This window comes from Phodopus roborovskii, unplaced genomic scaffold (assembly GCF_943737965.1).
Source record: "Phodopus roborovskii unplaced genomic scaffold, PHOROB, whole genome shotgun sequence".
Taxonomy (NCBI): Eukaryota; Metazoa; Chordata; class Mammalia; order Rodentia; family Cricetidae; genus Phodopus; species Phodopus roborovskii.
In genome coordinates, this window is record NW_026126683.1 from 858,573 (window position 1) to 1,002,751 (window position 144,179).

The window sequence follows — 144,179 nt, forward strand, 5'->3', positions numbered from 1 at the left end:
GGCTTCTTTTTCTTTAAATTTTTGTTATTTATTTTTGTTACATGTACACATGTATATAAATATATAGCTACAAACTGTTGATTCTATCCATTGATGTGCATGTATGTGTATTTCAGTGCTGACTATAATGCATTGAATAGATAATTAGGGAACTCATCACTCAGGACACTGGTCCTTTTTTCGTCTCCATTGACTGTAACTCAAAAAGGTTTTTTTTTTTCAGTTTTTGTTTTAAATTATATCTACAAATGTCATTTGAATATATATGTATACTTATATCCTTTTAAATATTTAACATATATTAATACATTATATATGTGTATACACACATACATACACACATATATATACATATATGTGTATACATATGTTTTTATATATGTAAGTACATGATAAGTGTGTGTTCATGATATGGAGTGTGCACATGATGGGTGATATTCTTCTGTATGTTGTGAATGTGTGTTTCTCTTATTGGTTGATGAATAAAGCTGTTTCAGCCAATGGACAGGAAGGATATTACATAAAGGTAGGGTGTCTTATTTAGTCTTTGTGCTTTTAGCCCTGGAGGGAAATGAGTAGTTAGGTCATTACAAGGTTCTGTAGGTGTGACTAATTTCTAGGTAGACACCCCAGGTCCAGGTAATCAGGAGACCCAATGTAAAGGACATTCCAAACAAAATGATATCCAAACCAATGCTTCACTGTAGCTTCTCTACATTGTAATAGCATAGACCATGAGAATTTCCTAGTGGCTTCTGGTCTCATTCAGAGAAATGGGCACAGTTCTTACCATGGCCTCCAGAAATCAGTCTGGCCTCCTGTCACCTCTGTGATTTCGTGTCTAATCTCCCTCTCATCCATCCCATTCTTAATTAGCCACCTTTGTGTGGGGCCCTCCCTTTAGGACATACCTCACACTGTACTTTGGATCTGTTGCTGACCTCATTCACACTCACAGCTCATCACCTCATCTTTATCAAGTCTTTGCTGAAATACTATCTTCTCAGCAGAGGACCTGAGTGAAAAATTGCCTATAGGAATAAATGAAGCATGTGACATGATGTTGCAATTGAGCAGGTGTCATAAGAACAGCACTAATTCCACAGACCTGCCCTTCTAATAGATGTCATCACACAGCCAACAATGTGTGGCATGTGTATCCTTTATATGTGAAACAGACAGGTATATTATTGGTGATTCCTAATGCAAAATGCAGAAATTATCTTTCAACTTTAGCAGGTGATCATGTACATCTTTAGTTACAAATTGCAAGAGTTGATCAGCTGAGCCACAGAGAAAGTTGTGTTCATTAACAAACAGGAAATCTATCAGATATCCTGGACTTCCGATCAGAATCAACAGGTAACCACTCAATCCAGGCAGTTAGAACACTTCCTTCTAGACTTAGATCTACACAGGGTGCTGGGTGACTGAGAAAATCACTCCTTTGCCCGTCCCCACTCTTTCGATGCCTTTTATTGCTATCAAGATTGTCTAACCTCACATTCTCAATTCCTGCTGTGATTAGAGGGCAATATAGACTTGATTTAAGTTGTCACAATTATATTTGAAATATAGACATCTCTAAATCACTGGTACTGGAAACATCTTTGGTGTCTGTAGATGTAAGGTTTTTAGTTTTGCCTTTTTCATATGTCTGTCCATTTAACACCTCTTTTATGATTATATTTATCTTAGTTTTTACCTGCTAATTTTTCCACTCCAAACGTTAATACAAAGAAGTGATCAGTCTGAGACACACTCCAGGAAGTTTTTGAGGGAGAAGAAGGAATTGGTTGCCAGAGCAGATGGGGGAGGAAAGACAGTAATACTCAATTTATAAGCACGGCTCAACTCAGTCTAACAAGTTTATTGGGCACAAAATGTCACACTAGTCATTTCAGTAAAGAAATAGAACTGACAAAGGTTTGGTTGTTTCCACAAGCCAGGAGCAGTCACAAATATGAAACAGCTTGTGCTAAAACTGCAGATAAAGTCAGAGAAGAAACCTAGTTGTTTTAAGGCCTTTAATGCTGGGAAGTGAGTGTAGATGGTGTTTGTTCCAAATTTATATCTGGAATGAATTCTAGCTCCTTCAGGAGCAAGGTTCCCAGGAGAAGCGCCCTGGGGAAGAGAGTCTCTGCTTAGCTTCAGGGAACAAAGAGCTGGGAGAAGCCTGGGGCAGCAGGAGTTGTTCTCCTTGTAGGAGAACCTGTGTGGGCAGGAACCACCTGGCACAAGGAGGAAGGACTTGGGGTGGGGAAGGAAGGAGTAGGGTGTCCTCAGGGTTCCCCCTCATCCTGGGCTGATAGACCATAGCCAGGGGGTCCCTCCATAGCCACCTCACTCCCCACTGCAGCGTGGCCTCCCCAGGCAGCCTCTGCTTTTGAGATTGGAAAGGCACTGTGGTGTGGTAGAAGATCAGACTCCAAGGAGGAGTAGGGGTCCACCTCCAGGCCCAGAGCCTCAGGCCGGGGCGAGACCAGGGCGAGCCTGGCGGGGGGAGCACCTGCCGAGTCAGGCTCGCAGCTGCGCGGACCGCTCGCCGTTGCCCGCTCCGCCCTCCCCGTGTGTTTACGTGGGACGAAGATGGCGGCGGTGATGGCGGGCCGGGTGCGGACAGCACGAGCTGTTGGTTAACGCCAAGCGTGTGCGGGGCGGCCTGGAAGCTTCGTCCGCTTGCGTTTAAACAGGTCTTTGGTCTCCACCCCGTCCCCGCCTGGCCTGCAGACGTGATGGAGGACGAGGAGAGGCGGAGGAAGCTGGAAGCCGGCAGGGAGAAGGTAGGAGCGGCGGCCTGGCCGCGTCGGGAGGCGGTGTCCGGGGGCGGGGGTGGGGGAGGCCGGGCCGCGGGGCTTGGGATGGGGCTGTGGCTGGGGAGAGCCGCCCCCTCTGGCTGCAGCAGGAGACCTGATTCCTGCACTGCAAGGCTCCTTTCTGCCTGGTGCCACACAAAACCCTCTCTTAGCCCACCATAAACTGCTATGGAATTGCTCTGCAGCCTCCGCCCTTTCACTTTCTAAAGGGAGTTTTGTGACTGGCTCGGTCTTTGAGCTTTCTGAGTGGGTGTTTAGTGGTTTCTTTATTCTGAAGGACACCCGTGTTCTGATCACCAGCCTGCTGCCTTTAGGTGTCATGCTGGCACTCTTGTATTTGTGTGATTGGCCTGTGACAGCTGGCTCCCCAGTGGCTTGAGTGTGCCACAAGTGCCAGCTGTGAACTTGGCTGTAGGGGCGTTTTTTAGAAGCTTCCTTTTTTTCTTCATTCTTCCCTTCTTCTTCTCTTGTATGTTTGTGTAGAAGGTCTTTGTCATGACATGCGACCTTTTGTAGTGTGTGGAATGGAAATTCTGAGCACAAAAGGTTCTTAAACAACACCTATAGAATTGGTATTAATGTATTTGTTATGTATTTGGTGAGTTGGATTTTCTATGGGCATGCGTGTATGGTAAGACAAGTAAACAATATAGAATTATATGTAGGTGTCCTTCAGTGGGTTTAATGAATATTTGGCACATGAATTGAATGTAATGATTCCTTTCTGATATTACTTATTTGATATTACCTTTTGCCCCCCTTGCTTCCTAAAGTGAAATTACCTTTAAGATATTACATTGTCTTTTTCAATACCTAATTGTTAGCAGTAATACATGGGGACAATTAAGTTATGTATTAAGCTCATTTTTCTATTGAACTGGCTGGCTTTGTGTCAACTTAACACAAGCCACAGTTATCTGAGGAGGGAGCCTCAATTGAGAAAGTGTCACCTTAAGTTCTGGTTGTAGGCAAGCCCATAGGGCATTTTCTTAGTAATTGATGAGGGAGAGTCCAGCCCATTGTGGGTGGTGCCACTCTGGGATGGTGGTCCTGGGTTGTTTAAGAAGGAAGGTTGAGCAAGCTATGTGCAGCACACCAATTAGCAGCACCAAGGCCCCTGTACCAGCTCCAACCTTCAGGTTCCTGCCCTGTTAGAGTTGTGCTGACTGACTTTGATGATGAACTGTGGTATGGGAACAGAAGCCACAGAAATCCTCTCCTAGTTGCTTTGGTCGAGGTGTTTCATCATAGCAATAGTCACTCAAACTGAGATACCTATGTTTCTTCTTCTCTCACATTAACAGAGGAAAGCAGGTCAGTAATGAATGAAGAGATTCGGTGGTGCATGCTCAGGATTAGTTTGTTACAGAATATGTGCAGGAGCTGTCTCTGTATTTCTAGAATATGATTAGCTGATTTTCCCATAAGTGCCCTCTATGTAAGGTCTAGATTTGAATTTGTCTGGGTAGCATTCTATATATAAATGGAGGAACAGGGGAATCAGCATCTTTAGAGGCCCAGCTTTGCCTACCATTGTGCAACCTGAGGAACTGAGCAAGATCTGTGCATGGAAGGAATTGAAGATGGAGTGTTTATCCCTTTCCCGACATGGAGCCTTTATTAGACAGTACTTTTCCTGTCCATCCTCCCCCCCCCCTTTTTTTTTTTTTAGCAATCTTATACCATTTCCAGGGAGGCCTCAATGAGCTCAATGTGTAAGCCAAGCTGGCTTCAGAAAAGGATGATTGTCCTGTACTGGATTTAAGTTTGTATAAATCATTTCATAGCATATACTATAATGTATACATGTCGAGCTATTTCTAAAATGATCATTTTTGTGTTCTATATAAATGAAAATTGTCAGTGGGATATTTTACCAATCAATTTACTAGGAAAGATTTAAGAATTGTGGCTCAAAACTAGGTTATCAAAGACAATAATTAAGCCCACTAAGCAAGTAAGAAATAACAGGAAAAGTAATTAGCAAGGAAAATATCTTGTGGAATGCAGTAAAATCTTGTCTACTCTCTTTTTGGTGCTAAGACATCTCTCCGGCCCTAAAATATTTGTGCTATGACCAGACCAAAAAATGTTCAAATACCATCTTTTAAAAATAATGAAACCTCATCAAATATAGTATGGTACAGTGTGTGCTATCTGACATGAGTATCACAGAATGTGGCAGTGTTAATATGTTTTCTACTTTAATATAATCCTGGACCTGTAATATTTTACTTCACTACAGCTTCACTATAGCTGACATTCCTCATTATTAGGCATTTGTGAATGAATGTTCTTTTTGCTTCCTTAGGCAAAGTGTCATGTAACCCAGGCTAGCCTTGAACTGCTCCTCCTTTCAATGGCTTCTGAATGCTGGGTCCTTAGCTCTGTGCCACCTAACCCAATGGATCTCCTTTTCACTTTTGTCTTTCTTATCCATTGTGCTTGCTGCCAATTCTCATTGCTTTGGATGTAATCATCTGACCTTGTTCCTTTCATTTTTCTTTTCTCCTCATTAGCTGTTTTAGATGTGCAGTATTAAACCTAGAATATAACTGAGATAATTAGACTAGTTCACAAAAACTCCAAAGAGAACAGAGCCCAGGTAATGAGGAGCCATATGAACAAGCTTGGTTTTGAAAACAGTGGGAACTGTTAAAAGATAGGTATGTTGCTACCAGAGTACTAATACATTGCTATGTAAAACATTAAAACCATGTAAAACATTAAAACCTTCATTTTTACACACACACACACACACACAGAGAGAGAGAGAGAGAGAGAGAGAGAGAGAGAGAGAGAGAGAGAGAGAGAGAGAGAGAGAGAGTCTCACTATGTATCCTTGGCTGGCCTCAAGCTCACTACATAGAACAAATTGGTCTCAAACTGAACAGAGATCTGCCTGCCTCTGCTTCATGAGTGCTATGAGTTCTGTGATCAATAGTGTGTACCACCACAGCCAGTCCAACTTTAAGAAATCATGCTCAAACCTTTATCTCATATTAATTTTCACAATTTGATAAAATATTAGTCTGGCTTAGACTAAAAAGTTCTCAATGTTAGGAACACATATTTTGACTCATGAGTTTTGTCAACCCTCTGTGATCACAGCTAAGTGAATCACAAAGTCTTTTTTAAAACATTATAGAAATTAGCACCCTTTTATGTCTCATAGGATGTTTTGAAAATTATTTTTTTGCTGGTACTGATCATATGTGACATCATAATTCTTGAGTTTAGGAAACATGATTGTTTAGTCATTTATTCTTTTTCTGGTTATGGTAAGACAATTGCTTGGGGATCTGAACCAGTTTTGAAAGACAAATGTATACGGACACAGTATCTTTCCAGTAAATCTTGTAACTATTTCTGTGACTACATCTGTTAACATTTTTATAATTGGCTTCTAAATGGCAAACACAGATGGCTGGTGTCTGACTTTCCAGCCTGTTGTAGAATAAATGTTTTCTCAGTGAATTAAAGTGTATGATTTTGGTGTCAGGTGGTTATTTAATTGACTAGCTTTTTACTTACATGTTTGTTAACTTAGGATTTTCAGGTTTAAAATAAAAATAGTCAAACTGGATATATGTGATTTTGATTTTCTTTCATTTTTAATTAAACAGAATTCTAAGATAGCATTTGTATATATTATTTTTCTGAGAATTTGAATTTTTAATTTTTTTAAAGGAAAAAAGTAGGAAGGGTAAATTTCATGTTTTTCATTAATTTAATGAGTAACTGGAATATTTTTATCCAATTCTGAGGCTATAGTACTTGAGTTGGTAGAGTTGGGCATGCTTTGTGTTACATAACCTAAGTTATCAAGAGGTTTAAGTTATTGCTTAGAGGTGTCTTCCCTAAGTGATGGTTTCCCTTTTATTCAGCATGCACTTACTGAGTACTGTTCTAGTTGTTAAGTATAAAAAATTGAACTCAAGTTCTTGCCCTGTGGAGCCTTCTGCTTAGTTACCTCTCTTCCCAAGATCTCAAATAACCAACTAAAACAATGTTTGCAATTTTATATCATTAGAACTGACTCATTCCAAATGCACTTGTAGAATCAATTATTGTACTTGTGTATGTCCATGTACATCATGTCCATTGGATTCAGAAATGTAGATGGTTGCTCTGCTTTTCAGCCAAACTTTCCATAATTTCCTGTTTTTGTTGTGCTTTTATCGATATAATTATATACCTGAATAAACACTAGGATACTTAAAAAAAACAGTTTCTGTAGGAAACTCTTAATCCTCAAGTCTTCTGCTGTTAATGAATTTTAATAAGAGCATGATAGTGTAAACAGCTTCTGGAGTATTCTTGTAAGAATACCATTCTCAATATTTTTTGGCATTGCATTCTCCATGAGAGAATGTTTCCTTATACGTGATGAGCCTGTACTTTTGATCCTATTTACAGATAATATTTTAACAGCAATCCAGTCAGTTTATTTTTAAAAATGAATCTTCTACAAAGTACTTTAAGTGTATTCCAGGGGCTTAATACTTTACAAAGAAGCAGCTGACTTTGCACCTGTCTTCAATCAGACAAGATATAGATGACTGCTGAATTGCTAAATAACTTGGCAAAACCCTGGTGTAATATATTTTTATATTGTATGGCACTAGTAACAGCTATATGTGATTGCCAAATTAATGTCGTTAAAATAGTGCATTCCTGTGTATATTTTTCTGCAGTTAGTAAACTTTAAAAATACTATGTTTTTTCATAGTGTTTGTCACCTCTTTTGATAGTAATATTAACATTATTAGTAATACTGTATTATCAAATTATATAAGTTACCTGCTATCTTTGTAATTAGTCCAATTAATAGTTACAGCAGTTCTAACATATATATATATATATATAATGTTATATGTGTAATATATATATATGTATATATATATATATGGTATATGTAGTTTTTTTTTTTGACGGTCCTAGTTCTTATGTTTGGTGTTATTAAAGAACTCATATTTAAAAAGTGGTGGTAGGTATTTGTTTCATATAAAATACATTTTATAAAAAAGGGACATTTAGTCTGGGGAGATGGCTCAGTATGGGAAGTGTTTGCTTGGGAAAGCAAAGTTCAGGTTCCCAACATCCATACAAGAAGCTAGGCCTGCTGGTGTGAGTCTACAATCTCATAGCAGGGAGCCATAGATGGAGACAGGAAGTTGCCTGGAATTTCTGGCCAGCCTACCTAGCCAACACTATGAGCTACTGCTTCAGTGGTGAGTGATACAGGACGGTGCCTGCAGTCAACCTCTGGTTTCCCCTGCACACACTCAGGCAAGCAAACCTGCACATACATGTACACAAACACACTACTCACCAGCATACTCAGAGAAATTAAATCTAGAGGAAAACACTTGTAGTTTCATTTCAGAAACACACAAAAGTTGTTATCCTTTTTTTCAAGATTTAATTATGGCTGTGAGTTTAGTGTTACTAAAATCCAAGCTAGATATAATTCTTGATGGTCGAAGCCTAAGGTGAAGCCTGCTGTGTCTCTATTAAGAAGAGGTGTGATGGTTTTATTTTCATAATAATTACACTGGGATAATACTTATAGCCTCTACTCTGTCATAAGTATTGTCATTAGTGGTTTGCATCAATATTAATAAGGGTTCACCATAGTTCACCCATCATTGAGATATATATGGGATAATTCTGACGAGATGGTGGTATTCTATGTGCCCTAGTCCAATGGTAGAAACATTGTATATTATTAAAGAAGCCTGTTACCTTTTACATTTTTCTTTCTGCCATGGCAGCTGAAAGTGTTTGCTGCTCTTTTATCCCTAAATGTTTTAATACTCATCCATTTCTCTTACAACTTTCATTGTTTAAGGGTTAGTGATAGCTGGGTCCTTGTTTTAGTTTTTGTTGGCTACATTTTAAAAAATCACAAGTGCAATAGGTGCCCAGGATTAAACATCTTTTAAAAATAAACTTAAATAAGAAAGGTACGTTGCTATGGATGGTAAGTAAATTGTATGAATAGGTGGCACTAGGCTATGGGACTTCTGATGGTGATATGCAAATGATTGAGGGCAAGAAAACATCAGTCTCTGAAATTTAGATTCCATTATTTCCTTTATAGATAAGTCTACAAAGCACAGTTAGATCTAAATCTTTTGGCACAAGCTAATTACCTTTAGTGTAAAGTTAAACTTCAGGAAACACGTGAAGGATGATGTACTTGACCTCCTTGTGTGTGTCATGCTTTGAGACATGTGAAAGACACAGATAACACTCTGAGCACCTGCCTCACTTTCCATCTTCTGATTCTGAGCTGATCTTCTTTCTTTCAGAGATTTTCATTTTTTATTCCTGATTCAGAAACATCCAGTTTCTTTGAAGTGCAATAGTAATTACTCTATTAAGGACAAGACAAGTGTCCTTTGTTTTATCATTCCTTCTTAGTGATAGTTTGAGTTTAATAAAATGACCCAGAGCTTTAATAATGATAATAAAAAAAATCTTAGATGATAATGCCGCTTTCTTTTTCCCCCCTATAGCTTGCTCAGTATCGACAAAGAAAAGCCCGACGTGATGGGCAGACTACTAAGAAGAAGACAAAAAAAATTTCAAGCTGTAAACAAGATGAACACAGCTCGAATATTAATGAACAAACCGATGAGATGTCCATGAATGGTTCTCAAGGTGTAGAATCAGCCGGGAATCCTGATTCTACCAAAATGAGAGCTCTTCCCAGTGGACAAATAGAGAAGCATAATCAGGTCCTAGTTGAAGTGAGTGCTTCCAGATTTTCAGCATAGTTCTGAGTGGAATGTCAGTGCAAGGAGAGTGGCCATCAGCATACTGTGCAGTTTAATGATGACTTTTGTCCCTTCTTGCAAATTTCAGCAGTATGATAGTAGGTAGACTAAAATATTTAATAACCTCTGAGGGAGCCTTGTGGGCTTCGTTCAATAGCTATTTATTGAGTGCTTAGAATGCAAAGATGAGGAAGGCAGATAGAAAGAAACTAGGCTACTACTATCAGACCCACGCCCGAAGAGTGCACCTGCTTCTCAAGAGTACAGGGGATGCCAAAGTCAGCCTTGGGTGTGTTACTTGTGTAGCTTCCGAAGGGTAAAATTGGAGGTATGAGTGGGAATCAGCTAGAGGTAGCAAAAAAAGCAAGGGAAGCAACCTCTTTGGAGAAAGAAAAGCATTTGCAAAGGTAAAAAGCAGTGTGCTGTATAATCTGGAAATAGGAGATTCAATTTTACATGGATTCCAAAGTGAAGGGATAGGGTGGTGCTAATTTTGAAGGTGTGGAAATTGTACTCAGGGCAACTCCCAAAGAAAGTGCACAATGAATCCTAATTTCCTAAACTCCTCCCTCTTGTTTAATGGTTCAACTTCCTGAAATGGTGGAGTTAGAATAGATTAAAATGGTTGGTAGGAGATTGGCTCACTAACCAAGACAAGAAATAAAGGGATGGGTTGCTCAGGAGAGTATTAGGAGGATGGACATTATTTTAATTTCGTGCTACAGCATATTTACATAGAAATTAGATTAGAATAGACTGGGATTGTACTAATTAGGGTTTCTATTGCTGTGACAAAATACCATGACCAAAAAAACCAAGGTGGGGAGGATAGGGCTCATTCAACTTATACTTCCACATTGCTGTTCATCACTAAAGGAGGTTAGGACATTAACTCAAAGAGGACAGGAACTGATGCAGAGGCCATGGAGGGGTGCTTCTTGCTGGTTTACCTCCCATGGCATGCTCAGCCTGTTTTCACATATTAGAAACTTCAGCACACGAGATACTGAAGTGGAATGCTGTAGTTTCATTTCTGTGGTTGTAATAAATACTCCAATAAAAGCAAAATAGGGGAAGAAAGAGTCTGTTTGACTTATGATTCCAGGTTTTAGTCCACCATTGCAGGTAAGTCAAGCTCAAGGTAGTTAATCCCATCACAATCCAGCAGGAATAAATGGTTAATACTTAGAATTCAGCTCCTTTCTCTACTCTTAAAAAGTCGAGGACCCAAGACCAGCGATTAGTGCTACATAGAGTGGGAGCCATCTATCTACATCAGGTAATACAAGAAAAATTACTCACAGGCAAGCCCACAGGCCACCCTCCTGTAGGTGAATCCTCATTGAGCCCCTCCCCAGGTGATTCTACATTTTATCTAGTTGACAGTTAAAGGTAAATGCCATCTGATAAGACTGGGGAGTTAGAGGCATGCCTGGGTTGTAGAGTGAGACTTTGTAGAGGGGGAAGAAGAAAGGGAAGAGGGAGACACACTGAAAATATAACTGTGTGTATTGTGGAACAAGCATTTGTGCTTTCCTTACATGCGTCAGCTGTATTCTGTAAAGTTAAAACAATGATGAATTAGTATAACACGGTACCATTTTCCCTAAGGAAATCAGGGCTAGATTGCTGTAAGTTACTGGTCCCATTTTGTTAAACAGTTGGTACAAGGCTGTCAAGGTTTAGTGGGTAAGGCAATTTCTGCACAAGCATGGTAGTCTGAGTTCAATTCCAAGAACCCATGGCAAGGGGAAAGAAAATTGAATCTCCAAAATTCTCAATTTAATCTCACATTTGACATGGTGTGAATGTCACCCCATATCATACACATACAAATTAATAAATTTAAATATATAACCAAACAGCAGTTGATACATAGTCTTTTTATGTGTATTTATGTTTCAAGACTCCTTATTTAGTATATATTGTCAAATCATTAGAATTGAAGTGTGATTAACATGTATGTATTGAGTAAGAGGACTTGACACATGTACACACACACACTAGAGACCATGCCTGAGCTAAACTTCACCAAGTCACCTGTCCTCTTAGGTCACATCACAGCCTTCTGTGATGTCAGCCTTCTGACAGCACTTTAAATTTATACTAGGGGTCATTTTTAAGCAGTGAAATTACCAATTAAGGAGTGGCAAAATGTGCCACTATGTACTCTGGAAGGACACTGAGTTTGCATTGTGAGAAAGAAGAAAGGAAATGTTGCCCTGTTCTATGTCATCTAGTATTATCTATTTTGGATCACTGTAAATTATCCCCATTCTGCTCATGTCCTCAAATGACTTAGTAGATGTCATGAATATTGACTTGGGGGCTACTAAATAAATTTTATTAAGGAGGTGAGTTAATGAAGGCAAGAGTCTGAATAACAACAATCAACTATATTCTAGATATGTAGTCTGTACGTATTATCTTTTTTTTTTTCCCTGATAGTATTCTTTGATGTACTAAATTTTTTTTTTTTTTTTTAACTTTTGAAAAAATATGGTGAGGGTCCAGTTAGGTGGTTCAGTGTTTAAAGTCACTTGCTGGCTGAACATAATGGCAGTCTTCTAGTCCCAGCACTAGAGAGGCAGAGGCAGGAAGGTCTCTGTGGGTTCCAGGATAACGTGGCCTATAAAGTAGGTTCCAGGACAGTCAGAGGCCGGAAAGACATGACTGATGTGACTTGAGTTTGCTAGCTCTTCCTTGTTCTGAGATTGCATCCCCTCAGTGATGTTTTACTCAGGGTTTTTGTTGCTGTTAAATTACTTTAGTATTATTTCCTTTGTTTATTTGACACATAGCATTTAATATAACCAATTTTAAGTTTGTGGCTGTTATATCCACAATCTGTGTGTCTTCAAGAGCCGTTTGTCTCTATTGGCCAATAATTTTCCTGTGAACAGGCCATACTCTTCCATTCCTTTGTGTGCTTTGCAATTTACTAAACATTTTTAATTCTATGTCAACTCTGGCATAGGATTTGGTTTCAAGATGGACATTTTTTTAACATTATAGTATATTGATATTTGGATTCTTTGCTGTACTTATTTTGAATGCAATAACTTTTGTTAATCCCTTTTCTTTTTCTTTCTTTCTTTCTTCTTTCTTTCTTTTTTTTTTTTTTTTTTTGAGACAAGAATCTCTCTACATAGTCCTAGACATTCTCACAGAGATCCACCTGCCTCTGCTCTGCCTCCCAAGTGCTGGGATTAAAGGGGATTAAAGGTTTATACCACCATGCCTGGCTAATCATTCTGTTTTTCTTTTTTGGGTGGAGTGATTTTTTTTTTTTTTTTTTTTTTTAGACAGGGTTTCTCTGTGTGTCCTTGGCTGTACTAGACCTCACTTTGTATTCCATGCTAGCCTTGAACTCACTGAGATCCACCTGCTTCTACCTCCCTAGTGTTGGAATTAAAGCCATGCATCACAACCCAGCTAGTAAGCATTATGTCATAAATCTTTAGATTTAGAAGAGAACATCATGGGCTGGGGACCGGAGTTCAGTTCCTAGAATTTCCATTAAAATGTTGAGAATGGTGGCTGATATTCATAATCCCATGGGTAGGGAGACAGAAGGATTCCTGGGGCTCAGTGGTCACCTAGTCTCACCTACTTAGTGAGATCAGGTCAGTGAGAGACCTTGTTTCAAGGTAGATCTGCAGCCAATGTGAGGATGATACCAAAAGTAGTTCTCTGGCCTTTATGTGTGTGCATATGTGCACCTAATGATGTACGCCTAATGAAATAACTAAATGAGTAAGCAGAGCCTCATGAGTTAGGAACTATAGATACAGGAGTTTAGACTCGAGACAAGTGTATTTCTAACCCTGCTTCTTGGGAAGGTCATTGCAGAACTTGATCTTGAATGTTAAATAATGTTTGTGTAGGAATATATGAGAATTACAGTGGTAGATTTGTAAACTCTCTGTTTCATGTTAGTGGTGTGTGTGTGTGTGTGTTGGTCAGTAAAAACAGAAATTAGAAAAATTAGGATTTGTTTCTTTATCCTATTTCCTACTTCAAACTTGAGAGGAGCTTTGAAAGCCACTGATCTCATGCCTAAAATCTGGGAGAAAGTAAAACTGTTTAACTTTTACATTATTATTTGATATGTGTGGATATTTGGGCTATAGGGATTTATGCTTGTTTCCCATGCACTCAGTGCCCATGGAAGACAAGAGGGCATGGGCTTCGTTGGAATTGGAGTTACAGGTGCTTGTGGGTGTTCATATGGATGCAGAACCCTTCCTTGGCAAGAGCAGCAAGTGCTCTTAACTGCTGAGCCTTTTCTGTAGCCTCCTTCAAATGTTTTCAATCGAGTGCCTTTTAAGCTGTAAAGCATTGTAATGAAAAATGGCGTCATTTCTTTTCAAGTAATTGCTTTTAGCATCAAGATCTGAGAATACTTTTGAAGAAATGACACTTTTGGTAGTCGCATTAAGTTTAGAGAAATCATACTTTGGTGTTTATGACTTACAAAGGGTAGGTACTGTATATAAGGACTTGTACTCTTGATATTTTTTTATATGGAGAAAAATTTACTGCTTAGACCAATTTCATAGGTGAAATTTTAAAGATTTGAATAATTTGTCCTAGGTTTTGGTAGTATATTACCTGCTTTTAGTAGTATTTTTTGTAGTTGCTTTCTTATGCTATGAACAGTAGTTGCTTTGTGGAAGTAAAATTTGGGGAAAAGGCGTAATTGTAAAATATTTTACTTTTCTTTTAGCCTGAAAGCTCATTTTCTGCGATAGCAAACCACTATAGTTCACTAGAGGTAAGATTAACATGTCATAATTTCAAATTGTATAGGTAAAAATAGCCATTTTATAACACTAAAAGTATTGATTGTTGTTGCTTTATTTCTTGTACATTTTACAGACTTCTGTTGTATTTCTATAAATACAACAAAATAGCAACAGCACAAATGATTTGCAAACCATAGATAAGTCCTACTGCTGCTATTTTTCACAATGCTAGCTGACACATTAACCATTTCATAGATTTATCTTCAAAAACAGAGATTCTGGTTAGTTTCTGGGAAAGGCTTTAATACTGGGTGTCTAGTTAGAAGACCATGGTGAACTGGTCTAATTTAGCACAGCAATTTCTGTTGATAATTTGTTTTGAGTAAAGCTTTTCACAAATGTGTGGATTTGCATTAACCATGGGGACTTTTTAGTTGTCTGTAAGGCTGTGGAGGTGACTTTAGGTGAGGAACTGTTAAGTGGAAGAGATCCTTTTATAACGTGCCCTCTTCATATGATGGTGATAGCTTTGTGTCATTTGTTTTAATTTTTTAATTATAATCACTATTACTTTGGTTCAGAGTTAGAGAACATGAAACCCTAAAATGTATCAGCAATTAGCTTATTTCATAAATTTAGGTGTGTTGTAGGTTTCATGTAGAAAAGAGAACTATTTATGCTTAAATTAACACAATTTTATATTAGTAATGTGGGTAGAACCTTTGGTATATAATAAATTTAATGTACATTGGAGCTAATTATATACTTATTAGTAGACTGACCAGGAAAATAAGCAACAATGGATAAATAAATGGATATCTGATTCACACTGTGTAAAATTTCCTCTGTGTTCAGTGTGGATTAAAACACAACCTCTAAAAACTATCATTCAAATGCCATAAAAGGATGGGAGAATATGAGACTTTTAAAGATGAGTACACATTAAAGCCATTTATTGTCAAGCAAACCTGCAGTGTAAAAGATACCTCTGACAAGAGTCACACACACAGGACAGGAGAGACAGCCTTAGTCACAAAAGCACGGGGAAGAGTAAGTAAGTAATCATAGAAAGTAGATGAACAGAGGAAAGATAGGTAAAAACCATTTTTGTCTTACTTTGCAAATCAACAAACACTTAACATGGAATTGTGGGGTAGGGGTGGGAGTGCAATAAACCAAACCAAACCAAGAACAGTTGAAACCAGAAAACAATCAGTAGAGTTATAGAAAACAGCAGTGTTGCCATTAATAACACTAATTTAAAATAGTGTCTACTTTCCAATTAAAAGACAAAATTGGCTGACTGAAAAAAATAAACAAGAGACAATCATTTGTTGTTTGTGAGAAATACATCTCACTGGCAATGACACACTATACTCAATGTGAATATATCAGAGTCCATATCTCAGGTAAGAGGAAGCTTAAAAAACAATACAGGAGTAGGTGTACTCATCTGATGAAGTGCACTTTATACCACAGTCAATCAGAAAGGATAAAGAAGGTTGTTGCATGTTAATAAAGTGGCATACTCCTTTCTAGTTCTTGCAGCCCTTTCAGTATGCCTGAGCCAGTGAGTGCTGCAATGCATGAGTTGGAGACCTCGAGTATTGCCCATTTTACATGTTTGATCGTTATTACTGTCTTATCCCAACTGGGAACTTTCCTTCACTCATTGAGCTCTAATGCTTCTGATGCCTTAGTCAGGGTTTTTATCAATCAGATCCTGGCAGGTTTTTCCAGTTTGAACTGTGGTAAAGTACTGACTCATTCCCTGCCTTCTGTCCTCTGAACTTGAAGGAGATGGGCATTGCTGTGACCAAGGTAAACATCCTAAAGAGTTTGGGAACCATTGTCAATTGTGGCTCTAAAGCATTTATGAAAGCTGTTTAGGTTGGTGCAAACATTTCTATGATTACACAATTGGGTTTCAGCTTTTCCCATGCTTTCTGGCAGCAGAGAAGTCAATTGTGAGCACAAAACACAATGATGAACAGTGTACTGAAGAGCCTTCCACTGGGCCTGTCAACTGTGGTAGCCTGTTGGCTGGGCTATCAAAGTGATCTTTCTTTTATCTTAGAGAATAGCAGACAGATATAGAGGGAAGCCAAAGAGGTAATGAAAAAGCCTTTTCAGGGGCTGAGGAGATGGTGTAGCTCTAAAGTGCTTGCTGTTCAAGCCTGAGGTCCTGGATTTGGTTCCTCATGTTAAATTCAGGTGTTTCTGTAATCACAGCACTGGGGAGGTCAAGACAGGAAGATCCCTGGGGCTTTGATTCAGCCAGTCTTGTTGAACAAGTGGGTTCTAGGTTCTAGCTTCAACTCTCTATCTCAAAATATTAAGATGGAGAGTGGTTGAGAACGATACCTGACATTGAACTCTGACCTCCTATACATACACTGAAAGGCATTGCAGTCCATAGTCTATCCAGTTACCCTTTATATGGAGAAGCAGCATGAGGGAAATTAGTGGTGATTGCAAGAGAAGAAGGTGCATTGTAAGCTCTCAGGTGTTTGAGGAATGATTAATATTTTCACTCATTATATGTCTTTTTGATGAGTAAAGTGCCACATAAGCATGAGCTTGGATCCCTAGCACCTACATACAAAGTATGAAAATGTGTGTGTGTGTATGTGTGTGTGTGTTTGTTTGTGTATGTGTGTGTGTGTGTGTGTGTTTGTTTGTGTATGTGTGTGTGTGTGTGTGTGTGTGTATGTGTGTATATGTGTAGTTCCTGCACTGGGGAGACAGTGAGTATAGCAGAATTCGTGGTTCCCATGCTCAGTGAAATACTGTTGTTAGGTAAATTATAAGCAGTTTAAGATCATAATAAATAAAGCAAGAAATTGTTTTTATACAGATAAATGGCTGCTGTTTTGTGACAAAATCAGTGAAACCTACACATTTATTAAAGATATATAATATTTAAACTACATATGATACTAATGTTTTATACTATGTAAAAATACCCAGCTTATTACAAAGCTTACCTGCATGTACTTCTATTTATTTTTTGATAATTAACAAAACCAGTTACCTCCTTTTGTAGTGAGAAATCCAATTTATGCTGTTACGGTATATATCTCATTACTAACAAAGCAGATTTGTGTACTAATGAACTTACAGGAGGTGGGAATGTTTTTAAATTAACTTTGCTGTGTAATTTGAAGTTTCATTCTTCTCGTGAGAAGTGTTGCTAGTACTTATATATCAAAAACTGTGGATCTGTTTAGGAAGAAGAATTTGGTCTTGATAATTCTTATTATGAACAAGGAGCTCAGTGCAGTCACACCTGTGTCGAGATGACGGAAAATGAATTGGCTGGAAAACAGCATGAGATTGAAGAACTAACTCAACAACTGGAAGGAATGAGGGCCACATGTGGGACTGAAGTCTTGCAGAGGGTACATTCACCTCCTGTGGCTTTGCTTTTTTACACATGTGAATGGTAGTGTGTGTGTGTGTGTGCTCTTTACACATGGGGCTTGCAATGGCAACCTCATTCATTTTATAATTGTTGTTCTTGTACATAGATAGTATCAACAATAACTGTTTAAAATAAGGGTTATAGAAACACAGCTACAGTATTCAGAGTTTCAAAATTTAGCTGTGCCTAGTAGCTAGAGTGAAATCACTCCTGTAATATAGATGTCTATTTTGTCGTCAGTCTGGGAGAAAATTGGTGAAAACCACAAAATAGTATGACTTAAATCCATTAAGAATGTCAGCATGTCCTTGTATGTCATTTTACTGATTACAGTGATATCTCATATGCAGGGAGGTCATGACGAAGTGGGACACTGATACAAATGACAGCACACTTCCATTCCATCCTCTTCAGAAACAAGCTGGGGTTAAATGTTGATGTTGCCTGGAGTCACATCTGTGTACTCCAGAGTGTAAAGACGATTCTTCTATAAGAACACACGGAAAAGACAACCTAAATATATTCTTGTCCTTCATAGAGATACATGATTTCAAAGTCAGTTTTGAAATAAAACTAATTTGGACAGGACAGTAGTTTTCATGGAAGATTACTTAACTATGCAAAACAAAACACCTCAGAAAACCCTAAAAGCTAATATTTACAATTTTCCATGGTTTCTCTTAGTTATATGAATTTGAAGCTGCCATTAAACAACGAGACAACATCATTACTCAGCTAATTGCTAATTTGCAGCAAGCAAGAAAAGAGAAGGATGAGGCAATGAAAGAATTTTTCCAGTTGACAGAACAAAGTCAGAAATTACAAATTCAATTCCAGCATGTAAGTATTATGAGTACAACAGAATTTATTGTTTTTTTTTTGTTTTGTTTTTTAAACAATGAATTATATACTTTTTCACATTCCAGGACAAATCAAAATTTACTGTGAAGCCATTTACTGCTTTTAGTGTTCTAATAAAAGAAATACTTTAGCGTGCTGCTAACATATGTAAATTTGTGTTGTTATAATAACCAATAATTGTTTGTTTGAGACAGAGTTTCTCTGTATAGCTTTCCAGCCTTTTCCAAAAATTCATTATGTATACTAGACTGTCCTCCTCACAGAGATCTGTTTGCCTCTGCCTTCCAAGTCCTGGGATTAAAGATTATGCTGCCACCACTGCACAACATAACCAAGAATTGTAATTCCTATCTTGTGAATGGTTTCCTGCTATCATTTATATTAAACTCCCTATTTCTATTTTGAAATTCTACAAAATCTTACCAAGGTGGACTGAATGGATTTTTGCAGACACCACTCTGTAGTTGCATTTTATCTTTGCAGTCCCGGCATGGTTTTAGTTAGTTTCTAGATGATAACTGGATCTACACTTTCATTTACTTTAAGTTTACCTTGGGATTCCTCCATGGCTAGTTAAGTTAGAGTTATCTGAAAGAAGGGACGCTCAATTGAGAAAATGCCTGCCTAAGATTGGCCTATGAGTCATTTTCTTAATTAGTGATTGGTGGGAGAGGGTAATACTATTATGAGTGGTGCCACCCTGGAGGGATCCTGTCTTCTCTTAGAAGGCAGGCTGAGCAAGCCCTGAGGAATAAGTCACCAAGTAGCAATCTTCCATGGCCTCTGTATCAGCTCCTGCTTGAAGGTTCCTGCCCTGTTTGAGTTCCTGGCTTGACTTCCCTTGAAGATGAACTATGACATGGAAACATAAGGCAAATAAACCCTTTCCTCCACAACTTGCTCTTGGTCATGGTGTTTTCTCATTCAGCAGTAGGAACCCTGGCTAACAAAGTATCTGATCTCATTGATCAGAGTTTGATAGCAAGTCTCAGAAATATCTCAAGCCAGAGAGTTCAGTGAAAATACTCAGGTGGTGTCCTACAGAATTTAGGGGTAGAAATACAATCAAGACTTTGATAGAGATTGGGAGTCTGAAAAGTCACCAGGATGCAACAGTATTTTCCGACTTCTCATGGGGTTGTGGATGGCCTCAGTCCTATTTCCCTCATGAGATCTGCTTTCTCTGAACTATCATTTGGAAAATAATTTATGGCTCACACAGTCCAGTCATAGCACCAGCAGATCCCAAACTGCTGAATAAAGAGAGGTCACAGAGAGCCAGTGTCTGCAGAACAAGCCTCTAGAATTCTATTCACAAACAGTCACTTCAGGGTTCAGTATGTTGAAGGTTCTTTTTCTGTTTTCAAGTTACAGGCCAGTGAGACATTGCGGAGCAGCACCCACAGTAGCTGTGCTGCGGAGCTGGTTCAAGTAAAGCAGCAAGTCCTCGCTCAGCAACAGCAGCTAGAAAAACAAAACCACCTGTTAAAACATTATCAGGAAAAGGAGGAGGAATTCAAAACTCAAATCACCTTTTTACAAGAGAAAATTCAAGTATATGAAATGGTAAGGATGTTAGCTAGCTTAGCTAGCTTGTCACAACTGTAATTTTCTTATTATGCATGTGAATTAGAAACTTTTATAATTAAGTCAAAGTCTTTGAACATGGAAAATAATTTATTTTAAAGCAGTTTAAAATCTCAACTAACTATATATCTCATACTAATATAGTTGTTGAGATAATACTGCTCAATATTGTATTCCTTAAATTGGTTTGTGTATGTTTGGTGAAGTCTCAATAAAACCTAAATTTATAACTCAAATATCTATCTTGTCCCATCTGAAGGATTCCCATCTATTTTAGCTATGATAGTGAAATTGTGGAAATATTTCTCTCACAAGGTAAAATTCTGTAGATTTATTACAAAATAAATGCAGTTGATTCTTTATGCAAATTATTCTATTCCTTGGAAACATATAGGGCTCTTTCAGGCAGGGGATGGCAATGTATCACATTGATTTTAATCTTAAATTCTAAGTCAACTCATCCTGAAAGGTTTGCTTTCACTGATTTTCTAATGAGAAATGAGAATTCAAAAGTAATTTGTTGCTGGCTGCTTTAGTCCCTTACCAGAAATGGAATTCAGATGGCTTGGAGCAGGGCAGAGCTCTTGTACCACACTGCCTTTTCATATGAAAAACTGCGTTATAATCCATATCAAATCAAAAGCACAATCTGATTCGAGTTGTAGACTCATAAAATTCATTTTAGGTATTTTGTGAGTCCCGAGCCAGAGCAGAGGTGAATCAGGTTTTCCAAGTTAAAAGGCAGTTTAACCTTCAAATATAAGATTATTAATTTGCAACTATTAACAATGCGGGAAGTGCATATTTCAGGTCCTTATGATTTTATTTTCTTTCCACGGACAAATGATCTTAAAAAGACAAATATTAGTTAGGATGTTCTTTAGTGATCAGATGGGAGGATGTTAGCAGTCAGATGTTGTGGCATTAGACTAGATGAACATATTGATGCATCTTATTGCAGTGCAGTTTATGCCTGTGGGCTGGAATTCTTTAGTCCTGTTTCCCGCAATTTTCAACATTTTTTTTTTCTTAAATTGAGTATTTATATTGTGTATGGTTGGATGATCCTGCTAACTCTTGAATGCTGTGATTATGTATATACATGCCTGGCTCAGGGTATGATTTTTCTAGAGGGATCATAATTGTCAAAGGCTGAATACACTTTTGTGTTTCTCCATGAACTGAACTTAGATGGGTACACTCAGCACTTCCCTTCAGACGGCTTCCTTCTGTCTGAGCTGTGACATTTTTTCTTTCGTTGTGTTATATACATTTGTTCAGAATTCCTTTGAATTCTTCTTGCCAAGGACCTTTATAATATAACTCACCTGCCTATGGCCAGTTCTGTAGTTTTTATTTCATGCTTAGTATTTGGGTCTGAAGCCTTTGCCCACAGTGAAAACTAAAGAACAGATCGAAGCCTCTGCCTAGGCCTCTGCTCTACCTGGTGTTTTGATGAGACTGTGATATGCCTGTGCTGGGTGTGTTTCTCTGGGGTGAGTTGTTACTTACTGTTGCCTAATTGATGTCAAATGGGAACTGCAGGAAAGTTTCTTTTTTGTTTTCGAGTTTCTGTTTGAGCTGAAATGTTAGTTCCAACCCCATATGCCATATATACTAAGTTGTAGATGTTCCTTAAGTTTCCAGCAGTGAGATGAAGACAGACCCAAGGAAATGTCTCTTAATATTGGATCACTAGAGTTCATGGGAGTAACCTGAACTTACACACTTTCAAATCTTTTTCTGGGAGTAGTCTGAGTGATTAATATTATAATTAGCTATCAAGAGATTACATATAATGGGATATTAATTAGTTAACTTTAAAAGATACAATGGGGCTAGCAAAGATTTGTGGGTTCTTTAATTATTACAATTATTTATTTGGAGAGTGAACTCAGATCATCAGAACCATCTCATCAGCATAAGTGTCTTTTCTTTCGTTTTATTTTTTCATTCTTTTTTTTGGCAGTGCTGGGAGTAGAACCCAGAATCTCATACATGCTAAGCAAATCAGGGTGGATATTTTAAATTTAAAAATGTGTTACATTTTTTAATATTTTAAAATTGTTCATACAGTGGTTTATTATTATATTCTTTCCTGTTCTCCCAGATTGTCCCCACTTACCTAAATTAAAAATTTTAAACATAGCAAATGTAATTAAGTATTTCTTCATAAGAAGTTTTAAGTTTCTGTAGAACTCTTGCTTTCTCCTAAATGTCTAGGTACACAAGTCTTATCATTCAGACAATTAAGGAATGGCCACAACAGCTACTTTTTATAGAATGATATACAGCTGTGACCTTTATCTGTTTTTTGTTAATAAACTTAAGTAGCAAAGTTTCCAGAAATTGTTAATACTTTCTTTTTTTTTCTCCTGAAGGAAGAAGATGAAAAATTAGAAAATGCTAATAAAATACAAGAAAAGCAGGCAATCATTGACGTGTTGCAGGAAAGAAAGGTTGAAGAAGAGAAGAGGAGAGATGCACTGCAGAGGCAGTTAGAAACTACTGAGAAATTAGTGGGAGACTTAAAAGAACAGCTTACAGAAAAGGACCAAGAGACCCAAAGCTTAAAACGGGAGCTAGCCATTTCTAAAGAAAAAGAAAAGCAATATTCTTCAGAAATTAAACAGTTCATGGGGACAGTTGAAGAACTCCAGAAGAGATGTTACAAAGATAACTCTTCAGACACTGAGATAGTGCTAAGAATGGAAAAAGAAGCACAGCGGAAATTAGATGTCCTCCAAGCTGAGCTAGATGAGATGTACGGCAAACAGATAGTGCACATGAAGCAAGAATTAATAAAGCAACACAAATCTCAGATAGAGGATCTTAAATCCCAGCATAGAGGAGAAATGGAGAATACTTTAAAGTCATATGCACAAACTACAGTCAGTACGTGCAATATGTGTAAAGAGCATAAAGAACAACTAGAGTTATTGCATGTAGCTATAAGTGAACAGAATATAAAACTGCAAGATACTCTTTCTGAAAAGGAGAACCTCAGCGAAGAGCTCTGTGTAGTTACAGGAGAAAAATGTGTGCTTCAGAGTCAGTTTACTGATCTTTTAGAAGAATTAAACTTTTTAAGAGACCAGATTCATAGAGCAAGGCAGACAATATCTGAACAAGAAAATAAGCTAAATGATGCTCGCAAATCCCTCAGCACAGTTGAAGACTTGAAAGCTGAGATTTCTGCAGCGTCTGAGTTCCGGAAGGAGCTGGAGTTTAAACATGAATCAGAAATTACAAACTACAAAATAAAACTTGAAATGCTAGAAAAAGAAAAGAACGAGGTACTAAACAGGATGGCGGAATCCCAAGAAGCAGAGCTGGAGCGATTGAGAACACAGCTCTTATTCAGTCATGAAGAAGAACTTTCCAAGTTAAAACAAGATCTAGAAGTTGAACATCGAGTAAATATTGAAAAACTTAAAGATAATTGGGCCATTCACCACAAGCATCAGATAGATGAGTTAGAAAATGAAATGAGCAAGAAGATGGAAAGGATACAGTGTGAAAACGACAACTTGATAAGTAAGCAAAATCAACTAACTTTAGAAATTTCTGAGCTAAGAGATTTACAGCAGTCAAGTATTTATTTGAAATCAGAACAAATGACTCTTCAGATTAATGAGCTTAAAAAAGAAATTGATATCCTCAGACTTGAAGAAAAGGAAAAGGGTACACTTGAACAGGAAATTCAGGAGTTACAACTTAAAACTGAAATACTAGAAAAACAACTGGAGCAAAAAGAGAAGGATTTTAAAGAAAAATGTGTAGAACTTGAAGTAGAGAATAGCATTCTTAAAGATGAGAAGAAAGTCCTTGAAGACCAGTTAAAATTGTACACTCCTAGTGACCAAAAAGAAAAATTAATATCCTTAGATTCTAATGCATTCCTGTCAAAAGACTGTAACTGCCAAAAAGAAATTGATACCCTTACAAAGGAAAAGGATGACCTGAAACAGCAATGCATTCACCTCAGTGAGGAGATTGAAAAGCAAAGGAATACATTTTCCTTTGCTGAAAAGAACTTTGAAGTTAATTATCAAGAGTTACAGGAGGAGTATGCTTGCCTTCTCAGGGCAAGAGATGATTTAGAAGACATTCAAACTAAGCAGGCTTTGGAGTATGAAAATAAGCTTAAAGCACTGACCGACGAGCTCCGTTTGCAAAGAGGAAGCCCGGTAATGCACAGAGAGAAGCCTTTTGACTTTATTGATGCCAAAGCTTTTCTATTGGAACCATTGGAAGTCAGGGGGGTAGTTGAAAAAGGTATTACAGACGTTAACAAAGGTGGGGAAAAAGAGTTGATATTGCCAACAAGAACAACTGAACCAGGTGATTGTACAGTTGAACCATGTGAAAAACTCCAGCAAGAGCTTTGTGCCCTCCAAGCTCAGCAGGTATGTCCATCATTGTGTTCATGGAGAGTCACAGTGAAAGCACACATTCCATACTACAGTAGTTCCCACTCTCAGGAAACAGCGACCCATAGCCTTGCCAGGCAGGGAAGGTGAACCCCTTCATGGTAGTCTCTTTTTTGCAAATAAGTTGTCATTTTTACTTGAATATTGTTGTCTTTCTTTCAGTTAATCTCTTATTTTTGCTGCTCAGAAAATAAGCTAAGCTAATCATATGTACATGTTTTTTTCTTTGTAAAAAGAACAGTTAAGAGACTTTGTTTCATTTCTACATTATAATCATTTCATTTTATTATCAAAGATTATTTTTTACAGTTTTTCATACAGATGTTTTCTAGCATGAAATTTCAAGTTTTCAGTTAGAATTCCACTACTGTTTAAAAGAAAAAAAGGAAAAGAAAAAGAAAAAAAACAAAAAAAAATTCAGTTTTCTTCTACTTTATAAGTTATCCAGTGGTTATGCAATTATATTTCTGGGAAGTGGAGCTTGAGGCTTAGAGTTTTCTGAGTCTTATACCTGAATGAGAAAAGTATACTATTAACACTCAATATAAGTCAAGAATTTTTAAAAATTCATAAATGTTTTAGTTTTGTTCTGTTGCTACATTATATCTGAACAAAAGCAACTGAGTTGCTGAAAGTCTCATTTGGCTTGTAAGTATTATTTGGCTACAGCTCATCATTAAGGAAGTGAGGGCAGAAACTCAATTAGGACAAAAGTATAAAACCAAGGAGGAATGTCACTTGCTACCTTACTCACTGGCTAATGCTTAGCTAGCTTTCTTCTATAGCTTGGGACTACCTGCTCATATAATGGTGCTATTCACAGGGAGCTCTTACATCAATGTACAGGCAGGATGATCATCCACAGATATGCCCACAGGCCAGTCTGAGCTGAGCAATACTTGAGTTGGGATCTTCTCATCTCTTGTCTGTTGACTCTAGACTGTTGTCAAGTCGAAAAGTGATGCTAACTAAGACAATACCCAATAATGAATCATTCCTAATAACTTATGTTTGTTAAATGCTGATAATAGAAAAAACAGGAAAGTTCTGGCATGATATCTACAGAATAAAAATGCTCACTAAAGTTTTGTGTGTTTCTGTGTTAGTGGAGCAGGCATTTATTGAATCTATTCCAGATATGCATATAGTGGTGAACAAGAGATAAGAGTCCTAGTCTCAGGAAGCATATGTTCTAGAAGGGGATGTAAGTGATAATGGAAAATGTGTAGGGTAGTTAGCAATCACGTTGAGTCTGTGAAGAAAGAGAATGTTAGGCAGGGAAGCACAGTGATCAGGAAAGGTGTCTTGGAGGAGTTAGCCTTTGAACTGAGCTCTGTGTGACAGGGAGAGGCCCGCCATGTGGAAATTTTAGCTGGGTAAGCTTGAGGGCTAGGATATAGGCTTGTGTAGTTGGCTTTGAAAAGAGGCGAAAGGGAACAGCAGACTTTGAAAAACAAGGAAAGAATGTGTAAAGCTAGGATTTTATTTTAAGTAGGAAGCCCTGGGAAGTTTTGTGTTTATTCCTGATGACTTCCAGTCACATTTATGATCGTACATAAAATACAGAGATAATTTACTTTTATAATAATCTGAACAGAAGCAAGAAATCCAGTTACTAGTTAATATTTAATCATGTGGAATTGTTTTGAAAAATACAATATGTGTTAATTACTCCAAGGGTGTTAAATACCATTTTAATTTTTTAAATAGGAGAGGACCTGATTTCCATCTTTAGCTGCCCTGATCGTGATACTATCTCATTAAATTTAAAGTAAGCATGGCCTTTCTTTTAAACTGAAAAAAAAAAAAAAAAAAAAAAAAAAAAAGCCCACACATTTGAAGTATACTTTTTGTTTAGTTTTTTTAAATGAACTTAGCTAGTTTGGCTAGAAGGAGAAAAAACATCATAGACATCTCTCCACTGTTGGCATGTGAGTCAGCCCGAGGAGTGGCCAGTATTAATCATTTCTTATGCTGAGAGACCATAAAAGTGAATGTGTTTGGATTTGAAAAGGTACTGAAGCACAGTAACCACAGGAGGATCTGTGGGTCTGTAGGTCCTTTGTGGCCCTGTGTGCTGGACCTGCAGTACTGATAGAAGGAAGTAAATTTCTAAAAAGGAAAATAAACCCATTTTTCAGATGTCAGTAGGAAACAAAAGAGAACTTAACAAGAGGAAGAAGATGAGGCTACTTTTGTCATTTGCTGCATAGCATTTCTACCAGCCCTAACCATTGCAAAGACAAAAAGATACATGGCATCAATGGAAAGAAAGACAGCTGTCACAATTCACAGGTGTAACTCAATAAATTAAGGAAATTAGTTAAAATCCTTAAAGTCAAATAGCGTGGAATAAAAAAACCTTAATGCAGACATGTCTAATGTTTGGGTGTGTTGTCATATGCTATAATTCAGCACTCAGGAGCAGAGGGAAGGGATGGTGAATTCAGAGCCAGACTGAACCACCTAGCAAGACCTTTTCTCAACACAGAAACAACAAATAGCCCTGCTGAACATGAATAAAGAAGGATGAGACCTGAATAAATAAAAATGTTCACTTCTCAATGGGAAATGTTTAATATGAAGCATTAGTTTGCTTTATGTATTCTTAAGCCAGTTCATGGTGCAAATTTGTTGAAATTTAATTGGTTTATAGTTGTTCTGTAAGGACAGATGTATAAGAAGCAAGACTATTTTTAAGTAGACTACAGGATAACACAATTTTAGACTTAAGTGCACCACTTTTTGTTCAAATGTGTGCCCCAGTGAGTATAACCTCAGAAGCCAGAAGAGGGCATCGGAAATCCCCTGAAAATGGAGTTACTGTTGGTTGTGAGGTACCCAAGGTGGGCATTGGGAACTGAACTTGGGTTTCCTGGAAGACATCCTGTGCTCTAAACCACTGAGCTATCTCCCTAGACTCTAAACGTGCAATGTGATAGATACTGAGAATGAGTTAAACTATTCAGAAAGATAAAATAGCATCCAGATGTCCACCTTTAAAGGAAGTAGGTAGAAAAAAAAATAGCAAATTTAGAGCAGAAGTAAATTAATTCAAATAACCCAAAGGGAAAGTTTTGAAGAAGTTTGATGCTTTATCATTTGGAAAGATCAGTAGGTTGCAATTATTACATCTCTAAGGATATCATCAAGGGAGAAACCACAAACAAAATGAGGAATGAAAATAAAAATCCAAGTACAGATGCCATAAGCATTTTAAAAATAAGAAATGTGTACTATAAAGAAACTCTACTGATGAAATAAAAATTACCCAGACTAGCTTAAGTAGAAATAAAAAGCCCTAGTAAGCCAATAAACCATTGCAGAATCTGGAGCTGTAATCAGTTTTTCTTTTCACCTCTCCAGCCAAAACTGCTGCCCCATGGCCATTGTACAAGTAGACGTCACCAACTCAGTGGCAAATATAGGTACTTACTAAAATAGGATTCGTATGAGAATCCGAAAAGCAAGAAAGGAAAGTAAGAGCCCATGTGAGCTAGTTAATATTGAGATATAGATCAGGCAAGAATGGCTCAAGAAAAGAAAATTATATACTAGCCTGGCTTATGAATAAGGCTGAATTCTTAGTAAAATGTTACTGGGTTATCCCAAGAATGTAAGAATGGTTCAGCATCTGAAAATTTTGTTTATTAAAATGCAGCATCCATATATAGCAGAAGACAATCTGAATATTTTAAATTCCATTAGGAAAGAATCTGCAAAAGTTACCCCATAGTTTACAGTTTTAAATTAAAAACAAAGGGGTGGGGGAGAGAACTATTGGAAATCAGGAATAGAGAGAACAATTGCTAAGGGTAGTGATGGTTTCTAAGGTGATGTTTAGAAGCATGCCTAGTAAAGGCAAGTTGTCAGCTTTGCTCTCCAGCAGTGTTGTTATAGTTCCTAGCCAGTAATTATAATATGAATAAGAAATGAGAACATGAATAAGAAATGAGACTATGAACAAGTGAGACAAAACATTACATCATAGATCAGATATTTGAAACTTACACAAGACATTAAAGACCTGGTATACATTGCCATAATCTGGTCAAGGGATAACCCAAAGGTGTGAAGTACTTTCTTTTTTTTCCCCTTTCTTTCTTTTTTTCTTTTCTTTCTTCTTTCTTTCTTCCTTCCTTCCTTCCTTCCTTCCTTCCTTCCTTCCTTCCTTCCTTCCTTCCTTGCTTTTTTGCTTTCTTTTTTCCTTTTTTTGGGGGGGGGGGGTGTAAAAAGTACTGGGGAGGCTGTTCTGGTGAGGTATTATTTGAAAAAAAGACTTGTACCAACAAGCCAAGACAGCAAGGTAATCAGAATATTCAAATTGATTTTTGTATTACAGGTGAGAAGTTGGGGAAATTAGATTCTTATCTGTTAGCAAAAATTAACTCTAGATTAGTTAAAGGCATACATGTAGGAAAGTAGGATTATGATCTTAAGACCAAAGAAACCTTTAAGTAAAAGAACAGACTGAAAGGAAAGCAGTAAGAAACTTGATCATGTGTCTTTTATGAACAGCACTTAAAACAGGGTATGTTATCAGGACGAAACATTTCCCACGGTACAAACAAAGGACTATAAAGATGGTGTAAATACATGAAGAAATAAAAAGAATTTAATGATCCAAAGATGAATATGTGTCTTAGATAAGAAACCAAAATGACAACATAAGAAGTATTTTAGCCTTACAAATTAATATGAGTAAACTAGCATTTTATCCCTATTGAAACAAATAGGCTGAATAGATGTTTATTCAGGGAGAAATAACTTAAAACATAGACAGATAAACACCAGCAGGTTCCTGGTCCCAAAGATGCCTCTGGATGTACTCCTGTCCCCATGCTGCAAGCAAGAGGCTCTCTGAGCCCCCAATTTCCCCCCCAGGTAACGTCTGCCCCTTTCTCCACCTCCAATGGGCATGGTGTGTGCCACAGGTGTGGACAAAGTAAATATCTCACTACATATCCCCATCACTTTGGCAAAGTAACTCTGACATACTGATATGGACTCAAGTATGTGAGCATTAAATTTTTTTATTATAATTAAAATTAGTTCAATTATATTCTTAAAATAAATCAATTAGCAAGATCTACTAAAGTTAAACCTGTGTATATCTATGAGCAGCAGTTACATTCCTGGTTAGATGAGTGTGGTCATTGGACAGCAGCAGGACTTAGAAACAGGCTAGAACTAGTATTTCTTAGACTTCTAAATCAGAAGTCAGAGGACAGATAACCATGAACTTGTGTCAACAGGCATTCCAGGTGAGTCTGATACATGCTCAACAGCTCTCTGAAACATTTACTCCTTTGTCTTAGGTGTATATATGTCATAATTTACTACCTTTTGATTGAAAGTACCCCAAATTTACCAATAATCCAGTTGATCTTCAGAAAGGAAAATGGCCCAGTGGTTCATCTACATGGCAATTAAAATAAATTAACCTGTCATCTATATGGGTTGATTTCAGAAGAAATTTGCAAGATAAATGCCATTTGTATAAATACACAGAAATAGACAATATAATATACTGTTTCATATATACTGGGAAATGACATATTCCAAATTTTTGGTCACAGTTACTATGGGCAAGAAATAGTCAAACATCATGAATTAATTTTGCCTCTAATGTTTTATTTCTAAATCTAAAGATGTAGAGGAAATTTATTAGAGTTTTGAGTATATTGTTTTTTATTACATTATTTTCATTTTTAGCATGTAAACTATTATTTAGAAAATAAAAATCTTGGTAGTTATACTACCTATCCAAGTTTACTATTACACTGAGTTAATGAATAAATATGTGGGACTGCCTTTCTCGAGAAACAGGTAGATCAGCCCATGTCGATGAAAAGTAAAGTAGACCAGTTCCTTTATGTGAATTTTAAAACTCTGAAGTCTTTTCTCCTTTGAAGTTCTGTACATGAGAAGAAATCTAAGTGAAATTGTTATTTTTATTTTTCCTAATGTCTATTCACTTTAAGGATGATTTGAAGCTGCAGATGGAAGCCCAAAGGATATGCCTTTCCCTAGTTTATTCAACTCATGCAGATCAGGTTCGTGAATATATGGAAAAGGAAAGAGATGAAGCTCTTTGTAGCCTTAAAGATGAGCTTGTTTCTGCTCAAGAAAGAAAACTGGTTGAGCTTCATAAAATGCACCAATGCCAACTTCAGGCTCTTCAGAGACAGAAGACAGGTAAACAGTTTCTGACTTTCTCCATGAAACAAGTGAGCAGTCCTTACAATGAATCAGTCTGTAATTTTGTACTTGTCTTGGCCCCCATGGCTCTCCATCTATTCCTGGAGTTGTTTTTTCCTTTATCATTGAGGTAGCCAAGAAAGTGACAATCACTGTATCATTTTCGAAAGGAAGTATAATCCATCCAGAAAGTGCCTGGAAATTGGACTGACAACTTGTAAACCCTGCTGAACCATACATGCTGATCACCATTAGAGAAACATTAACACAGCTGTCTAGGGCATATTATGATTTGCTATATTATAGCTTGAAGTATACCAGACTAAAAATAACCCAGTTGACCTCTAGGATGAACAGGAAAAATGGCAGAGAAAGGAGAGGAGTTCAGTGCTTCCTGTGACAGTGAGGCAGGAGCAATTGGAGTGTAAGTTTAGGGATCCAGGCCAGGTGTAGGTGACACACACCTTTTATCTCAGCACTTTGGAGGCAGTAGCCAGCCTGGACAGGCTCCAAAGCAGTACAGAGAAACCCTGTCTGGGGTGTGGGGGAGGGGAGAAGTTTAGGGATCCATTTTGAGGAAATGAAAGTTCAGGTTGTGTAAGAGAGTAGAGGGGGACATGCTGAAGAGTGGCAAGTACCTGATTAGAAGATTTAGAGACAAAGCAACAGTGATATTTTTATTTAAGATAACACCAGTTTGATTAACTGGGGAAAAAATGAAATAATTCATGGGACGATCAGTTAACCTTAGCCATAATCCCAGTAAGATGTTGAGCTAACTATCCTTGAGACTGGAAAGGAAATGACAGTGAAGTTGAGTACTTAAAGCTGAATGTCAATATTGGCAGTCAGTAGCTGCAGTAAGGGTGAGAGGAGCTGAGAATGATCCTGAAGTTTCTAACCTATGTAACCGGTTTCAGTTAAAAGGGGGAGCAGACCATAGACAGACAATAGAGTCAGTTTAGAGCATACTAAGTTAAGTATGTGTGTTAACTTGGAAAAGAAATAGTTGCTGATGAGCTGAAAGGGGAAGTGTCAACCCACGTCAGACTTTTAGGCTGAAAATAAGAAATAGAATCACCATGGCTGTGGAAGACAGGCCCTGAGGCCAAGGACAGAGTGACACCTGGAGGCAGAGCCTGAGCCCTGAATGGGCTTCAGTGGAAGGAGGAACCTGTCTTGCAGGCTGCAGTTAAGGATTTGGTAATTTTGTCACTCTGGCTTCCTGTCATTTAGTTTCCTTTGGATCCCATATTTACCATTAGGAATGGGTCTCCAATAGAATTTCTGTGCTGAAAAAAAGTCAGATTTCAAGAGTCACTTAAAGAAGGATGCCAGATTTTCACTTCAAGACTTCTTCGGTTTCTTAATTTGATAAGATTTTACTTGTATTTGTCTGCATTGCTTGTGTTGATAGCCTTCAGATAGCCTGTCCGGTGTTTTCTATTGACAGTTCATTGTTCTGTTAGTAGGTAGTAAAGTGGGTTAGTGAGTAATGACCACTGTTTCTGAAAAGAGGAGAAGGGAAGACATTTAAAATACTTTATTTTAGTAATTGATGAATTTTTGTGGCACTAGGGCTGAAACCCAGGGCCTGGACAAACTAGCCAAGGTACCCTACCACTGAACTATGTCCCTGTGCAAAGAAAGTAAAGACTCATTTGTAGAAGTTTTACTTGAGGTTTGCAGTGATATATTTAATGGATAAGTGTTTAGTGGATTTATTTCTTGTGTTGGAGTGTAGATAACTGCTGTATACCCTTTTATAGAATAGAATTTACCAATCTTAGAAATTAATGTGAGATAGTTACATTGCACAATGGAAAATAAATTTGGAAGAAATTAAAATATGTTTTGTTTTAGGGAAGCTTGTAGTTGGAACACTTACCTCTGACAGTATTACTTACACATGTACAATGTTGTTTCACATGTGCTATATCTTCTGCTAGGTGACTACAAGGAGCCTTTGCAGGTGCTCATTGGAAGACTTCAAAGGGCAGTATCTGAAGAGTGCTGCTCTATTTCAGAGGTAAAATGTTACTCCCTGAGCTGAACTCCTGGAATCCGGTTGCAGAATGGGAGGAGTGATGGGCAAAGGGGTCAAGACCAGGCTACAGAAACCCACAGAGACAGCTGACCTGAACAAGGGGGAGCTCACGGACCCCCAGACTGATAGCTGTGAAACCAGTATAGGACTGACTCAGAGCATCTGAACATGGGTGTCAGTTAGAAGTCCTGGGCAGTCTATGGGATCTATGACAGTGGAACCAGTATGTATCCCTGGTGCACGAAAGGATTTCAGGAGAACATTCCCCATGGAGGGATACTCCCTTAACCTAGAGACATGAGGGAGGGTCTAGGCCCTACCACAAATGACTTGAAAAATTTTGATGATCTCTCCTGGAAGGCCTCACTCTCCCCAGGTAGTGGGTGGGGAATAGGATGGGGGAGAGGGAGTCCTGGGAGGATGGGAGGGAGAGGGAACTGTGATTGATATGTAAAATAAGAAAAAAAAAAAAGTGGTTTTGACAAGAGGTGCCAAAGTTTACAGTGCTAATGGTTTACTGAGCAGAACCAGCCATGCATGTGTTCCTGAATCTCTTATGTATAGAGCTGTACTTAAAAGTTGTTCCTGAGCTTTAAATGAACAGTTGGCTTTTTCTCTTAGCCATTTGGGAACAAAAGGAATTAGTGCTAGGGATGGGACTCCATGACTCATTGCTTGCCTGTTATGATTAAGGTTTTCTTGGATTCAATCTCTGTGAGCACAGAAAAAGAACAAAGAATCTCAAATCTGTTGCATCCCCATCAGAGTAGAAGGCACAGGTATTGCTTTTGTCAGAGAGGAGCTAGTTAACTTTTCTACGATGCAGTCTGTTCATTAAGGGTCCCTTGGAATAAAATGCTACCTACCTTTTTGGCTGTGCTGAGGAATAAACATGTTCAATCACTAACCCACAGTGTGGTTTAACTTTAAAGAATGTAATAAATAATAGCAATAAACAATTTGCTTTTAAGTCTTTTAAATCATTGATCGTTATTTCCAGTTGTGTGGGAGACAAAAGTAAAACTAATAACTTGGATGTCTTATCAAGTCACGGAACATGAAATGGCATTTTAAATGATAGTGGAGTTATGAGTTGCTTTGCAGAACACTGTGCTGGGTACTTTTAGCAGTGTGTATGGACAGGCCACAGAAAACATGCTTGAATATTATAGAAAGGACACTAGTATAATCTCTCCCTTGATATCATTTTGCAGAGAGGTGTGGCAGACCTCTCTACATGTCAGTTTTGAACTTCTCCCCTTGTGATGTTTGTTTCAGGAGAGTTGATATAGTTATGAGATATTTTCAAGGTAGAGAGTAGGAGCCACGGTAGTGTGTAAACACTTATACTTCATTATATATTTCAATATTAAAAGGAAGCAGAAAAAAAGACATCTCTTGGTGTAATTAAGATAATCAAACTCTTCCTGATAAAAGAATAATTTCGTGTCAAAGAGAAACATGGAATTTCAGCAGATGGATTTCATATGTGGAGGAAGAGGGAATTAAGATTCCATTTATACTATTTTGATCCTTTTCCTTTAGGTTAATAATGTTTTATATTATTGAGAAGACATCAAAATTTTAATTTTAAATGTTCAATTTTGTTAACAGACTCTAAATACTTTTCTTGATGAACACTATTCTCCTTTAAAATGTGAAATGAATATAGAAGAGAAAGAAAATTCTGGTGTATACAATGAAAATCCAAGTCTAAAATTCCAAGAATATAGATACCAAGTTCAAGGTAAAATGCTTATCATACTTTTAAACAGTATTCACTTTGCTTAAGTCAATTGCTTATAAATTTAGCTTTAAGCACAACTTAATTATAGATAAGTTTTCTATCTTAGTATCTTCTCTTTAGGCATGAAATTTATATTATGTACACTTTTACTTTTTATAGTGTAACAATCATACTATGCAGATAACTGAAACATTGTACCCTTTCTTGCTTCTTTGTCCTTTTCTCTATTCCCACCTATTTCTTCATTTTACTTCATTCTATTAATGGTTCCGACTGTAGATCCTTTTCAGATCTTTAAAAAAAATTACCGAGTTTATTGAATTTAAATTAATTGTTTATAATTTTAAAAGTGAATACTGAAAACATTGAGGAGTGAGCTACATTAAGAAATGTCCATGCTCAGTGGCAGAGGCACTCTGTCATCGACTCTGTATCGCAATTCCAGGCCACCCATGGCTAAACAAAGAAAGAAAGAAATACCTATTTTCATATGTGGTGTTAGTTTCTTTTTATTCTTAACAAATTGCAACTTGAATTTCTTGGTGTTCCTTCACAGATGTATGTTCCCAGTATATTTGTAAAGGAAATGAGCAATCCACCAATAAGTAGCTACAGAAACTAATATATCTTGGCATACAGTTTTCAAGTTAATATTATACCACTTATTTCACAGTAATGATTTTTAAAATTTTTTCATTTCTAGATATATGGCCTATGTTAATGCCAGATGTTTTTCTAAAGTTGTAATTAAATAAATCATATTTTTTAAAAAGGGAAACTTGTACTGTGATGCGAAATTATTATAATTGTTTTTCATCCAGATTTTCAAGATAATATGGAAAATCTTCTGAGTAAAGTAACCGATCAACACAGCAAGCTTGTGACACTGCAGATGCAGTTAAGCAAGGTGTGTGGTGTAGAAAATACCGTATTTGCATTTATTTTATTATCTGCTGTTCTGTCAGTCATGAAGTTTTAAATTGAGTGAACATAGAAAAAGCTGTAGAAACATAACAGTAGCCATTTTTATGTTTCTCTTAGAGCATTTATATCAGTAAGTGAAGAAATTTCCAGAAATTGAACAATATGTGACTCTCTGAGATGGTTTATTAATGTCAAATATTAAGCAAATGAAACAATTGTATTTAGTTGTATAGATACCTTTCCTCTTTTTCTTTACTGGAGTGTGAACAAAGGAACTCTGTAGGACAGAGTCTATTATTGAACTATACCCTCGGCCTGTTACATGTAATATTCTTAAGCCAATGGTTCTGTCTTTATATTTTAAAGAAGATTATTAGTTGTCTGCACATAACTTATTATCACAAAGTATCATCTGTGTCAGTTTTCTTCTGCTATAGTTATTGTATAAAGTGTTCTTAAAAATCAGGTAGGATGACATGTACAACATAATATAACTTAATAGCCATTCTCAGAAATAAAGCACATATAGTCGTATTTCTGGCATTCAGTTTTGTTAAACTGCTTAGGTAAATTTTCAAGATGTGTTGTTGCATATAGAAGTAGTACCCATCAGAGCAAGAGCACACACAGTAAAGTCAGCCTTGGGAGGACTTGAAAGGGTGCATGGCCACAGTCTCAAGGGAAGCAGGTGACCATGTCCTCTTCCAGTAGAGTCACCTGACACACTTTAGTTCTTCCAGTGTGAGGGTAATAAAATGTACACATTGTGTACCAACAGCATTCACTTGCACCTAGGAGTTCAAAGTTTTCTGTTAAGTGGCAGATAGGCAACCTCCATAAGAGTTCACAGGGACTAGACCATAATGCTTTTCTATGTAGCAATGGTGAAACACAGTTAGCATTTGGGAAGGTCTATATTATAGCACAGAGAGCTCTTTGTTGGGTTTCCGAATTACTGCCAAGAGAAAGGCTTATAAGCAGGCTCTTTTAAAGGCAGACATCTCAACACTGCTCTCTAAACTGTCCTCTGCATATTGGGTAATGAGTACTTTTAATATAGCCATTTATCTGTGCATCCTATGATGTTTTGCTTGTTTACTATTCTACCTTTTGCTTGTCCCGACATCCTGCTCCCAAATAAATCACAGACTCAGACTTATTCTTAGTTCTGTGGGCCTGCTCTTACCTTGGCTTGTTTCTAACCCTTATACCTTTTCCCTCTGTGCTTTTATCTTTCTTACTTCTGCATATCTCTCTTTCTTTCCTCTGTAGGGGGCTGGGGGGCTGGGGGTATGGATGGCTGGGGAAATGGGTGGCTGGGCCATTGGGCAGATGGGCCCTGATTTCCTCCTCTCCTTGTCCTCTTGCGGCTCCTTCCTTAGTTCTCCTTCTATTTATACTCTGCATGCCATGCCCTTCTTTCATTCCTTCTGCTTCCCTATTGACCATTCAGCTCTTTATTAGGACCACCAAGTGTGTTATACAGGCACTATAATACAGCTTCTCAGAGTTAAACAAATGCAGCACAAACAAAAGTAACACATCTTGAAATAATACCACAGCCATGAATGTAGACCATGCCAAATCTGGACTATCAGGTCAGGACTACAAATGCATCAGAGTCTCAGCCAGATGAACTGAAACTCTCACTCCTGGTCTTTGTTCAATGATATTCTGTTTTCCTAGTGATACCCATCCTCCTCCAGTCTTTCTTACTTGTCTGTTTCTTTTTCCTGTTGGTTTAAATGTTACTTTCTTGTGTAATCTTCTCTTGCCTTCCTAGGCTTGGACATTTTCCCTTCTGTTGTTCTGAGCTTCTATTTGCCCAGATGCCTGGTTAACCTTCTTTCTGTCATGTTTTATAGCTCTCTGTTAAGCATGTATTTGTATCACCTGACTTTTCATTTTGTTCTAATTGCTTATTGATATACCTGTTCCACAAGACTCCAAACTTTCTAATCAGCGAAGTCTGTGTTTTTTCCTTCCTCTCAGCATAGCACCTGGATTGCACATGGTAAAGGATCAGTAGGTATTTTTGACTGAATTGAATAAAGAAATAAAAATATTAGGCTGTAAATTATGATATTATCTGGTGGTTTTTGATATTTCCCCTGGGAAATAATAGGTAAGTGTCCTCAGGGGGCTGGAGAATGGCTTGGTAAAGTGCTTGCTATGCAAAAAGAGGACCTGAGATTAATCCCTCTAAAGTCATGGCATAGGAGGCAGAGACAGGAAGATCCCTGGGACTTGCTAACCAACCAGCCTAGTCTAATTGAAAAGTCCCACATGTGTTGAGAGACTGAAAGATGAAAACATCTTCTATTGACTTCTGACTTCCATGCCCATGCATCCCATATAAAGTTTATATTCACAAACATGCATGTACACACACAAGCAAGGAAATAAGAAACATTCTGAAGGTAGGCATGTGGTAGAGGACACCAAATAAAGAAAGTAGTGACCAATTAAACTAGCCTATTAGAACATTGTTTTTATCCTGTTGCTCACTGGTTTTCATAGCATCCTATACACCTCTTGTCCAGCTAGTCAAAACTCTTTCCCCTTGTAATGTAGGTGTGCTTTACTTAAGTAGCTTTATTTTCCATTTTTATCCAATGTAGGCCCCTGCCAACAAATGGTCATTGTTTTTACTCCTTAGAGCATAGGTCTTGTCACAAAGCCTTTCCAGAAGGTCACCGCTATAAACTATTAATCATCGGCCAGGTCAAATCTGGGTTCCCCCCAGTTGCTCAGATGGCCTTCTGAGTCACTGTCATTGTACTCAAACTTCACAGGTATTGCTTCTGGAATAGTCTTATTTCCTCAGCTCGCCAATGAACTCTCTGAGAACATAGATGCTCTCTCTCTCTTTCTGTCTCTGTGTGGTGGTGTGTCGGGGTGTGTGTATGAATATTTTTCAATGTTTAGACTCTGTTTATTTAATGAGCAGTATACTACTTGTCAGTTACCTGCTTAAACCCATCATGCAGAGGTAAAGAAAAATTAGGTTGTTAGATACTGATAATACATTTGTTGCTTGCACTTAAGTTTCAAAGGGCTTTCAGGTGAAATTTCTGTGAAATTTTTGTTTCTGGAAAGTGTATGTTCCTCTGGATATACACGAGCATTGCTAATACAATTTTATTCCCTTGAGTATGAATGAGAGTGAGTCACTTGGCAAAAGAAAACAGTGTTTGATTCAGAACAGCACAATTGTTGTGGTTTAAGAAGCAAACTTAATGCAAAGTTCTTTAATGGTTTTAACACATCTTTCAAAGTACTAGATTGAATATTTATGTCATCTTCTGTTTTCAATAGGATCACAGACAGCAAGAAGATGCTGAGAAACTTGAGTTTGCAGAAGAAAATGGTGCAGGAGAGGAAACAGGGTTGTTATCAGTTCGCTCTCAGGCTGCTTTACAGAACAATGGTAAATTATAAGTGTGGAACACATTACAGTATTGTATACCAAAAGTTTACAAATGTGCTTTTCTGAAAATTCTGTTGCAGTTTGATAACCTTGGGAATTTCATGTTCATCTTGTTCAGTTTTCTCCTTGTAAAGTGAAAGTCCAGACTCCTTATCTGTTTTGTCCTTTATCATTTCTCATTATCTGTATTTCTAAATTGTTTTCAATTGCTTTAAACAAAATGATATAAAATTGGTTAGATTTAGGGATTCTACAACCACAAGGATAGAAAAAGTGATCTTGAATCACTTTTTTTTTTTGAATGAGAATAAAAAGTTATCTTGAAAGCATATTTGTAAAGAATAACAATTACTTTCTGTACACAAAAGTAATTCTGCTTTGTCACCAAGAAACTTAGACCAAAGTGTGCCTTTGATTCTGTTCCTTTCACACAGACATCAGTCATGAGAGCGAGGTGTCTTCTCTGCCAGAGAGTGAAGAAAGTAAAGAACATGAAAATCCAGTTCAGGGCTTAGAGAGCCCCGGGAACTCCTTACAGCAACAGCTGAAAGAATCGGAAGGGCATAGAATAGAGATCCCCTGTCATCAGGGAAGCATTCAGAGCATCCATGGACTGTCAGCCCATCCAAGGTATCCATCTGTGTGCTGTCTGTCATGTATCAGTTTATCCAGAGAGGTTATTTTAAGATATATAACTTATTATAAGAAATATAACTTGATCAGAGGCATAAGAAGCAGTAAACAGGAGATCATTCTGTGACTTTTAGATATGTGAAATAAATGTGACTCAAAGACATTTACCATAGGCATTTTGCTTACATTTTCAGAAGGATGTTATTCTGCAGGATTAAATTAATGCATGTCTGTTGTGTATTCTTTGCCTAGTCTTCACTACTTTGATATGGCAGTACAAATAGCAGTGTAAGGTAGAATATTCCACTGGATTTCTTTCAGTTTGTGATGGAATACAGACATTCAGCAATGTCTAAAGTAAACCAGTCTCTTTTCAATGTGAGCCTTTCTTGGCTTTCTCCAGCTGCCTTGACTCCAATTTTCCTCTTAACTGTCTTCTAATCTATGACAAATTCCTGTTCTCTCTGTCTTCCGAGAACATGGGAATCACATCATTCTTTACCACTCACTGTCCCTGCTTTTTCATGTGGACTAATCTCTCTATTTCTTCCTTAGAGTCTTTTCTTTGCACAGTCATCTCAAGGCCAGGATCATACCCCAGTGTTATTCTGTCCTGCACAGTAGCTCCCTGTGACCTCCTTGACTATTCTCACATACTGAATGTCGCTGTTCTGAGACTAAGCTCCTCCTTGGCGTCCTTAAATATATCAATCTGCTTCTGCTTAAGATTGTGCCTGTTAGTTTCTTCCACCTGAAATGGATTCAGCACTTCCTGAAATGTCCAACACCCTCACCCCCTTTGAATCCTCTCTTGTAGACATTGTCATGAGGGATTTTTGGTCACACTAAATGAGTTAATATTGACTCTGATGAACAAACATAAACCTGCAAGAGGAAGGGGGAGTCTAAGGTTATTAAGAAGTTGATTTATTCTAAGGATTTGTAATTCCTTACACATAGTAGGATTTTAGTCTATCCTTGATGAATGTTTTGTAATTTACTTTGGAAGTATGCTTGAGCTTGTAACTAGTCTTATGAAAATGACAGGTTTATTCTGACCTTGACTACTCTGTTGCTCTAGGACTTGTGTATTTATAGGCATTTGTCAATGCAACCCAGCACAGGTTTTCAATAGTGGTGGAAAACACTGAGTCATTGAAGCAGTCTTATTCTTCTTTCATTCAAGATCTATATGTGGGCTTTGGAGCTGCTTCCTCATTTTAGCAATCCTGTAAAGCCCCAGGTTCTTTCAGACCAGTACCTCTCAGTGCCATATATCATAAACATGGGAGATTTTTCAGAGTTTAGTTTATACTTTTAAAATATGTGTGGTAAGAAATTATTTGAGTATATCTTTGGAATCAGACTCAAAGCGAAAGCTTACGATTTTGTGTATTTAACAAGCTAATATATGCAGCCCATGGGTTAACATGTAGAAACCACTACTGTAGTCTTTTTGAGCAAGTTTTCTCTGTTAAGCAGTCAGTGTATTTCAAACAGTATTTCATTAGTGATTGATTGGTGATTACTCTCGAATTGGAGATACTTTGTCCAATGTGTGAGGAGAGGTGGCAGTGGTGGGTTGGTGTCCTAAGACTGGAAAAAAGGCTAGTTTCTCTTTCTGCTTTTGGGTTCATATCACCTTACTGGCCTCTCTTACATTTGTAATTAAGAGCTTACTATCCTCTGCACTATTAGACTTGCAATAGTTTGATGAAAACAGAATCTTCATTTAAGAAATATTTAGTGACATCACACCAGAGCATTCTTAGACAAATATTTGTGATTAAAAAGTCCATGAATTTTAGAGCCACCGACCTCTGCAATAACTTTTGTCTGTCTCTGTGATCATGAATAGATTATAGCACTTCTAAAAGCAACAGAGACAAGAAAAATCTCCCTCAGGATTGTGAGGATTAAATGAAGCAGTAGTTGTGAAGAGTATTGAGTAGATGCTACGGAAGGATGATTAGTTTTACAATGAAATTTAAAAGTTTCTGTACAGCAAAAGAAACTATCAGCAGAGCAAGCATGTAGCCATCAGAGCGGGAGGTCTGCCATTGGGGGGCTATTATCCAGCATTGTGAAATAATTACAAAAATTTAATACCCAATTAACTGGCAATTAACGAGTGGGTTAGTGAAATTTGCAAAAAGTTCTCCAAAGAAGAAACAGAAATGGCCAAAATAAGTGTTTGTAAAGAGAGCACCATATCTTTATCCTAGTCATAATGGCTGCAATCAGAAAATCGAATGACAGCAAATGCTCTCAAGGAGGTGGGAAAGGAGGAACCTGTATTCACTGATGGTGGGAGTGCAAACAGTATGAAACTCAATACAGAGATCTCTTAGAAATTAAAAATAGAGCTAATATATGGCCCAGTAATACCAATCCTGTGCATACACTCAAAGGATCCCATGTCCTATCTCACATCCATGTTTATTATTTCCCTAACCACAGTAGCAAGCAGTGCAATCAACCTTGATGTCTATCAACACACGAATGGATAGTCAAAATGTGCAGCATATTTAACAATGAAATTTTGCTAAGTTTAGAAAAAAGTAAAATTGTAAAATTTGTAAGAAAAAATCTATGATCTGGAAAATATTAAGCAAGTTGTTCAAACTCATAAAAACTGATTGTTCTCCTTTGTGTGCAGAGCTAAGATTGTAATGCCTGTGTGTGAGAGAGAAAGAGCAAGACAGAGAGAGAGAGAGTGGGAGAAAGAGAGAGAGGCAAGGAGAGAGAGGAGAGAGAGACTGTACACAAAAGGTGTAAATGATGTAAGGCTTAAGAAATAGAGTCCGCCTAGGCAATGGTGGCATACTTCTTTTATCCCAGGACTTGGGAGGCAGAGGCAGGAGGATCTCAGTGAGTTCAAGACCAGCCTGTTCTACAAAGAGAGTTCCAGGACAGGCAGGACTGTTACACAGAAAAATCCTGTCTCTAGCCTCCCCCGAAAAACAAACAAACAAACAAACAAACTAGGCTCTGAGAGTAAAATGGGTTGCTGTTGAAGATAGTGGTTAGGGTTAGGGTTAGGTGCAAATGAATGCTTTGTGACTTGAAAGCAAAAAGGAAACAGGGAGGGGAAAGGGCTTACGTGGAAAATGAGGAGAATCTGCTAAAATACTTTTTTCTAGGAAGCTCCATAATGATACTAAATGCCTTACATATACTAAGTTAAAAATTAATTTTTTAAAAATGAATGAGATGTGTATAAAGTGGCTTTTTCAGGCATTTCAATATAATTATGAAGTGAACATCATAAGTAATTATTAAAAGATAATAATGGTTAAGTCTATAAACTAGTGACATAAGGAAAGTTCTAGAATGTAAGACTATGTCTATATAACACTTTAATTGCACATTGCTTTAATGTTGCTACTAGAATACAAGGAAAATTGAATAAAGGATGGTTACAGATGTATGTGGTAGACATGTTATTGAAGTAAGAGGACAAACTATGATCTCATGTATTTTGGTAGAGAAAATGGAACTTGACTGCATTTATATAAAGGATGAAATCAGATAGGACAAACCAATGTACACATCAGGTCTAAACTGTAGCTACGAATTCATTCGTTTTCAATTTGGGATAAATACCAACCAAGCTTATAGAATGAAGTCATTGTTCATGAAGTGTCAGGATTTCTGATTTCCTCTCCGGATGTGCAAATTTACATGAAGACAAAGCATCCATATGTACATAAAGTAAATAAACAAATGAATTTTAAAAAATTCTAGGCAATGACATCATTTGTATATGGTCAGTTTTAGACATTACAAAATGTGAGAGAGGATAGGAGAAAGAAAAATAGAGTAGAAAAAAGAAGAAATTGGGAAAGAAAAATGGAGACTGTTAGAACAAAAAGGCAGTATGGGTACACATGAATGATGAGTATTAATTATATTTCCTAAAGATAAAAATTAAAGTTTTCTCCCATTTTCTTCTCCTGTGTTCCTAAATATTCATGTTGCTTTATTTTTATTATGCATACAAAGCATTTTAGAAAAACATAATGATTGCTTTTAGAATAATGTAAAAGAGACACATGCTAAAGACTGCTTGAAGAATGGTTTAAAAACAGCAAGTCCGAAAGTCACTGTGTAACAGGGAACCTTATCTTCCTGTCCCTGTACCTCATTCCCACTGATGGTGATCATTCTGACTGTTGTTTTGTGTATGTGTGTGAGTGTGTGTGTGTGCGTGTGTTAAATATGTTTTAATAAAATTGAAATTATGGTGTCTTTTTCCTAAATAATGCATCTGTAATAACTTCATAAAACTAATAATGCCTTATGCATATCTTAATATACTTTATAAAATGGTGTAAAGTTTATCTGTTGGTGTGCAATGTTACATTACTTTTAAATATAAGAGTTAGACAAAAATGTGACTTAAGTTACAATATCTATAAGCCTTGATGTATTTTTTGTTTCCCGCCTTCCCACTACATATATGTATGCTGTAATATTTGTAAAATGAGTCAAAACCCTTAGTAACATCAACACCATCTTTTGTTTATACTTAGTGTTGATCCATATGTATTAAAAGAATGTGATGCAGAGGGAAGAGTTTACTATGGAAATTGTGTACATGAGCACATCACCAGCATCACAGAGGTATTATATTTCTTCTCTGTCTTTTTAACATTTAATAAATACCCTGATTTTTTTCCTGTCATTTTTACAAATGTGTTTTGGTAACTATCTACTAAAGACAAAAGATGTATTGAAAGAAACTTGAATTTTTTTTTTCATAGCACAGGAAATATACTAAGAAAGAAAAAAGTAAATGAGGGCTTTTTGGTTTTTTTTTTTTTTGTTTCCTATCCAAGTATGTTACCAATTTAAATTAGTCCTGATTGTTTTTCATTTTGATTAAAGTATAGGTACATCATCTCCCCCCCTTCTTTTTCCATTCTCAGGTCTCCTGGATGTGCCCCCTCTTACTTCTCAAATTCATGTTCTCTTTATTATAACATTCACATATATCACTGACTTATGCATAGGAAATCAGTTTCAGTTTCCTAATCTTCCTACTGTGGGGAAGCAAGAACAGGCCATCTTTTGAACAGTGTTCAGGAATCCCCAAGATCCTAGGTCCTGGAGTTGCCCTATGGTTCTTCATGTAGCAGGGATCATATCTTTTATAAAAGCTCTTGGGACAGTGCATACCACATAGGGAAACATCCTGGAACTCTACTCTTCAAGTGTCTAGCAGCAGAACTGTGATGTTCATCCACATTCAGAGAAGATCCAGGTCATTGCTTTCTCTAATAGGTGCATCAAGGAGAGATATAGCCACATCCTGTTTGCTCCTGCATTCCTGTGAATCCTTTGTTTTGATGAAATTCCCATATTTCGGTGTAGATTGTTCTGTGGGTGAGATGGAGGCAGCCACCAGGCCTAGCAGGACTATGTCTTGCAAGAAAGACAGATGGTCAAGGAGCACTGACAGTTCCAAAGATGCTAAAGCAAACCTGTGTGGGATCTAGAACCCATTTCCAGCCCCACCCCACCCCTGTGTAAATATTCTAGAAGCGCTGTCATAGAGAGATATCTAAAAAGCCCCCATGATTGAAGTCTAAAACTCAAAAGAAAATGTGAGGTGCCTGAGGCTCAGGGAGGAAAGGTTTGTGTTGGTCTGTGCTACCAATTGCTGAGGAGCTGTGGAAGGAGAAGATGGGGAAGATAAAAAGATGCTGTAGACTGATGTCCTGGGAGCTGTGGCCACTGCAAATGCTGACAAGCACCTCTGCTTGAGAGTCCTTACTGAACACTTTCAGAACTGATATATACTTGGCTGTAGGAGAATATCTGGATCATGTGGCTGTCCTGGATTGAGTGACAAAGTAGCTCATCAGCATCATGGAAACACTGTACACTGTGGCCCAACACCACTGGCTTTCTATCTGTGGCAGACCACTATGTAGCAACATTTAAATTCCTCCACTTCCTGCGGGCTCTAGCTTTGCAGATCTGGTTTGTGACTGATGTGAATGAGTCAGTAGAGAATATGATGACAGCTCTAACTTCTTGGTCTGGACAGCTCAGTCATGTCTCAGAACTTTACAGTGTTGTCATCTGTCTTGAACACCTTAATAATACTGTCTGTGTAGAGTTGAAATGACTAATTTTCAACATATAGGTAGGCCTATCTCACCCATCTGCCCTCAGGCCATGTGCATGGACTAGAGCTCAGTCCTTTCTTTAATGTGCTAGAGATGGGGCAGAGTGAGAGACATCACTAACATGCTGGTCTGTGGGGCAACTGAGCCCAACTTTGACAGCCTGGAGAGTAAGAGGACAACATTTGGAAGCAGCACTAGGATTCATAGGTGAAGGCACTGTGGGAGAATAGACATGTAGAGCTCATTTGTCTTAACCTGTGAAAATTTGGATTTTATAAGTAACTATCAAGAAGAAAAATAAATTCACCAAGAAATGCACAGCTTGACATTTAATTGAAAGAAAACATGATCTCATAATAAGTACCCTTAACCTGTCTTAGAATTAATTATAAGTGTAATTAGAATTAATTATAAGTGTAATTATCTTTTTCTTTTCACAGTAGAATTATTAGATTTGATGTTTTAATTATAAATATCTAAAATTTTCTTTTTTGTTAAAATATACAGAAGTTTGTTATTTTAGAAAACCATTTGAGATTAAGAGATTAAAAATAGGTGGTAATACCATTTGTATAAGCAAATTGTCATATTTTGCTTTTTTATTTAGTTTTCAGATGGAGTTGAAAGTAGTCAAGAAACAAATATGGTTAAATTATTGGAAAAGCAGTACAAAGAACGATTAGAAGAAGAAATAGCTAAGGTAGGTGTATAGTTGATGTGGAAGGTAGTCTTTAAACCTTTAAGAGGCAGATTTTATTGATGGTATGCATTAAATTTTGTGTAATGTTTCCTATATGGTTTACCTATAAGTTGTCAGGTAGTAGTATCAACTATAAATGTTTTCAACTTTTTTGTTCTCTGTCTGTTTGTCTGTCTGTCAGCCTGCCTGCCTGTCTGTCTCTGTGTGTGTGTGTTGCTGTTTAGTGAAGCCAGCTTCAAACTCTTTCTCTTCCTGCCTCTGCTTTCCAACTTATTATAGGTGTGCACTACCACACCTGATACAAAAACTGGGTTTAAGTGGACTATTGTATGGAAATTCCTGGTCTTAACCTTCCTTTTGAAGGAGTTTGCCCAACTTTAAAAATGGGTAACATGGGTCAGGAAAGTAACTCAAGACAGTTGCTTTGGTGTTAGATGGCAACTTGAGGTACTGAGAGAGAATTGCCAGTAATCTTGGCTCCTGACTGGGTAAAGGAGTTTTAGCAATGTGGTGTTTGCTTGTTCATTTGTTGTACTCAGGGTTCAAGGAACTCATCCCTTTTTCAGTTTGTATCTGTCAGGTATAATAGTTACAACATTGGAAAAGCTGTTGAATAGGCATGGGAAAAGCTGTTGAATACACCTATGTAACTTTTTTCTGAAGTATTTTGTATTTTGTTTGCTTTTTAATTTGCTGTGTATGTTTAATGTGGTAGGGATGAACCAGCTGGGCAAGTACTGAGCCACATCCCCCAGCTCTGTAAATTATTTTTAGTTACCTAACCTTTGCTTGCATTTTCAACTTTCCTTTTAGGATTATTTCCTGCATTTTCAAAAGATGTCCTTTTGGAGTTACTTTTCTGATGACCTATTGGGAATAAGTTTAAACTTTAGAATTTTATTTTTCTCTTGCAATGAAAGATATCTCATAGCTATTAGAGTGGACAGTTGTTATTATGTGAAAACTTTCAAATTAGCATTCTGATCTTTTTTTGACCTTCTTGGTTCTTTTAAGAAGGTCCTTGTCATGTGTTTTGAAGGCATATAATGGTAATGTCTTTGGAAACCTTTCGACCACTGAAATCTTGAAGTCTTTGGAATGTTGATATCTTCTGCAAATGTTCCCTGCCCTTTTAAATGAAACATTTCCATCATTCTCTATTTAACCATACTAGAACTAAACACAATGTGATGGATATTCAACATTTTACTCTGTTTTCCATATCTCATTATTTCTTTGTTAATTGTTTTGTGGTTCATTTTGTGTTGTATGGTTGGTAGAGTCTTGTGTAAATGAGAACTCAGATTCTCTATAAAGCAGCGATGACTGCATTTCTTATCCTCTTGTGTTTACTTCCTGAGTGCTGAAATTAGTCATGTGACTTCATGCTCAGTTGTTTATGTGGTGTTACGAAATGACAGGCGGGTGACAGTGGACATCATGCTCAGTTCTTTATGTGATGTTATGAAGTGAACCTAGGTCTTCATGCCCATTGGATTAGCACTTCCCAGCCCATTTCATTGCTTCTTTTAAAATCTATCTTTAAATTAGTAACTACTAATTAATTAATTAATTAATATGGTTTTGTGACACAGGGTTTGTCTGTGCAGCTCTGGTTGTCCTGGAGCTCACTATGTAGACTAGGCTGTCCTGTAACTCACAGAGATCTGCCTGCCTCTGCTCCTGAATGCTGAGATTAGGCCTTTTTGCTTCTTCTTGTCATTTATAAATTCTTTTTCTATTTCTTTTCTGTAGATTCAGTTCAGGAAATTACAGCAAAAGCCACTTTGAAGGTCTTGACCATTAGTTAGAAAATATTGGCTATATGTTTTGTTAAGTCGCATTATTTATTTATTTATAATAAAGCCCTATGGGATCACAATTTCCCCTCTCTCCTCTGCTCCCAGTCTTCTCCAACCTCTTCTGGCCCCATTCCACTCTTTCTCCTCCTTCATTTCTCTTCAAAAAAGGACAGCTCTCCCAACTCCTCCATGGATATCTACCAGTCATGTTACAGTGAGACTAGGTGCCTCTTTCTGATTGAGGCTGGATGAGTCAACCCAGTATAAGGAATAGAGTCCACAAAAGCAGGTTACAGAGTCAGGGATAGCCCCTGCTTCCACTGTTAGAAGTCCCACAAGAAGACCAAACTAGGTAACTGTAACAATATACAAAGGGCCAAGTCACTCCCAGGCAGTTTCCCTGGTTCTCAGTTCAGTCTCTGAAAGTCCATATGACCCGAGGTTAGTTGATTCTCTGAGTTTTTTGTGGGATCCTTGACCCCTCTGGTTCCTACAATCCTTCCTCCCTCTCTTCCACAGGATTCCCAGAACTTTGACTAATGTTTGACTGTGAGTCTCTGCATCTGTTTTCATCCATTGCTGGGTGAAACCTTAGTGATGACCAGTGGGCTAGGCACCATTCTATGAATATTAGGTGGGACCAAACACTGACTTGTCCAGCTTGAGACCCAGACCATTAGGGGAAGCTCACTCCTGATGCTGCCTGGAGGTCCAGCACACAGAAGCAGGATAGCCCAGGGACCTAGAATAGATCCAATAATTTAATTCTTTTCTCTTTTTACGACTTGCTATAATGGCATATATTCCAGATGTTGTCTAGAACATTACCAGATCCTTTCATTCTGGGGTAGTCTAGCCACTTATGAAGTCTAATTTAGTATAATCATGAGGTTGTTGTGATAGAAGCAGTGTACCATGCTTTTAAACATCGTCAGTTCTATCTATAGTAGGGCATAAATCACTGATACAACATTGATTAGATATAGCCTCAATTTGTTTCTGATCTTGTACACAAATTTTCTCTGTGTGTGGTTTGATACTACAATATGTTAAGTTAATCATAGAGTTTTACTTTTAGACAGCTATTCAGATATGAAAATCATAGTGAGCTGTAATATTACCTCTTAGAAGGGGAGCTGAAGAATGCGAAGCTCAAACCCACCTTCTGTCATCTCCTTGCTTTGTACTGTAGGGTCACATCATGTCCTCTCATTTATTGTTTTGGAATATTAACAGTGTCTACCTTATAGCTTATAATGAATAGTGACAGAAACAATACAATTTTTAAGAACAGTTTGAAGATGTTTTTGTTGTTCTTGGTGAAGCTATTATCAGCATTATTTCTATTAAAACAGGACCCCCACTTCCAGAGAACATTGCATCATCTGGAAAGCAGTAGGCTGATTATAACCAGGTTCAAGACTGGAGATTAAATTAAAGTTTAGTTGTATGGGCTAGATCACAGTTTTTGAAATCTAGAAGTCAGGCACAAAGGATTCAGACTCTAGGCATAATCTCATCCTGAGTTCATGATAGCCAGCTGTCCTAACCTCAGATGGTCTGTGGTCATAGAACCTGATATAAAGCTTTTGAAGCACTTGTTTCTCAAAAGGTTAAGGCCTACTCAGAATTTTGAAGTACATGTGCTAGGGGGAAATACAGTGATCCATGGTTATAATTGTAGTGGAAATTCAGAACCATGTGATCCTCCTTGCCAGTTCATAGAACCAGTTATCCTGCTGCAGGAAGTTTTTTGCAGGGATGTAAGAAAGGATGTATATGATAATATAATTACACAGACTCCCATCATGGAGCTGCTTAAAATAACATAATGAAACCATGCCAGGTGCAGTGCTGTTCTTCTGTAACTCCAGCCACAGAAGACTGAGGCAGAAGTGTTACAGGTTAATGGGCAGTTAGGGCTATAAAGTAAGTCTGAGGTCTGCCTGTGCTACATAGCATTATTACACAAGAAAAAAATACAGCAAGAAAGTAAAAACCAATCTTAGGTATTTACCAATAGAGAATTGAAAAAGAATATATATAATAAATCTCCTTTTTTGACTCAGATATATATTACTATTAATAATCTTTGACCAAGTTATAGTTTAGAATATAATTATATTTTTGTAGGCTTTTTAAAAACCTATATCTGCCCATATCTATATGCAAAGACAAAGAAAAGCTTAGAAAAAAATATTTACTAAAATTTTATAGCAGATTGGTTTGGAAGAAAGAAATATTAAAACTTCAATATCTTTTTTTTTTTAACTGAACACTTCTTGCTCTTGTTTAAAAGCTTTTTATTTTTTGTTATTTTAGGAGTACAGAATAATTATGGGGACATCCAGTTTACTGTAGAGAGTTTATCCATGATGTTTTTGTAGGATTTCTTTTTATTTAAGTCCACAAGGTCAGGCTTTTTCTTTTTCCTACAAATAGAGTTTTTTCTTACATAATGTATTTTATCTCCTTCCAGTCCCTTCTCACCTCTCCTCCCATCCACATTCCCTTTCTGTGTCTCATTAGCAAAGAACAGGCTTCTAAGGTAACAAGCAAACATAATAAGATAAAATAAAAACTAACACATTGAAATTGAACAAAACAAACAAGAAAAAGAGCCCAGAGAGGCATAATGATCAGAGAGATCCACTCATTCACACACTCAGGATCCGCATACAAACACTAACTACATTTTACATGCCAAGGACCTACTTGGTCTCTGAGTGCATGTGAGCTTCATTCTAGTTGACTTAGAAGGACTTGTCTCCTGGTGCCCTCAGTCCCCTCTGGCTCTTACACCCTGTCTGCCTCCTCATTAGCAAAAGTTCCCTGAGCACTGAGGGAAGGGATTTGATGGAGACATCCCATTTAGAACTGAGTGTCCCAAAGCGTTTCATTTTCTGCATAATGTTTGGCTGTGGGTGTCTATATTTCTTCCCATCTGCTGCAGGAGGAATCTTCTCTGATGATGCTGAGCAAGGCACTGATACATGAGTATAGCAAAATGTCTAGCAGTCATTTTGTAGCTGTAGTTTTTGTTGCTGTTGTTGTTAGAACAGTAGTATTTGGTTTTTACTCTAGGTCCCTGAGCTCAGGCTCAGCCCCAGCATTATTGGGTATGGTTTGACACCATACCTTTTAAAATATATACACTCTTAAGTAATAATTTCCTTTTTCATTTCCATTTGCTGTTTAAGAACTGAATTGACCTTTTTGATTATTTCTTTTATTCATTTAGGTCATCGTGTCAATGAGTGTAGCATTTGCTCAACAAATGGAACTGTCTAGAATATCTGAGGGGAAAGAGAACTCTATACAATCAGAACAAGCACATGCTCTATGTTGGCAAGAACACCCTTTTGATAACATCACATCACAGGGTCAAGAATATCCAGAGACTCTTACCAGAATTGACAAGAATTTTAACGAACAGTTTAAACCACTTAGCAATGAATTAGAAGAACATAGAAAAGTACCTTTGTCTAACCATGATGATCTTAATGATGATATATTAAAGTCAAAGGACTATGCGCTGAGTATTTCACAAGAAATATTTTCCAAAGATGAAACACTTACAGTTAAACCATGTGTAAGTATGACTTCTAGGATTTTTTTTTTTAATAAAGCAAGCAATTCTTAAAAGTAAAAATGGTTTCTTTACTATTAATACATTATCAATAGTGTTGCTTAAGGAAGAAAAAAAAGTATCAAGTCCAGCCTGAGTAGGACTCACATTGTTGTAGTTTATTAGTGATGAAGCATATAGTAAAATGACATTAATCTTATTGAATATTATACGTAACAGTGAGGTGGCTCAGACCCCAAGCCTGATACACTGAGTTCAGTCCCTGAGACTCACATCATAAATGGAGAGAACTGACTTCCCCAAGTTGTCCTCTGATATGTGTGTATACACACACACACACACACACACACACACACACACACACACACGGCTCACATGCTCATAGAGAGGTAAAATAAATGCCATGTACTAAAAGCACTCTATTTACTTTTTAAACAATAAAATCCCATAAGTTACAACTATTTTAACTTTGTTTTAGTTAAAGATTATTCTATAATCTTTATATTCTATATTATGGTATATTCTATATATTCTATAATATGGTAATATCTATGACTGAAAGATTTTCTCAGTTAAATATAAGAACATATAAGGAAATAGTCACTATTTAAGAGAATAATTTAAAACATTTTACTATCTAAGTCGTATTTTTCCTTTTCTTTACATACTCACAAATAGACTTGTTTCTCCAACAGTTTGCTATCTTTAATGGGCTGAAATAAGTCCTATTTCTCCTAAATATTTGAATTCAAATTTATTATTATATTGTCCAAGACAATTTATATCTTATTGAGAAGGAGATTCAAAGAAAGTTGCCTTGTCTTTAGTAACTGTCTGTTCAAGGATGCTCGTAGAAGCCATTAGTAATTTGATGTGTTCTGAGTTAGAGGTACTGATACATGACAGTCTCTTATGAAGAAGTTCTCTGGTATGCTGTGTAACCGCTTTATAATATAGATTTAATAAATAAAACTTCCTGCTTCATAGGTACAGTTTTAAGATTAAAAGAAAATCTTTATATCCTCATACAAAATGTCAAGAAGAATAATGGTGTCATGGTTTTATTAAAAGAAGAGGGAATATTGAATATCTTTATTATTTTTCCTTGAGAAGTATAGTTTAGCTAAACTGACTGGTACTTTCCTCCTATAAAGTAACACATTGTGGTAAGTAAGACTGTCTTAGAATTGTGATTAAAAGAAATCCGTTTTGTAATTTAGACTTTATTTACTACTAAGATTAAAAATTCAGGTGCCCTGTGGGTTTAGTAGAATTGCTTTCATGTTCATTGAAAATATCAATAATGGTTAATTTTCTCGATTCATGTGTGGCTGAACTTTTTGTTTCTACTGATAAAGATCCACGATGAGGTATCATACACAGAGACTTGTAAACAGTTGGAAGATATGCGGCAAGAACTTGTACGCCAACATGAAGAACACCAGCAGGCAGCAGAACTGTTGAGGCTGGCACACATGAGGCAGATGGAGAGGCAGCGAGAAGACCAAGAACAGCTAGAAGAGGAGATTAAGAGTCTCAGGGAGCAGTTAGCCCAGGTTGGCACTGAGAATCCCTTTTGTCTCCAACTAAAATAACATTCTTTATGTAATCCTTTTTAAAACTTCAAAATTATGTGGCAGATCTGAAAATAATTAGGAGTATTTAACATTAGAATCACCCCATCAGCCAACAGTTTTAGAGCTCAAGGCACATCTAACTCAGGTTTGTAGTATTCATCATCATGCCTTCATGCATAGCAAAGGATGTGCAAGGGGCACCTTGTCAGCTTGGGCAGTCTGCACTGAGGTGCTTGCTTGTGCAGCTGCCTCCCTCCCATAGTCAGGTTACTTCTGTCCCCCAGTTAGCAGTCACAGGTGCACCTCTGCCTGTCTATAATCCACCTTGCTAATCAGTGGGATCTGGGGTACCATGTTGCTGGAACTTTGTCTTGGGAAACATTTCTGGTTGATTTGAAAAATGAAACATTCTTAACCCTTTCTTGACTATATTTAAAAATTTGTTGGTATTTGGGAGCTATAATCCTTCTGGTTGCTATATAAAATATACTTGCGAAATCATTGCAGAAAAGCTTGTATGAAAACGCTAAATTTTGAAAACTAAAAGAAAAAATGGAGACACACTGACATGGATTCCTTCAGATATAAAATAATGAGAAATTTGGGGTTGGAGCATAAAATATGGACCATTTGAAAAAAAAATCAGTTTTGCTTTTCTTCAATGTATTTTGTGAATTCAGATTTCTGAATTTCTCAATGCAAATTTGACATATAAGTATTAATTGAGGCATGTAAATCCCTGAATTGTATAATTTTAATTAACCTTTTCCAAAAGTGTCAAATCTTGCATTGAATTTTGCCTTTTAACCTCTTATAATGGAATCTAAATCATACATAGTTTGAAAAAAGGACTTGGTCCTAAGGGGTTAAAAGAATTCTGCTAATTGTTTCTGTGCTCTTCTATCATCAATATTTGCTTACAATCATTTCTCTTATTTAGAGATCTTCAATAAATACTGAAAACGAGGTTTCTGAGAGAGAGAGGGTGCTTTTAGAGGAGCTGGAAGCATTAAAGCAGCTGTCTTTAGCTGGAAGAGAGGAGCTGTGTTGTGAGCTGCGCAACAGCAGTACTCAAACACAGGTAGTATGGACTTTGGCTCATCTAGGAGCAGTGGGTCAACAATGCAGTAAGATTTGTTTGTCTTTCTTGTTGATGTGAGATAACATCTTTTTTTTTTTTTTTTATGGGCATTGAGCTTAATGTGTCTGATTGCATAGAAGAAAGGTCACCTTGCATTGTACTGGTAATTTGATTCTGGTATTGCAGTAACAGCAACTGTTGCTCCACCCTGGAACAGCCTAACAAATTTTACTCACAGTATACAGCATGCATTCCTTTGAACCCATTTCATTTTTTCATCAGTGCATTAGAATGTTTTATCTTTTCTTGATAATGCTAATCTTTCCATAACATAGAGTTAAACATTATTTCAAGCAGTGTCTACATCACACACAGTTTCTGTTTTGTCTTGTACCAGTATAGAAGTATGACTTGCTGTTTCTAAGATGACAGGTTTTCTCTTTGTCTTGTCCTCTCTGCCTTTACACCAACTTACACAGGATGGAAATGATACTCAGAAAGTTGAGGAACATACATTAAAAGAAGAGACACAGGAAAGAAAACCTGAAGATTCATCTCTTGATGTCAGCTTGTCCAATGAAAGGTACAGAGTATGTACTTGATCAGTACAGCATTAAATGCTGTTTTCTCTTCAGTAAACACTGTCGTACTTTTATCTTGTACCTTTGTGTTTTGTCTTAAAAGTTGTTCTATGTGTGAAATTTGTGGTTATAGGAAGGGTTGACATTTTTATTGTTATAGTCTAATTTTAAAAAATCTTTTGCATACAATACAATTTTTATTAAATATTGATATTGATTCTATGTAGGTATTATTTGAATATTGGGCTTTTCTTGATTAATTTTATTTTCATAATGCTATTTTGAATACTAACAATTTCTAGTTGTGGGTTTTATGTCTTGTGGTTTTTATTCACTGGAAGGATGTTCATTTAGTATTAGGTACTTCCTTGAGAAAACAATGCAATAAATATTTCACATTTAGGTTATTTTTGCATTTACTGTATAACACATAAGAACTTTTAATCTGTATTCAAGTTTTATAGTGGAGTAAATCACCTGATGGTAAGAAAAACTGTTCCTTACTTTGATATCACAGAGATTAATATAAAAATGTGTTACACTATACTCTGTGAGACTAGATAGCCCATATTAAGCTAAAGGCCTTTTTAAAAGTCATAGTGATTTAAATTTATTTATTTAAATGGAAACAATTTCTTTAAAATTAGATCTAATATCTTCTCACAAGTTCTGTAACTCCTCACCTCTTTCCTCAGCTTGCATGGAGGTTAGGTCATCAGTATTAAATTTAAACAAGAAAAACAGTGTTTGAAAATTAGAATTGCCATGACAATGTAAAATGTATTATTTTGCTTTTCATTATAGTTTTTCTTTTATAAATTTTTATTTAAATTAAAAATAAATACCAATCCCAGTTCCCCCTCCCTCATGTCCTTCCATCCCCCCCATCCCACCTCCCATCTACTCCTTAGGGAGGGTGAGGCATTCCACAGGGGATCTTCAAAGTCTGTCAAGTCATTTGGGGCCCTCACCTTTGTGTCCAGGCTGAGAGAGTATCCCTCCATGGGGAATGGTCTCCCAAAGCTCATTCATGCACTAGAGATAAACCACTGGTTCTGCTACCAGAGGTAGCTATGCTACCCATAGACTGCCCAAGCCACCCAGCTGACACCCCATTCAGGAGGCCTTATGCTGGTTTCCAAGCTGTCAGACTGGGGTTCTTTGAGCTCCCACTTGCTCATTCTTCAAAGACACATTTTGTTTCAGGAATCTCTTTAGTATTATAAACTACCAGATAACAGAAGGAAGCAAAATGCTGTTCACATAACAGATTCTAAGAAACTGGTAACTTGCTGACATGTATAAAGGGAATGGACTGGAGTTTGGTGGGGGTGATAGGGGAGGAGGGGAGGATGAGTAACTGGGATTGACATGTAAAACAACCTTGTTTCAAATTTAAATTTAAAAAAAGGAAAGAAAAAGAGTTAAGAGCAGTTCAGCCTATACTCAAATTCTACCTCCTATATTTATTTAATCATAGGAATAGAGTTAACCCTACAGGGTTATTGAGAACATTAAACTAAATGTTAGTGAAATATTTATATGTCTTCATACAAGCTTTTCACTATTTTATACATCATGTAATATTTGCATTTTTGGTTATTTTATGTAACTTCTTAAAATGAGTATTAATCCTTATTTGTTTTAAACTGTTATATTAGTTTAACCCATTTTAAATAAAAATAGTTTAATCATGGGATTTGACACTTGAATAAAACTTAAGAAAAAGTTCAGGAAATAAGACCTTTTACTTTCTGTTATTTGGTCTTATTATTTTTAGTACTTTATTTTATAAGTAGATAACTTGATCTGGATATAAATACAGAAGCTTGTTTTTCACGTGACACCTAAAGGAAACAACTCCATTTATTACCTTGCCCTTAAATAGGTGGTTCATGTGCCTGGGAAACAGACAGCCATTAACATGGTTGTTGGTAATCTGCATTATAAAGTGGGAAGATAAAACTCTTAAACCAGAGCACCTTTCACTTCAGAAGCCTGTCATTTGTCCTTAGGTATTAAGTATAAAGTTTGCTATTATCACTACTTCTGGAGAATTAAGCTATTGAGATTAACCAGATAATCTTTTCCATCACCATTTATGGAAATACATTTTTTTTTTTTTTTGGAAACATTTTAAAGGGTTCATGTTACTCTAAAAAGAAACTTCATGAAAACACTTGGTCCAGGAAAATCCTCATTTATTGTTTAAAAAAAAAAATGTGTCTATTTATGAGTAAGATAGAGGGAAGGAGGAAGTCTAGGCAATACAGTTTTAATGATTGGGACATAAAGATGGCTCTTTGGTTTATAGCACTTAATGCTGTTGCAAAGGACCGGGGTTCAGTTCCCAGAATCCACACTTAGAAGATCACAGCAGCCTGTAACTCTAGGTCCAAGGTATCCAATGCTGACTTCTGGCTTCTAAGAGCTCCTTCTTACATGTGATGCACACAAAGTCCCACAAGCACTTACATATTACATAAATAAAAATAAATATGACATTCTTATTTTAATTCTAATGATATGTCTGAATGCCAAGACATTTCAGGGAAGAGTTAACCAGTAGCATCTTAAACAAAACAAAACAAAAAAACTTTAAAATCTTTTTAAAAAGAAAGACATAATTAATTTCTGTTTAGTTGAAAACTTTTCTTCCTCCAATTGTCTGAAATACCTAGTGATGTGTGAAACTAGGTATAGTTTTGTCTCTAAAAATAAACACAATTGCTTTGGTGTTACCAGGCTTAAATTTCATTGTTAACCTTTACAATCAGGACTGTGCCTGTGCCTCTTAGGTCTGTTTAAATTTAGGCATCTCATTCGTCATCATCAAGTTGTAAAAACAGTGCCACATTTTTATGTGGGTTTTTAAAATTATATTTAAAACATGTTGTTTGTCACATGAAAGGATGAAATACCTAATGTTGGTATGAGTAACCATGAAAAGTATTACCAACTCAGTATCTCACATACACTTCACTTTTACCGCATTTTAATTGTTCTTAAAAATGGAATCATTAATTTAAAATCTTAGTTACTTGATTTTTTTTGGGGGGGTTAATAAAACGCACACTGTTGTAATCCACATAGAACTCCTAGAAGAACACAAATAATTTTATAATATGGTTTTAAAGTAAGTTAAAAACCAGAAGAACTTCACTGTGGTGCAGTTACAGATTATTGTTAAATATTTTCCAGTTATTCTTTTTTTTTTTCCCAAGACAAGGTTTCTCTGTGCCTGCCTCTGCCCTGAGTGCTGAAGCTAAAGGCGTGCACCACCACCACTCAGCTCTGTAAAGCATTCTTGTGCCATAATAGCAGAATGTTTTGTTTAGTTTTTCATTAAGCATTTTATCAAATGATTCTTTTTCTGTATAGACATGCTCTCCTGAAAGCCAATAATAGACTACTAAAGATTCTGTTAGAAGTCGCCAGGACAACTGCAGCTGCTGAAGAAACAATTGGATGCCATGTTCTTGGCATTTTGGATAGATCTAGTAAAGTTCAGCCAGCTACCAACCTGCTTTGGAGATCAGAAGCAGACGTATCTGCAAAGCCTTCTGTTCAAGAAGAAAGTGGAAGAGGTAATGGTTCCATATACTGTTGAAACAGTCTACATCTTCAACATAGGCTCAACTCAAGGAATGCTCAATGTACAGAAAAATACAGAAGGGAAAATATGCAAAGTTTTTGCAACTAATGTACTGTCCCACACAGAGACCTTAAAACTACTATTCTCAAACACCCTTACTATATAGCTTTTGCAAATGGGTGCCTCAGGGCTGTCACTATCCACACTTGGGGTTACTCCTCTTCTTTCCTACTGATAAAGGATAATTATGCTCACTGCCCAGGGCTTTTACATCCACCTGTAAACTAGGAAAGGTTAAAGAGATTATTAGGAATCAAGCACTACTTGAGAGGATTCAAAGAAGTCTTTATAAAACCTGACTTTATCTTGTTTGGACTGTCCTCTGCTATGTCCTCTCTGCCTTCTGGAAAGTGTGTCATGTCTACATTTGGGGACTAAGGTTTGACTTTCTTTCACCATCTTCTTACTTGTCTGGCTGTTTACGGTGGGCTCTTCCTTTGGCTTCTATGCCATCACCTTGGTGACCTCTAGTCTCTCTTATTTTTTCAGTTCCTTATTCCTAGCTGAAGAAGAATCAGGAAATCAAAAGACCAGAAAGCTTTGTCAGGTGTAGAGAGGTAGTGTCTGAAAACTTGGATTCAAAGATCCCAGCCCTCCTCCCTCCCAGTCCTCACCTGAGCCCTCTCCCCAGCCAGAGTCAGCTCTTCCAAATGCTGCTTTGGGAATTTTAGAGAGCATTTGGCCTGCTATGCTCTCTGGAGTAATGGAAAGAAAACATCCAATTATAGATGGTTTGCTTAATTTCACGTTGGTCATCAGTGCACTTTTCAGCTCAAAGAAAAAATTTGACTTAAAACTTTTAAATAAAATTAACTTAAGTATACTTCAGTTGAGTTCACAGATAAATTTTTAGATGCTGTTACTAAAGTAAGAACTGAAAATAACAGTTTTTAAACTTTCTTTTTAAGTTCACTTTTGACAGTTGGTAGATTTACTTTTGAGATTAACCTTTTTATTTCCTGTGTAATCTCCAGAGCAAAGGGTATATTTTTAATGTGTGTGGATTTAATGTATGTGTAAAGAAAAAGTTAACATTTAAACATGTAAAAGTCTTTAATGCAATTAAACTTAAAAGAAACCAAAACAAACAAATAAAAAGCAAAAAAAAAAAAAAAAAAAAAAAAAAACCCAAACAATGAACTGGTCTTACTTAGCCAGCTAGGGAAGAATTTTACTGTTCAACCACGTAACCTGAGACAGTGATGATGTCTGAAGTCAGAAATACCCTGAGGAATGGATTGCAGATACTTCTGTGTCAACAGTTGTCAGAGATACTAAAACATTCAGCAAAGTCATTGGGCTCACCTGTCAAGAAGTTTGCTGGGCATTATAAAAGCGATAATTTGACAATTTAAATTCAGCACAGAAGATTGTCTTGATGTTTATTTACTTTGAGAATGTAGATCTCAAAGGACATCTGCTCCATTAGGCTTCTTAGAAGTTAATTTTCCAGTGTAGGTGAAATGTTTTTTATGTCCATTAAAAACAAAAAAGGCCTAGTAGTTATTTATCAATGATAAATACCTCAGCTGAATCCTATTAGACATGTCTTGAACTTCCAGCAACTGTTATTGGCATTTTCTCCATGATAGCTGCTCCGTAATAATTCAGATTACTAAGAGCAGGAAGAACTGGCATTCTCACCAGAGGCAAGATCAAAGTAGAACTGATATTTTGCTTAAAAACATTCTATATATGTCTTAGTCAAGTAAGTCCTTAAAATATTATTCAACTGGGAGCCAGTTATAAAAGAGTAATACTGCAATACAAGAGGAAAATTTAAATACACAGAAGTACAGTGTGTAGAATGTTTTTTCAAAGATTATTTTGCTAACATTAGTATCAATGTGTGCTCTCCAGTTGACATTTTATGTTTTTATGTTTAGCTATTGCTGTTGACTTGCTAATTTACAAAGGGGCACTCACAGATCCAGTTTTCACTTTCTTGTAAATTTTGAATTAAAATAACTTACGGTTTTAAAATGTTGAGGTTTTCATAAACCCCAATAAAGTACTGGCTTTAAAATATTATTAATGTGCTTTGTGTGTTAGAATTCATCCTGTCATTTCTTCATATTTTTGAATGGAAGCATTATAAAAGCTAAAACCTTTAAAAGTTTCTTTAATGTCTCATTTGTCATAACAAAAATTAAGTCTTAATCTGATTATAGAGTGGCTTTTACTCTTCAGTTTTATGTATGGCTTTTTTTCTTGTAACACATGTGGCCTGAACTTGTTGAGATTTTTAACAGGTATGGACTTACTAACCCTTGAAAACATAAGTAAGAGATTTGTTAATATTTTCTTGCTTATGGGAATAAGCTAGTTTATGAAGTTGAAAGGTAAGGTTAAGCTAGTGTAGCTTCACTTCAGTCTGCAGGAATGGCAGATCACCTGACAAAATGAGTTCCTTTAACTCTGAAATGTCTTAGAGGATAGATGTTTCTCTCTCTACTGTGAAGGCAGGAATGGCAGGTTGTTTCCCATGACTTCTTTTTTGCATAGTGCTATGCTGTAGAATAGTAATAGTGTCCTAATGATGAGAAGGTGTTGACTCTTTTCAGGTTCATCATGACCTTGGGCAATTTAATCACTATCAGATCTGTCTCTCTCTTTCCTTCCTTGTTCTTTTGTTTTGAAATGATTTTTTTTTTTTTGTGGACCAGGCTAGCCTTGAACTCACCATGTGGCCCAGACAAGAGCATCTAGGCAGGATCACCCCTATGCCTGGACTACTACCTAGGAGAGACCCTACCTGAAGACTAAAACCAAACTATGAAACAAAAACTACTGAATGTGTTTCATCTTTATCTCTGGGGGGTACTTTAGTACCTGCTTTTTAAATTACCCAGTCCAGAAACACTGATATCCCATGACTTTTACATTGTGCTTTGTGCCTGAGATTTACTACTATGTATGTATAGTATCTTTAGTCTTTTGCTAATCGATTGCTCCTCTGACCACAAGTCATGCTGCACTGTTCTGTTAATCCTGAGTGTGTACCACCACCTCCTGGCTTCTGGCTTCTGGGATTAAAGGTGTGTTCATGACTTCTATGGCCTGTGGCTAACTTTGCTTCTGAATCCTCAGTCAAGCTTTAATAAATCATAAATAATGTATCATTACAAACATCTTGCAGTTTTCTTCTTGCCTTGCCTTTTTCATTCACTAGTGTCCAACTTGTATCCTCTCCTCTATTGTACTTCCCTACTTGTGTCTTTTTACGCCATCGTTTTTATCACCTCCCATTGTGTACTTGAAATAGCCTTTTAACAAATCTATTCTTTTCTATGGATGCTATTATATTCCTGTTTAAAAATATGACTAACCCTTCCTAATCTTTAGAAAACCCCACAAAGTTCCAACAAAATCTAAGATAGTTCACAACTTGGATCCAGCCTATTTTCTAGTTATCTTCTTTTAAAATTCTCTCACATTTCACCCCCATTTCTTCATATATATTTTTTAAAGATTAATATTTTCATAATTTCAGACTGTTTTCATTGCCTTAGATTTATCATAGTCTCCAACCCCATGAATATCAAATGTCACTAGAATGTACTCAGTCTCACAGATGAAGATAGTGTATGTCATATATGGTTTTGTTTCTTCAGTAGCATGTAAAATTTCTTGCTCCCATAGCTTCCGCAAAAATATATATTTTCTAGACAGCTTCATTTGACTTAGTAAATGTTACAGTATGTATTGTTGTACTGTACTATTTGCATATTTTGCATACCATTTTGAATCCCAAGATCGTGAACTGTAACAGTTTTGACTTATACATGTATAATATAAGGAAATACTAGTATAGTGGTTGTGCTTTCTTTTAAATTGGAAAATAAGATGCAAGGTAAAAATTATATTAGTTCCTATGCCAGTGATGAGAATTACATAAAGTTATGTGTAATAGTACATTTGAGGGTTCTATAGAGATGATTAGGCTGTTAGAGCACTTGCTGTTCTTCTGAGAATTCAGGTTTGGTGCCTAGCACTTACATGGTGGCTCAAAATTTTGTATACATACACACAACACACACAAGGTATACATCCATACATGCAGGCAAACATATACATACATACATACATACATACATACATACATACATACATACATAATCTTTTTTTAAGGCATATGTTTAAAATTGTGCCCTAGAATATATACTTTATAGTTGCCTGTTCTAGTTTCATAATCTGTCACCAATGATCTCTTCAGTAGAGGTCACTAGTAGATGTGGTTATAAAAGCTGCATCTGATTTCATGGCTCTAGCATGTTATCCTGGGTGATTGTGGCGAGCTCTAGGGTGCTATCCTGGTGAGTGTGGTGAGCTCTAGCTCTGTTAAGTCTAGATAAACATAAGCTCTTGCTCTTGTACTCAGTGCACCTTGACTCTTCCACTGCATAAAGAGATGACGTGGGCTGATGGTCGTAGATGTTTTGTGTGCAGTCACATGTGTTCATGTGGGAGCTAGAGGTCAACATCAGGGATTTTCCTCCGTTACTCTCCACCTTGTTCTTTGATACGAGTTCTCTCATTGAACCTGGAGCAAGCACCAAATACTCCTGTCTGTGCACCTGTCTCCTCTCCCTAGGACTAGGGTTACAGGTGTGGTCTACCTGGGTACTCATGCTCATTTGGCAAGCACTTGATCCACAGAGCCACTTCCCTAGCCCCCTTTCATCTTTGTCATCTTGATGTGTTTACCTTCTCGTTATGAGATTATGAGTTCTCATCACTTCTCAAACAATACTTGATACTTAAACATCTATTTTAAGTCCTCTCAAAGGTGTTTTTTTGTTTTGTTTTTGTTTTTTTTTTAATAAGACTGTGAATATGGCTCAGTACATATAATCAAAGCTCCAGAGTTGATCCCCTGCACCAAAAAATAATTTTTCCATCAAAGAAAAGAATCTGACTAACCCAAGTATTAATTTCTATGCTCTTATTAATATAGCACTATCTTTTCCTAGTCTTTCTTACTTTCTAATCAATGCTCCTACTTTGCATATTCATTTTGTCAGTTTGAAGACCTTAAAATTGTAATGATTCAAGTTTAATTCATTTGATATCTTTAGTTAATTAAATGTTGTAACTTAATATTCTGATTAATTTATGCCTTTTATTTGCTATTATTTTAGTTACGCATGAGTCTGTACCCTCTTATCCTGGATGTGCCATAGCGAGAAATGACAGCGAGTGGTCAAAAGTAACTGAAGAAGGAGCAGACCTCTCACAGCAATTTTGGACTAGTGTCTTTGCTGGACCAGAAATAGATCCTGAAAATGTAGAGCTAATGTTGAATGTCAGCTCTCGACTACAAGCAGCGGTAGAAAAACTACTGGAGGTCATAAGTGAAACCAGTAGTCAGGTAACGTGCTATCTTAAAGTCTCTACTGAGTTTGATGCCGACTTAATAATTCTCTCTACTATTCCACAAAGCCTTGGTCAGACTTCCTTTTAATGATTGCATGTGTTCAAGCTGGGTCTAGTAGAGGAAACCTGTAATTCCATCTTTTGGTAGGCCTTGGCAGCTTAATGAGACCCTTTGTTTAAAAAAGAAAATGTGTGAAAACAGATCCAGGACTGTAACTCAAGTGTGAGCTACCTATCCTTTTATTTTTATGCACTTAACTTAGAATTACGGACTTGGGGCTGCTTTGTTCTTTGGGTTATAATTTTAGACCCTAGTTTTTTGTTTTATTCTAGCTTTAGCATTGAGAAATCTTATAGGTCAGCCTTTGTACCTTTTGAGAATCCTTTCTCTTTTGAATATTTTTCCTGTAAGATGCACGTGTTTTGTATTTTCTCTGCCTCAGTTTTAGGAGCAACCAGTTCTATAAAAAGTAACTTTTTATTAGAAAATGCTACTTAAACCAAGAGCAGGATGCTGAATATACTCATAGTTACTTAGATATCATACCTTCTTTTAGTGAGCAGTTTGAAATTATGTGTGTGTGTGTGTGTGTGTGTGTGTGTGTGTGCGCGTGCGCGCTCTTAGGTATGTATGTACATTTATATAAAACAAATGCCCATCATTTTGGAAGCAGAGTCAGGTGGATTTGAGTTCAAGGCTAGCCTGGCCTACATAGTAAGCTCCAGGATCACTAAAACAGCAATAAAATGTATACTGATATTTCCGATTCCTATCAATAACTCCAAGAGTAAGAAAGATTTTTCTGGTTCTGTTGTATTTTTATTTATGCCTTTAACATTGCTTGATCCCTATGTAATTTCAGAATTTCAGAATTGCTAATCTATACTGATAGGAGAATCAAGTGTGCTAACTATAGTTTGTAACAAAGTATCTATAAATAATGCTTTTTGTAGTATACATTACAATCAAAGTTCTGTATGTTTACTCTTTTCATCCTTACCATGTCAGTATGATTTTTCTTATATAGACTCAGTTTGTAAACTTTTTTTATTTTGGCTTCTTCCTATAGTGATTGTTTTTAATTGAATAAAATTATCTCTATGTGGACAGTTCTTCCAGTTGAGAGTTACATGTACCTACACTGACGTCACAATGCAATGTAATCCCATCACCCCAATAGTGTGTCCTGCCTGGCTCTGTTCTTTATAGTCAGTCATTTCCCATTCTCTGCCTTTTAAGAGTGTCACAAATGAAATCATATTCATGTTCTCTTTCAAGTCTGCCTCAAGTGCCTTAACAAACTGTCCTTATGTTATGATTCTCTTATGGTGTGTTTATGGTAGGAGTTTCTTTTTGTTCTTTTTTGTAAATGAGGAATATTTCATTGTATAGATGTACCAATTTATGTATTCATTGCTTAAAGGATAATAGAGATTGTTTGCATATTGAGATTCTTAATTTTCAAAACCAGCACTTTGGCACTTTGCTAAAGATAGACTGGAGTACTTGGGAGTGGTGGGTGCACTTACAGGACCTAAACTCAGAAAGAAGCTCCAGAGGTCACTTGCCCAGCTTAGCAGTCAGATAGGTGGTAGAGTTATAATTTGAACCCAGGCTGTTTAACTACAGTCTGTGTCCTTAGTCAGCACTTCTGACGTCTGAACATGAATGAATGATGACTGCCTATCATAAAACACTGATAGGTAATAGAAGTTCAAAGTGAAAAAAGTGGCTTCACTGGATACCTTCCAAGAACAATTTCAGTGAGATAGCAGAAATGAAACCCTGGTTCAGGAGACAGTGAATTGAAATGAAGAGTTGAGGATAAGGAAAATAGGTGTGCAATCAAGAAGAAAATTTGTGACAGTTGGCTTAGGATGTTGTAAGGCAGCCCTGTGTTGAAGAGCAAGCAGTAGCTAGTTCTTTATGAGAGTTTATAAATGGGTGAAGATCACAGGACAGAGTCCATTGTGAAATAAATTATTGTAGCTCTTCACTAAAAAAGAGATATAGGAAGTAATTAAGATATTTTAGCAGGAAAAAACGACACCAAATGTATGTTTTTGAGAGTAAGGTTCCTGATGGGCAGGAAAGTGGTGAGGAAAGGTGTACCAAGTGTGGAAAAGTGGGAGACTCTGATTATCCCGGGTGAGAGGTAGCAGAGATCACTTTTGGATTGGTGGGAATTGATTTGGTGTGTATTTAGGAATGGGATTGAGATTGACGTAATTCATTGAGGAAGGTGCAGTGAAAATGAAGGGAGTGCCTCAGGCCTGAACACTTTGAGGCCTGAGAGAAGTGAATCACGGGTTCCATTTCACAAAAGTTGCATTTTAATGCAGGGGTTAAGAAATGTGGAAATTGTGGGTGTTCTCAGACCTCTCAGATTCTGAAAATAGTCTGAAGTTTGGAGAGAACTTAGAAATGTCATCATTTCCGGGAGTTTGAAACTATGCTTTGCCTTCTTTTTCTGTTTTCTTACCCTCAGGGATAAGTCTTATAAAACACAATATTTGTGCCAAGTGTGTTATTAAATTCATTACAAGCTTTATAATCTTAGAGGAGCTACAAAATGGTGGGGGGTTTTGTACTCATAGAATACTGGTATATAAGAGAGGATTTAAAAAAATAAAAGACATAAATGTAGAGTATGTAAATCTACAAAAGATTCTGAGAATCAGAGGTGAGATGAGAGCCATAGGAGTAGTTTCATAAAAGATCAATGAAGAGTTTCCAAAAGGGTTAGAGACCTAGGAGAAGTTAGGGATGCTATGATTGTCGTCAGTGACTTTGGTGAAAACACTTTAATAGAGTGATACAGGAGAATTAACAGTTCAGACTTCAATAGTTGGAGAAATAAATCAATCTCATGGCATCCAGTTGTAATGAAAGTAGAGGTGGCATGAGAAAGTCCGAGTGAAATTTTTCTTTTTCTTTCTTTCTTTTTTTCTTTTTTTCATATTGAAATCAGATTGATTAGCAGTGACAGATGCAGGACAGGGCATCAGTTTATATCCAGCTCCTTGAGGGTAGGAAGACATGGAGCTCTGAGCACAAGGGGAAAGTGTAGGTTCTGCTGTGCCAGGCCTTCTGCTAAGGACTTACAGGTGATTGTGAGGTGCTAAATTGCATTGTAAAGGTCCAAAAGTTTAAGTAAACATTGAATATTCAAAGTTCATTTGTCCCTCCTTTCCTTACTTCATTCCCTTCCTTCTTCCCTCCTTTTCCTCTTTTCTTCATTTTCTTTCTTAGTGGTCCTGTATGTTGTATAGTTTTAGTACAAGAAAGTACATGATGAAACTTTGTACTTAGTTTTAAGGTTTGCCATGCCACTCCTTTAGGGTAGGTACATCTTGATTTAATAAAAGAACTGGGGAACATTCCACTAAGTTTCAGGGAAGCAGAAAGTATCTACCTGCATTGTAACCCATTTCCATAAAGTAGATTAATGTTTGGCTTTATATATTCAATTTGAAAGGTAATTTACCTACTGGCAGGTCTAAGTCTCTCACTCGCTCTCCTGAATCAGCATAATGTATGCCTATATTCCATCCACATGTTTACTGGGAAAGCCTGCTTTACAGTGTGATGGAGATGCTTGGAGACAGTCTGTGGGCTCCAGTGGAAGGAGCTCTGAGAGTATGGTTCACAGGTGCTTCTCTTTTCAATCTGGTAGAAACTCAGTTGTCTATCTTAGGTGATTACATTTCTCAAGGCTCAGAAATATGTTACAGTTTTCCTCATGCTAAGTTATCTTAATCTATTATACATTCTTTTTGTCTCTTGCCTGTGTGCTTAATTCCTATTTTAAATGTTACTATGTATGAAGAATATGTTTTTACCTACATGGTTTTATTCTTTCTTCACAAAGTAGAAACAGAATGCCAGATTATCAAAATTAGCTAGTTGCAGAGAAAATAAGGAAAGGCTATTTTAAGGAAGAATGTTTAGAAATGCTGAGAAAATGTTCAATGAATAAGAGTGTTCTCAGGCCCAACCTGAATTTGCATCTCTAGTGACTGTGTAAACAGCTGGACATAGCCCCATTCTCCTACAATCCCATTGCTGAGGAGAGACTGGAGACAGGAGGATTGAGGGTTTGCTTAACTGACCTAGCCAAGTTCAGTAAAGACCATCTCATGTTGTAAGGCAGAGAACAGTGGAGGGACATATCCAAAGTCATCCTCTGGTTTCAAAAATTTTTTTTTAATGTAAACTAAATGTACCGAGGAGATTCTTAGTCATTAAAGCACCTGCCACACAAGTGTAAAGGTCAGAGTTGAGAACTCACAGACATTCAGGGAGAGGGGAAGAGGGGGCCATGGTCTGGTGGCTTATCTGTAACTTCAGTCCCAGAAGACAGAGATAGGGGATCTCTAGAGCACACTGGCTAGCAAGACAAGGCACATTGGCAAGCTGTGGGTTTAATAGAGAGACCCTGCCTCAACAAATAGGATGGAAGAGTAATTCAGGATGGTTCCTGATTTCTACTTAGGGCTTTCACATATACATATGCCCCTCACCCCCACCACACACACACATGAAAGAAAAGTATAAGTACATTTATCTGCAGTACTAGTGGGATTATTTTTCCATATTGTATAAATAATAAGATATCTCCAACAACTTGAGTATGTAAGCATCTATAACAAGAGTGCCCAGCATGTGGACATCGTTCTGCTTCAGGCTCTGCAACCACAGCCATCACCCCAGGGTTCTGGGAAATCAATCAATCAATCAATCTCTCTCTCTCTCTCTCTCTCTCTCTCTCTCTTTCTCTCTCTCTCTCTCTCTCTCTTACTCTCTCTCTCTCTCCTCCTCCCTCTCTCTCCCTCTCTCTCCTTACATCCCCCTTCTTCCCTCCCTCCCTTCCAGATTGATAGATAGATAGACAGTCATGTGTGTGGGGCGGGGGGAGTAGTGATGGTATTCTGTTTTTGTTTTTCTTGCCCTGTTTTCTAGTTGCTAGGAAGAATTTGAATGCCAGCACAAACTGTAATAAAAATGACTATAAAACCAATTTTCATGGTATTATTACCTGCTTGCTTTAGAGTAGGTTTTTCCACTTAGATAAAGATTTTTGTGGGTTTAGTAAGTTTACAAAATAGAAAACAAAACTATCAAAATGAATGACTGTTATTCAAAGCAATCGTCATAGAGAATCTTTAATTATCAGGAATATTTTTTACGTAAGTTATTTATCTTTTGTGTTTGGAGTGGCTGTCTCACTCACCATTACTTTAGTTTTTGGAGCTACCAGAGACTGGCTGTTGATCACAACTTGGGCTTTAATGTCGGCCTACAGTCTGCTATGAGTTATGTAATTGCCAAGTATTATATATTATTCAGCTTCTCAAAGGAAAATTTCCTTATCTTGCACTCTAGACATTGAAAATGGGTTGTAACCAAAACATGTATAAGTCAGTGGCTTCTTAAATGTCTTGTTTATAAGAAAATACCAACCAGGTTCTAATTCAGTTTATTTTTCTTCTGATATACTTGAAATAATAATGTGAACACAATCATACTTTCTATTTTATATTCTTCAAGCAACATTTTAGTAGGATGGAAAAACACTAGCTTATCTCGAAAGCATTATAAACTTGTTTAAATACACTTTTCAAAGTTCTGACATGGAACTTGTATCCTGTTAGGCAGGCTTTTGTGTGGGCGTGGGTACTTACATTCCACCTGTCCATGTACCTATAGGTACAGGCTTTAACCACACCCTCTGGCCTCTTACTTAGGTGACACTCACTGAGACTTTTGGCTCAGCATGGTGTTTATTTGAATAGCTTAGCTCAGAGGAGAGTTTCCTTGTGAATTGTGAGGCTTGAACAGCAAGAGGAAATTCAGCACAGTTTCTCAGAAGTGCTACCATGGAGATTTACAAGCCGTCCTTGCCTGCCAAGGTCTACTTGGAAGGTCTACTTATTACTGTAGACACATTGAATACTGAGCACAGTCCTATTGCTTGACTAATTAGATCTTTATAATTTTATTCTTACATTTGTCAATGATTTAATTATTTTAGTTGGAACCATTTTTTGTTGCATTTATTCTTGATTTTTTGTGTTTTTTCTTTTTTTCTTTTGTTTTGCTTCTGTTTTGGTTTTTGACTTGATGGACTTTAGTGGGGATTGTGTTTTGTTACATTTAAGTTGAACTTTTGTATAAGCTTTTTTTTGTTCATTTTATGTGAATTAAGTTTACTTTTATACTAGTATAGAATGTCTTAATAAATTAAAAGGAACTTTGTAATGTAGTAAAAATGAAATAAAATAAATTGGAATAGAAGAAGCTAGGCAGCCTTATCTAAAATGGATTCTTATAGGACCTACTTGGCCACTGTCCAGCTCAGTGGCTCTTGGTTGGAAGAACAGGAGGAAGACATTTATGAAGTTGAATCTCGTGTGCCTTTGCCGTATCCTTATCCTTCATCTGAACATTTGGATGAAAATAACTCAGTAATTGTCAACATTTCTATTTTTCATTTTGTTCACAAAAGAGATGGACACATATTAAAGCTAATTTCTAAAATTTCACTACCTACCCCTCCTTATTCAGTAAGTATAAAATAGTACTTTAGAAATGTAGTAAACTGTAATGAATGGAAAATCTCACTGTCTTTGTGGGGGTTGAATGGACCAGATTCTTGCGTTACTATAGTGACTTACTACTAACATACCTGAGGTGGGCAGAAATGCTAAATGTTTGTTCAGTAAACCCCAGCCTTTTCACTTCAGATAGTACAGTGATCTAAATATTAAATTTCTTCAGTACCAGTCAAGCTATTTAAAAAGATTCTGTCTGTCTGTAATGCTGAGCCAAACTTTAAAAAATAAAAATGGAATAAATGTATTTGAGAGAATGGGTATTATGCTGCCTAAGACTGCCCAGTGAATTGCTGTGCCAGTTGGGGCTTGTTTGTAATCATATGCCTTATTGGCTACAGCTTGTATTCTAAATGTTTTTAAGAGCCCATTAGACTTGTTTCTGTTTCAGTAAGCTTATTAATTATATAGAGAAAATACCAAAATGTACTATATTTTGTAAGTACTGCTAAGGTTAAATGCTCATTGTAAAAATGCCTACTTGTTCAGGATTTCTGGTTGATAGCATCTTTAAATGTCTTACGAATATTCTTTTATGACTTGCATGACTTTAGCTATAAATCTTAGCTAATATTTAACATGCCAGATGATTTTCAGAATAGTTTTGCTACCTCACCAACAATTTTAATGTGACAGAATATTTATTAATGCTTTACCCACAGTGTTATGTGTTTGCTGAGAAGCAAAAGCTATGAATTATATTTTATTTTTTTTTATAGATTGAATGTTGTTGCACATAGTAGAAATCATGCATGCTTGGGTGAGAGGAATTCAAATATAAATTATTTAGGTAAAAATTTGAAGAAGCTTTTATCCCAGTGAAGTGTGAACCCAATGTGCTATCCCAATTTGTTTTTTAGCTTTATTCAGTTTTATTGCATCAACTATTTTATTTTGCCTTTTCTGGTTCTTATTGTAAATTTTTTAGTGTACTGTCACTCTAACTAGCTTAAACATAGTAAAATGACAGATAAAAGCAAGTGTTTGGCAATTTACTCAAAGCAGTATTTTACCTTGTTTTAAATCCTTTGTTGAATTTCTGTTGTAAATTTTAAATATGAAAGAAATGCACTGTGTTGGTTACAGCTCTGAACTCTTAGAGAGTTCTCATATTTAGTAGGTAGCAATGAAGTAATTTACTGGAGGGGTTTACATGTGCATATGCAGAAGTGATTGGTACTTTTTGGAAATAGTGTTGCAACTAAACTGAAAAAAAAAAGGTATATGTGTACATATCATACTTTCTGACCATGTTTTTTGCAGTCTACATGAATGTTTATTTGACATTTAAAAAGAATAAATCCTTTTCCCAATTAAAGGTGTTTATATAAAAGCTTTATTCTTTTGTGTTGAATTCTCATTGGAATAACGTTTTAAGTTATATTTTAAACATCTTATTAAAGCAAGAATGGTCGAATTTGGATATTTTGAACATTTATTTGGATCAATGGTTTAGTAACATGAGGGTAGAAAGGTAGAAGCATTAGAAAGATGGAGAACCACTGATTTAGAGTGACCATAATGTTTAGTGACTCTACAGTCTATGTTATACTGTGAATAGTACTCAGACATGAAGGAGAGAAGTAATATTAAGTAGTACACATATTAATCATTATATCAATGCATAATTATATTAATATGTTGGTAGTTTATAATTATATTTTTGTTATAGTTATAATTATATATAGTTACATTTTAATATTAATGTGTTTTAAGAGATATTACTTATATCTAAGGTGGAAACCATTATATTTGTATTTTAAATTTAAAACTTGGTAGTTATATCTTGGAGATGCACAAAGGACATATAAACTTACAGATTCTGGAGATGTGCTGCTGTGACCCTGTTGCAGATACACACAGTCACTTGTTTTTGGAAGCTTCCGATTCATACTGATTGAGACAGGTCACGGGGAAGGCCCTTTAGGGGCCCAGATGAAGCAAGCAGAGACAATGCCTTTCTTTGATTTCACATAGCTGAAACAGCAGCACTGACCCATTTACCTCCTGCTTCAAATTTGTGCCTTCTGTCTGTTTTGCCATCTTTGCCATCCTCGAATGTGTACACGGACAACATTTGAAGGGTAATGTTCCTATAGCCTAAGGTTTTTCAGTAAATGAAATATCTTCAGAAGCTGTAAAGTTTTTACAAATACTTTCAGAAGTACAAAGCTTTTATTTAATAAGCAAGCCTTACAGTTTCATTTATCGTACCCCCCCCCTGTGAGTTTCTTCTTTTATTAGTCTACAACAAAATACAGTCAGTACTAAAGGAGTTAACAGTCATAATGTTGAAGATTTGTCCTGGAACATAGTTTTCTCGAAGTCTACAGCAAATACAGAGAGCTTTGCACCCACAATTGTGTGATAGAATCTATGTCCATTGACTTAAAGTAAGAAACAAATTCTGTAGCTTAACAAAAGTAGCCTATATCTCTTACAGAAAGTGGTATGCAGCAAATGTGTGTATTTGGTGTGACATTTCCTGCCTGATGTTGACATGTGCTTCAAGGGTGTGGGTATAATTTAATAAGATGTCTTTATTTCAGATCTTTTCTTAGTTTTTTTGCTTGTTTATGAAAAATGACACTGATTGCCCAACACTTACTTTCCTGTGTGTTCTCTTGCCCTCCTGTTTTAGCTTGAACGTGCAAAAGTTACACAGACAGAATTGATGCATGAGTCATTTAGACAAAAACAAGAGGCAACAGAGTCACTTAGGTGCCTAGAAGAACTGAATGAGCGTCTCCAAGAAGAGTCCAGGACAAGAGAGCAGCTGGCCGCTGAACTCAATAAAGCTGAAAGTAAGTGTCTTGCCTTTGGTCGCTGATAGGAGATAGGAGATGTTTCAGTCTTAAAATAGATTTGACCTTGGTCCACAGCCAGGTTTGTAAACCCCCCAGTCTAACTTAAAGTGACCATTGTAAAATAGTTATAGTTTGTCTTCTGAGTTTCCCTAAGCAGTTAAAAAATTTAAGAGTGCACATTATAAAAAAAATGTAGAATTAAAGTTAATATTTAAAACTTTAGATGATTCAAACGTAGATGGTGGTGAGTCTGAGTTTCTTCAAAATGAGAAAACTAAGGCTACAGCTGTTGTTTGTATGGAATAAGGTCATAATTAAATGGTATTGCAGACTTTAACTGCTCAAACTCTTCTTCTATTATCTCATGCTGGTGAGGGTGCTGGCAGTCTACGATTGCTTACAATATCAAACTTCTTTAGTATATTTAAAATGTGACTCAGTTCACAAGCATTTGATGTATTTTAGGCTCCCAGGAGCCTGTCTATTTCCATGTGTTTAATAAACTGAATTACATATTTGTGTTGGGTACTTTAGTATAGCAAAGTACTAGGCAATTTAGGGAGCTTTCACATTTACATACAATAAATAAGAAAAATTACTGCAAAATGTCAGTAAAGCTTGGCAGCAGGCTTTTAATAGGACAAAGTGATTGAAAGTTTTGCTAATAGGATGGTAAGCTTGGCCTAGATGTTCACATCTGCTGTCTCAATATTTAGAAGCTGAAGCAGAAGCATCATAGTGTTTAAGGCTAGCTTAGGCTATGCCAGTGAGACTCTGTGCTCCCAAAAAACAAATCCTCAAGGTGAATTTAAATTAGAAACAATTCTATTCCCCTACATTGTGTCTTATAGGTATCATTGATGTGTATTCGGACGAAAAACTTGCTTTTGAAAGAGAACTTCAGGAGAAAACCTGCACAATAGACCATCTAGAGCAGGAGTTGTCGCGCGTGAGCAGTAGACTTCAGGAGCTGGAAGAAGAGCAGCAGCAAGTGCAGGAGGAGCGGGAGCTACTGTCCAGGCAGAAGGCAGCCATGCAAGCAGTGGCTAGCCCCGTGCAGCAGCGTATGTATTGAGGCTGTCATCCAGTTCCTCCTTTGTTTTCATTCTTCAGATGCTCATGTGACATACTATCCTGTTCAGTGCCATTATTTGTATGTTTTATAGACGAACTTGAAAAATCCTAAGAAAATCACTTAAAAGGCAAATGAGTTTATTGGCCATTTTTTATGGAATCTTATTTTCTGTTTTGCCTTTTAAGGGTATTAGCTGTTAACAGGAAAAGAGAATTATTTATTTATGCTCAAACATCTGTATCAAAAAGAAAAAGCTAAAAGTAGTGAAGCTGCATATTTTGGAAATGGGTAAAACAGAATTCTTTTAGTGGGAGAGAGGTATGAGAATGTTGGGAACATTGCTTTGGTTCTGGGCTTGCAAGCCTGAGAGACCCAGAAGACAGATGACATTTCATTTAGAAGGATTCAAAGAACACTTACCTTCATAATGGCTAATTTTTATCTTGATTTTAAAGCTTGTTGAGTCATAAATATCTTTGTGACTATGGACTTTAAATCCTGCTTATCAAATCCTCTTTGATTTTAAATGCACAGCAGGGATCTATAAATTTGGTGTTTCTCTAGTTTGATCAACTTAGAAATAAAACATCTATTTTCTTCCCTAAGTGGGGTAGGGGGGGTGCTCAGATTATTTTGGTGCAGCGTTAGAGTTGGAATTTTTAAGGTTAAAGTGTCTCACGTCATACATACAAAATATGCAGGAGACATGAAACTGTGACATCAGCTTTCTAATGTGCGCAGCTATGCATTATCACATTTCAGGGAGCAGGGGACATAACTATAGTTGTGTTTGACTCTCCTAGGCCCAGTCGATGCTGCAGTCGATGCAGCTCTTGGAGCAGGTGTGTGCACAGTTGCATGCACTGTTGTTGGGTGGTAGACTCACACCTCAACATTTGGGTGACCCTTGATTTTCAACTAACATTTCTCATCTTGCAGTTCTCTGTTGTGTTCCTTTTGTTTTCTTTTAACAGAACGAAGCTTCATTGACAATGAAAATGTATTCATAGTTGCCATTATCTTATTTCATCTGTTTTTGCACAGAGCCCAAAACTGTTTTGATTTTTCAAGAAAAATGAAAAAAAAAAAAAAAAAAAAAAAGAATTTTGAGTATCTTTAGGACAGAAAGCATTTTTTTTCTTTTCTAAAAATTTATTATCTTTTTTTCATTTATTTCTTTTTAAAACTGTTTTATTTTACTTACTAATCCCAGTTCCTTCTCCTATCAGTCCTCCAACTCCCACCAGCATCTGGCCACCCCACCCTATCCACTCTATAGAGAGGGAGAGGCCTCCCATGGTGAATCATCAAAGTCTGTCATATCATTTGGGGGCAGGACCAAGGCCCTCTCCCCTTTATCTAGGCTGAGCAAGACATCTGTCCACAGGGAATGGGTTCTAAATCCTCTGCCAGCCACCCCATAGACTGCCCAAGACTCCCCAACTGTTACCCACATTCAGTGAGCCTGGTTCAGTATTAAGCAGGTTCCCCAGCTATCAGTCTGGAGTCAGCTCCTACTAGCTTGGATCAGCTCTTTCTGTGGGTTCCACAATGTGGTCTTGACCCCTTTGCTCATATTATTCATCCTCCCTTTCCAACTGTATTCCAAAATTTCAGCCCAGTGCTTAGCTGTTAATCTCTGTATCTGCTTCCATTAATTACTTGATGAAGGTCTTATTATGCCAATTAAAGTAGTCATCAGTATGATTACAGGGGAAAAGATAGTTAACGTAGCCTCTCCCCTATTGCTTAGATTCTTCATTGGGGTCCTCTTTGAGGACTCCTGGCAATGTCCCTAGTGTTAGGTTTCTCGTTACCTCATAATGGCTCTGTCCTACCGCTGGAGGGAAGGCTTAGCTGTTAAAGGCTAGACTTACAACAAAAAGAAAAAACTATTTTTTTTTTAATACATTAAGCACCTGGTCTCTGATTTTTCCAGAGTATTTCTTGCAAAACAGAGAAGTTGATAAGCTAATGGTTACAGATGGATCAATTTATTTATTACTAAGAGGCTTTGGGACTGATTTGCTTTGATATTAACATATAATAATGGCATTGTTTTAGAAAAGATGTTTTCTATAGATCCCAATTCTGAATACAGTGTTGGCATATCAGTTAGTGTAAATATTCTGCCTGGTTATTTTCTCTTATCTTTTTGCTGTCTATACTTTATCACCTACAGGAACAACAGCTAATCCTCACAAGGTCCTGTCTATAAGCCAGACACGTGTTATTAGTTCATTTCACCCCCCCCAATAGCTCACATAAACCTGAAGAGCATCTTATCAAGTGTCACATAGGAAAAAGTAGTTGAAGTAGGAAATGAGTCTGTTCTGCATGCACTAACCATATCCATCCCTATATGTTCCCTGGTTGCACAAGCATGTGAACATGAAAAGGTCATTCAGAGATATGGATCTACCTTAATAAGCATCAGAGTAGTCAGAAATTCTGTCATCTCCTTCCTCTTTTTGTTCCCCTTTTCTTGGTTAAAGTTTTACAGCATTTGCTTACTGTATGTATTGTGTATGCACATACAGGTGTCTTCTGGCTTTGGAATGTACTTAGTTTTGCCTATGGTCAAAAATGTGGTCAGTGTTTTGTGTTTTAATTCTATTGAATATTGTTCTTTTCCTAATCATAGAAATGTTTTTTTTCTGTATTTACTACATTGTTTTCACAAAATATCTTTTTGTAATGGAATTCTTATTTATATTCATTCTATATAATAGTAGTTTACTATCTTTTATAGGAGTGAAATAGTTTGATATTTGCAGAAGTATGTACTTTTTAATGTATTTAAAGTTATTTTCTGCCTTTATTTCATGAAGATAAAGTTTTAAAATAAGTAGTTCATAACGTCATTTTCATAACATTCTGAATCATAATTTAACCAAGTGCACTGTCACATTTGTAAACAGAATTTCTTCAGGAGACAGAAAAACTAATGAAGGAAAAGCTGGAAATTCAGTCCCAGGCTGAAAAAGTACATAACAAACTTCAGAAGCAACTGAAAATTTTAGAAGTAGATGTTGAAGTAAAAACCAGTAAGTTAATAGAAATGGAGCAAGAGAGAAATGCCGACCTAGTAGATCTAAGGCAGCAAAACCAAGTACTGGAGAAACAAATGGAAAAACTTAAAAGATTTATTGATGTAAGTATCTTTAGGTTAAGCTCCATTTTTAAACCACATCTTGGTGTGTTGGTTGAACACATGTGAATAGGTGAGGTGGTTGGGAGGGCAAACAGACACATGGATGCTTGGACAGACAGACAGATGGGACAGGCAGATAGGAGGGTAGTTGTTTGGATAGGGTGGGTGGCTGGATGTCCACTAAGGCTGAGTTTATCAGTGATATCATCCATGTTTGCTTAGTATTCAGGAGTCTTTGAGTGGAATTCTTAGTAACAGAACAACTAAATATTGAATGCGTAAGTATTTTTAAAGACAAATTAAAAGTATACATTGTTTGTGAATAACCATGAGCAGCTCAGTTTTTCAAATTCAAAGTTAAGCCTTTTATGTTCTTGCTCTTTACTAGTCGTCAAAGCAGATAAAGAGTTAGAACTGCTTCCTACACAGCAGATAAGCACAGCTCCCAGTTAGCACATAGCACTGGGACTAGCACAGCTGCCATTTGTCACCGTTGTTACCCATAATGTCATTTGTTTGACCTTTTCACACAGAACAATTTAGGATTTATAAGCTCAGTATAGGTCGATATTTCTGTCCTGCCAACCAGGTCCCAAATAACCACACACAGACTTACTATTTATTATAAATACTCAGCCCTACCTAGGTTTGTTACTAACTAGTTCTTGAAACTTAAATTGATTCAAATGTCTTGCCTGTTTTTGCCACATTGCTTGGTACCTTTCCTCACTATGGCATGCTCATTTTGCTTCTCTCCATATCTTTGGGTGATTCTGTTCTACTTTGTCCCAAAGAGCTCGCTCCCTGGCCTCTAGTCCTTCTCCACCTCTTCCTGCCTAGCCACTGTCCATTTAGGTCTTTGTTAAACCAATGAGAGCAACACATCTTTACTGTGTACAAAAAGATTCTTCCACATCAGCCAATGATCTTCACTTGTCAGAGCATCAGTAGAATTGTTTTGTATTTTTAGGTGTAAGCCTAGAATAATAGCATTAAAGAAACTAATTTGTATTTCTTATCTCTTCTAACACTGAATTAGCAGTAGATTCCTCCTTTGTACCATTTCATCTTTTTCTAATTCTGCATTTGATATTATTTAAATAAAAAATAGTACTTTTTAATGATTTAAAATACTCGTTTATGTTGTAGAGCCCAAATAGGAAATGTACTATAACCAGTCAAAATGTGTTTTCTTCTTAAACCCTTGTGATTTTATGTATCGGCCCATAATCTTTAAACCTCTAGTTAAAGGGATTTAAGAAATAATGGGGACAATAAATATAAATAAGTAATAGTGTCATAAGTTCTATAAATATTTGATATTAATTCTTTTTTAGACAGAGTGTTACCATGAAGTCCTGCTTAGTGTAGAACTTGCTATGTAGACCAGACTGATCTCAAACTCAATAAATTTGCCTGCCTCTGCCTCTCGAGCACTGAAATTAATGATGTGCACCAGCTCAATATCAACATCATCATCATTGTCATTACTATTATCATTGTTCAGGAACAGGCAATTGATAGGGAGCATGAGAGAGATGCTTTCCAACTGGAAATACAGAAGCTTGAGCAGCAACTTAAGGTTGTGCCTCGCCTCCAACCTGTCAGTGCGCAGCAAACCAGAGAGGTAAGAACTCACTGATAGTATGCCCTCCCTTGTATTTATTTGCATCTTGAGCTTAAAACAGGGAATATTGAAAAACTGAAAAGTGGGTTCTTTATATTGTGTATCATTGTCGAAATATTTTGAAAAGGTGTTACATAAATTTAGGTACTTGTTAACTATAAAAATGCACTGTATTGGGCTGAGAGTATGTCTCAGAGTTTTTATCTACCATATTTGAAGCCCTTTGTTGAAACCCCAGTACTGGCATGGGGTAGAGGAAGCAGTTTGAAATTTGAAATTACTCCCCTCTGTGTATTACTCAATTTAATAAACTATTTTGTTCATTTCTGTATTCTCACTACCAGTAAAAGTTATTTGTGGTTATTTTCTGGAATGCAAGAATATTCATTGGGTGTATTGACTAATTTTATGTCAACTTGACACCAGCTAGAGTTATATAAAAGGAGGGACCTTTAGTTGAGAAAATGTCTCCATAAGGTCTTTTAATTGATTGAGGAAGGCATAGCCCATTGTGGGTGGTGCCATCCCTGGGCCGTGGTCCTGGGTTTTATAAGAAAGGCTTAATAAACCATGGGGAGGAAGCCAATAGCAGTACCCATCCATGGCTAATACATCAGCTCCTGCCTCCAGGTTCCTGCCCTGTTTGAGTTCCTGTCCTGACTTCCTTCAGTGATGGACTATGATGTGGAATTGTGAGCCACTACTCCCACCCCCAATTTGTTTTGGTCATGGTGTTTCATCACAGCAACCAACACCTGCAACTGTTTCTTTGATTTCAGGATGTGTGCTATGACACATGGTCTCACACACACACATGCACGCATGCAGGCACACACACACACACACACACACACACACACACACACACACAAAGGAATGACTGAGTACAATAAATGATCATTTACATTCACTCTTTGCTACTTAATGTCCCATTCTCTTTTGTATCTTCCCCATGGGAGGTGTCCAGATCCTCTGATTTTGGGCTTTTACCCTCTGCTCCATTTAAAGTGTTGCTGTGAAGATTACCCATTACCTCTTGAGTCTTATCCTCTTTTCCATCTATAGTGTTTCTGTAGTTTACTTAGCACCTCTTGGCTTTCTAGAAATCACTCCTGCCTTCACGCACTCAACTACAAAGAGGCATTTCCTAAAGTCTTCTTGAAGCATTGTGTTGTCTTAGCATTTGCTAATACTTGCTAATATTTGCTAATACTTCTCTCCCATTTGTTTCTCTTCTGCCTGCCATAGGTAGTGTTGGGAGTACCCCAAGGCAGATGCTTACGCCCCCTTTTCTCCCATGTTTTTATTTTCTTCCCAGCAGTCATACATACATCAATTGCCACATCTGTACCTTTACTTTTGACATCTCTGTTGAGCTCTACACTTATTTAAATACCACCTCTTTCCACTTTCCTTAAGAACAACATAGCCATAGAAAAGCTTGCCTTTCCCAGAAAAAATAAAATATTCCTCTACATCTCAGTAAGTTTCCTATCTTTTACACATTCTCCATTGCTATAAACTATAGTCTTCAAATGTTCTTTTTCTCAGTCCAGTCACCATCCTGTTGGTAGGTCACACTTGTGCTATGTCTGTTCCTTTGTTCATTTGTATACATCCTAGTTGTCATGATTATTTGTGTGGATAGTTGTGGTTGCATCCTCACCAATCTCTCTGCTACTTTTTCTCTACTTTCTTCATTTGTTTTGGGCAGTGTGTGTGTGTGTGTGTGTGTGTGTGTGTGTGTGTGTGTGTGTGTGTGGTGTCTGTGGGCATGTGTGTGTTTATGAGGGGCAGATGCTCACACAGTATATGTGTAGGATCAGTTCTCTTCTTGCCTTCCAGGATGGAAGTTAGGTCAGTAGGCTTGCACCTGCTGATCCTTCTCACCAACCCTTTCACTCTCATTGCTCCTTCTCCATGTTCAGAAATGTAGCCAGAGCTCTGTTGACCAAATGAGTGCTGTGTGAGTGTGGGAAGCTCCCTATATAAATAGAAAGATGGCCTGTCCTGTTAATAGCAAGATTGTACTCCAGGTAAATCAAAGCCCTGTTTGGATCATGCTCATTGAGTACTGCATAAGTGACAGTGTCCAAGTTGTTTAGCCTCCTGAATAGCTTACATTTTATAGGAGTATTGGCATGGCCTTAGTAGACACTTAGATTTGACTATGATGTTAGTATTTCTGGAAATAATTTAATTCTAAAACTTACATTTTTCATGCAGTTGACTTGGTTTCATTTACTTCCCAAGATTTCTAAGGAAATACAAAACCTAAAATACTTTGTCTTCTAGAGCACTAAAAAAGGCCCCTTATGCCTCTAACTGTATTTTTAGCTTTTGAACAAGACAAAACTCCAAAGAGGTTTTAAGCTGTAGAACCTAGTGCGGTTGTTCTCAACCTTCCTAATGCTGTCACCATTTAGTACAGTTTGTCATGTTGTAGTGGTCTGCCTCAAACATAAAGTTACTTCATTGCTACTTCATAACTGTAATTTTGCTACTATTGTGAATTGTAATGTAAATATGTGATATGCAACCCCTGTGGAAACACCATTCAGCCATCAAAGTGGTTGCAACCCACAGGGTGTGAACCACAGACTTAGATGGTCATTTCTTGTGACGTAAGTTGCATTAACCTGACAAAATTGGTTGTGTTGTTATGGAGCTTGACACATCTGCCAAGGGTGTGCATGGCTTCAGGAACCCAGCACTTCATTTGCTCCTTACCTAACGCTCTCATTTTGTCATGATCAGGCAACTGTCTGTAAATGTGTTGCATCATTTCATGACACCTGCTGTGTTGTCTGTCTTCCTAACTTTACTCTAAATCCTTTGCTATTATTTCCTCAGTACCTTTATTATTACCATCTAAGAGCTGGTAGTTAGATTAAGCTTGCATTTTTTCATGATCTAAGAACAATGTTTGTTATTTTCATAATTTCTTCAAGATGTCTCACTGAAACATAGTATTCCTCTATTGCTTAGAATTACAATATTTTATTACTTTCTCATTGATGAGTATTCCATAAAGTGTCTTATTAATCTTTCCTATATTCTCCCATTGCTGCTATGCAACACCTGAGGTACTGTATATCAGCCCTGGATGATAAATCTCAGAACACTTACTGTTTACTCTGGGCAGAGTAGGAGCACTTAAAGGAATTCAGATTCCTTCGTATGCCTCTCCTTATCTCTTCTAGCCTATCGAGTGTACAGCCTAACCTTTGCCAAATAACTCTTAACACATGGAGGATTTAAAGGCCATTGTCCTTCACCTAAGAGCAAGTCAAAAAGCGAGCTGCAAGTCTGTTGTCTTTATTACATCATTAGGCTTTAGTGTGCTGTGACTTTAAATAATTCTCATTATTCAAAATGTATTTTACTTCTTTCTACCCGGATAAAGCCAGGATGCTATTAAGATAAATAATTTTTTAAAAATAAGTTCTGTGAAAGCAGTATTATTTCTCTTTTTTATGAATATGCCCAGTTTTATCAGTATGCAAAATTGTCACTTTGCTAGAGATGACCATGTGATCCTTATTTTCAAATAAGATGAATGTATTTTTAAATACCTTTTCGTTGTTGTTGTTTTTTGGTGGGGGAATATGGAGATCAAACCTCGAAGACTTTCATGTATTAGGCAAGCAACACTCTACTAGTTGAGATACCTTACCAAGCCCCAGAAAGCAGCTTTTAAGATATGAAGTGATTCATGATTGCAAGCACCTTAACATTTAAAACATTTCTTATTATGTTTTCAGGTCGAACAGTTAACTGGTCATCTTAAAGAGAAAACAGACAAGTGCAGTGAGCTGTTGCTGTGTAAAGAGCAGCTACAGAGAGATGTGCAGGAGAGAAACGAGGAGATTGAGCAGCTGGAGTGCAGAGTACGGGAGCTAGAACAAGCCCTGATGGCTAATCCTGACTCCTTCCCCAAGGTGCGAGGACCCAGTTAACTCTATGGCGTCTTGTTCTAGTGACAGCCACTTAGTTACACAAGCCTGTTCTTTTAAGTAAAAGCTAGATTACCTTGTAGGCATTAGGATAGTGTATCCTTGTAACTATTTTTGTTTATTTTCCTTCCAGGTGTTGTTTGTGTCCCTTGTTTCTAGTAGAGGAAGATTAGTTAAGCCAGAAAAGTTAATTACAATTTTAACTGTCATTTATGACAATGAGCTAAATTTTAGACTCTTGCCTGCTTCAAAATAAGATGTAATGAAGTCTATTCCCATAATTCTACAGGAAACCAGAATGAATAGAAGAGTAGAATGAGAAAGCTGGAGGCAGGCCTATGAGAAAAGACTTTTGATTTATCTGAGGAATGAGTTTTCATGTCAGTAATTTGTGTTTTTTTATATGAAAAATGCATTCAAGACTGAATATCTTTATGTTTTTTTTTAATATTCTCCAATTTAGAGTTTCCCCTTTTAAATTGAAGAAATAGAATTTCTGCTAACTAAATAAAAATATTGCAGGGAATGATCAGTGTAATGTCTGAAGTTTTGAGAAGATTCTTATCTATCTTTTAGGTAAATGACCAGAAGCAGTCTGGAGGTATAGAGGCTAATCTGGAAGTTCAATTGCAGGCTGAGCGGGATGCTATAGAACGAAAAGAAAAAGAGGTAACGAGTTTCTTTTTAAATGACAAATGCTTTTTGGAATTATTTTGCATCAATTACCTTAAAAATATCATTTGAACACAGTGGCATTACTGTCTGAAAGCGAAGTTCAGTGTTTCTTAGTTTACTGCCTTGAAGACTAACCTCGGAGATAATAAATTGAACAGATAAGCTGATGAGAGGCAGTGTTCATGGAGAGAGGGCCTTGAAGCAGGAAAACATTTAGATGAAAAGGGAACCTGTGTAGCTCGTGAGGACTGATTGAAAAGAAGAATAGAGAACTGGTAGTGTGGACCATGGTAAACTTGTACCTTTTTCTCTCTGCTGTCCATAATGCAGGAACTAAGTCACTGCCACTCTGTTGAGTATCTTCGTCAGCTTGTGTTGTTGTTATTCTTATTATTATCATTTAAAATAATTCTCTGAGAGATTATTGCACTATTTCATAAGTAAAGCGTGGGATTGTAATAATGGCCCGAAGGTAAAGTATCTGCAACTGAGCATGTAGCTCATTCTTAGAGAGCACTTGCCCAGATTGTACAAGTACCTAAGGTTCCCCAACATCACAAATAATAACAATAACAACAACAACAGGGATAATAACAGTCCTCCTATTTCTCTGTAACCCCTTAAAGAGAATCACATCCCACAGGGAATGGTGGTACCTCCCAGGTGCTCAAGAGGCTGAGGTGGGTGGAAGGGTAGGGGCCAGGAGTTCTCAGTCAGACCGAGCAACATAGCAAGGCCCTATCTTAAAAGAAGGGAATTCATTATTTTTTCAAAAGTAAATTCAGCTTCCTACTTCATGTGTAACATATTTTAACCTTTTTTTTCCCTGGAATACGTCTTAATGATTGGATAATGACTTTTTGTAAGTATTTAGGTGTATATGCTCTTATGCACCTTTTTGTAGAAACAGAGGTCAACCACTAGAACCATTCCTTGGGATCTGTCCACATTGTTTTATTTTGCAAAGATTTATTTTTATTGTTTTGTTTTTAATTGTGTTTCTGTGGAAATATGTGCATGTGAATCTGTGTCCACCCACCATAGTCCAGGACTGGAGTTGTGTGACGTTATAAGTCACCTAACACGAGTGCTAGGGACCAAACTAGGATCTTCATAAGAGCTGTATGAACTTTTAACCTTGCCTTTGGGTTTTTGAGACAGAGCATCTCTCTGGCCTGGAACTCACCAGTTAGGCTGGATTTGGCTGATCAGTGAGTCTCAAAGATCCTCCTATTTCTACCTTGGAGGCTAGGATTCCAGACATGTGCTGCCATGATAGGCTTCTTTACTTGGATTCAGTAGACCTCATGCTTGTGCACCAAGCTTTACGAAGTGAGTGAGCCATTCTCCAGCCCTAAAATTGTTCAAATCATAGTTTTGCCTCTGTAATTTCTCAGGACATTGAGTATATTTCAGGCACTTGTTGTATTTCAATAGTACAGCGGTGTCAACACAAGCTTTAAAGTATACAGAAATAATTTAGACATCAGCTAAAGTGATGTTCAGAGAGAAAATGGCAATAGTGCAAATGACAGTAGTGGAAAGCTTGCTTCCTTTCTAGGACAAGAAGTGTTTTTTTTTTAACTGTAACCTAATCCAGATATTTATCTGGAAAGTTCTTCCTTATTTTGGTTTTGATACTTTGTGAAAGCAAAGCACATGCCTTTTATGTGTAATCACTTCTCTTTATGCAGGAACTGATGGGGAAAGATTGATCTTGCACTAATTAGAAAGGCCAGTGAGGTTGTAGAGTGGTGGAGGATTAGTCTGGGATGCACAGGACATTGTGTCATTTCTGGCACCACACCACACCCCCCCTAGCTTTTGTGTGAGTGGTATGGTCTGAACCCCAGTCCTTGGTCTTTCTTAGCAAACACTGACTCACCAAACCCTCTCCCAAGCCTCCCTTATCTTTAATGTTTAGAGGATGCCTCACTCTTTTGCCTATGCTGAGCCCAACTCTGCAGCTTAGAGGACCTTATTCTGCCTCTACAGTTACTGGGACTACTGGTAAATACCATCTATTTTTAGTAATTCTTTTTTATAATTACTAATTTAAATTTGAAATAAGTTTGTTTTACATGTCAGTCCCAGTTCCTGCATCCTCCTGTCCTCCCCTGTTCTCCCACTCCTCATCAGTCCCCATCTCATCCCTTTTCTGCTCCCCAGGGAGGGTGAGGCCTTCCATGGAGAGTCTTCAAAGTCTGTCATATCATTTGAATTCTTAATATACTATAGCTCTACTACTATATTAATTCAGTACTTAATAGATGTCTACTCCCCCCCCCCCCCGAATCAGTACTCATCTGGGACTGCTAGAAACCTTAGACAGCACATGTTAACAAGCTCCATTCTTTACAGACAAGTGCAGAGAGCCACTGCCTTTGAATGAATAACAAAGTGACAGTGTTTACTAACAGTGACAGGTGTTTGGCACTACCACTCATTGACCTGCAAAAGGAAAACCTCAAAGCAAATGTTATGATGAGGAGGTTACTTTAAGCATTTGCTCTGAAAACTAGGCAAATGTTTTCAGGTAACTGATATAAATATAAGATGTTTCTATGGACCAGATTTTAAATGACTTTATTCTCAGAGCCTAAGTTTGGACAAAATTTTAAAATTATAGTTAAAATTATATGAGTGGGTTTTTTTTAGCTGGGTGTAGTGGTACTTGCTCTTAATCCCTCTGATGGGGAGGCAGAAGCAGGTGGATCTCGGTGAATTCAAGGCCAGCCTGAACCTATATAGTAAGTTCTAGGACAGCCAGGGCTATATACTGAGACCTTGCCTTGAGGAGAAAAAAGAAAACAAAAAGATACTGGGTTTTCTTTGAGAGATAGGTGTCTTCAGTAAATTTTATGTCTTGTATTACTAATACGCTTAATGGCAGTAATAGTAAATAATAATTGTTTCGTTTAAGCCTAGTGCTAATAAGGACATAGGAATATTTTAAATACTCTATCCTGGCATCTTCATTGTGTAAACCGAGTCTTAAGAGAAGTTAATGCTTATCACAGAGCCACATTCTCCCAGATCTCACTGCTTTTATCATCCTTGTGATACACTGACAAATCATGAGGAATGGATTTGGCATGTTGGTGGGAAGCATGAAAACTCTAGTGTGCTCCTGTGTTCTGATGTGCATTTGGTCACCAGGGAAATGCTGAAATATGGGCTTTCTGTGTAGCACAGGCAGGCATCTCCACATCCAGTGTACGCTTCCTTCTGCTAATTCTGCTGCTCCCCAGCTCATACTCAGTAGCAAAGCTTAGGTCAGAGAGGTAAGATTTGGCCTGTAAAATGACACATTGAAAGAGTGGGCATACCATGTAATGTATATAGGCAGCAATGTTGAACTTTAGTAACTATGTGTGTATGTTTTCTACAGCCTTGCTTTAAAAGTATTTGTAGAAGATAGGAATTGTTGTGGAAGATAAGAATAGGCATACATACTAGTGTATAGCTTTGATGAACGTGAACATTGCTGTTCTCAGCAATAAACTGATAATTATATATGCAGAATCACTAAATATATTTAAGTACCTACAGATTTAAATAGCAATGTTACAGAAAATATATAGATAGATAAAGTCTTCAACACTAGTTATTAGAAGCAGGATAAATGATAGTTTAGAATGGAAGCCTCCGAAAATCATCCCTTCAAGTTCCAAAGGTGGCTTTACTGTGTAGTAGCTGTGTGACCTCAGGACATATCCCTCCTCTCATTATTTGTCCTTCTTCTCTATAATGGGAACGATTACAGGGCAGATCGAATGGGGTTTTGTGTGAATGTATTTGTGATGTGTTTGACTGTATGTGCTCATGGAGGGGCTGCATATTGAAGGCTGGAGGGCCATCTCAGGTGTCACTCCTCAGGAGCCATCTACCTCATATTTTGAGACAGAGTCTTTCATTGGGACCTGTGGTTAAACAGTAGACTAGGCTGATTGTCAACAAGTCCCAGGGATATTCCTGTCTCCAACTTTCTAGTGTTATGATTGACTGCTTATAACACCACACTTGACTTTTTACATGGGGTACTGGGGGTCACCTCTAGCCACATATTTGTTCCTCTGACATTGTCTCAGCCTCAGATTTGGCTACTATTGCTAGTATTGTACTATTTTTTTATATTGGAATTATCAGGCTGACTTTAAAGCCTTGTCCTCTTAGTACTGGGATTCTAGGTCTAGGATGCCATGTATAAGCAACTATTACTTCACTTTAGATTGTAAGGCAATAAATGTCCCAGCTGCCACTCTACTCTGCTTCTGCCCCTTAAGTTGCTTTTAATTTAGCAGTTTGAGCATCACTTTAGTAGGCATTTGGGAATCCTTCTTTAAGCATATATTAAGTAGCTACAGGGTAGTTGATTAAATGGTTATTACTGTCCTCAATCATACCCATATACTCACAGTCAAAAATAATTTTTAAATCTTTTTTGTAGTCTGAGGCCAGGTATGGTTGCATACACCTTTATTCCTATCACTCAGGAAAGGAAAAGCAAGCAGGTGTCTCTGAGTTTGAGTCTAATGTGGTCTACACAGCAAGTTCCAGGACAGCTAGGGTTACACAGAAACACCTTGTCTGGAAAAAAACAAAAATAGAAAAGTACACTTTAAGCATGTATAGGTATTTAGCTGGTATACACAGCTTTAAAAAGTATTTTCCTTTATTACATTTACATTTCTTAAACATACATTCTTTATAAACTAAATACAATTCTTTTCTGTTTGACAGTAGTATTTGTATGATCTGGGTTTTGTTTGTTGTTTTTTTCCCTCTTGGGCAACTTTGCTTCTAAAGATTTCCAACTTAGAAGAGCAATTAGAGCAATTTCGTGAAGAATTGGAAAATAAGAATGAAGAGGTTCAGGAGCTCCATATGCAGCTAGAAATACAGAGAAAGGAGTCCACCACTCACCTTCAAGAGCTCCAGCAAGAAAATAAATTGTTTAAGGTAATTAACTTATAAATATAATTCACATTTGTATTTTTGTAAATATTTGCTGGCAGCAACATTAGTAGGCAAATGAATTTGCATGTGACTTATTTTCTGTGAAACTAGACATTTGGATATATCATAAATAAAAATATTTGAGATTGTTTATCAAAATATTTTTGGAATTATTGATACAGAGTATCTTATTTTTATGTGATTATATGCACACTATGGTTTTATAAGACTTAATTGAAGGAATGTACTGAAAATGTCATGTAATGATCATATATTGTGACAGTTATTTTTTTCTCCCTAGGATGAAATAAAAAAACTGGAGATTTTCCTTGTAGACTACGATCCTCAGTTTTGTCACGATCAGCCCATGTTTTTCGGGGAATTTTCAAGATTAATTCAAGAAAAAGATGACAAAATTGACCGGTTAAATGAACAGCTTATTAATCTTCAGGAGCAACTTGAAACAGACAACAAGGTGTGCCCACTTCAGATTTGTTTGTCAGAATTAATATGAGCAATAGTTTTTCACTTTTTCTACATTTATTTATTTTGGGGGTCTAAACACAACTTGTGGGAGTCATTTCTTTTTATATCCTGTGAGCCACTGATGATGGAGGTGTTTGCTCTGCCTGGTCCTGCAGCAGTTTAGTCCCAAATAAATACAAAGAGGCTTATACTAATTATAAACTGTTGGTCCAGTGGCTCAGGTAACTTATTGGCTTTCTCTCTCTTAACTGTTAACCCATTTATTTTAATTTAAGCATCTCTGTGTAGTCGTGACTTACAGGAGAATGCCCAGCGTCCATTTTTCCTGGAAGCTACATGGCCTCTCACCCTGGGAACTGCTTCCCTCCTTCTTTCCTCCTCCTAGAATTCTCCTAGTCTTTAAGCCCCACCTATACTTCCTGCATGGCTACTGATCATTCAGCATTTATTTTTTAACCAATAAGAGAAACATATGTTTATAGCATACATAAGGGCCTCCCCCATCAAGCTATAGCTATAACACTCAGCTTGTCTGGCCTAACAGTGAAAACCCTGGCCCACTATCTTATAGGCTATAAATAAAAATTAAAACAAAAAAATAATGATATTGCTTGCACCTCAGTGCACAAATATGTATACCCATGCCTGCATGCAAAGTGGCCAGAGCAGGGCATGGATTTAATTGCCTTGATGCAGGGTTTCTCACTGCACAGCTTAGTGCCTCAGTCTGTTTGACCAATGAGCTGTTGGAATCTACCTGCTTCTATTCCTTGGAGCCAGAATCACAGGCTCAAGTGGCCATTCGCAGTTTTTCATATGTATGCTGGGACTTTGAATTTGGGTTCTCCTGGTTACAGAATAAGCATGAATAGCCCCTGCCCTTCCCCCATTGAATTTTAAAAACAAATACCCGTGGCTTGTGAGATTTCTAAATCTCCTAAAATTTCAGTGGTTCAAGTAGAGCCATCTGCTGTCTGCACTGTGTTAGTACTTCACTCTTTTCAAGAGAATGTACTGATACTGTTTTCTATTGGAAAATCAACAACTCAAGTTTGAACGACTTCACACCTAATAAAACTTCCAGAGTGAAGTTCTGAATAATTGGAGGTGTCTTGTTCGTTTTTATTAAAAAGAGCATTCCTAAGTCAGAGATAGTCTGTTGGTTTGGGGCATACTCATGTCTAGAAGGTCCTGCCTTAAAATAGACTTTGCAAAATGAAATACATATTTATTGTGTATGTGTCCCTTTTTCGTTAAATAATAGGCTATGTATGAAAAAGATGAACTTATAAAGGGACTCAATTCCCAAATCAAGTGTCTGATGTGTGAGCAAGGATCTGTGAAGAAAAATAGAGAGGAAGAAATAGCGCAGCTCAAAGGAGTAATAGGAAATTGGCAGCAGGAGTCGGCAAGCGTTGAGCAGAAGACAACAGAAATCACATTCCATCCCCCAGATACAGAAAACCTCCAGTATCAACTTGAAATGGGGAAAGCTGAAAAAAGGGCTTCAGAACAAAAATTAGGAGCCACCAATGAGGAAACAGCCTGCCTAAAAAGTACTCTTAAAGAAGCCAATTTGAGAATGGATGAGGTTACAGAAGAACAATGCACTCTAAAGAAAGAACACGTAAAGCAGGAGCAACTGCACACTGTTCCTAAGGAAAGTGTTGGCATGGCTGTCGATGAGCTCCAGACAGACACACTGCAGCCGGAAGATGTCTGTGCCCATGACTTTTCTAAGCCTCTAAAAAATGTGACGTCTGTCAGATGTCTTACAGAAAATGCCAAGGGTTACAGAAGCCTAGAAATAAAGTTACTAGGACTGGAGAGTTCTCTAAGAAAGAAAGATTTAGAACTAATGCAGTGTCATAAACAAATACAAACCATGCAAGAGCAAGGCCAGTCCAAAACAGAAATGCTTAAAAAGAAGATCACAAACCTTCAGAATTTACTTGAAGAGAAAGTAGCTGAGGCCATTGTTAGTCAAGCACAACTGGACGCTTTTCAGCAGTATGTGAACTCCTTGCAAGAGAAGAGAACATCAGATCCTGAAAGGACAGACAGACCCAATGTAAACCCTCTGACAGGAGACAACATACACTCAGATGTCTACACATTAACTGTGAGAATAGCAGAGTTAGAGAACCAAGTAGCTGAAATGCATTCTAGTTTTACAACAGAGAATCAACAAGTGGAAATTACAGAGGAAAAGTTTTCTGATACAGAAAAAGGGCTAGAGCTACAGACACCTTTTGGGGAGGACACTAAGAAAAGGCAGGGAGTTGAAGAAAATGAAAGAAGCCGTCAAGATTTTCTTATCTCTGAGGTTCGTTTTCATTGTGATTTTATTTTCACTTAAATGTTCTGGGTAACTCTTTAACTTGTTGTTTGATAATTTACTAATAAATCCATTGTGATTTTATTTTCACTTAAATGTTCTGGGTAACTCTTTAACTTGTTGTTTGATAATTTACTAATAAATCTGGTGTTTGATTCATATCAAACAACTTATATGTAATGAGACAGCTGGAAATACACTGTTCCTAAAGGAGAGGCTTCGGTTCCTTTGGATTGGGAATTGTGGTTCATAAGTTTTGTGGCATTGAGGCTCAGGAAACTCCACTTTGAGACTGTGGGGTTACTTCCGGACAGAACTCCCAATAAAGTACAGTGGTGCCTTGAATGGTTTGGCATAAGCTTTGGGGTGATCTGATTCACTGTCTGAAGCAAAGCTGCTCACAGTGGGCCCCATGAGACTTGGCTGTCTCCTCCATGTTAAGATTTTCATTTGCTAACATACTATGTTAGATGCCATTCCCTACACTAGAACAAATCTATAGACACAGGTGAAATTAAATTTAACACTGTGTAGTTTTACTATTATTAGAGTAGTAAGTGCAAACTATGTTCTGTGATCTTCAAATATGGTTATATGTCCCAGTAGTAAAGTTGTTCACTGAAACTTAAGAAATATGAAAATATTACATGTAAGCTGTATCCTCTTCACCTTGTGGTGGATTTACTGCCTTAGATTCTTATTAGTACATATCATATGTCACCATTCTTTTTAAGAAGTGAAAATTTTCACAATAATATTCTTCTGAATTAATGTAGGAATGTCATTAGTTCTTGGAAATTGTATACCTGGTGATATTTCATTGTTCATAGAGAGAAAATGTGTTGGAGATCATCTTAGGTAAAGATCCGAAACCATAGTTATTTCTTCCTATACAAAAGACAATGCAAAGAATTTTAGTTTCTCAATATTTACACTCTAAAATAATAGAAATGTGTGTTTATAATAATTTGTATTGTAGATGTTAATGACAGGACTTTTCTACCAGCACTTGGAACTACTTTACTATGGGTACTAAATATTAAAATAGTAATAAAACTTTTGAATTATAACAACTAAGAAATATCTTAGTCATGTGTGGCACTCTTTGAGAAAAATGATATAAATTTGAAATTTTGATGGCAATTAAGTATTTGTATATATTAGTTACATGATTTACTGTCATTCTCAGTAAATTGATTTTATTGTCTTCATAGAAAGTGATGGTTCTGAAAAACATCCTTAATGATTTTAAGTAGCACTCGCATCCTGTCCTCTGATTGGAGGCAGACATCCTTAGGAAAAGTACATTACAGTATAGGAGTGCTTTGGACAGACACGTTTCTCATGGTTTCTGAATGGTTTTCTCTTTCCAACTCTCACTCAGACAAGGGTTGAGCAGATGCATGCTTGTGGAGACTGTGGATTTTTGGATGAACTTGAAGCTGTTGGAGCCGAATCAGTGTCTCACAAAGAACTAGCCTGTTATAAACAACAGGCAGAAAACTATGAACAGCTTTTGGTAAGATGAGCAAAACAGCTCCTGATTCATCCAGATCTCCCTGTCTTCATTCCTCTCAATGCATTCCCTAGATGTATTCCTTAACCATCAGTGGCAGGGAAAGCCTTTTTGAAGTTAAAGAAAAATCCCATTGTTAATATTTCTTTACCAGTGCCTCCTTGTTTGGTTTTCCTGGGAATATTGGTTGAGGGGATACTTTTAATTTATACTCTGTAATGGAGGAGAAAGGTGTGTGTTAAGCTGAACCAAAGGTCCCATGAAAACAAAAACTAATAATACAAGTACACTTATTCGTGTTCTGACCATAGTGTGAACAAAAGTGTGCAGAAACTGTGAGGCTGGTGGGTGATTTTCCTGTTTTGATGCAAGTGAGCCTTGAAGCATGAATTGTCACTTCCCTGTGTTCATCCCTAGTCCTGTATCTAAAGCACACAAGACTTCACTTATTTCTTTGCTGTTCTCTTCATTATGCTTTAGATAAAAGGACAGCGTACAGCATCACTCTCAAGAGAGTCAAACAGAGTTACAGATCAGCTCACAAACACTGATGAGAATTTGTTGTACTTCTTACAAAAAGAAAATTGGACTGGAGCCAAGCAAGCTGGAAAATTCGCTGCTTCAGAACCAATTCCTGTAGATGGTTTCTCTGGGTCCTTGACAGAGGGAGACAGCAAGGTTAGCAGCAGTAATCAGGTCCCTTTTAAACCTCCAGCAGCTCAGATGTACACATGGGCTGTGTGCTCCCCAGAAATAGTCATGCAGGTCTTCCATCAGTTTACTGAAAATACTGAACAAATGTAGGAGATACATACTGCAGATGCGGATTTCAGATACAGAATCCAGACAGGTTTCAGAAGCTGAGACTTTTAGGAGAGAACGTTATGTTGCAATCCAGGTACTGACAAAAGAATGTCATTCTTTAAAGATAATGACCCAGTATTTAAAATCTAAACAGATACCTGGTTTTCATAGACTATGGTTTTCAACCTCCTGTCATTTTCTGCTCAATACTGTGAGTGTTTAAGAAATTTTCACAGGTAGTTGAGAAATAATACCTCTTTTCATGGCATAACTATAGCTTGGCATCCTCTTGTTGTGAGTTAGATAATTAAGTTCCTGTGTGGTTCTGGAGCATTCTGTGATTTCTTAATTCATGTGTGTTCATTTCTATGGCAACATCCATGAGGAGGAAAATTACAGACTTTTTATTTGTGTATTGTGACGGTATGACAGAATACGTTGCTGTCTTTGTCTCCCTTAACTGTATCAGAAAAAAGATGCATGATTCATTGGGTCTGATTTTTTTCCTAAATTAATTTTAAAGTCTTCTATTTTCTGTTGTTGTCTGCTTTAATTAGGTGTCCTCTATTCCTGGATTGATGTATTCTAATGCTCACCAAACCAGAGAAATACGTTCAAGTGGTAAGTTGCATAATTCTGGAATATTTAAACAAATGGAATATTATTTGTTTTAAAAGGGCTATTTTGCTTGTGCATGCACATATGTAATTGCAGATGGTTGTTTTCTTAATTTTAGATTCTGAATCTGATTGGGGTCACGGGTTTGATACAGCATCAGAAGGTGGAGAGGAAGGTGAAAGTTCGGCTGGTACAGTTCCAAGGGTAGTCAAGGTACTGTAGACAAAATCTCCTTAGTTAGCTTAGCCCATGCCATCCCTGCACTGAACAGTGTAATCAATGTGAAGTTTCACAGAAAGGTCCTCTACAGAGAATGAATTACATAGAAGTATCCCTCGAAATGTTTTTCACTTTAAGTTTCATAGATGCTACAGTAGAATGTTGTAGAATTGTGTTTCCTTGAATGCCTCTTGTACCTTGTCTTCAGTCAGATTTTTCCTAACCATGTGACCTAGTCAGTTAGATGCTTTGAGATCATTTAAAGCTAGGTGCTATGCTCTCTACTTGCTTGAGTTACCTTTAGAAAAACAATGTAACCAATATTACTACTCCTTACACTTCCAGTGCAATCAAGTTTATAAGATAAGTTGCACATGAACGTTTACTCTTAGATTGTATTCTCTATTTCTCTCTTATAACTCCTCTATGACACTGACTCAGTATGTGTTTGCTTAACATATAGTCATGAAGTCTACAGTCCCTGCTGGGAGCAAGGATGTTGAAAACAATGAATGACCCACAAAAATAGCCTGTCAGCTTAGGACAATGCATTTATTTGTGAGTTTGCTTGTTCATGTCAGATAATCAACTTCTTCCCTTATAGATTTTAGATAAAGTCCCTTGTTCCTTTCAATACTACACTTGATGTGCTGTTCAATAAGTAGAATGGATGGTCCTTTCTAAGGTGGATTGGGCTCATTGTTAGTTACATGACATTGACTCATTCTCTCTAATGCATCAGTGTCACAATAAAGTCATATGTATGAAGAGTTTTCAAACCCAACTTTATTCTCCATGTTTTTGTTTGCCAAGATCATGAAAGTAGTATCAAAATCCAACTTATTTCCTACATTATTTCTTTTGGTCAAATCAGTGACTAATTACTAAGTCTAGAATGAGAATGTTAGCCACACAGAACAAGGAACTTAGATATGCAAGCTATAAAAAGATCCAATTTATTTCCCACATTATTTCTTTTGGTCAAATCAGTGACTAATTACTAAGTCTAGAATGAGTATGTTAGCCACACAGAATAAGGAACTTAGAAATGCAAGGTATAAAAAGACAGTTTTCATTCACCACTCCACAGCAAGCAACCATCTGGACATGTTGGGAAACTGTTTCTTGACTATAGTGGTCTTTCTAAATCAGTTGAGGTTGATGAATCTGCTTGTTTGATTTTGCATGTCTTGTTTTTCAGTCTTTGAAGTCATAATTTTGTCTTCAATACTTTATTTTCTAGGGATTATTGAGAGCAGTCCATACTGAGGGCATGCAGATGCTTTCCCTTGCAGACTCCCCTGAGGATGATGGAGAAGACCAGCATGAAGAGAAAGTTTCAGAATCTAGACGAGAAGAGCGGAAAGCTTTCATCTCTACTATCTTATCTCTTAAACATTTAATTTCCAAAATGCAAGTTCAAAGACTGACAGAGGTACTCAAAGAATATTTTGCTTCTAGATAGTTTTATATTTGTTTACTGACAATAATAAATCTTACAGAGTAAATTATCTTTTTATATGTGTTTCATGCGAATTACTTAGTCTCTTTTCACACCCCAAAACATTCTTTTGAATAATATATTTTGGTTAGCATACTAGTATATTTGGAATATATTTCAAGTATGCTTATTGGAAAGTTGACTTTTCACATTTTGTGCTCTACAGGTCTCTGACCAATCTCTGTCACTTGAGAGCCTCCCAGATTGGCGAGGTGAACTTTTGCTTGCCCTTCAGGATGTACTCTTAAAGGAACGGAGTGTATTACTAGCTGCCTTCCAAACAGAGCTGATGTCTTCAGGCACTAGAGATGCTGATGGATTATTGAACTGTTTGCAACAGAGACTACAAGAACAGGTATTAAAATATTTTCAAGAGTGGTTTTGAAATAAGAAAAAAGATAGGTTATAGATTTGTTTTGTAGTTCTGAAGGTTGACATTTAACAGGAAACACTAAGAATGTATAGAGAAAACTATTACTTTAGCTATTTTACCTTATGTTAGAAAGTAAGAAACACTGAAAATTAATGAGCTAATCACCAAATTTAGGAAGTTAAAAATTGAGGTACAGAACAAACCCAAAGAATATAGAAGGATAACATTGCCATGTTCTGGTAACTAGAGAAAATCAGAGGTTAATTTCCTGTAGCCTCTGATCACAGCTTCCTCAGTCAGTTAAGGTATGCTGTTGTTTTCTGTGTGTGTACTCATCAGGCTTGCTATCTCTGGACAGAATATAATGCAAACAGTTTACACAAGAAAGGGATTAGAGCCAGATTCAGAGAATTTTGTCCATAGTCCTTGTGTCCATACAAGGGCATAATGTCATGGTACCAGGAGCAAGTGGCAGAGGCTACAGTGACATGCCCAAGGGACCTGCTTCCTCCACTGAGGTTCTCCACCCCTAAGGTTTCCAGAACTTTCCAAGATAGGCTCTTCTCTGTTAGGTGACCACATGTTCAAAGTGCCCAACACATGAATTTGTGAGAAACATTTCACATTCAAACCATAATATTAGTCATATTTAAAGTTACCTTGTTGTCTGTTATTGCTTTGTTACTGTTGAACGTAGCCTAGAATAGTGTAACTTAAGTATGGGTGTTATCCAAGCACGTACATATACCACATGCCCCAAAATTTTAAAAAATAATAATACTGTAAGTCTCTGTCACTCAATTTTAAAGCCACAGAATTATTTTTCATTTTTAAAAAAACTTTCAAATTCATTCAAGAGGGCCAGGTAGTGGTGTCACATGCTTCTAATCCCAGAACTCCGAAGGCAGAGTTAAGTGGATCTCCAAATTCAAGGACAGCCTGGTATACAGAATGAATTTCAGGAAAGCCAGAGCTACACAGAGAAACCCTATCTGGGGTAGGTAGGGGGTAGGGGAAGAGAAATATTCCTTCAAACTCATTGGCCATTGTGACACAGCTGTGATCTTGACATAAGAAGATTGCAAGTTCTTAGTGGAACTTTCTATCTTAACCTAAGTATTTTTAAAGGCTGGGATGTAGCTAAATGATAGACTTCATGCCTAGCATGTATAAAGTACTGTTCAATTCCCCAGTGTTTGTGAAATAAAAAAAAAAAAAATTCAAGAAGAAATCAAAAGCTTGAAAAGACCTCTGCCAGTAACTGAAACCAAAATTAAAAATCTCATAACATTAGTGTGCCCAAGTCTTGGCTTTTAAATACATTCTTTCTTCAAAGATATTGTAGTTCCTTGGAGACCTGGGACTTCTGGTGCTGAACATGCGAGGCACAAAGCAAAACCTAGAATCTATTTTTCAGTAAAGAAATGTTTATAGAATAAACCTCACAAAAGAGGACCTGGAGACTTTCTCACTGGCCATATTTAGAACATTTAAATATTAAACTCTGAATAAGGTAGCACACAACTTTAATTCCAACACTCAGAAGGTAGAGGCAGGCAGATCTCTGAATTTCAAGGCTATTAGCCCAGTATTGTTTGACAAAACTTTTCCTGGTGAGACCTGCATACATTCATGTACCCCCAAAAGAAACAAAAAGATAAAGTAAAAAAACTAAATGATAGTGATATATTATGGAGTAGAGTATAAAAAATAATTCATCAGGTCATATTCATATATAGATAAAATATCACAGTATGCTACCTAGTCATTGTGCTAGAAGGATCAATTTAAATAAGGAATCTTTTTTAAACATTTTTATGAAGTAATAATCATTGTTGAATTCTAAGGTTAGTGTGGAAACATTGTTAGATGATATTACATAATTGTGAAATAACTCTCCAGAACATACTTTCTAATGCAAAATGGAGAGACCTCACAATTCCCAGCCCAGGCAGTCAATCTACCAGTGATGTCAGCCAGCTGCTGGTGGGAAACAGTCTTTTGTTGTGCTACTGTTAAATGTGAGAACAGACAGAAAAGCAAAGATAGTGAGTACTGATGGACATGCACACAAGCAACCTCAGGCAACAATGCAGGAAGAGTGCCATGGTAGAGCAGTTCTGGCAGCTTATTAAGTTACACATACTTTTAGCATACAGTCTAACAGTCACCACAAGTCAGATAGAAATGAAAACCGAAATCTTGTTAAGAACCTATGTGTAGACTGGAAAGATGACTCTGCGGTTAAGAGCTCTTGTTGCTCTTACAGAGCACCCTGATTCAATAGCCAGCACCCCTATGATAGTCATTCATAATTCCAGTTCCTGGGAATCAGGTGCCCTCTTCCAACCTCCACTCACACCAACCATGAATGTAGTACACATACATATATGCAAGCAAAACATACCCATAACAGGGTTAAGCTATACCTATACCTAAGTATTCATAACAGTTTTATTTGCAATTGTTCCCAAACTAGGAACAACCCATTTGTCCTCCAATGGGAAATGAACTAATTGTGGAATATCCATACAATGAATTATAACCTAGGAGGAGCTGCACAGATAGTTCAGGGATTAAGAATTAAGAGTACTGGTTATTTTCTCAGAGGACTTGGTTCACTTCCCAGAATGACAGCTCACAACTGTGTGTGACACCAGTTCCAAGGATCCCGTGCCCTTTTAGGCTCTGATTCTATAACTTTCTGGGCATATATAAACTCATGCAACCACACATATACACATAAAATAAAAACTAATTTCTAAAGATAAAGAGAATAGAAAAACAGCTCAGTAGCTAAAAAGAAGCGTGCTATTGGTATCCTTAATATTCTGTATGCCATATAAACTCTCTTAAAATGATACAATTATTGTGATAAAGAACAGATGAGTTGAGCTGGAGAGATGGCTCAGAGGTTAAGAGCACTGGCTGCTCTTCCAGAGCTCCTGAGTTCAATTCTCAGTAGCCACATCGTGGCTTACAAGATTTGGTACCCTCCTCTAGAATGTAGACATGCAAGCCAGAATAGTGCATACATAATATACAAATAAATCTTAAAAAACAAAACAAACAAACAAAACCAGTTGAGTTCTTTGGGAAGAAGATATGACGTCAAGAAGTGTCTTTGCTGAATTACCTCTGTGCCCTTACTATGGCATATGAAATGAATCCCTGAACAAGATATAATTCCATAGTACTGGATACCAAGAGAAAACTACATGCATATTAAAACTAATGGAGTTCAGTAACACTTTCAGTTTCCTTGTCTTAACAGTGTGCTGTTACAGAAAGTTTTCAAGTCCCTGTGCCTCAAAAACGTTCACTCAGAGTTCAGAAAGATGCACCACAATAAGCTTAGGATCTAAGTCTGAGGGCTATGGAAAAAGAATCTTCTCATGACACGTTTATTCTATACATGTGCTCTTTATTGTTCTCTTTTTACTGTTCTCTGTTCTAATCCTTTTGTCCTAATTGTCTGCTATTTTTTACCCTCAAATTCTGTCTCAGTTCTAATTCTCTGTTTCTTCTTCTTCATTTTCCTACTTATTATTCCTACATTTTCACCCTTTACATTTCTGCCTATTTCTGCCAGCTTCTGTCTCCTGGTATTACCTTTCTCCTCTAGTCTTCCCAAATTTCTCTTTCTCCAGAGGCTTGAAACAAAGAATAAGATTTACAGAGTTAGCTTTTCATTGTTCAGGACAATATTTGTAGGCTAAATGATAAAGGCAGAGCCATTGCCATGGCAGTATAAGGTCCCAAGGCCATAGGAACCAAACTGTGACCAGATAGGAAGGGCATAGTGCCCAGTAACAACTTTAAGACAGATCTATTGTTAGTAAACTGGCAAATGAAGAATAGGCATGCTTTAATGTGAGGACAGCTTGGGACACCGCCTGCAGGCAGAGAGAGTGCAGGACACTCTTGTTCTCTATCTCTCTGAGAGTTATGGCTCAATAGCTTTAGGCATGTTATGATTCTTGTCCTTGGGCATCTGTGAATACCTCAATAGAGTTGAGGTATATACCAGTGCATAGGGGAAAATGTGCACACTAAATGAATGATACACTGCTGGAGCTTTTGGAATGAATCCCACCATAGAAAAGGGAGCACTATGACTTCACAGGGAATTTAGAGTAAAGACAGTGACTGTTCATAAAGCAAGTACTCCCGCTGCCCTGCATGTGGGCCTCCTCCATCAGAATGTGTGATCCCAGTGGGTATGCTTTGTGGTTTGTCAACTGAGCTCTCACTGCATAATTCTGCTGTCTATAGAATTCTGTTTCCAGTTATGTCAAATGTTATCGTTGGAAAAAGCCAGCTGAGGGGATGCAAGTGCATTGGTTTAAACTAGTAAAAAATAAGATTGTTTTAGGGGGCTTTGTTTTGTTTTTTTTTTGTTTGTTTGTTTTTGTTTTTTGTTTTTTTGTTTGTTTGTTTTTTAATTAAAGAACACAGGACAAATTAGCCTGTACTCTGAAGATGTTTCAAAGTCCCAAAAGAGTTACTAATAACACTTTTCATTTTCCTGGAAAGCACATTTGTTGAAAATTTATGTAAGTTCCATATGTTATATAACATAGTAATGTATATCACTCTTGCCAAGAGTATTGTGGCTGTGTAGAATGTTTCTGCACCAGAGAGATATCTCAGCAGGTAAGTGCATTGGCTACCAGCTCAGTCTGACCCCTGAAATCTACATGGTGGGAGGAGAAAACCAATCCCCACAGATTGTCCTCTGACTACCACATGCCCACTGTGGAACAGAAGTATGTACACAAATACATGCAACAAGTAAGTAAATGAATAATAAAAATAAGAATGTTCCTACTTTCTAGGAAATGCACACCAATATTTAGAAATTAAGACCCATCTGTTTGCAACGGACCCTCACAGATTTTTTTTTGGACAAAAAATTGTGAGAAATATTAATGACAAAAATTTAGCCTGTGGGCTCCATTCTTTCTCATTCAGACTTCCTGCTTGTTACTTCAATTATCTCTATCCCTCTCTTAATTTTTTTATTTCCCTTTGTTATAGGACATTGAATATCAAACAGCTATGGAATGTCTTCAGAAAGCAGACAGAAGGAGTCTGTTAGCTGAAAATCAATCATTGCATGCTCAAATCAATGGCAGGGAAGTGACTCTGAACAGAAAAAAAGAAACTGACACATCAAGTCAAGGTATGTGTGTACCTGCTGCTGGGATTCCACAGCCAGCTGGGAGCATTCACTTTGTTGCCCTGTGAAACCATTTCTTCTCTGGTACCTTCTCTCAATGCACAAGGGAGATAATTGATATTATTACTATTAGGGATAATAGTTGTCAGATTGGTTTTAAACAGCTATATTTTATTTTAAATAAACAGGCATTACATTGATGTGGTTCAGCTCATTTGGGTATATTTTCTTCAATTTAAAAAAGTATCTTGACTCTCTTAAGGGAGTCCACAATAAAAGTAGCTATTTATTTTTAATTCTTTACTTACAAAAATGTAATGGATAATACCTATATAGAAAATTACAAAATTTAGATGTACACTATAACAAATTAAAAATGAATATGTGGGGACATTCCTTATCTGTCAAGTAGATCTTGTCCTTCTTCCAAAAGCTCCTTCTTAGAAACTAATACCACTTAATAAATTCTTAGACTGTATATGTTTATAAAGTTATCATGGGACTGAACTTTATCAATCTATGTATATTTTGTGTCTCATTTCTTCCAAGTTTCTTCTTCTGTCTCTAAGTTAGCTTCTGTTGCTATGGAGAATTATTTCTATATGTGCAAATTCTTTGTCTTAACCTTTGGTTGCTTCTTGTGTGAGCTGTTGGAGTCAGAGAGCTACGTATACTCCTCTGAGATGTCTAATACACAGGGGCATCTTCCCAGCCTCCTAGGGTGTGAATCACTAGGACATGTGGTGTGTATCTTTAATTTACTAGATGATGCTCAATGTTATACTTCTTTTGTGAGAGGTTGTCATGTCCCCCAGGCTGGCCTCAAGCTTTGTGAAGCCAAGGGTGACCTTGAGTTCCTGGTCCTCTTGTCTCTACCAAGTCCTGGGTTGACAGATATGCAATACTATGCCTTACCTAAAATATTTACTGAAACAGTCCTATCCGTGTGGCACTCATTACAAAGGTGTGAGTATTATGATCTTTGCCAGCAGCTGGTATTGTCAGACATGTCACCAGTTTTCTGGGTGTGCTGTGCACAAGTGTTTTGCTTCCCTTTTCACATGACTATAGACTAGTTGGATTTTACTTCTCTGTGTGCTTAAGGGTTTCATTAGGCTCTGCTTGAATTGAGCATTTTATAGAGGAGTGTTCATCATGTCAGGTGAGGGGTCTTGGTACATCTTTAGTAATTGTGTTTCATAATGTTTTAAAGACAGCATGGTTTGAAGTCATCTCATAGGATCTCATTTGTAATTGAAGTGGTGAATCTGAGCTGGGTGTGGTGACTCAAGCATGTGATCCCAGGATTTGAATGAAGTAGGAGATTTGCAGACATTCTGACCAATTTGGGCAAGGCTTCAGAGTGAGATCTTATATAAAAGAAAAAATAGCATTAATAATTGAATGATTATAGTAATTGTCCCATTGGGTAACTCATGTAAATATTGTGTATGGCTATTAGAAATCACTAGGAATTTTCACTGTGTATGGTTGGTGTTCTGAATATACAAATACACAAGTTCTTTTCTACAGATCTTACGAGCATTTGAAGCTGCTTATTTTAAGTCTTGCATCCATTAATGCATTGTTAACATCTTTCTCATTCCCCTGTGGTTTTACTTCTGATGGCTTCCTTAATTGCACTCTAAGAATAAGAAACATTCATAGAAATTACCAGTTTGATGGACTAGGAGCAACTGATGGTTTCTTTGTAGTAATCGCCTAAATTATGGCTGAGTTCTTAGGTGCAAAATAATTACCAATCACAGGTGTGTTCCTGGGCCATGTTCTAACCCCAGTCTCATTCCATGTAGAACTCCTAGACTGCAGAATGCAACAGTCTTGCATGTTGGAGGTGCATGGTCAACATGGTGGCATGAAAGACAGAACAGCTGAGCTGCAGGAACAGCTCAGTTCAGAAAAAATCATGGTTGTGGAATTAAAAAATGAACTCTCACGGACACAACTGGAGCTGGAAACCACACTGAAGGCCCAGCATGAGCTCCTAAAGGAACTGGAAATATTCAGGTGTGCCTCTCTGCTTTAGTATGAGTGTCAGAGAAGGGATTGCCCTGGCTTGTCAAAACCGTTATGCACATAGCACATACAGCAGCAGCAAGCATGGAATTTAAATAGGAGAGAATGAGTAGAGCAATGAAAATGATTTTTTTCCAAATCGAAATGCAATCATTTTGTCCTCCATCTGCTATGATTTTTGTCCTAGGCAACAATTATTAGATATGATTTTGACCTCGATCTTGCCACTGACTAACTTTAAGTGGTGTGTAATCTCATGCCTCAGTAAGCTAGTAACTTTTAAGTGATGGAATTGAGAATGCATGGGAAAGAATATACTACTGATGTAAATACTGAGATATTCTGCTTCCTAGAGGCATGCTGCAAGTACACATATTTTTAGTTTGGACATTGATGGTTGACATGATTTCTATGTGCAGTAAAAGACAAAAGGTGTTAATTAGTATTCTATTTGGCAGTGAATTGAGTTATTATTTACAATAGTAAATAAATTGAACTGTTAGAAATAGAAATTCATTTGAAGTTAAGCAGCTTTGACACATTGTAGTGACAGTTTATAATATGCCTCAATATTGGAGTGCAAGCGCCTTATGATGTTGATGTTTATTCAAATAATGTTCAGTTCATGTCTTTCCTTACTTAGACTAAAGGCAAATGAAGTTCATTTGCTTAATGATACGTTAGCAAGAGAACAGAAGAAATCCAAAGAACTCCAGTGTGCCTTGGCAGAAGAGAAAGCCAAGTCAGGCCATGACAAAGAACAGGAAAAAGAACTTAAGGTATTGTCTTTAAGTAGCTTGGAAAACTAAGTTATATGGCTTTCTCCACTCAGTTTTCAGTTTTCTCCCCTTTAGAAGGTTTAAGTTTTTCACTCTGTGTTGAATACTGTTGCAGTTTATCTAGGCCATAGTAGAAATATAAGTTAATGTTGTGACACTGTGTGTGTTTCCTTCCCTGAAGTTACACCAGGGATGGCAAGGCCCCTTCCCTGCAGTTGGGTGCTGTGCAGTGCAGATCTCCCTTCTTCCTTCATTTCTGCAGTGACAACTTGTGGGCCTGGGAGGCTTCCTTTTGTCTTTGTTTGCAGTTCATTTGGGTATATACTCTTCCTTCCCTGCTTTTTCACTAATAATGCTATGTGAGGGTACTTCTGAAAATAATTCAAGGTTCAGTATGTCTCTGTACTGTTTATTGTTGCCTTTCCTTCCCTTTATACCCTTCTCCCCTCCACACCCCCCCCCCAGACCTCTGCCTACAGCCTCGAAGATGGTGATGAAGACATGTGCTGGGTTTCTCCAGTTGGTCTTGACCTTTATCTTGTTTTGTTTTCTTTCTACAGTATTCTCAGCTGAAATCAGTATCTCTCCCATGTTAGGCAAGCACTGTAGCACCCAAGTTTACCACCAGCTCGTTTCCCTACACTTTCATCCTAAGACAGATTCTCATGAACATGTTCAGGCTCTTGATTCTCCTTTCTCACTTTGCTGAGTACCTGAGATTACAGGCATGTGCCACCAAGTCCAGCAATTCCTTGTTTTGTTTTGTTTTAAGACTTAATTTTATTCCATTGTATGAGGGATTAGCCTGCATGTGTATCTATGTCCCATGTCCATGTATTGAAGGAGGAGGTCAGGTGATGATGGCATTGGGTCCCCTGGAACTGGACTTACAGCTATTTGTGAGCTGTCATGTCAGCTCTGGGAATAGAACCCAAGTCCTCTGGAAGAACAGCCAGTACTTTTAACCACTGAATCATCTCTCCAGTCAACTCAGCTTATTATATGTATGGAGCAAAGTTCACTTATTGAACACCAGAAAGCAAAGGTACAGCTGACTTAAATGCTCTGGACATTTGGACATTTTGCACTAAGGTCCTTCTTATGAAAATTACTGAGATGGTAGAGAACGTTTTCTATCACAGGCTACTAGGTATCCACATGGAACAAGAAAGAATTGTCATGATTATGCAGCCAAATCTTTCTATGTTTGTACACTTCCTTTTTAACCCTTAATTTTTAAATTAGTTTTTTAAGTAATAGTTTTAATTTTGGTATTTCATACATGTGTCATTCTTTGTTCTCATTCATTCCCCAGCCTCATTGCCTTCTCTTGTTCCCTGGCCATTCTCCAGTTGTTCTTTTCCTCCACAGAGTCCTCTTTCCTGATTTTATTTGTTTGTTTGTTTCATTGTTTTTTTTTGTTGTTGTTTTTTTTTTTTGAGACAGGGTTCCTCTGTGTAGCAGCTCTGGCTGTGCTAGAACTCATTCTGTATACCAGGCTGGCCTTGAACTCGCAGAGATTCCTCTGCCTATGGCTCCCAAGTTCTGGGATTGAAGGCATGCACTACCAGTGCCCACCCCTTTGTGTTTCAATTTCACATTCATTCCATGACCTCTCTTCCCTCTCTAAAATGGCTTCATCCCCTCTGCCCACAATTCTCCTCTGCTTGTCATGACACTGAAGAACAGGTATTGTCTCGTGCCTTCATATATAAGTACCTAAAAATTTAAAACTGTGTTCCATTAATATATTGAAAGGGTAACATAAGAACATGCATATTTTAAAGATTGTCATTTGGAGAAATGTACTCTGATTTATATGTAGCTGGAGAAGATTGTGTTTATACCCTTGATGCAAGTGAGTCATTTGGCTCTCTAAGCAGTTCCCACTGTCTGATGGATAACAATTCTGTCATCAATTACCAAATACTTCCATATTATTGTGATCAAAGTCATTGTCATTTACTTTAATAGTATTTTTGATATTAACATGTTCATCTAAATTACATTTTTCCTTCAAGGCTCTAAGATCTACTCTAGAGGACCAGAAACAGAGGAACATACACTTAGATGAACTTTTGGGACAACAGAAGCAATTACTAAATGAATTGCAACAACAAATGGAATCACAGAGAATGTTGTATAATGTGCAGTTATCAGAAGAACATGGCCGAAACTTAGAGCTTCAGGTTCTTCTGGAGGCTGAAAAAGTTAGGATTCAGGAGATGAAGGACACCCTAGACAAGGAACGGGAGCTGCATAGCAATCGTGGGCAGCCCAGGCCTGGCTTCCCTCCTGAGGAACTACTTCAAGAGCTACAGGGACAATTAGAAGAAAAGCAGAAACGTATAATCGAACTCGTAAATGAAACTCAAAAGTATAAACTGGATTCCTTGCAAGCGAAACACCAGATGGAAAAGGACAGGCAGGTTCATCAAAAGACATTGCAGGAGGAAAAAGAAGCTAACACCTTGGGCCAGCAGAAAATGGAGGAGCTGCAGAGCAAAGTGGAAGAGCTTCAGCGCCAGCTGCAGGAGAAAAGGCAGCAAGTGTATAAACTAGACCTTGAAGGGAAGAGACTACAAGGGGTTATGCAGGGATTCCAACAGCAAGAGCTAAAGCGGAAGGGAAAACAGGGAAGTAGACAACTTATATATCAGAATATTAATGAGGTAATTTCTTTGTTTCTTTTACAGTACGTATGAGGGCAGGAGAGATGGCTCACTGGGTCATATGTGCAGACCTGTGTTCAGTCTCACACCAGGTCCACAGACCTCCATGCACCCTGTGCCATGGGGTCACCTACATACACAAAGTGATAACTGTGATTTTTTTATGTTATGGGTTATTTTAGTATTTTAAGATTCCCATACCCTTAGTATTTTATAATGTTTTCAAATTCTAAATATATTATTGAATTATTTAAATAGTTATGTTCATATCATCTCAAAAAAGTGTCTCTAGAACTTTATTTGGAACATGAATAGTAGTTTTTTTTTTTTTTTTCAAGAAAGAAAATGAAATGATGCTCATTTGTGAGTATTTTCTTTTTCTGTCCAAAATTTCCAGGGAGATACTTGGACTTTTACTGATGACCGAACTAGAAATTGGGTTCTTCAACAGAAAATGGAAGGAGAGAGCAAAGACACAAGCTATGCAAAATTGATGGAGTTGAATAGAGAAAATGATGATGCTAATAATGACCTGGAAATTATCATACAGAAACTTCAGCACGTGGCTACAAAACTTCAGCAACATATAGCCCAGAAAGCCTGTGACAGGTTAGACTTCTGCCTGCTCTATAGAAATGACAATCTTGACAGGTCAGAAAAGCAAGAGTAAGAAAATGCTGGATTTTGTTTTTGTTTTCTCTTGTTCAGACATCATCTCACTATGTAGCCCTGGCTGACCTAACATTCACAATTTACACCAGGCTGGCCTCAAATATATAGGGAAATCTCCCTCCCTCTGCTTTCTGGGAGTAAAAGCATATAACACCACACCTATCCCAAAGAAGTACTTTAAAGATAATACATGTCTACATTAAATGGTATTCTTTAGAAGAACTTACACATCTTAAAACAGCTAACATCTTGAACCAGAAAGGGGGAATATTTAAGAATAAAGTTAGAAGTGAAATAGAGTGGCCCTTAGCCTCTAGTGTGTGTTAGTGACACAAACAGAGTGGCCCTCAGGCACTAGTATGTATTGGTGACACAGAGCGGCCCTGGCCACAAATGTATGTTAATGACACATTTCTACTGTGTGTTGGGAAGTGTTACTGTGGGGTCTGTTGTGACCTTTTGTCTTTTTCTTAAAGACTAGAGTTCGAAGTGTCGGATAAGGATGCTTTAATTTGGGTTCAAGAAAGAATTGATCGAATTATTTTTCGAGTACAGAGACTAAGGGACCGACCAGAAGATGAGGTAAGACTTTTTCAAGTTCTTTGTAGAAAGAATAAAAATCAAATGAAATTATGAGTCATTTAAAAATTAGTAGACAATTTATAAGAGTTTTGATTATATTTGTTTGTATAGTGTTTTTCTTCCCCCCAACAAGAAAGGAAAGTAGGGGAGAAATCATTGATTGCTGTTGCTGTATAATTAATCTATAAAGAGACCAGGCTTCTTGAGGAAGTGGCCCAGGTTCCCTGTTGCCCCACTCATGACCTCAGAATCAGTCCTGTTGGCATCTTCATGGGGGACTGCTCTGCCCAGCCTTTTCACTCCCCCTCTCTGACATCATGCATTTGGCACTTTTGACTTCTTCAGGAAGTATTTCTTGCTTTTGTTTGTTTGGTTTTTGTTGTTGTTTTTGTTTTTATTCTAAGACAGGAGTTTTCTGTGTAGTCCTATCATGTAGACCAGCCTGGGCTCAAACTCACAGAGATCTGCATGCCTCTTCCTCTGGAATGCTAGGAGTAAAGGCGTGCTTCTCCACAGCCTGCTGTATTTCACCGTGCTAAACCCTGTTTTCCGTGTCAATTCTCTCACTTTACCTGCTCTCAGCTGGTCTGTCTGCCTCGCTTGCTTCTGCACACAGTGTGTTCTTCTCTATGACTGTGAACCCTCCCAGTTCAAAATGACATGAGCTCTAGCTGGCCTTGGTGAGCAGCTGCTGTGTTCCAAGTGCTGCTTGAGGTCCTGGGGATGCAGTGAACAAAATGACAAGAATTTTGCCCTTATGCAGTTACTGTGTCCTCGACTGGTGAAAGCCTTTAACCTTTGGCCCAGGCTTATATTTTCAGTTTGCTACTGGACATCTTTGGATGAGTGTCACTAGTAGTGACCCCTTAGGAGCCTCACAGACACAATTAATCCTAAACATCGTCTCCTGTCCTACCTCTCTTACTCATACCCCTTTTATCATTATGATATCACCCAGTTTGGAAAGCTGGATGTGACAATAGACAATGTTATGTTCCTTCACTGTTACCTGTACATGGAAGCCATGATAAGCCATGTAAATGTCCACTCATGTGCCCTTCACTCCCCGTCCCTAGTCACTGCCTCAGCGTTTCTTACGTAAACTGTTACAACTTCATATCTATACTGCCAGGCACCATGGATGTGTACCTTCCCTAAGCTGTTTGCCTTGCACACTGCTGCCAAAGGACTCTTGTAAACATGGACGATTTGTTTGTGGTAGCCCCTCTAAAGTCTTCCTTGGCTCGCCGTTGCCTTGTTAGATCTGTTATCATGAGTGCAGCAACATTTATTGTGACCAAGCATGTGCTCACTCTTTGAGAGCAACAGTCGTCCAAGACTTTTGCCCATCTGTGTGTGCTGCTCCTGCTTCCTGTTTCCTCTTTGGCTGTTCTCCTGCCTAGCAAGTTTCTATTATTACCAAGTACCAGTTCATGGAATCTGTTTATGACAGCACCTGTTTACTTTAACATGAGGTATTCATGAACATGTGTGTCATTATAACTGTGTCATTTTGTTTGTCCAGCACAGCTTTGTATCCTCCAGTTCCTCTTGTGGCTCTTTGATAGAAACAGCTTTGAAACAGAACTCTGAACTAACAGGACATATTAACCAGCTGACTGAGGAAAAGAATCACTTACGGAACATCATCATGCAACTGGAAGAACAGTTAAAGTTTTATCAGCAGACAAGAGCTGGTAGAAGTCGTGTATGTTTGTTTTTATAAGTAATTCAAATTCTTCTCTTTAGTTCCACTTTTAACCGTAGTGTAAAAATGCCATGTATTTCTCTTATTATGTGGAAAGTATTACATATGATGACAATAATAATAAAATACCTATTATTCAGAGACATTCTTTACCACACTCTGAGTTATAAACATACAGAATTGCTCATCTGCATACAGCCTTGTCCATGAGGAAACCATATCAATTTAAGATCTAAAGATGTGTTGCCTGTAATGAGACACAGGGAAAGAGATACCCAAATATAAATACTGAGTATTGTTTCTTCAGTTACTATTTATAAGTTTATGACCAAGTGAAATATGATGTTAACCTGGGCATGCCATCACATGCCTTTAATCCCACCACTCAGGAGGCAAAGACAGACAGATCTCTGTGAATTCAGAGCTAGTCTGGTCTATATTACCAAATCTCTGACTCATGTCACCCTTTCTTTAAGATATAAAAGTTAAATTATACATTTCAGGATAATAACTTACTCTCTGAATTCAAAAATGTTTTTAAAGCTACAGAGAAAAGGGCTAGTCTTTACATTTCTCTTTATATTTAAAGGTAGAAAAGACTGAAACAACCACATAGCCAAGAAAATAACTTGTTCTCGTGGCCACCCTGAGAGTCACTCACACACATCTATGCTGGCTTCTATGCAGACTGTGAGCTTGTGTTATGTTAGAAGGTCAAGGCTAGGTAATCCATTGTGATGTAGTTCAGTCATCTTGAAAATGTGTGACAGGCCATGTCTGTTCAGTCCTCTAGAGTTTCACTTGATGGTGGTGCTAACATTGAGGACATCATTGCTTCAGAAAAAAAAGTCTGGAGCAAAGAAAAGTTGGCTCTTCAGAAATCCCTGAAAAGGGCAGAAGCCAAAGTGTGTGAACTCAAAGCAGAGCTGAGAAATGACGCCTTACATCAGAATCAGAGCCCTTACTCTGAGAATGCTGTCTTCAAGGTACTCACATCCTTTTTGCTGACCCTGACTGAACAGACCAGAGAAGTATAGTTGCCTCTCAGACAATGTCCCTAGGCAGCTCTTTTCAATCTTCTAGGATTATAATGTCTACCCAGTCAAAGATCTGTAGAGAGGCATACCCAGAATTGCAAAAAACATTCAGGTCTGCTTTTCTTACTGTCAGTGGTGTGATCCTATTCCCCAGAGCCTTGTGTCCGGTTAGACACACAGAAGTATTCTCTTTCAGCTCCTAAGCACAGCACCAGGGCTGTTACGGGAAGAGCATCATGCTCTGTGAGTAGCCTCTCTAATGCTGACAAGGCAATAGTACAGCTGCCTTGGTCAGTTAAACTAAAGTCCAAAGTGGAAAGGAAGTAAAGTATCTGGAATACTTATTTCAGCTGTGGAGTGAGCATATAGGGATGGAGAACTTTAACTTATTTAAGAACCTAAAGGGATGAATGATTGTAATTATAAAAAAGGAAGTCAGTATTTTAAAACTTACACAATAATGGCCAAAATGTTTGCCATAAATTTGAGTAAAAGAGTGAGCCCCAAATAAACCCAGAGCATGACTGGTTTTAGAAGTTGTACACCAAAGGTTGCTTCTGTGTCCTGTCAGCTGACCAGTAGATGACAGCCTAGGGCCTAACACTTGTTTTCTTTTTTCATCTAACTAGTCTTCTTCTAGGGAACAACTCAGATGACTTCTCTGATGTCTTTGTCTTCCCTTCTTTCAATATAGAAAATTTATGGTAAATATTTGAGAGCTGAAAGTTTCCGAAAAGCTCTTGTATTTCAGAAGAAATACCTGCTGCTGCTCCTGGGGAGATTCCAGGAGTGTGAGGATGCCACCATGGGGCTGCTTGCCCGCATGGAAGGATACCCAGTCTTTAGAGACCCTGAGATGGTCCCTAGCCACACAAAAGGACTCACCAGGTTTCGAACTGCCATTAGAGTGTCTATGGCAATTACCAGGTAAAGTTGTGAAGACAGTTCATTTCAGTCAATTATAAGTCTTCTATGAGGACACATGTGAAGAAGGCACTATAGACTCATGCTGATTTCTTTGTAGATTTTCACCCTTTGCAGCAAATCTTTTCCTAGGAAGTATCTTCTTTAGGTATTAGTAGGTGATGACGCCATTCCAAATTGTTAAAAGAAAAATCCAAATAAACCTAGCTTACACACAAGTTCATAAAAGAAGGGTGTTTTTGAAAAATTTCTTAGGCTGGCATATGCATTTATTTCTTCCTTGTTTAAATAACTTGTTAAAATAACCAAACAGTGCTGAGCTAAGGAAGGATAACCTAGGAATTTGGCATACATGTGGCTACAATAGAGTGAAGACCCCAACTGTTTTCCACTCCTGGCCTACTGAAGTCTTGATCTTGGTTTTGCACTAGGTGCCTTCCATTTTGTCTCTCCACAGCCAAAGTCTCTAGAAGTTTTCCTTTTTAAAAAGTTCTGTAGTCAGCTGATATCACAGACCACTTCAGGGGGCATGGCTGATTTTCCTTTTCTTTTTTTTTTTTTTTTTTTTTAACTTTTATGTGTATTCATGTTGTACCCACATGTATGACTGTGTATCTCATGGGTACCTGCAGCCTGTGGAGTCCAGATGATACTGTCAGATTCCCTGGGACTAGGGTTAGAATCTGTTGTGAGCCACCATACCTGTGCTGGGAATCAGATGGGGCTGCTCTAGAAGAACAGCCAAGTGCTTTTAAGTACTGAGCCATCTCTCCAGCCCTTACTTAATTTTCTTGGGAAAATAAGGCACAGGTTTTTAACTGGAAGCTATTCAGGGATTACGGTCAAGAAACATACGTCACAGATGAAAACAGAAAGAGGTGACAAGCTCAGGGAAGCTCAGCCTCTGTCTGCTCCAGCAGCTCTACACAGGAGCTAGGCTTTATCTTACTGCTGGCTTCTGACCTGCCTGCCTCTTCCAGTCCTCACTGTAGCTTTCTCTCTTCTCATTCCCTGCATCACCTTGTATAGGATAAGGTAGGAGGTAAGCACAGTGGAAACATTAATAAAGACAGCACTTGCAATGGTAGCTCCGTGTCTATTGGGTGAGAATAGAATACATGGAACTTGTAAGACTGCCTGGTCTTCTGAGGTGACAGGAGTTAGCCTATAGTGCAGAGAAATGGCAGAAGGAAGTTCCTGTCAAGCTCTCATCTCCCTACTTTACAGGCATGATTTGAGATGGGGTATTACTATGTCACTGGAACTCACTCTGTATATCAGGCTGGCCTCAAATTCACAGAGATCCCCTGCCTCTGCCTCCCAAGGGCTGGGATTAAAGAAATGTGTGTGCCAAGAAGCCTGGCACATCCCTCCTTTTTAGCCCTGTAGTAGGTTTGTTATATTTTGACCTCTTTAAACTGGACCCTGGAATTGACATTAAGAAATTTTTTCTATTTTTTTTTAATTTCATTTTATATTCCAACCACAGTTCTCCTTCCCACCTCTCTTCTCACACTCTTCACCTTCCCCTAGCCCACATCCAGTCACTTTTCCTCACAGGTAAGGGCTCCCATAAGGAGGCTACATAGTCTGGCATGATAGGTTGGGGCAGGGCCAGGTCCCTCTCCCTTGTATTAAGACTGACCATGGCATCCCATAGGGAATGGGTTCCAACAAAGCAACTCATGTACCAGGTTTGTATCATTGTCCTGCTGCCAGGGGCCCCTCTGTTAGTTCAACCTTTACAACTATCTCCCACATACAGAGGGCCTAGTTTGGTTCCCTGGAGTCTCTACAGTTAAAGGTCAAGAATTCATGAGTTTTCATAAGCTTGGTTCACCTGTCCCTGTAGATTTCTCCATCATGATCTTGACCTCCCTTGCTCATATTTTACTTGCTCCCTCTCTTCACCTGGATTCCCGGAGTTCAGCCTGGTTCTTGGTTGTAGATCTCTGTGTCTGGTTCCATCAATTACTGGATGAGGGCTCTCTGATGCTAGTTGGGTATTTGTCAATCTGGGTAGGCTAGTGCAGGCATGCTCTCTTAGGAGTCTTAGCTTGGGTTTTCCTTATGGATTCCTGGGACTTACCCTAGAACCAGGTTTCTCCCTAAGCTCTTAGTGGCTCTCTCTATTAAGATATCTCTTTCATTGCTCTTCGACTGTATCTCTCCCTGCCTAGGCCATCTCATTCCCTCCTATGTCCATAGCAGCAGTATTCCTCATAGCCAGAAACTGGAAACAATCTAGATGTCCCTTAACCAAAGAATGGATAAGCAAAATGTGCTACATTTATACAATGGAGTACTACTCTGTGGTAAAATAATGATGACCTGAAATTTTCAGGCAAATGGATGAAACTAGAAAAACCCATCCTGGGTGAGGTAACACAGACTCAGAAAGAAATATACCATATTACTCACTCATAAGTGGATATTAGTTGTAAAGCAAAGGATAACCAAAGTCCAGAGCTGCAGAAAAGCTACGTAGCAAGGAGGACCCTAAGACAGATACATGGATCATCCTGAGAAGGGAAATTAGATGATATCTATGAGGCAAACTGGGAGACAAATGGGTGGTAAGGGGGAAGGGAGGGGAGATGGGGAATGAGATGGCATTAAAAAATTAAAACTGGTACTCCAAAAAGTTCCACAATCCAGGGCAGAAGGATCAGTAAGGAAATCAGCTGGCTGGTGGCATACCCCGTTCCTTTTGGAACTACCACCATTATTTCTGCTCACGCCATTATTCCTGCTCACGGGGTCTAACACTCCCTGATTCCCTGGCCTCTTCTTCCTGCCTGTGGGTATTTGCTCTCCTCCTTCATCTGCCTGACTCTACTCTTCCATCCTCTTTCTTTTACCTTTCACCCTTTCTTTGCCCTGTGCCCTGTTTTTTTCTGTCCACTTTTGCTCTTCATCTCCTTCTGTCTAACTTATGTGGCCATATTAGAGACTTTGGCCTCTTGGGGAGTGAGGGAAGCTTCCATCTCTGCCCTGTGCCTTGTGACTTGGCCAAAAACCAATGGGGTATATGCAGGTTAGCTGAAGAAGTCATGTGATTGGGCTGAAATGTGTTGTGTTTGTAATTACAAGGCATAATTTTGTGGGGTGTACATATTTATATTTATATTACTGTGCTTTGAGATTTTATCTTGGGGTCTCTTTTAGAATGAAATATTTGGTTCGGCGATGGCATCGAGTCAAAAGTTCTGGACCCATCAACATTAACAGGGATGACTTGGGATTGAGTCCAGGTAAGGTCAAAATGGCATAGTTTCTGTGCATGTCTCTGAAACTGCCATATGTGTAACAGCAGTCAGTGACTAATTCTAATGCTATTGCCATCTAAAGACCCTGAGCACCCTTTGTGCAAGACTAGGGACTTCATTTTTAAGAAGTAGAGACTGATTTGTGGAACACTTAGACTGGACAAAGCCCAGTTTTCTTCATGGATTCTCCAAGGCCTGTGACAGGCAGTTACTGTTGCTTATACTGAGCCATGGGAAACACTTGCCATTTGCCTCAGATTAGCCACCAGGGAGATAGTGGTGCCATGGCTGGAGAGCATTGCTGTTGGTCAAGTGCAAGAATTGTGGTTTGAACTGTTTACAACCTATTGTTATGTTTCTGGGCTTTCATGTCCTTTTTATAAGGGCAAATTTAAATTCTTCTCTCTATACTAGAACTCAGTAGGGAAATGTTAGGGCAGGAACAATTCAAGGTATAGGGAGACCAAAAAGGGGAGGGCACAGAATAGAGGACACATTGTGATGTTGATGCCCTTCATATCCAGGTATCCTGACTGTGGATCCTCAGGAAATGGAAGTATGTCTGGTATCCTGAGAGTATTTCAGGACAGCCATACACTGAGATGAACTCTTTGCCTTAGTGAGTTGTGATGGCACAAACAACATTAGCAAATCTCAATTTCATGGGTATTTTTTTTTTTGGGGGTCTGGTTCTATTGTGTTTATTTCCAACAAACATAGAATATTGAAGATAAGAGTTGGTTACATTATTGTAGTGTTTTATTCACGTCATCTCCACACACCTCCCAAAAGTGCACACACTCAGAAACTCTTCCCTCTTTGATCTTGTTACAGCTGAAGCATTTTACAAAGAAAATATTCCAGAGAGTTTATTTTCTTTGAAACCTAGCTTCATTTTCTTTGAAGCGTAGCTCTTAATTCATGTTTGAAGGTAAAGGGAAAACCACGGAAAGGCTTTTTGGTTTGAAATGCTCTCTTTTAGCAAGAAGGGAAACTAGCTGGAAACAGTTCATAGTGGCACATCCTGTTCTTTTAAACCCTAACTGGTTTTATATCCAACTTCTAAGGTTTGGTACTCTTTCATTTACAGTGATAGACTTTTTTTTTTTTTTTTTTTTTTTTTTTTTAAGGTGTTGAAAAGACTGATGCACTTTATCACTCCACCAGTGGACTGGAACTATGTGAAGATCCAAGACACATGACGTGCCGCTCAAGATCTGACCTAGATTTCCCTAGGTCGCCCTTATCATTCAATAGGTAAGATCTTATCAAACCTGGCTGGAGTAGATATAGTCATGTTTCAGAGAGGAGTGGACACTGTTAGGACTTAAGAGTTTTTTGCACTATGACAGCTAGACGTCTTTAGTTATATGTAATTTCTGTGTCTGAAAGGTTAGAATCAGAACTACTTTTTAATTTCTAAATGTTTTCTAAAGGCATAAGAAACATATGCTATAGTTATAAATTCATGCTATAGTTAGGCATTGGAAAAGCATTAACCACCATCCATCCACTATTTAAAAAACTGTACATGCATGAAAAGATGGTTTACACAATGTTCGTCATTTACCAAGCACCTCTGCAAGCTTGGTACTGGGCATTGTCTGACAATGGCATCTCTGAGTTTTCTATTGAAGAGTTACTTCCTTGTTGTCCTTTGTTTAGAAGTCCGGGAGTGTAGATCAGGCAGTGTAGAGATCAGGGAAGAGGCAGGCTGGCAACTTAGCTGTGTTATTTCTGGCAAATTGTATTTTTGAATATACTCTAATCCATAGGTATCCAGGAATGCTAGCTGATTTAAATGCTGCCTCCCTGACCTCCCCTCAACTCCAGCATTACAATCCTGGCAGAACTCTGACAGATTATGTCACCCAGATGGACGCACTGCAAAGACGACTTGGGTCTACTTCACAGTCAGGTGCTGCATTTTAACCACTTTTCTGTGGCTGCTGTGTGAGATTGTAACTCCTCAACATTTTCCTTTCTGTTAATCGAATCTTATAGCTTAAGTGCCCAGGTTGTCTCAGCTTAAACTCTGACCAGCAGAAAACAGACTCTTTATTACTCCTGTGCTCTACCAGTAACCCCTGACAGAATGATTTGGTGCTGCCTTCATTGTATTAGACAAAATGCATGATGAGCAGTGCAAGGTACTCTGAGGCTGAGACCCAGGGCAGAACCTGTTCCTCATATGGGAGAAAGCAGTAAGGTATAGAAGGCAGAGCAAGCCTTGACCTAAGCAAGGAAGGCAGCCACTGTCCTCATTGCTGATCGTCTTTCTATATGTCATTTAAACAAGCCATCTCTGGTAAGACACTGTAAACATCATCTTTCTCTCCTCAAAAGTGCAGTGTCATACATTCCAGAAAGGTAGAATTTAAAGGGCTAGAGAAATGGCTCAGCAGGTAGACTCGGCCTCCACGCCCCAGTACCTGAGTTCAGTCACTACGATCCACAAGGTAGGAGAGAAGCAACTTCCACAGGCCACCTTCTGCCCCATACTATGAGATATCATCTACACACAGAGATAAAAATGTATTTTAAAAAGATTTGTGCAGATAGACTATGTAAGAATTATCTTTTATTCTTCAGAAGTATCCACAAAGTATCATACTTCATATAGTGGCAGAGGACATTCATCTTGGGAAAACTTCCTGTCTTCCTTCACTCACTGCTGTTCCAAACACTGAGTCATTTTAGCTTAAGTTATGTGCTAGCTGTCCAACTTGATGTTTGGTTTTTAATATTTATTCTGTGTATGAGTGTTTGCCTCCATGTGGGTCTGTGTATCACATGTGTGCCAGGTACCTGCAGAGGCCAGAAGAGGATGTCAGATCACTTAGGACTGAGTTTCTGATAATTGTGAGCTGCCATGTGGATGCTGGGAATCAAATCCAGGTCCTCAGAAAAGCAACCAGTGCTTTTCTAAGCCATGTCTCCAGCCCCTGATCATTTTCAAGAGCTCTCTTTCTGTGAATACCACATACTGTGGACTATGGTTATCTAAATTCAGTTTAGCTCTTTATTCAAGAAGTCATTTGTTTAACCCAAGCAACCTTCAGCCCAGTCATAAATCACATTACCAATGTTTCAACTCCCTTGCTGTAGGAGCATTAGTGGTGACTTCTAATGTAGTCAGCCTCTTAGAATTAAGTTTGAGATATGGGGGCTGAAGAAATGCCTCTTTGTGAAAGGATACTGTTGGTCTAGAGGACCTATGGCTGGTTCCCAGCACCCAGAGTCAAATAGCTCAAAACTCTCTTCTAACTCCAGCTTCAGGGCATCCAGTGCTTTACAGCATCCTTATACTGTTCTCACTAGTACGCAAGTGCACACGCACACAACACACAAATCTTTAAGAAGGAAAATTGAAGTTCAGGTCTGAAGACATTGGATTTCTTTTCCTTGTTTTACATTTATGTCTGTGTGCACATCTGTGTAACAGCATGCATGTGACACTGAAAAAACTTGCAGAAATTGGTGTTGTCTTTCCATTCTGTGGGTTCCAGGGATCGAACTCTGATTGTCAGACTTGGCAGCACACTGGCGATTGAAGCAGTTCATGGCCCCCAACAGTTTGATTTGGTTTTAAACAGAGCCTTTGTTGTGAACTGGCTGTCCTGATACAGGAACAATTCAACTGTCTCGTTTTTTTTTTTTTTTTATTTTTTTTTTTTTTATTTTACAGGTTTACCTGCTTTGCAGTTTCATACTGGCATGAGGAGATAATCCTCAATTTTATATTGCCATGAGGAGATAACCTTCTGAAAGAAGTATTAATTGAATTTCAAATAGATACCCTTTTGTAAGTCAACTGCTCTTTTGTGCTTTTTTATTGTGAAAGTTCAATGGGACCAATACAAACAGCTTATGATTGTATACAAATCCTTGGAAGCACATAAAGACATACTGGAGATTGTGTATATAAGCACTGTGTGTTCATGCACAAAAATCATTAAATTACATGTATATTTGTGGAATGCTAATTTAAATGATTAATTTATAAACTATGAGATGGGTGAAAAGATTAAACTTTTTCAAATGATGCTGCTAGATGTGTAGCTTGCAGTGTCCTGCTCTTTTCTTACAATGCTACATGCTTGTGTCTAATATATTTGCTGCTGGTGATGAAGACAGTACACATCACTTGTAGAGACCTATTTTTGTATAATGGTAGAAATTTGAACTTTACTGGGGTATTTTGTCAAGTCCTGAAATAAAAATTTAACCAACTGTATTTGAACCTTCTTCTTTCTTATATGTGCCACAGCAGCTCATGGTACACATCAAGATCCAGTAGTGGGTTTCTCTCTCCCTCCATTACAGAATATTTTCACTGTGCCCTTGTATGAACTATCCATAAGTGTTTTCAATTCTAGAGTTGGCATTCTCATGATTAGTTCATATTTTCTCACATTTAGTATTCTTGCATCCAAAGAAGCCTTCTCACAAATCTAGACAAGGTTATCAGCCCAGAAAATATGAAATCGTATCAATAACATCCCTACTAAAACAGCTTTGACTAAAATGGCAGTGCTATTGTTATATCTGGAAGATACTGTTTCACTATCAATGACCTTTGGTTTATAGGGAACACAATGACAGTGCTGTCCATTTCTTTTAATTTCTAATTAATATTACTTCCCACATTAGCAACTAAGCTTTCTAGAAAATAGCAAAGCTGTTCTAGAACAACTGCTTTAATGGGAAAGAGTTGCATAAAAATCTTTTAAAGTTAATATGGTGCCAAGTCAAGGCAATTGTGTAGAAAAGAGCCAGCAAACAAGTGCTTCCCAGCTGAATCCACTCCATGGCTGTATGGACCATCAACCCTTCTATGGCCATTGGCCTCTGCTCTATTATTCTCAGTCTGGTCTGTGATAAAAACCTAAATCTGTTGAATTCTAGTGCTTGTGCCCTTTATTTAATTCTCAGCATTGGAAATATATCAAAGTCTAAAACTAGTCAGTAAACAGCCTGACTCAAGGGTCACAACTCTGTCACAAATCAAAGTCTAAAACCCTTCTTAGAGTAATAAAGACAAAATATCTAGGTTTGCAAAAAAAAAATAATTATATAGAAGCAGTCATCAAGCTTCAATAAAAGCTGTGATCTAACGCATGCAAATATGTCATCTATGATCTAGAAGCGGTCTCATAAATAACATAGTTACGGAGAGAAAAGCATACTTTGAGAGGTCAGCATGTGTGAAAATACCTGTTTTCTCAAGGGAACCTGATAATGGGTGACTTGCCTAAATTCACAGCAATACCAATGGGACTCTAATTCATATAAATAGGATGCAAGTTTCCAAATTCTAAAATCCTTTGAACTTCACATACTGAAGCACACACTTCACATCCATGAACAGACTAGCGAAGTTTTTCTCACAGAGAATTTTAATGTGAAACCCTTAACAGCAGAGATTTTAGCCCTCATACAAGGTCTTCAACCTCTTAAAACTGGAACATACATTGGGGTAAAAACGTGTTATGGGGTGGGTGTTTTGGTTTTGTTGTTTGTTTTGTTTGTTTGTAGACAGTCTTGCTATGTTGTCTAGTTTAGCCTCAAACTCAAAATCCTCCTGCCTCAGCCTTGAGTGAGAGAATTACAGTATCATACAGGTCAACAGAGTCATCTTTACTCCTCTAGTTCAGGTGATGGGCGTGTCACACAGTTGGGCCCATGGGTACAATCTGTGAGGTTCATGCTCCTTGAACACAGACCACACAGAACACAGCCATTGGTGCCATTTATCATTCCAAGCTAAAGCTCAGAATTCACTGGTTTCAAGATCTTACTCATTTAAAAATCTTGTAATTGAAGCTTCCTTAAATGTATTCAGGAAATGACACAACAACCTTGAACAAGTCACAATCAAATGGCATAAGGATTCACCAAAATATGGCCATGTGGGACCAAATATCCACATTTAGTACAAGGTCTCGGCTATCTTCCTGTAGCTGTGCTTCAATTTAATATTTCAAAGGACACATAACTAGTGTTTGGTTTCACCTAAAGTTTTTGGCACTGAGCTTTTCCCTTAATCTCTCATATCTTTACATATGTAAGTGGTCATTGTATATGAATAACCCATGGGCTTAGCAGAATTTTATAATTGCAAACCTAGACTCTTCAGGATTGGTCTCCCTGGAGCAATGTGTGATTTTGAAGTTTATACCTAGACACTGTATTCTCTAGCTTCTGCCAACTAAAAATATTTCCCGACAATAATTTCTATCTCAGTAGTTTGGCTTCCACACAGTTCTGTGAAAACGCATCCTACCAAGACTATTATAATCTGTTCTAATGCATTAGGATGGTTTAAAAAATCACCTCATTAATAAGGATGTTCAAATCATAAGATGGGTATGTGGAGGGAATCAGTCCCAAGAGAGCTCTAGTGTTAAATCAGTATGAACCTATCAGTCAAAACTCCAGATGTCCACTACAATGATAATAGAAGGGGATTAAATATACCCAAAATAACATCTGTACTAAAATAAAAATGTACAAACACAGAAGCTGAGAAAAATTATAAAATGCACAGGAAAACAAGTCCAGAGCAATCTTAACTATGGACTAGTTGAAATTGATTTGAAATTTGATCACATGACTAAAGGTCCAGGAATTAAGACAGCCTACTACTAGACAAGGATGAAGAAATAGATAAAAGGGATAGTCCCCAGGCCCAGAAATAATCAGATGGATCTCTGGTTCTCAGCAAAGGTCATTAGCACAAGCCAAGAAAATGCTGCAATAACAAAACACTAAAATGTGGGTGTGAGTAAACTCTGAGAATCACCAAGTTCATCCCTTTCTCACATCAAAATAATTCAAGACAATCCTAGATCATCATTAAGAAAGTCATTAATGTTTAGTAAAGATGTGACATTATTGACATAAGGTTGGGCAAAGACAATGGCCATGAATGTTGTATTAAGTTTAGTATTTTGGCTGGGCCCAGTGGTGCAAGCTTTTAATTCCAGCAGTCGGAAAGCAGAGACAGGCCCATCCCCATAAATTACAACTCAACCTGATGTACAGATTTGAGTTTCAGGCCATGGAATGTTACATAGCAAGATCCTGTGTCAATAAATAAATAAATAAATAGTAGAGAAAAGAAAAAATTGGCATATTTTTGTGGTAAATATACAATTGAACATGGTTCATCACCGTACTTGCATAGCCCATGTAACATTTATTTGTGGGAACCACTTTAACGGGACCACATAAGAGAAGTGTGGCTTAAAGGAAAAAGTAAAAGAACTGTTTACAGTCACAAAGAAGTATCCTAACTGAATCAACAAAAGAAGTGAAAATTTCTGATTACTTAGAATATGTTACATAAAATGTACTTATAAACAGATAACAAGGAAAGACAGAGGAGTGGCTGGAGTGAGATGCAGCCACATACCAAGCATTACCAGTAACTTTTACAACAAGGAAGAGTCAAGAAAGCATCAAAACCTTCAGAAAGAGTATGACCCTGCCAACACCTTGATTCTGACAACTGGCCTCCAGAACTGGAAGGGGATAATATGTTTTTCAATACTCAGGTTATATTAGCTGTAGAAACTCTTAAATATTAAAAGACATGAAAAAAATGCCAAGATGGTGGTTAGGACCATGTCTCAACAGGATATTAGAATTTAATATGGAAAGTACAATATGTTGCTGCATTAGGTCCAGGGCAGCCCATGATGTGAAGGCAGTGGACACAGGCACCAGTTTAGTGATTCCTCCTCTCACCTTACAGAAGCAGAACTGCTGAGCTAATGGCCCTTTCAACTGCTTATCTACAATCCTTTGTATCTTAAGTGTATTAGATAATGATCTGAAGTTCATGGTCTTCATATGTTTGGAACTAATAAAAGGACATGGGTCAGAGATCAAATAGAGCATTATACAAAGATTTACTTTTAGTCTTATTCCATTTTACAAACATTCCATTCCCAAAAATGTACAGTCCTGTTCCCCAGGAGAAGAAAGATCTCTCTCTTTTTCTCTCTCTCTCTCTCTCTCTCTCTCTCTCTCTCTCTCTCTCTCTCTCTCTCCTTCCCTCCCTCCCTCCCTTTATCTTCTTCTGCTCCCACCTTCCTCTTCCTACCCTCTCTCTGGTAAATTAATTTTAGGATGATTTATTGAAGAAGGACAGATGTGTTGCTGAAGCAAACACTTCAACTGAAAATTCAATCAGTCATCTTATCAGCTCCAAATAGCACACAGGCAAACATTTTTGTGATTCTGGGTTTCTGGGTTATCCTGTAAGTAGCAATCAGGGCTAAAGTCCAAATTGTCTCCCCAGATGTGTTGCAGTCTTTGAATGACAATAGGAGAAACACATACCTGATGTCGTGGAGGAATGGTGTACACTGCCACAGTGTACGAAGTGATAAAGAACACATTTCCTTAGATAATGTTTCAACATGGTACAAAACAAGGCACTAATCAGAGTCAATGTGAACTATACTTATGTTTAAAACCTGTCTATGTGATAAACCACAGAAATTATCTTAAAGTGATTTATAAGTGGGCCAATACTGAACTAGATGTATATATACAAACCTAGCTGAATGCAGAGTGGAATTTCAAAACCCTTTCCTAATATTACCTATATAAGTCATACCTACATTTTTTACAAAATATGTTTACTGCCAACAAAGAAATGAACCTCCAATGTTTAAAAAGTTCAATTGTTAAAACGAATAACATAATAAGAATTAGAGCTACATAATAAGTGGAGTTACTTCCTGAAATTATGCAACAATTTTCATATGTTTACAATCCTGACAGTTTTATACTTTTATAATTTAAAATATTCTCTCTGAAACTGGGCCCTAGGCATGGAAATCTAGCCAAAACTTACTTAAGGGGTCTTGGCCATTCTTATCATGGTCATTAAAGGAGGTCTCAGTCTTAATGTTCCTTTTATGAATTTATCAAGTATATTCAAATTCACCATACCTCCATAGAAGGAGGAAATTGTTTTAATATCCAAGTTAGTGTGAGAATAAAAGGGTAGTGATAACTTGTTCATGATGGCTGGGATGGTCATTCATGGTTTTAGCACTTAGCAGGAAAATTGGAGGCTGTCAATATTTCAGTAAGAACATCAGTTGTATTGGTTAAGGATCATAAAAATTCACTCTGAAAATCTGACAATATTTGATGTTTCAGACAAATTAGATATATACAAAGTACCACAAGTACCTTCATGAAGGCTGGGGATAATGAGTTTATTAGACTTAAGATAAATGATAAATGGGTGTTTTATTGGGGAACTACTTACACAGATAAAGAGAGTCCTTTCTCTGATCTTCTGATCTGTTCCTCGACCCATGAGACAGGGAGCACAAGATAGAGACTTTGCCTCATGCTTCCATCTTTCTGGTTCTGTCCACACCTGAAGCCACACCCAAAGGGGTGTGGCCACTGTTGCAGGTTCAGGTTCACAGACAAGATGCTAGTCACAATTCTGCTTTTAGTCAAAAAAAAAAAAAAAAAAAAAAAAAAGGTTTTAAGCCTGATGCAAAAACTATGTACAATGTCAAGTATATTCCAGGAAAAGGAAAGGTAAACATACACTAATTCACTAATTCAAAGCTACTACCAACAAGAGCAACATTGAGCAATAGACACATACTACATGTCCAGTATGTAAAGGCATTGTTAGGAACTAGCAGCCAGCTGACCCCCACCCCGACGATGGGCGGGACGCTCATGGCCGTGTCATCGCTACTTCAGCTTTACCTGGCGGCCAGAGGACTCAGTTATGCATGTGCAAGCCTCTTTTAAAGCAAGCGCGCCAAGTGCTTCTCTCTCTCTGCCTCTCTGGTTTCTCTCTCTGGTCCCTCTCTGTTTCCTCTCTCTCTCTCTCTCCTGCTTTTGGTTGGCCACCAGCTACCCCCTCTTTCTCTCCCCTCTCTCAATAAACTCCACGTGGGTGCTGAGTCTCATGTTTGTGTTTTATAGGCATTAGTTGCATCAAAAGAACAACAGGCATGACAGAGATTACTCTGATAGCAGTCCTAATCTGGAAAGTCTAAGTCTTGTCTATCTAAGACAAGAGAGGACATAGCTAAGACTGTCTAGTCTTCAATCTCATCAAAAACCTGAGAAGAAAAAGAACAATGCTAGGGTTGGCAAGAAGTGTGAGCTTGTGACTTCGTAATGCAGCAAGCAAAGACAGAAATGCAGGTTACCTGGACATCACCTAAGTTCTCACAGAAACATTGGGGTGACTAACTTTGGCTAAAGCCTAACATAACAGATTGACCATCTCAGAAACAGGGAAATTGAAAAACTGTATTACCCTGACTTGGCAAAGTTCAGCCCTGTCTTTAATATATATATATTAAATCACATCCTAATCATACCCTTTTAAACTTTTCTAAAAGAGCTATCTATGTCTGACCATCATCTCCCATACCCAACCCTTTCAGGGATGAAAAACAAAAACAAAAACAAAACAAAACAAAACAAAAAATACATTAAGCTGACAGTAGGGGAAGGGGCATGGTTTTCTTAGAATTACTTCCATTTGTAATGGAGTGACAGTGACTTTATGGGATCCTGTAATGGAAAACAGATCTAAATTAATGGTTAAGTCTCAGGAGGACTAGATAATAAGAGTTGTTGATAGTCTCTGAGTGGCAGGTGATGCTTGTCAGAAGTTCTTACATGAAGCTCTGGCTAGAGTGTTATTAGAAGGTAGACCATCTCAGTTAGCTAATGTGGGATTGTGGAGAACATTATTTTTTCCAAACTGGTCCCAAAGTAGTGTTTACTAGTTCAAAGACATCAAATTGAATCAAGTGGAATCGAATAAGTGGGGCCCTGTCTTCTTTTTGGAGACTTCAATGATTGCTTTTAGGAAATGTTATTGTTCACTGTGGAAGACTCAAACATTAACATCAACACAGAAAGTTTAACTTTTATAGGTATGCATACTAGGAAAAGTACCAATAAGGATGAAAATAAGTATGAGGGAATTTAGGATTTTTGAGATATAGCAGACTTTTGACAATAGTAGTCCCTATATTTTGTTTTCTTCTGTCTTACACCAATTGGCTTTTTGATATGAGACAGAAATTCTGAATGATGTTTTAACAATGTGCTTGAATTTAGAGAAGGAGAGCCAAATCCAACTCCAAAGCCAGCATTGGTTTTACATGAATTGGGACTACTATTGTACTGGGAAGTAAGGAGATACAGACATTTAGGTAGAGAGCTTTTACTGTGAATAGATATTGGTACCATAAGTGAGAATCTTCTTTGTTTGATGATTCTTTCTGAAAAGAATCTTTCTTCTCTAGGAATCTACAAATCTGATGCCTTTTGGCTTCTTGAAGATGGATGTTTTCTGTTTTCCTGTAAAGACAGAATAGAACATTCCCCCAACCTTTCTGAGGTCTCCATACAAATTGTTGGATTTACCTTGGTGGATGACCTATCATTTCTTCTCATAAGAAGTTTCTCCTGTTCAAATCAGATCTTGTTCTACTTTGATGATATTCTCAGCTTTTCTTCTCCTGTAGAAACAAAGGCAAAACTCCTCCAACGTAGCACATAGCCTGGTTTCCATACTGAGGTCAACACATCCTTGAAGTACACTGGCTGATTTAGCTCAAAAGTTGTCAAATATCTGTCTGCAGCTGTTTTCCTTTCTCCTTAGCATTAAGAAAGTTTAAGATTGGTAACATAACATAATATGTTTTTTTGGGGGGGAGGTCTTGATTCCTCCTAGCTGTTTATAGATCATTTTCTTTAAAGTGAAATTAGATCTCTCACCATCTGCTTGTCCTCTAGGATTGTGTGGTATACCAGTAATATGCTTTATGTTATAATATTTAAAAATTTGTTTCAATTTGTTGGAGACATATGCTGGAGCATTGTCAGATTTTATTTGTGCAGGTATACCCATAATAGCCATTACCTCTGATAGGTGCATAACAGAATCAGCCCTTTCAGAGCTCAGAGAAGTTGCCCATTGAAATCCTGAAAATATGTTCATTGTATACACATATTTTAATTTTCCAAATTCTGCAAAGTGAAACGCATCCATTTTCCAAATTTCATTTCTATGTATACCTTTAGGGTTAAACCTGCTGGTGAAGGTAAAGGATTTTGGTTATAGAAGGAACCAAGTAGGACTTTTTTTTAAAAAATACTATTTTCTTAGCTTGTTGCCATGTGATGGAAAAATCCTTTTTAAAACCTTTGCTATTGACATTGTGTTTTTTATGAAATTTCAAGGCCTCCAGCACACTTCCTATTAATAATCAATCAATTCCATCATTTACATTGCTAGAGGACCTGGCAGACCCATATGGGATCTGATGTGCTATATGTATGTATGTGTGTATTTATATATGTATGTATACGTATATATGAATATGATGAGTCCTTGCATCCTGTTCCTGATTATTTCTCGTAATTGTATAAATAACGCAGTCATTTCTGTGTCATCAGGAATATATTCAGCAGTTTCAATGTATAAGATGACTCTCTGTATGTTGAGTTTGTCACTATATTTGGAGGTTCTGTAAAATCCATAAGTACCCTGAGAATGGCACACATTGCTGCCTTTTGTACAGAGATATAAGGGTGTTGAACCACTTTACTTATATTTCCTGATTTGTATCCTGTCTCTTACCTGATTTGTTTCCATCAATGTAGTATGTAGGGACTTCAGAGATTGGTGATTTCCTTTCAGTATGGGGAAGGATACAAATGGTTTTCTTTATGTATTTTATTCTCTTGCTCTTGGGACAGTTCTAGCTAATTGTTCTCAAAGAGTTTTTGTAAGCTCTTTGCCAGTATTCATTATCTTTCCATAAGGAGGAAAATTCCGCACTAGTTAAAGGTACTATAATACCTGCTAGGGTCATTCCTGTCAGTTGATGAATTCTTTATTTTCCTTTAAAAATCAAACGAGAAATCTTTTCTATATATGTTTTAAATTTTTTATTCTGTTTATGTGGTGGAAATATCAATGCTAATATGGTATCTTTCCTCTGCATCAAAATCCCTGATGGGTATTCCCTAGATGGTAATGTAGCCAGAATGTAGTGGAGCTTTGTTTCTACACGGTCCACATAAGCCTCTAATATTTCCTTTCCTACCCACTCTAATTCATTTTCAGCTTCAGCTAATGTTCTTGGACATTTTATGTCCTTGAATGCTCTTAATGTCTTTTTCAATTTTTTTTTTTTGTTGTTGTTCTTCTCTTTCTACTCTGATAATAGTCTGTAGCTGGGACATCTCTCCTAGCAATTTTTAAAGATCATTAACAGTCTGATATCGATCTCTCCTGATTTGCACTTTTTGTGGTCTAATTTTCTGTAGATATATTTTATATCCTCACTAATTGATAGAATCTCCTCTTTGTGTTTATTCAGGGGCAATTAGTAATTCCCAGGGAGGCAAAACGTTTTTTTTTTACTTTTTCAAATTTTTTTTCTAACACCTCTGCCTTAGAATCAGCCAACAGTATATCATCCGGTGAACTGTTCATTAATTGTTTCCAATGGTTTTTGCACAAAATATTGGCACAGATTGGAACTATTTAACATTCCCTGTGGAAGGATCTCCCATTGATATCTCTCGATATGCTGAGAATTAATATAATTTGGCACTGTGAATGCAAATTTCTACTTTAACTCTTTCTTGTATAGGTATAGTGAAGAAACTGTCTATTAAGCAAATAACTATACTAGGCCATTCTTTAATTATCAGAGAAGGTAAGGGCATTCCAGGCTGTAGAGAGCCCACTGGCTGAATTACTTTCTTTATGGCTTTTGGATCTGTGAGCATTCTTCATTTTCCAGATTTCTTTTAAATAACAAATACAGGAGAATTCCAAGGGCTGTTAGATTCTTCAATATGCCCAGCATTTAGCTGTTCCAGAAGCAGCTTTTCTAGAGCCTTGAGCTTCTGAGAAGTCATAGGCCATTGCCCCACCCAGACAGATTCACCAGTTAGCCACTGTAAGAGCAGTGCTTCCAGTTCCTCTGTTAGTTCAACATGTGTATTCTGTTATTGTACAGGCTGAATTGTTGGCGTTTGTCTTATATAGTGCCTTACATTATTTTTTCCATACACATGAGTTTGTTTATGGTTCATACATGATACTGGATGGAAGTTAATCTATGTATCCCATTGCTGCAATAGATCATCACATAGATTTATTGCTATGTTAGCCACAAGTGACCCCATCCTTCCTCTTTGTCCTTCTGGCACTATATATTTAACAAAGGTCATGCTTTGTTTTAGCTGAGATAGGGTTCTAATCCCTAAGAACTGAACTTTTAACCTGCTGAAGACTCCAACTTGGATGCCAACATTCCATCTGCCAGTGTCTAGCAAACGATCAAGTATAACATTATTTACCTATACTCTTAGATTGGGCCTTTGGTCTTTTATAGAAGACTGACAATATATACATTTTTGTTTCCTCTTTGAATGTTTGTTTCATATTCCAAAGCTAGTCTACCATCCAGAGTAGTATGATTTTTTATAATAGGCATTGGATTTTCTAGTTGTTCTCGGGAGGATTGTCCTCCACAGTGGCTGGGAATGACTGAATCATGTTCGACATGGGGGCCTCCGAGAGGCCCTCTAGGGAATTTTCAGATGGTAAAGGGTTTTCTTGTTTGTGTCTGGTCGATCTACATTCATTGGTCCAGTGTCAGCTTTTGCATCATCTTCTACATAATCCAGAAGTTTGGGGGTCCTCCATTCCTAGAAGAAGCATTATTTGCTGGAATGCCTTATCTACAATTTCTCCTCAGATGTCCTATTCTGACACAATTAAAGCATTTGTTATTATATCTTTTCATATCTTTGGAGATTGCTTCTCCTATCCAAGTCTCAGTGTCATAAATGAAAGACTCAATATTGGCTATGTGCAGAATCCATTCATCCATTAGTGCTGATCTTATCTTTAAGGGCCCAAGCAACTATTTGCATTCTGAAATAGCATTTTCAAAAGCCTGAGACTCAATGAGTACTCATCTAGCATCTGAATCTGCTACCCCTATTTGTATGGATTTGTCAATCTTTCAAAAACTTCACTAAAATGTTCTTTTGGGCCTTGCATCACCTCAGTATATGGCTCAGTTCTTTCCCCTGGTTCTTGAATCTTGTCCCAAGCCTTCAAGCCTGCTGCTGTATGGCATAGGGACAAGATGCATTTATGGTATGTAGCTTGATTCTCTGATTCAGCATAAAGAACCTCACCAAGAATTTTGTCTTACAGAGCCTTATACCCTTTCTTTTTACCTTGATGTCCAAGGGCTTTGGCCTGGACCCTCCATAATGAATGTGATTTCATTTGAGGACTGATTTCTAGGACAGCTGAGACTAATTGGCTCTAGTAATTTGTGATTATTCTACATCTTGTAGCCATGACTCCAATAACTGCCTCACATGTGGTGAATGCATGCCATAAGAATCTACTGCTGCTTTAATACATTTTAAATCTTTCATATGTATTGGCTGCCAATGACATTCCAGGAATCCCTATGGATGTTTCTCATTGCCTGGCTTTTCAGTAATAATGACAGGGTAGACCATAACAAGTGTTGATGTTATGACCTTTGGTAAGTCATCTCTGATTCTGAAAGATACTGGTGATGTTAAATCTCTTTCATTGTCTTTTGTTTCCACCTCATCTCCTGTCCTATAAGTTTTAAAGTTTTCTGTGGCTAGTAATCTATTCACCATTGTTTCTTGGAGCGTTTGAATTTCCTAAACATTAAAAGATTCCAATATTTTATTAAATCAGTCAATTTCTGTTCTCTTCAATCATATATTATTCTAGAGATTTAATATTCTCATCCTTAGAGATTATCTGGATGGCATGTAGAGTGACTTCCAAAAACAATGTTCTATCTATGAGCTTGTGGTTAATCTCAAACATGGAACAATTTTTTTTTCTGTTACAGTCAATATAATGTTCCATTTTTTGCATTCTGTTTTTGAAATCATCATTGCTGTTTTCAATGGTCTGAATCCTTTACCAGTCTGTAAAGTATTTTCAGTGCTCTCTATAATTTCCTCATATTTGCTGATATTATCAAACCATTTCTTTAAGGTTATTATATAGACTATCAAGCTAATAGCAACTTTGGCTAATAGTAAATATGTTCCAGGTACTCATAAACCTCTTCTAAAATCCTATTCATATAAGACATGAAGAGGTCTTCCTGTATAGTAATATTATCTGCCATTGCTATGGAGTAGTTTATTGTATGTATTGATGTATTGTCGCATTAATTGTATATATTGATGGTTGATGTATTTATTTTTATTTATTTATCTATTTATTTATTAGCTTAATTTTCAAAAGATGCAGTACTATATATACCTCAAATAAAATCCCAGAAGGTCTGAGTGCTTGTTGGCTCACTTGCTGATCTTAAGTTGCAGTAACTATGTTTGGCCAGCAGGTGTCAGAGGTGCACAGCCAAATGGAGTTCCAGAGCAATGAAGCTCCTGTCTGATTTTGTTTTTATTGTGTTGCAATCTGTAATTTCTAAGCAACACTCAACAAACATATGGATAAATGCATGGTGCAGAGAGAGTACAGGGAAGTGCAGCAGACTCTGTGGCTGGCATAAAGTACAGAAGTTACAGGCAATGAGGGTAACAGAATGCAGAGTTTCTGGCCTAGGTTGGCTCTGGGTCATGGAATTCCAGCTGGCTGGACTGAGATGGTGAGAACATAAAATCCCAACTAGGATAATGTACATAAAACATCATAAGTGGATATTTTTACACAATATGACAGGGTAGTATTGAGTTCACTCGACCAAAGATAAATGATAAATGGGTGTATTATTGGGGAACAACTGAGACAGGGATATAGATATTTTACATAGGTTACCTCATATAAGAATATATAACAATGTAATCGACATAATACTAATACCTCAAGGTTTAAGGTATGCATATAGGGAAAGGCAACAATAAGAATTAAAACGTATTTGAGAAAATTAGGATTTCAGAGAGAAAATTGCATATAAGCAAATTAGTCCCTAGATTTTGATTTCTTTTGTCTTACACCAAGTGGCTTCTTGATACAAGTGTGAAATTCCTACACCAATATAACACATATCCTGGTTTCCATACTGAGGTCAATACATCCTTGAAGCACTCCAGCTGATTTAGTTCAGAAGTTTTTTCTATTGTCCAGTGTCTTTCTGCAGCTGTTTTTCCTTTTTCATCAGCATTAAGAAAGTTTAATGTTAATAAAGCATTATGTAACCTGTGTTTGGGTGTCTTGGTTCCTCCTGCCTGTTTATGGAGCATTTCCTTTACAGTAGGATTGAATGTCTTAACTACTGCTTGTCCTGTAGGATTGTGTGGTATACCAGTTATGTGCTTTATGTTATAATACTCAAAAAACTGTTTCAGTTTTCTGGAGACATATGCCAGAGCATTTTCAGTTTTAATTTGTGCAGGTATGCCCATAATGGCCATTACCTCCAATAGGTGTGTGATAATAGAATCAGCCTTTTCAGAGCTCAGAGCAGTGGCCCATTGAAACTCTGAAAATGTATCTATAGTGTGATGTACGTATTTTAATTTTCCAAATTCTACAAAATGAATTTGCCATATTTCATTTTTATTTATACCTTTACTTGGTGGTAAAGGAGTTTGGTTATAGAATGAGCAAGTAGGACATTTCCTTACTATTTCCTTAGCTTGTTGCCAAGTGATAGAAAAATCCTTTTTTAAACCTTTGCTGTTCATGTGGTGTTTCTTATGAAACTCCGAGGCTTCTAACACACTTCCTATTAATAACCGATCAGTTTCATCATTGCCTTGTGATAGAGGACCTGGCAGACACATATAGGATCTGATGTGTGTTTTATATATATAGGATGAGTCCTCTTTCTGATAGTATTTTGTAACTGTATAAACAATAAAGTTAATTCTGTGTCGTCAGTAACAAATTTTGCAGTTTCAATGTGTAAGATGACTCTCTGTGTATTGCGAGTCAATAACTATATTGAGGGTTCTGTAAAATCCATAAGTACCATGAGAATCACATACAATTCTGCCTTTTGTATAGAATTGTAAGGGCTTTGAACTACTTACTTTTCCTGATTTATATCCTGTTTTACCAGATTTGTTTGCACCAGTGTAGAATGTAGGAACTCCAGAGATAGGCGTTTTTCTTACAATGCATGGAAGGATCCAAATAATTTTCTTTATGAATTTGATTCTTTCACTTTTGGGATAATTGTTGCTAATCATTCCCAAAAAGATTACTGCATGATCTCTGCCAATATTCATTATCTTTCCATAAGGAGGAAATTTCTTCATAGTTAAAGGTACTATAATTTCTCCTGGGTCCCTTCCTGTCAGTTGATGAAGTCTTAATTTACTCTTTATAATCAAGTCATAGATCTTTTCTATATATGTTTTCAGTTTTTTATTCTGTTTATTTGGTAGAAATATCCATTCTAATATGATATCTTCCTTCTGCATCAAAATCCCTGAAGGATATTCTATAGATGGTTATATAACCAGAATACAGTCTCGTTTTGGATCCACAATCCACATTTGCTTCTAGTATCCTCTTTTCTACCTATTCTAATTCCTTTTCAGCTTTAGCTGATAGTATTCATGGACTTTTCAAGTCCTTGTCCCCTTTCAGGGTCATTTTCAAGTTTTTCAAATCATGCCCTTCTACTCCAGTAATGGTTTGTAGTTGAGAAATCTGTCCTAGTAATTTTTGAAGATCATTAAGAGTCTGGTAGCAATCTCTCCTAATCTGTACTTTTTGGGGTCTAATTTTCTGTAGACCTATTTTATATCATAAGTAGTTGATAGAATCTCATTTTTGTACTTTTTTGGGTGTAATTTGCAATCCCCAGCGAGGTAAAACTTCCTTTACTTTCTCAAACATTTTTTCCTAATATTTCTACTTTAGAGTCAGCTAACAATATATCATCCATGTAAATGATATATTATGGATTGTGGAAACTGTTTACGAATTATTTCCAATGGTTTTTATACAAAATATTGGCACAGTGTGGGGCTATTTAACATTCCCTGTGGCAAAACCTTCCACTGATATCTCTTCACCGGTTGAGAATTATTGTAATTTGGTACCGAAAAGGCAAATTTCTTTTTATCTTGTTCTTGTAAAGGTATAGTGAAGAAGCAATCCTTCAAATCAATAACTATAAAAGTCCATTCTTTAGGTATTAAAGAAGGCAAGGGCATTCCAGGCTGTAGAGAGCCCATTGGCTGAATAATTTTATTGATGGCTATCAGGTCTGTAAGCATTCTCCATTTACCAGATTTCTTTTTGATTACAAATACAGGAGAGTTCCAATGGCTGGTAGATTCCTCGACATGTCCAGCATTTAGCTGTTCCTGAGCCAGGTTTTCTAAGGCCTCTAACTTCTCAGAGGTCATAGGCCATTGCCCTACCCAGAGAGGTTCATCTGTTAGCCATTTTAAGGGTAGGGCTTTTTGGTTCCTCTGTTTGTTTGGCACTTGTGTCCTGTTTTTGTACAGCCTGGATATTTGGTGTCTGTCTTGTATAGTACTTTATAATATTTTTTCTACAATCATGAGGTTGTTTGTGGTTACTATCTAATACTGGAGGAATGTTAATCTGCGTATTCCATTGCTGTAATAGACCATGGTCCCATAAATTTATCACTATATCAGCCACATATGGTCTCAACTTTTCTCTGTGTCCTTCTGGTCCTACACATTCAATCCATCTCGTGCTCTGTTTTACCTGAGACAGGGTTCTAATCCCTAAGAACTGAACATTTACCTCTTGCAAGGGCCATCTTCGAGGCCAAGTATTATTAGTTATGATAGTTACATCAGCTCCTGTGTCAACAATGCCTGAAAGTAGTCTGTTATTCATCTTAACTATCAATCTAGGCTTTTGACTCTTTATAGAGGTCAAACAAAATATACATTTTTTGTTTCGTTCTTTCATGTTTGATTCAACTTCCATCACTAGTTTGTCATCCAGAGCAGTATGAGTTCTTACGATAGGCACTGGATTTTCTAATGGGAGATTATCCTCCACAGTGACTGGAAATGTTTGGACCACCTTTGACATGGGGGCCTTTGAGAGGCCCCACAAGGAGTTTCCCAATGCCATAAGGTTTCCTTGCTTGTCTCTGGTCCATCTACACTCATTTCTCCAGTGTCTGCCTTTGCCATACCTTCTACATTGAAGGCCTCAGTCTTGGAGTGTTATCTCTTCTTGGGAGTGTTATCTCTAGAAATTCTTTGCCTACAATTTCTTTTTAGATATTCTATATTACAACAGTTAAAACATCTGACATTTTGATATCATTTCAAACCTTTGGAGATGGCTTCTCCTACCCAAGCTTCTATGTCACCATATTTAAGACCTCTGTTATCTTGATATCTTCTCAGACCTTTGGACATGCCTTATTCTACCTAAGCTTCAGTGTTATTGTCATTATACTCCGTGTTGGCTGTATATACATCCAAGGGTGCTGATCTGATTTTTAAAGGCCAAAGCACTTGTTTGCATTGTGGATTCACATTCTCATAAGCTAATGATTCTATGAGGATTTGACTAGAATCTGTCTGCTACCTCTAATTGTACTGCCCTAGACAGTATTTCTAGGAACACACTATAGAATTCTCTGGGTCCTTGCCTTATCTTGGTATAGGACTCTATTCTCTCCCCTAGTTCATGAACCTTATCCCAAGCATTCAAAGCTGCTGTACTGCATAGAGGCAAGATGTGTTCATCATAGGTAGCTTGGGTTTCGGGGTCAGCATAAAGACCCTCACCAAAAATTTTATCTTGGGGAGCTTTATAACCTTTCTTTAAGCCCTGTATTTAAAGATCTTTTGCTTCCTCTCTCCATTAAGCCCTCCATTCTAATTGAGAGGAGTTTTCAAGGACAGCTAGTTTTCAAGGACAGCTGATATTAATTGATCCCAATCCTTAGGGGTTAGCTTGTTTTTGCTTGCCCATGATTCTATTAATTGTTTCACATATGGTGAATACATGCCATTAGAGACTACTGCTTCCTTTATGCCTTTAAAATCTTTCATACATATTGGCTCCCATTGCTATGCAGTGACACTTTTTAGATGGTTTTTTCTTTTTCTTCTTTTTTTTTTTTTTTTGTTTTTGTTGTTGTCTCTTTCATGCCCTGTTACCTGCAGTTCTTCTGATGTATCAGATTGAAGGTCTTCTCAGGCCTGAAATGTGTTCACCATTGCTTTTTTGAGTATGTGAATTTCTTGAATCATATAACATTCTAGAGACTTCATTGAATCAGTCAGTTTCTTGCTTTCTCCAACTATGAATGATTCCATGTTTTTAATATTCTCATCCTTATATATTAACTGAATGGCATGTAAACTGCCTTCCAGAAACAATGTTCTATCTGCTAGCTTGCTATTATCCTCAGACATGGAACATATTCTATCTGCTAGTCTTTCCATCTGATGTTCCAGTTTTTTAACCTTATTAGTAGCTTCGTCTGACCAGGAAGGAGCTGTTTCTGCTAGCATGTTAATGCGTTGCATTGTTTCTGTTCTGGTTATTGAAGCATCAGACATGGAACAAATTCTGTTTTCTACTTGGTCCTTTTTATGTTCCATGTTTTGTATTCTACCTGTTCTACCTGTCAGCTCTCTATTGCCATCTTCAATATTCTGAACATTTTTTTCTAAGCATTCTATGTTTTGTGTTCTGTTTTTTTTTAATCTTTGTTACTAAATCTCCTATGGTTTGTACAAGTTACTTATTGTTTACTCTAATATCAAACCATTTCTTTAAGAATGTAATATTAATGAAAAAAACATTACTATTACAAAAAAAATGTATATATTGGTTAAGTCATGATTTTCTTCTGCTAAATTTCCTTCTATATATGAAGTAAAAGAATTTCTAAAGTCTTGCATTGTAAGATTATCTACCATAGGTATGGAACAATATATCTCAGATATAAGCTTAAATTGCAAAGGATGCTGCAGTTACCTTAGGTGCAATTCTGCTGTCCTGGAACTTTAATGCTTTTAATTGTAGATCTCAACTTGTGGTAGTTATGCCTAGTGGTTGGTGTACCACCAAATAGTGTCTGATAGCAGACAATCCTTCTGATCCCAGTCCCTGTAAAATAGCTCTTAAAAAACTAGGGCAAGCGAAATTTTGTTAAATAAAGGAGTGAAACAAGCCTTGTGCAAATTGCTGGGACTACAGGGCTAACAGGTTTTGCCTCCAACTGGTGCCAGCAGGCCGTGGGAACACACAAGCAGGGCAGGCCCAGAAGCTGTGCCATGCACGGGAACACACGAGTGGGGTGGGTGCTGCAGGGCTCTGTGTGAATGCAATGTGAGGGAATGGACAGGAGATGAGCAGTGGTCTCAGGGCAGCGTAAGAGATAAAGAAATTGTAGAGCAGACACAAACGTCTCACAAACCGCGATGTGTCTGCCTGGTTAGGCAAGGGACCTACCTGTTCAGGGATGGTGGGACAAGGGAATGATATCTGCCTGGGTGAAACATAGGTCCTGCGAAAATCCTGATCCCACTCTTGACACCAGATATTGTGGTTTAATAAGGATCAGAATAAACAAATAGGCAGAATAGATGTTTATTCAGAGAGAAATAACTTACAAAATAGACAGATGAACACCAGCAGGTTCCTGGTCCCAAGGATGCCTCTGGATCCTCTCCTGTCTATGTCCCGCCAGCAAGAAAACACTTCCTGGGCCCCTCCTCAGACCTAGTATCCAGTATCCAGGTCACTTCACCCCTGTCTCCACCCCCAATGGGCATGTGTAGTGAGATATTCACTTTGTCCAAAACTGTAGCATAGAACACGCCCATTGGGGGGTGGAGACAGGGCCGGATGTTACCTGGGGGAACTAAGTCTGAGGAGGGGGCTCAGAGCAACGGGACAGGAATACATCTGGAGACATCCTTGGGACCAGGAACCTGCTGATGTTCATCTGTCTATGTTGTGAGTTATTTCTCCCTGAATAAACATCTATTCGGCCTATTTGTTTCTCCTGATCCTTATTAAACATCAATATCTGGTGTCAGAAGTCAATATCTTTACCATATTCTATGTATGTATACTTTTACTTATGTTCAAGACATTTTTGTATATTGATACTATTTAGGATATCTTTATCATGCTGCACTTTATAATTCTACTTCTGGTCTAGGCATTTCTACTCTACCTCTTCTTTAGGGATTTACATGTATATACACGTACATAGTTACATTGCTTAGGTATTTGTCCCTGCTTTACTCAGGGAAGTTTCAATCAGTGTTATAGCTAGGTTCCTGAGTATTAGAGATTATCTTCACCCATATTTCCTATACCTATGATATTAATCATACATAGATGCTTAATCTTCAAAAACTTCATAGACCTGCAGAACATGGCATTTAAATGTTTTAATATTAGTACTCCTTTGACATGAAACACTATACCTCCTGATAGCACCATGCACCTTCCCAAAAATATGTTGGGCACTGTTGACACTCCTCCTGAAATCCATCCTTGCTTCAGCTATGGCCTCTCGGGCAAAGAACTGCCCCCATCTTGGATGTGTGGTCCAATATGCTTGTAGGATACAAACATAGAAGTGTAAGAAGTATGGATTTTTCCGCCTGCCGCCTGGTCTTTTCCCGCCGCTGCGCCAGCCCCAAATAATGCACAGAGACTCTGTATTTGATACAATGCTGTTGGCCCGGTTACTTGTTTCTTATCGGCTAGCTCTGCCTTAATTATTAACCCATTTCTGCTGATCTATGTATTTCTCTTACCGGGGAGCCGGCCGGCATACTGCTTTCTCTCGACTCTCCATCTTGGCTCCTCCTCTCCACTTCCTATTTCCTCCTTGTCTACTAGTCCCTCCTATCTTCCTTTCCTATTGGCCAACAGTGCTTTATTATTAACCAGTATGAGAAACATATACAGAATGACATCTCCCATCATAGAAGACTGCTGAACCTTGCCAAGTCAGGCTAAGGTTACCTCCCTGCTTTTGTTGTGGTCTGTCAGGTACTCTTGGCCTTAGTGAAAACTGGCTGTACCAACATTTCTGTGAGATCTTGGGTGACTGTCCAGGTAGCTTGCTGTTTCTGTCATTGCTGCACCTTTTGGAAGTTACCCATTTGCACTTCCTGCATACCTTAGTATTGTTATTTTCCTTTTCAGGTCTTTGATGAGGTTGAAGATTAAATTAACACAGCTATTATTCTCTCTTCCTAGTTAGATATATTAGCTACTAGACTTAAGATTTCTAGCTTAGAACAACTCTATTGTAAACCCCATTTCAACTTCACGCTAGGACTAGATAGTTAGGTCTTAAGTTTGTATGTTCTCAATTTTTCTTTTCTTAGAGAACACTTGTTATTCACTGTTTTGTATATAGTTTTTGTATCTAGCCCAAATCTTTTCTTTAGACTAAAAGGGTAATTGTAGTGAGAGATTCACCTTGTCCACACCTGTGGCATAGACCATGCCCATTGAGGGTGGAGACAGGGCCAGATGTTACCTGGGGGAACTAAGTCTTAGGAGGGGGCTAGGAGAGCACTCTTGCTTGCAGCACAGGGATAGGAGTACATCCAGAATCATTCTTGGGACCAGGAACCTTCTGGTGTTAATCTGTCTATGTTGTGAGTCATTTCTCCCTGAATAAACATCTATTCTGCCTCTTTGTTTCTCCTGATCCTTATTAAATATCAATAGGCTTGGTCAGTGCCACAGATGCAGACAAAGTGAATATCTCACTATAGGTGTGTGTGTGTGTGTGTGTGTGTGTGTGTGTGTGTGTGTGTTTATACAGAGATAGAGATCATGAACTTGAGAAAATAAAATGAGCATTTGCATGGGAAAAGTTTGGATGGAGGGAAAAAAAGGAGAGACATGATATAGTTATTCTTTCAAAAGAGAAAACAATGTATCAAAACTACTAAAAATTAGATTATGATCATCAAAGACAATTTCTATATAAGTATTAATACCTAATGCTCCTTGAATCCTTATCACAAAACTCCTGCTAAGGTCAGTGGGAGAACTATCACCACAAAGATTTCACAAAATAGGGAAGGAGAATTCGTGGCATAGAAGAACAAACTTTGATGTGCTTTCTCAATTAGGATTTACCTAAGGGACTGGAACAGCTGAAATAAAAAAACTGCTTAAAAGCCATTTTTAGCCCTCGTCCTCTTCCGCCGGCTATTGGCCTGAGGTGAGTCTGGGCACAATCGGGGCTGCCTGTCCCCTACAACATCTTTCCCCCCTCCCCCTCCTGAACTCCCTGGGTTAGCTCCTGATCCTGCTGCTCCTGTCTCCAATCCCCATCGAGAGCACCCTTGGAGCTCTGAAACACCCCCACCCATCCCCACCGCCAGACTACCCCCCTACCCTGTGCTCTACCCCCCCCACAGTCCTGCAGCTCTGGTTGAGCACTGGGACAGAGGGTGGGGCCAACAGTCCACCCTACTTTGGAGACTTCTTGGAGCAACTCTGAACAAAGGAGACCTGACTATCCACCCTGGACCACCCTTAATTTCCACCAGCTTGGTCTCTGACCCCGCCTCCATTCCTCTGCTGGAGTCCCCAGCCCCTCCCAGAGATCCGCCTACCTCTGCGGGTCCACTCAGAGTTCCTGCCAGCAAGATCCTTGACCCCCAAATCCTGGCCTCTGACAAAGAACGAGGTCTCAGTTGGAGAGCACCAGTTTCCAGTGAGATCCCACTACGCTGCAAAACCTTCTAAAGTTCCAGCTCAGCCCTCGTCCTCTTCCGCCGGCTATTGGCCAGAGCTATTGGCCAGAGCTATTGGCCAGAGGACCACTGTGAGTACCTGCTGGCATCTTCTTCTTGATCCTCATCCTTGACCCCATCCCTGGATCCCTGTCTGCGGAGAAACCTCCTAGAGAGCTTGGACCACACAGAGCTACAGATATTGAATCTCAGACCCACATAAGCCCATTGGGGAAGTACCATAGAGAGAGGGGGGAGACACCACCAACAACTACTAGAAGAAGCTATGGGAAGAAGGCAATACAAGAGAACATCTAACAACAGAAAGACAAACATGACACCACCAGAATCTAGGGAATCTATACCAACTAGAATGGAACACAACAACAAAGCAGAGGAAGCAGAAGGGTACAACTTGAAAATCACCATCATGAAAATGATAGAGACCCTCAAAGAAGATGTGAGAAAATCCCTTAAAGAAATGGAGGAAAAAACAAACAAAACAGTAGAAGAAATGAACAACTTCCTTAAGGAAAGTACAGAAAGCCAAGAAAAAACAATTAACCAGGTGAAGGAAACGGTTCAAGACTTGAAAACTGAAATTGAGAAAATAAAGGCAACACAAACGGAAGGAATGCTGGAAATTGAAAAGCTGGGCAAAAAAATCGGCAACTATGGATACAAGCATAACCAATAGAATTCAAGAGATGGAAGAGAGAATCTCAAGCGCAGTAGATAAACTAGAAGAAATAGATTCATCGACCAAAGAAAATCATAAATCCAACAAATCCTTAACACAAAACATCCAGGAAATGTGGGACACCAAGAAAAGGCCAAACCTAAGAATGATAGGCGTAGACGAAGGTGTGGAAGCCCAGCTCAAAGGTGCCGAAAACATATTCAACAAAATCATCGAGGAAAACTTTCCAAATCTGAAGAAGGACATGCCCATGAAAGTACAAGAAGCATACCGAACCCCAAATAGGCTAGAACAAAGAAAAAAGACCCCTCGATATATAATAATCAAAACACCTAGCATACAGAATGAAGAAAGAATATTAAGAGCAGCGAAGGAAAAAGGACAGGTAACATATAAAGGCACACCTATCAAAATTACACCTGGCTTCTCCATGGAAACCCTCAAGGCCAGAAGGTCCTGGATAGATGTTCTAAAAGTATTAAGAGAACACAGATGCCAGCCTAGGCTACTATATCCAGCAAAACTCTCAATCAATATAGATGGAAAGAACAAGATATTTAATGACAAAACCAGATTTTCCCAATATGTATCTACAAATCCAGCCCTACAGAAAGTATTGGAAGGAAAACTCCAACCCAAGGAAGGTAACTACGCCCACAAAAATGTAGGCAACAGATAATCCAACTACACCAGAAACCAAGGGTGAAGCAGAACTAATATATTCACAATACCACTGCCAACAACAAACCTAAATCAAACAAGCATCAACAATCAATGGTCCTTACCCTCAACATTAATGGTCTTAACTCACCTATAAAAAGACACAGGCTAACAGAATGGATACGAAGACAGAATCCATCCTTCTGCTGCATACAAGAAACACATCTTAGCTACAAAGATAGACATTACCTCTGGGTAAAGGGTTGGGAAAAGATTTTCCAATCAAATGGAAATAAGAAGCAAGCAGGCGTAGCTATCCTAATATCTAACAAGTTAGACTTCAAACCAAAATTAATCAAAAGAGATGAAGACGGTCATTTCATATTCATCTCAGGAGAAATCCATCAACACAAAGTCTCAGTTCTGAACATCTATGCCCCCAATACAAAGTCACCCACATTCGTAAAAGAAACACTACTAAAACTCAAAGCTCATATAAAACCTCACACACTTATAGTGGGAGACTTCAATACACCACTCTCAACACTAGACAGGACCACAAATCAGAAACTCAACAAAGAAACAAAAGAACTAACAGAAGTTATGTCTCAACTGGTGTTAACAGACATCTATAGAACATTCCATCCAAAGACAAAAGAATATACCTTCTTCTCTGCTCCACATGGAACCTTCTCTAAAATCGACCACATACTAGGTGACATAACAAACCTCAACAGATACAAGAGACTAGGAATAGTCCCCTGTATCTTATCAGACCACCATGCTTTAAAATTGGAATTGAACATCAACACAAATAGCAGAAAACCTGCAAACTCATGGAAACTGAACAATGTGCAATTGCACCACTCCTGGGTCAAAGAAGAAATAAAGAAAGAAATTAAAGACTTTCTAATATTCAACGAGAATGAGGATACAACATACCCGAACTTATGGGACACCTTAAAAGCAGTACTACGAGGGAAGTTCATTGCACTAAGTGCCCATATGAAGAAAACAGAGGATAGTCACATAAGAGAATTAACAGTGCAACTGAAAATCTTAGAACAGAGAGAAGCGAATTCACCCCGCAGGAGTAGGCGCCAGGAAATAATCAACTTGAGGGCTGAAATCAACAAAATAGAAACCAGGAAAACAATACAAAAAATCAATGCAACAAAGAGTTGGTTTTTTGAGAAAATCAACAAGATAGACAAACCTTTATCCAAATTAACGAAAAAGCAGAGACAGAACATGCAAATTAACAAAATCAGAAACGAAATGGGGAACATAACAACAGACACAGAGGAAATCCAGACAATTTTCAGGTCATACTTTGAAA

General features: G+C 37.6%; 1 protein-coding gene across 1 annotated transcript; it reads left to right on the forward strand.

Moving 5' to 3' along the window:
* The first annotated feature begins 2,658 nt into the window (after positions 1-2,658).
* On the forward strand, positions 2,659-119,956 carry Akap9 (A-kinase anchoring protein 9). Its single transcript, XM_051174610.1, has 49 exons — positions 2,659-2,783; positions 9,341-9,574; positions 14,331-14,378; positions 17,580-17,750; positions 18,458-18,613; positions 20,003-20,200; positions 22,603-24,630; positions 30,639-30,852; positions 32,805-32,884; positions 34,517-34,649; positions 35,471-35,556; positions 38,892-39,003; positions 39,438-39,633; positions 44,172-44,262; positions 46,381-46,473; positions 51,517-51,867; positions 53,223-53,420; positions 54,382-54,522; positions 55,002-55,105; positions 58,485-58,690; positions 63,900-64,129; positions 73,391-73,553; positions 74,408-74,620; positions 77,553-77,785; positions 79,293-79,412; positions 83,177-83,353; positions 83,945-84,037; positions 88,853-89,005; positions 89,304-89,477; positions 90,753-91,814; positions 93,211-93,345; positions 93,823-94,020; positions 94,704-94,767; positions 94,883-94,977; positions 96,227-96,418; positions 96,651-96,839; positions 101,898-102,042; positions 103,854-104,067; positions 104,720-104,855; positions 106,877-107,527; positions 107,925-108,136; positions 108,676-108,781; positions 110,307-110,489; positions 111,275-111,475; positions 112,221-112,453; positions 115,619-115,704; positions 116,850-116,976; positions 117,495-117,637; positions 119,408-119,956. The coding sequence occupies exons 1-49, from the start codon at positions 2,736-2,738 to the stop codon at positions 119,446-119,448; spliced, it is 10,857 nt and encodes a 3,618-aa protein (XP_051030567.1). The 5' UTR covers positions 2,659-2,735; the 3' UTR covers positions 119,449-119,956.
* The last annotated feature ends 24,223 nt before the right edge of the window (positions 119,957-144,179 follow it).

Excerpts from the sequence above, each read along its gene's own strand:
- Akap9 (XM_051174610.1), top strand. The coding sequence starts at position 2,736 with ATGGAGGACGAGGAGAGGCGGAGGAAGCTGGAAGCCGGCAGGGAGAAG. Across the intron at positions 14,379-17,579 it reads ACCACTATAGTTCACTAGAG|GAAGAAGAATTTGGTCTTGA; the intron begins GTAAGATTAACA and ends GGATCTGTTTAG. Across the intron at positions 46,474-51,516 it reads TAGAAGAAGAAATAGCTAAG|GTCATCGTGTCAATGAGTGT; the intron begins GTAGGTGTATAG and ends TTATTCATTTAG.